General features: G+C 45.1%; 2 protein-coding genes and 2 pseudogenes across 14 annotated transcripts in view; 1 reads left to right on the forward strand and 3 right to left on the reverse strand.

Annotated features, from left to right (window-relative positions):
* Positions 1 to 3,694: 3,694 nt before the first annotated feature.
* GNG4 (G protein subunit gamma 4) lies at positions 3,695 to 77,252 on the reverse strand. The gene is made up of 4 exons (XM_008268237.4): positions 76,549 to 77,252; positions 39,695 to 39,833; positions 34,020 to 34,128; positions 3,695 to 7,149 (listed from the first exon to the last, which is right to left on the reverse strand). Exons 3-4 carry the CDS (start codon positions 34,116 to 34,118, stop codon positions 7,021 to 7,023), a joined length of 228 nt encoding a protein of 75 aa, XP_008266459.1. The 5' UTR covers positions 34,119 to 34,128; positions 39,695 to 39,833; positions 76,549 to 77,252; the 3' UTR covers positions 3,695 to 7,020.
* On the forward strand, positions 15,525 to 20,563 carry LOC138845081 (large ribosomal subunit protein uL10 pseudogene; annotated as a pseudogene).
* Positions 77,253 to 79,556: 2,304 nt separating the features above from the next.
* On the reverse strand, positions 79,557 to 80,336 carry LOC127483404 (ubiquitin-like domain-containing CTD phosphatase 1 pseudogene; annotated as a pseudogene).
* Positions 80,337 to 93,020: 12,684 nt separating this feature from the next.
* The window catches only part of LYST (lysosomal trafficking regulator), a 242,978-nt gene continuing 191,819 nt past the window's right edge, over positions 93,021 to 144,179 (reverse strand). For 11 of the 13 annotated variants that reach the window (XM_051820721.2, XM_008268236.4, XM_002717342.5 and 8 more), the window contains 12 exons: positions 143,906 to 144,062; positions 140,094 to 140,234; positions 136,339 to 136,556; positions 132,520 to 132,750; positions 127,423 to 127,612; positions 124,064 to 124,200; positions 117,877 to 117,975; positions 109,370 to 109,509; positions 108,981 to 109,078; positions 96,700 to 96,856; positions 96,221 to 96,292; positions 93,021 to 94,992 (listed from right to left, as the gene is read on the reverse strand). In XM_051820721.2, coding sequence (XP_051676681.2) covers positions 94,854 to 94,992; positions 96,221 to 96,292; positions 96,700 to 96,856; positions 108,981 to 109,078; positions 109,370 to 109,509; positions 117,877 to 117,975; positions 124,064 to 124,200; positions 127,423 to 127,612; positions 132,520 to 132,750; positions 136,339 to 136,556; positions 140,094 to 140,234; positions 143,906 to 144,062 — 1,779 coding nt within the window. In that variant the 3' untranslated portion in view covers positions 93,021 to 94,853. Of the gene's footprint in view, positions 94,993 to 96,220; positions 96,293 to 96,699; positions 96,857 to 108,980; positions 109,079 to 109,369; positions 109,510 to 116,953; positions 117,085 to 117,876; positions 117,976 to 124,063; positions 124,201 to 127,422; positions 127,613 to 131,618; positions 131,742 to 132,519; positions 132,751 to 136,338; positions 136,557 to 140,093; positions 140,235 to 143,905; positions 144,063 to 144,179 lie in introns of those variants that run through there. The other 2 variants (XM_051820722.2, XM_070055549.1) reach the window with 2 other exon arrangements.

The raw sequence follows: 144,179 nt of genomic DNA on the forward strand, positions 1-144,179 counted from the left end.
TTGGATCGGCGCAGATGGCTGTTGTAGCCATCTGGGGAGTGAACTAATGGAAGGAAGACCTTTCTGTCTCTCCCTCTCACTATCTGTAACTCTACCTCTCAAATAAATAAAATCCTTTTTATAAAAAGAGATGGATGAAAATAACTAATCATTTGATCAGGAAACAGGAATCAGACGACTGACGCTATAAAGCTCTGGATTCATCTGGATTCATTCAGAACAGTGGATTCCTTTATTCTGCCCCAGGATTTGGCTTATACTTAAAACTGAGTTGAATTGAGTCTAATTTAACTTAAAAGCAGAAAAATAAAACATAACAAAAAATGTAAAAGCTCCAAGTAAATGTAAGTATCTTACTAAGTGATTCGGGATGAAAGCTCAGAAAATGAAGACTTGCACACACACCTGGCCATGGTAATAACAGGTCTCTCTCCCCCAGAGATATTTCAATACTCCCTTCTCCAAATAAGGGACATTAGGAGTGAACTAAACTGACTAACGCTACCTTTATGCTTTAGGGAACAATGTTCTTTCCTCTCCAAGCTATTCTTTCATTTCTTACCAGGAGCGGCCCACCCCTAGCTTTAATTACCACAATTAAACTAGTGTTCAGTTACACAGTGTGAAGGTACATTTATAGTTGGCAGGTGCTTTATGGTTTTTAAATGGCAAGAAAGCATAACAATACTATGAAGTCAACAGTGTGTTTTCATGGTTTCCGAGTAGCTTTTCTTTTTTAAATGGGGTGTAGAGGAGATGAGAGCCTTTTAATTCTTTTTCTAAAATTTTAACTTACTTGAGAGGCTTTGAAAGAGAGACAGACAGAGCAAGCTCACATCCACTGGCACACTTCAGAATCTATCAGGGCTGGGGCTAGGTCAAGACAGAAGCCAGGACTCAGGAATCGAAGCCGAGTCTCCCACAGGAGCAGCAGAAACCCAGTTATTTGAGCCATCACCACTGCCTCCCAGGATCTGCCTTAGCAGGAAGCTGGAGTCAGGAGCCAGAACTGGGCATTGAACCCAGGCTCTGCAGCAGGGGATGTGGGCATCTCAACCTCCAGGCCAAATGGCCATTCCCCTCGATTCAACAGCAAGCAGTGGTGTTGCCGGTGGGCTGATGTGGGTTCCAATCCAGTCAATTTGAAGCTGTCTTGACGCTGTAGTTAATCTGAACTGTTTCCACAGGTGCACGAGGAATGCCCACCTTCAGTATGAGTATAGTGAATCTCAGAGCAGTCGCTGCAAGGATTAAAAAGTCACTCTCTGCTAGGTACCTGGCACAACAAACAGTGGTTTCTGCCTCAGTTTCCCCTGGTTACCACGTTGCAGTCTGCAGAGGGTTCATTCACAGCAGTCAGCAGTTTAGAGAACCCCTAAGGAGAAGCACTCAATGTCAAAAAAGGCCTATTCGTGACTTAGACACATTAATTCAGAAAACAGTCATTGAGCACCTATCACAGCCAGGTGATGTGTCAGGTGCGGGGGGTAGGATGGTGAGTAAAACCAGGGCGCCTCAGCTATGGCGTCTGCAGCACAGCAGGGAGGCAGATCTTCACCGAATCGTTTATACGAATGTAAAACTGCAGCAACCAGGGAAAGGGAGCCTCACTCCAGCGAGGGCCGAGAGCCGAGAACCATGCTGGGCCTGCTCAGAGAGGTCAGGGAAGGCTTGTGCCTTCAGTGACTCTTGGGTCAGGATCTATAAAGTAAGTACCAAAGAGAAGAATGGCGAGTGAGCTAGGTGGCGGAACCAGCAGGTGCAAGGACCTGTGGCAGCAGGGAACACATGTGTGAGGTGGGTTTGAGTAATGACCTGTGTGGGTAGAACACAGGGTTTTGAGGAGTGCTGTGTGCAAGTGATGCTGGGGAGCTAAGTAGGGGCCAGAGCAGACAGGGCCTTGAAGGCCACCCCACATCACACGCAAATCTTTGAAGATAAGTGGCTACAACAATACCAGCAGGTATTTAGTTACTAGATAAGGATTTGGAAATCTTACAAGTTAGTAAGTTACATGCAGCTAAAACAGAAACCACTGCAGGGGTTTTGATTAAAAGCAGACTGGAATGTCCGCTTGTGGTCCGCTCGTGAGCAGCAGAACTGCCACCAGCTGCAGCTACGTGTGCCTCCAAATCATTAAAACCGGGCATGGGAGCCAGTGCCGTGGCTCACTTGGTTAATCCTCCGTCTTGCGGCACTGGCATCCTGTATGGGCCCCAGGTTCTAGTCCCAGTTGCTCCTCTTCCAGGCCAGCTCTCTGCTGTGGCCAGGGAGTGCAGTGGAGGATGGCCCAAGTGTTTGGGCCCTGCACCCGCATGGGAGACCAGGAGGAAGCACCTGGCTCCTGGCTTCGGATCTGTGCAGCGCGCTGGCCGTAGCGGCCATTTAACAGAAGGAAGACCTTCCTCTCTGCCTCTAACTCTATCTGGCAAATAAATAAATAAATAAAATAAAACCGGGCAGATGCTCGCTTGCCCTCTCCCACTGCTGCTCTGGGCCCCGACTCCCGGGCAGGGCAGGGCAGGGCAGGGGAGTACACCCCTCAGACCTGGCTGAAAATTGTGGTAGGGTAGGGAGCATAGTCCCAAACCTCCCTAAAAACTGCCCCCAAGATCTGGTGCGTCCTCCCACCCTCAATAGCCGAGGAAATGGAGGCATACATAAATTCTGAATAATCTACGGCAATCATCTACATTCTCAGGTCAAAACATTTGCTGTCACCGTGTTAGGATTTCATCTCAAATCCGAACAGTCTGCAGAACAAAATCTTCCTGACCTCTGGCCAGCTCCCCTCTGAGGACTCCCTCAGCGTGGTGCTTCCGACAGTGGTCAGAGCCACCGCTGGATTCCACGGGAGCTGGAGCTCAGATCAAAGACAGGACCTTCTGACTGAGGCCGCAGGGGTGCCAGCGCAATGCTCCTGTGATCACCCTGGGCTTCCACATGGCAGGGCCACGTGGGAGCTGACAGCAGCAGAGAAACAGTCCGAGGTCTGCCGAGCCGGAGGGTTGGGGCAGAGCCGCAGGAGCAATGTGATGCGACCGCCGTTCTGGCCCCTGTGTATCTGCCAGCCGGATGGCCTCAAGGTGCATCCTGGTCCCTCCGCTGGGCTCCGCCCCGAGAAGCGTGGTCTCCATTCACTCCTGGTGATCAGCACCACCTTACTCATCCACTGGGAAGTGTCAGGATTCCACACTGTTTTCCAGCAAGGCACTTGCATATTCTGTTCACCGGGAACCAGCTGCTGGGGCCCACACAGCTGCTAGTTATGCATCCCATTTCAAAATGTTGTCAAACACACTTAAAATGCCCCACCACGGGTGGGGGTTTGACTTAGTGGTTAAGATACCTATATCTCACACTGGGCCACCCGGGTTCAATTCCCGGCTCTGGCTCGTTTTCTGCCAATGCAGACCCTGGGAGGCAGTGGTGATGGCCCAAGTGACTGGGTTCTTCTCATCCACGTGGGAGACCTGGATGTAGTTCTTGGCTCCTGGCTTCGGTCTGGTCCAGTCATAGCCACTGCAGGCATTTGAGTGGAGCAGCAGATAGGGACTTGTGCATCCTCTCTCTCTATGTCTCTTTCTCAAAGAGTTAGTGATGATGCTATCATTAGCATATTGTTATAGACTGTACCTAACGAGTAAAAAGTTGAGCAAAGTGTGAAAAAATAAAAAACAAAATAGCAACCAGATTCTCAATTGCTAGCCACAGAAGTCCACTTTTTATTGAAGTATCACATACATATAGAAAAGCACCCAAATCCAACGGACACAAAAGAATTTTCACAAACTGAACACACCCAGAACGTGGCAACCAGAAACAGCAACCAGAAGCTCCCTGCGTGCCCCTGCTGATTCCCACCTCTTGCAGAGTAACTATTACCCTACTTGCCATAGCGACCATTCATTCTCACTGCTGTGTAGAATGCCTTAGGGTGAGCATACCAGAATGTTTTTACCCATTCAAGATGAGCATCTGGGTGCTTTCTGGTTTGCGGTTATTACGAAGGGCTCCTATGAACATCCTAATGCATTTCTTTTGGTGAATATATGTACACATTTCTGGTGGACAAACACCTAGCAGTGGAATTATTAGGTCATGTGGCATTTACATCCAACTTAAGTGATTTCATGGAAAAATATGGAACATACTGGTTGGTGCTTGGAGGAGCCAAGAACTGATAGAAATCTGGAAGGAGATTTAGGAAGATGGGTGTTAGCACACATAGCTTAGTGGGGCCAAGCAGTGAGCAGCACTGGTCTTCCCAAGACCCTGCCATCCCGCGACAGGGTAACCAGGGGACGCACCTCCCTGTAGCCTTCCAGCTCTCCACACCTCCCCTGCCAGATGACTGCCACCTTGGGAGGAGTCTCCTATCCCTTCATCTCCATGGCTCACAGCCCCCAGGCAGGAAGTCTCAGTAGCTCACCCCAAGCCACTGGCTGGTGCAGAGCTGGAAAGGGGGTGCGTGGGAGACAAGGAACACCTTCCTGCCGCCGCTTCCACAGTGGCAGGAGGGCACTGCGTCCCAGTCAATTCCTGTGTATCCCGTGGGAAGGGCTGGCAAACACTGGAGAACCACGTTGAAAACAGGGCAGCTGTGTTACACTGCGCTCCACCGCCCACGCAGGTTCACTGCAGTCACCTTCCCCCGACTGTTGGAGGGGCAGGAGGCTCACTGCTGTGGCTGTGTATCGTACAGCCCATGTGTGCGCATGCACCTTTAAGAAGTGGGAACTGAGTTCAGGAACACTTTAGAAGGGATGACCCACAAAAAGTGCTTCCAAAAAAGGTTTGGAAGGAGGAGGCGGGGCAGGAGAGAAAAGCACCCATTGGGGGAAGTAAGGAGGAAAAGGAGAAAAGAGGGAGGCAGAACGCAGGGACAAATAAAACCAAAGCAGGAGGAGGTCTGGGGAAAACTACAAGCACATTTTTCCTTGACCTGATTTTGCCACAGTTTTCTGTGCTGTTCCAGTTTCTCGGTTTCTCTGATGGGCCTTTTCAGATTGTGCTTGGCTGTATCACATTAACGATGCTGACATGGGCCACAGAATACAGAGATCCTGCTTGGAAACCAAACCATAGGAGGACTGGAGGGGTCGTCATCACGCCTAGTGTGCAGTTCTGCTGTAGTCTGAGCACACAGCCTCCTAACAACATGGGTATCACTGGTGAGCTTTCAACAGCAGCAGTGAGGAACGAAGATGCACTGAAACCATTCACGCAGGGCGCGGGCCACTAGGTTTGCTTCTCCGTTAGGCACCGTGATGCTACTCATCCGACTGAGCCACGGTTATCCTGAAGTCACACATTCTTCCCTGTACTGTCTCTTGGCATTCAGTACCTTTGGCAGACAGGCAGGGGGAGTAACCGCCATCGCCCCTCGTGTGCAGGGGAGGACATCTGAGGTGCACAAGGGCTCGCCCTGGATCACACAGCAGGGCCCCGTCACAGCCAAGGAGACAGGCAGCTTCCAAACAGATGGAACAGAGCAAAGTTCACAGAGAGCTCTCTGCTCCCACAGCCTCTCCCCCTCTTTCCCCAGGGGTGCCAGGAGTCTGGCTTAGAAGGGGCCTGCAGGTTTGTCTCAGAAAACCCAAGCCCCAATCCACTGCCGCCCAGCTTTCCCTGGCGCGCCCAGGTCTCCTCTGCTACAGTCTGCGTGAGCACGCACGCTCCGCAGGCCTCCTGCCGGCACGGCTGCGAGGAGCAGGGGGTGGCTGAGGCCACAGGGTGCTACGGCCACACTGTACTACAGGTCATCTGCCTGCTTACCAGCGACCAAACCCAGAAGGCAGCATAGCTCGGGGCTCAGCGAGCGCTCGGGAGCCCCAGTGCCTGCACCACAGTTTCCAGCTTACTAGCTACGAGGAGCCTTCCAACAGTCCATGAAAGAAAGGAATCATAACACTCTATGTTGACACAAAAAAATTTAAACCCATGAAATCATCACATGCACTTCCTGAAGACTCCTTGTATGAATGGATTGCCTATTTTTTTTTCTGCCAAAATACTAAGTTTAATTCCACTTTCCGTGAAGTTTTCCCACAACTCTACAACCTGGAACAGACTAGGCAATCTCTCTGCATCTCCCTTCTTATTCGCTCTCAAACGGAGCCACACCTTCGTGGTACTGACTGCGGGAGGATTAAATAACACAGGTGATGCTGGGGTGGGGCTGTCACACAGCGGGCTGCTGCTGCCATCACTCACCCCTGTGGGGGCAGGAATCCCCGAAGGGCTCAGTGTTGCAGCCAGATGGGCTCAAGTAATGGCGCCCACATTATAACTGCCGAGCAGGGGCTGGAACAGGGGGCAGCAGGAACAGGGAGTCCCTGCAGGGCACAGTCCCCCTTGGTCTGCTGCAATGTCCTCCCCATGGGTCTCCTTGTGGAAGGCCCACCTTCAGTGGCCAACAGGAAACAGCGGGAAGCCAGGGCCACCCACCAGCGTCTGGGCCACATGGTCTCGGGAAAACATGTGTGCAGAAAAATTCCAGTCCCATGGGTTGCTTCCCTTAAATGGGATGAAAACACAGGAGACAGAGAGCGCCCAGAACCACTCACTGCAGGAAGGGAGATGGCAATCTTCCCTGTGTATTTCACTGGATTAAGACACTTTCATATGATCTAAATGATTTTCAGTGGGGGATATTGGGGCACGGTTTTTCGATACACTTTCCATGGAAGCTGACTAACTTGGTGAATTTAAACTTGGGAATCAATGTTCGCAGATCTAAACCTTCCAATATGTACTAGTTCTTACGTGGCACATTTGTTATTTGGTTATTAAAAAAAGTCTATTTTCTTTATCAGTAATGAAAACAACTTAAAAATGAAAAGAAAAAGGTGACAGTGAATGCCATGAAGAAACCAAACAAAAGAGAGAGAGACAAGCTCCCACCGTGGAGGCTGGGCAGGGATGGGTGTGGGCTATGTCCCTAAGCTAAGAGCATGCACGGTCTCCACCAGGGAATTTTACAGACAGAAAAGGAGGCATCGTCGGCACCGACTGCAGTTAGAGAATGGTACAAAAGAACTTCTTCTCTCGGAAGGGGTTTTCTGACGCAGGCACAGGACTGATGAGAGGGTCTTCCCGCACGTGGGCTTCACAGTAGGCCAGGAGGTCTGCAGCTGCCTGGGAGACCTGTAGGGACACACAGCACAGGTGCTCGGTCAAGGCCAGTTCACAGGATGGTTCACTGAGGGAGTCCCGTGGACAGTGGTGGGCAAAGGTGCGGCTGGCTGTGCGCGGCCAGCCAAAGGCCATGCCCAGGCAAGAGAGGACTCAATGCAAACCCCCAGGAGAGATGTGCCCTAGGATGGCAGGCAGCAGAGACACAGGAAAACATCCTGAAAGCTGGTTCATGCCACAGAGGTCTGTAACAGCTGGGGCCGGGCCAGGCTGAAGCCTGGAGCTGAAGTCTCCCATGTGCAAGGCAGAGACCCAACTACCGCAGCCATCATGGCCTCCTCTCAGGGTGCACACGAGCAGGAAGCTGGGTCAGAGGAGGAGGAGCCAGGACGCAAACCCAGGCACCTGATATGGGATGCAGGTGTCCCAGGTGGTGTCTTCAGTACTCCACTAACGCCTCCCCCTCTCCCCCAGTGGTTCTTGTTCTACTCTCAGCTGGGGGACAAGTGGACAAGTGGAAGCCCCAGGATCCACGCGACTCTGCTAACCAGCTCTAGAAGCGTACAGGATACTGCCCCAGCCACACCAGCACAAGCGTACTTATTTTTGTCAGTTCACTGCAAATCCACTCTCACTCCCCATAGAGCGAGGCCCTTCATCCTCCTCGACAGAACACATGCTTTCCCCGGGGGTGGCAGCTCCCCTGCGGCACAGCTGCCCCTCACTGTCACACAGCTCTTTCCACTCCAGGTTCCTTACGGGCTTATCTTCACCCGCTGGTACATGGCAACCGTGCATCCAACTGTCCCCAGCTCAAGTCCAGAGGGGAAGCTGAGTGGCACAGGGCAGGATGCCAGGAAGCATCCTCGAAGAGGGAGACAGAGCTACTGGCTCACTGTCCGTCATGCGCTTGGCTAATGAATCCCCGCACATTAACTCATCCTGCCCAGGAGCCTGTTCTGCCCGCACGTGCCTATCAGAGGCTCACATGCTGGGGTAAGCACACAGAGTCAAATGAAGTGCTGTGAGAACATGCAACGTCTAACTTTTCCAGAATGATACAAGCCATGCCACAAGTGGATGACAAAGTGTTTCAAACCACGCGAGCCACACGATTCCCTTCTGAGGTTTAACTCCCAATATTTTACACAGATTCAACCTCTGACTCCCAGCCAGGTCCACCTCTTTTTGCACATATTCCAGTTAATAACTCTGGTAGAGACATATGAGAATAGTGAATTTTTTTTCTCTCAAATACATCAACATGAAGTTGAGATCAATTAACCTAAGTCCTGGCAAAGCCTGCATTTGTTGGGAGTGTGGAATGGAGAAAGTTCTACCTCCACCCCTAAGCTAGCTGTGTGAGCTTGGGGAAGTGACTCAACCCCTCAGAGCTTTACTTTTCTCATCTGCAAATGCAGTCTGCTATCTCTAAAGGGACTTTTACTCTAAATAGTAGTCTACGATCCCACCTTTGAAAGCACTGTGGTCAGCATTTAAAACCCTACGTACGTGTCTGCTGAGTTGTATGGGAGTGTTTGAAGTTTGTAGTGGTGGACAGGACACCCGTGCAGGAATCTCCCAGGGAAGAGGGTGCCCGGGGGAGGACCAAGGCCGCAGGAGACCTGCGCAGTCGCTGCCAGGGAGGCCGACTCCGTCCGCAGAGCTGTGGCCCATACACAAGCAGATGGGACTCGCACAGTGAGTACTGCAGTGCACGGCCAGACCCCGGGAGACAGCCCTGCGTGCCCCAGCTCACTGCCACCTCTTGAATAAAGGCCAAGTGCTCTCCCTGACCACCTCCGTGTCATCACCCTTGCCCCACAGCGGGCACCTCATCACGCCCTGGGAAGCACAGGTTGCTGGGTCTCCCCCATGGCCACCCTGGGCCACTGAATTCACCCACTCACCCCTCTGGCACCCACTGGGAAGTGGTGTCCGCTGCTGCCCAGCACAGAAAGAGGGCTGCAGCGTTGAAGCAACCACCTTCACCCTTGAAGGGCCCCAGCCTCTTGGATCTGCCAGACGTTGGCCCTGACCGGAGGGAGCTCTTCCAGGTTTTCATTTCTGAATGTCTCGCTGGACTCCTCCTTTCCATTTGCTCATCTAGTTCCTGTTTTGGGACATACTCCAGTTGATTCTGAATTCTCTCTCAGCCTCATTATCTCACCCAGGAAGTACTCACTGAATAGTCACCTTTTAGCTAATGGAGAGGATAGAATGCAGGGGAAAGAAAAGGCAAGATTTGGAAGATCTAACTGAGAAGATACACACGTTATGATGCTCCTGTAACAATCTGCACTCACAGAGGAGCAGCTGCATGCCACTGCAGCAGCCTGACCGGAGGCAAGGAGATGGGCCGTCCCCTTGGCAGCGGTCTCCTTGGTAAACCTACCGCCTTGCCCAGAAGGTGGCCCTTGGTCTTTTGGGCCCCAAAATATGACTTTCTGGCATACTGAGAATGGATCATTTTTTTGTGGAAGACTTATATTTGACAGGTTCAGGAGGTGGCTGCACAAAACCATAAAAATAACAGTAGCTAACATTTATCGAGTGGTCAGTATGTGCTGGCCATGGAGTTGAATCCGTCACCTAATTCTTCTGATTTACCCACCTAATTCTTCTGATAGGTACAATTTTTAAAATGGATTTCAATTCACACAAACTGAATATTGTATAATACAACATGATGTATTCTTATTTTTAAAAATTTTCAGAAAATATTTTACTTATTTATTTGAGAGGCAGAGTTATAGAGAGAGGGAAAGACAGAGAGAAAGGTCTTCCAACCACTGGTTCACTCCCCAAATGGCCACAATGGCCAGAGCTGAGCTGATCTGAAGCCAGGAGCTTCTTTCAGGTCTCCTACATGGGTGCAGGAACCCAAGCACTTGGGCCGCTTTCCCAGGCCACAAGCAGAGAGCTGGATTGGAAGAGGAGCAGCTGGGACACGAACTAGCACCCATATGGGATGCTGGCACCACAGGTAGGGGCTTAGCATACTATGCCACAGTACTGGCCCATACATGATGTGTTTTTTAAAATTTTATTTTCATTTGAAAGGAAGAGAGACAGAGAGTGAGAGAGGTCTTCCATCCACTGGGTCACTCCCCCAGATGCTGGCAACAGCCAAGGCTAGGCCAGGCTGAAGCCAGGAGCCAGGGACTCAATCCTAGTCTCCCATGTGGGTCAGAACTCAAGTACTCAGGCCATCACCAGCTGCCTCCTGGGGTACACATTAGCAGGAAGTTGGACTCGGAAGCAGAGTCAGAACTCGAACCCAGGCACTCCAATATGCAATGCAGGTCTCAGGAGTGGTGTCTTCACTGTTACAAACATGGTATTTTGCTATATGTATATGTTGTGAATGGCTAAATTGAGCCAGTGAACGTATTTATTACCTCAAATATTTATTCATATGATGTGTGCTGTGTAGTAAAAATTTTTTAAATCTACTCTTTTAGCAATTTCTCAGTATACATGATGAGGATTAGTCTTAAAGCTCTTGTACAGATGAGGAAACTAAGACACAATGGTTAAGAAGGCCACACATCTAGGACAGGAAACCAGAATCTGAAGCTAAGCAGTCTACACTGTACAGAACCCACACTCTCGGCCACCATGCCACAGCAGTGACTTACTCAGTGATAGTGAGATAACTGTCAAGTGCCCAGCACCCTCTCTCCTTGCAGATCAGCTAGCTACCCGGGAGCCCACAGGACCAGAAAGAAGAAACAGCCTGGCACCTAAAGTTTCTTAAGTCGCTTCATTTAATCTGGGGACAGTAAGTGTCCTTGGCTGAGACTCGCTCCTCTCCCCACCGGCCTGCGCTGAGAAGTGCTGGGACGGACACTGACACTGTGGCCTGGGAGAGTCTCCTCCCTCCAGGCTCCTGGCCTGGAAATCCCCCTTCCACCTCCACGTGGGACCCAACTACTGTAGTCAGAAGTTGGCCTGCTAAACTATCCTGACAGCATCTGTCCCCGGATCCATGACTGCTTACACAGAAGGCATTGATATTCGCCAGCGGTGAAATGGATTAGTTTAATTCTCTGCGCACAACCTGGAGGGGGCTGCTGCACCACCAACCAGAGCATCATGGCTGAGGCATTGCAGGAGGGGGCTCAGTGCTGGGACTCTGGGGGACAGCCCGCGGGGCCTGCAATCCTCTCTCACCCTAGCGTGTCTTCCTGCCCTTGTCTGCCGCACCCTAGCAATCACGCTGTCACAGTCTGGCCTTGCCATGCCAAGCAGGGCTCCTTTAGGAACCGTTCTGTCACTTCCCAAAGGTGAGACTGGACTGGAGACCACAGTTGTTCTTACACTGCCTCCTTTTGTTAGGATTGCACTTCCGCTGTCCTGAGCACCGCTACAGTTCTCCTCTGGATTGTGGAGTCCTGACTTCCCATGTGTAGGACAGAAATGAACACATCATGAGGCCAGTATCAGCACCAGTTTAAGGCCAATTGTGTGCATCTCTTTTGGCTTCTTGCACTATTAATTTTCTAGATGCACTCAAGACTGATCGATACAAAGCTGCTGCAGCCTGAACGCCTCTCCAGAACTCATGCCGACTGCTACTGTGAGGTGCTAGGAGGAGGACCTCTACGAGGATGGTAAGAGCATGGAGGCACCACCCTGCCTGTGAACCAAGGCTGGAAGTGGGTGAGCTATCTTGGAATGGGCTGCTGAGAAAAGGCTGAGTCGGGCCCCATTTCTTTCCTTTATATGTCACCCTGTCTGTAGCAGACTGCTACCGCAGCAAAAGTGGACTATGACAGTAACACTGTAAAGGGTGGTCTACTCGGACACAGCTGTGTTTTTTTTTTTTGTTTGTTTGTTTGTTTAAGAATTATTTTATCTATTTGAAAGAGAGTTAACAGAGAGAGGTAGAACCAGAGAGAGAGAGAGGTCTTCCATTCCGCTGGTTCACTCCCCAAATGACCGTAACAGCCAGAGCTGAGCTGAAGCCAGGAGCCAGGAGCTTCCTCCGGGTTTCCCACCCAGGTGCAGGGGCCCAAGGACTTGGGCCACCTTCTGTTTTCCCAGGCGCATTAGCAGGGAGCTGGATCGGAAGTGGAGTATCTGGGACTCGAACTGGCACCCATATGGGATGCTGGTACTGCAGGCTGGGGCTTTAACCTGCTGTGCCACAGCACCGGCCCTGGACACAGCTGTTTTTAATAGGCTCGGTCATCTTTTTATATTTTTTTTTAACTTTTATTTAATAAATTTCCAAAGTACGGCTTTTGGATTACAGCAGCTTTTCCCACCCGCAACCATCCCATTCTTCATCAAGATTCATTTTCAATTATTTTTATATACACAAGATCAATTTAGTATATACTAAGTAAAGATTTCAACAGTTTGCACCCACACAGATACACAAAGTATAAAGTACTGTTTGAGTACTAGTTATACCATTACTTCACATAGTGCAACACATTAAGGACAGAGATCCTACATGGGGAGTAAGTGCACAGGGATTCCTGTTGATTTAACAATTGACAGTCTTATTTATGATGTTAGTAATCACTTGAGGCTCTTGTCATGAGCTGCCAAGGCTATGGAAGCCTCTTGAGTTTGCCAACTCTGATCTTATTTAGACAAGGTCATAGTCAAAGTGGAGGTTCTCTCCTTCCTTCAGAGAAAGGTACCTCCTTCTTTGATGGCCCATTCTTTCCGCTGGGATCGCACTCACAGAAATCTTTAATTTAGTTTAGTTTTTTTTTTTTTTTTTGCCAGTTTTCTTGGCTTTCCATGCCGGAGAAACTCTCATGGGCTTTTTAGCCAGATTCGAATGCCTTAAGGGCTGATTCTGAGGCCAGAGTGCTGTTTAGGACATCTGCCATTCTGTGAGTCTGCTGTGTATCCTGCTTCCCATGTTAGATCATGCTCTCCTTTTTAAGTCTATCAGTTAGTATCAGCAGTCACTAGTCTTATTTATGTGATCTCTTTGACTCTTAGACCTATCATTATGATCAATTGTGAACTGAAACTCATCACTTGGACTAGTGAGATGGTATTGGTACATGCCACCTTGATGGGATTGAATTGGAATCCCCTGGCACATTTCTAACTCTACCATTAGGGTAAGTCCGATTGTAGGCTCGGTCATCTTACAACAAAATCACACAGGGAGTTTTCCAGCTTAATCAGCTCCCTTGTCTCACTGTATCACCAAAGTTATATTGGGGAACCCCTGAAGTGATCAAACAAGCTCAGTCCAGGCGATGGCTGTCATGACGAGCCTTACATGTGAAGGCGGCATCCTCATACACAGCTCAGTATCCAGGTGATACTCAGGTTGAATGGGAGGGCTTTCTTATTCGGCCCTCATTGATTGTTTATGGCTGGACCTTTCCTACCTAGAAAACACAGGCTGTGAACATTGCCAGTTCCCATAAAACATCTAGTATCTTTGAAACAAAATAAGAGGCAGGTGTCGTGGTGTAGCAGGTAAAGCCGCTGCCTGCGACACCTGCATCCTATATGTGTGCAGGTTTGAATCTTGGCTACTCCATTTCCATTCTAGCTCCCTGATAATACACCTGGGAAAGCAGTGGAAGATGGCCCAAGTGCTTGGGCACCTGCATACAAGTGGGAGACCAGGAAGAAGCTCCTGGCTCTTGGCTTTGGCTTGGCTCAGCTCTGGCCGTTGTGGCCATTTGGGGGGTGAACCAGCATATGGAAGAGCTTGCTCTCCCTCTCGTTCTCTCCCTTCCTTCCTCCCTCTCGCTCTGTAACTCTGCCTTTCAAATAAATAAAATAAGTCTTAGAAAAAAAAAACTGTTTTCAGAGAGGAAACTGTACTCTGGTAGAAAACTGTAAACTCCCTTCCTGTGTGTGCCTTCTTGTCAAGCCTGAAGTTGGCCTGAGTTCAAGTCAGCTATGATGAAATGCTCAGAGCATCCCTGCTTCCCTCTTTGGTATTGAACTGTTATGGTTATAAGATAACAGATGTTGAAAGCAAAAGCAGTCAGTAGCCTGGGAACAACTGTGGAATTCTACCATTACATTTCAGACTGAAAGAGGTGATTAAGACAGCCCAAGTTAGCACATAATCCTGTTAGTTGCACTATAATTACAAGCTTCAATGATGGGAGAAAATGTTGCAATTACTATACTTACACTCTATGACAAGACAGATGACATAATTACCATCTGGCTGTGACACCACTGCACTTATCCTTTGCATCTGAAGAGACCTACACCTATTTCTCAGCAACCCTGGTCTACTTAACACTACCAGTTGGGACTGATTAAAAGCATCTTTGGTGGTTTTGCTTGTTCTTTCCTCCACCCCAAGAAAATATACTGCAAGATTATAATTAGGTGCACAGTCAAGTTGTGGCCAGCATGGCCCAGGGCTAGCATTTACAAGGCTGAACTTGAACTTGGTGTGCATTCTACTGGAGACATGTGTGGGTTACTCCTAACAGTATTCTCAGAACATTACAGTTACATGCCTTACTCTAAATTCTCTACAATCACCACAGGGTGAACCTTTGTGATTCCCCCAACTTTTTTTTTTAAGATTTTATTTATTTATTTGAGAGGTAGAGTTACAGACAGAGAGAGGGAGAGGCAGAGAGAAAGGTCTTCCATCCACTGGTTCATTCCCCAAATAGCTGCAATGGCTGGAGCTGGGCTGATCCAAAGCCAGGAGCCAGGAGTTTCTTCCGGGTCTCCCACATTGGTGCAGGGAACCAAGTACTGGGGTCATCTTCCACTGCTTTCTCAGGCCATAACATAGAGCTGGATCAGAAGAGGGGCAGCTGGGACTCTAACTGGCACCCATTTGGGATGCTGGCTCTGCAGGCAGAGGCTTAGCCTACTGTGCCACAGCACTGGCCCCTCCCTCTTCTTCTACCATTGAGAAGTATTGGAGAATAACACACCAGTTCTGAAGGGAACTCTCTGGATGCTTCCATATTAATGGCTTCCGGTGGATACCAATAACTACTTCATTGCTCCTGATCAATACAATCAACGACATAAGGAATTCTCCTTCACTGGTAAATGGCCTACATGGGCTATTTACATCTGGTGGGTCCCAGACGGCATCTAGCTGGGAGTGGGGAAAGTTGTACCAGCAGAAACCAGAGGAAGGAATGGTGGGAGAGAAGTGTGGATGAGAGAGTCATACAACAGAGTCCCTCTGTGAATTCTCAGGTCAAGTGTCCCCCAGCAGGGTAACCACTGTCATTGGCAGAAAGGCTTTTTGTTTCTTCCATCAAAAGCAAACTGCACACTGGAAGATGCAGGAAAGAGAGTTTTAATATCACCAACTGCACCTGCACAATAGCTATTATTCCATGGCTTTCGCCACCTAACAGGGAAGCCCTCACTTAGCTTGTCCAGAGCATGACTGGCCCAGATCCACCATGGACTTTGACTTGACACCCCTTTTAGCAGGTCGGTGTATGTCCCGGCCAATTGCCCCTAGTTTTGGTTTTTTTTTTTTTTTTTTTTTTTTTTTTTTGACAGAGTGGACAGTGAGAGAGAGAGACAGAGAGAAAGGTCTTCGTTTTACCGTTGGTTCACCCTCCAATGGCTGTTGCAGCCAGCGCGCTGCGCTGATCTGAATCCAGGAGCCAGGTGCTTCTCCTGGTCTCCCATGCAGGTGCAGGGCCCAAACACTTGGGCCATCCTCCACGGTGCGCCGGCCGCGGCCGCCATTGGAGGGTGAACCAACGGCAAAGGAAGACCTTTCTCTCTGTCTCTCTCACTGTCCACTCTGCCTGTAAAAAAAAAAAAAAAAAAAAAAAAAAAAGAAACATGCTCTCCGTGTCTCCTCTGTTACTCTTTCAAATAAATAAATGAATGCATAAATCTTTTATTTAAAAGGAAACAAGCCCAACAATGCCGTACTCAGGGCACTCGGCTTTCATTCCTGTAAATCGGAAGCTAACACCTGCCGGCTTGCTGCTAGCTGCTACAATGGGTGCTCTTCCACATATGGGGGCTACATTTCCATGATTCTTGTGGAGTGATGGTAGGACAGAGAACATCTGAGGAAACAGATGAGGACTGGAAAGCTTCCCTGTGAATGTGACAACTCCTTTTCTTCTCCAAATGAACTTTCCCCTTCCTGTTCTACTTCCCCCATTCTGGTCTTTGATTTCAACTCAAAGGTTTTTCTCCTTTTATCTGACTCTGTTCCTGAACTACACATTCTGATCACCCTGTCTTTATTTCTAACTTTGACTGTAGAACATTAGCATCTGAGTTGCTTGATTTCTAAAGATCCAGGTGAGAATTAAGAATGTTCCTGTAGAGAATAATAAAAGGAAGAAATGCGTTAAATCTAAATCATGAAATTATCTTAAGTTGGAGCCAGGGTTTAGACTGGACACATCAAAAGGGCAAAATCGACAATTCCTGTCACTAGACTCCTGGCTCTGTCAATGATATAAATGTCATTGATGTTTCTTTTCTCCTAGAAACTTTCTTTTGGGACCAATGCTGTGGTTGAGCCATCTCCTGAGACACCAGCATCCTCTCTGAGCACTAGTTAGAGTCTGGCTGCTCCACTTCTGATCCAGCTCTCTGCTAATGTGCCTGGGAAAGCAGCAAAAGATGGCCCTAGTGCTTGGGCCCCTGCAAACACATGGGAGACCTGGATGGGGTACCAGGCTCCTGGCTTCAGGGTGGCTAAGTCCTGGTCATTGCAGTCATTTGGAGAATGAACCCCAGATGGAAGATCTTTCTCCCCCTCTTTCTTTGGGTGGGGGGAGGGAGGGAGGGAGAGTAGAAGGGAGGAAGGGAGAAGGAAAAAAGAAACATTGTTCTTTTGACCCTCAACATTCCTGGGCATCTTAACTTCATCTTAAACTGGGAAGCCCAGTAGTTTTCAGAGTAAACTTCTAGAAATGACAATGCTGGCTCAAAGAGCATACATAGGGGCCGGCGCTGTGGCATAGCAGGTAAAACTGCTGCCTGCAGTGCCAGCATCCCATATGAGTGCCGGTTCATGTCCCGGCTGCTCCACTTTGGATCCAGCTCTCTGCTATGGCCTGAGAAAGCAACGGAAGATGGCCAAGTCCTTGGGCCCCTGTACCCATGTGGGAAGACCTGGAAGAGGCTCTTGGCTCCTGGTTTCAGATTGGCACAGCTCTGGCCGTTATGGCCATCTGGGGAGTGAACCAGTGGATGGAAGACACCTCTTTCTCTCTCAGCCTCTCTGTAACTCTTTCAAAAAAAAAAAAAAAAAAAAGGCACACACAGCAAATATTTTGCCACTATTTTGCCACAGATCCTCGATTTCCTTTTGGAAAGTCTGTGCCAGTTTCCACGCCAACCACAAAAACAACTGCTGACTTCACCACACACTTGATGGACGACACTGGATTTCACTGAGAGAGAAAACATCCGGAATCTGGATTTCAGTGTTGTTTTTATCAAATTTCTTGTATTATTCATGAAAGGAAACTCTTTTTGTATGCTTCAGTATTCACATTTCTCCTTTTCAGACTGCCTACTACATTTAAAAAAAAAATCCCCGATTTTTCACTTATATTCAGAGATTTTAATCCTTTGTTATTTGGGTAGCAAATTCTTTTCCTTACTTTGGGGAATTGTTACTATATAGAATTTTCCAAAATTCAGTAAAGGCTTTTACTTTATGAACAGAATTTTTTTTTTTTTTAAATTCACTTATTTGAGAGAGAGAGAGGGCAAGAGTCAGTCAGTCTGAGATCAACAGTGAGAGCTCCCTTCCACTGCTCCACTTTTTTTTTTTTTTTTTTTTGGACAGGCAGAGTTAGAGTGAGAGTGAGAGAGAGAGAGAGAGAGAGAAAGGTCTTCCTTCCCTCCATTGGTTCACCCCCAAAATGGCCGCTATGGCCGGTGCGCTGCGCCAATCCGAAGCCAGGAGCCAGGTGCCTACTTCTGGTCTCCCATACGAGTACAGGGCCCAAGCACTTGGGCCATCCTCCACTGCCTTCCCGGGCCACAGCGAGAGCTGGACTGGAAGAGGAGCAACTGGGACAGAACCGGCATGCCCCAACTGGGACTAGAACCTAGAGTACCGGCACCGCAGGCGGAGGATTAGCCTAGTGAGCCACAGCGCCAGCCCACTGCTTCACTTTCTAAATGCCTCCAAGTCCAGAATTGAGCCAGGCCAGAGCCCGAAGCCAAGCACTTGATACAGCTCTCCCATGAGGGTGTCAGGGACCCAAGAACCTGAAGCATCATCTGATACCTTGCAGGGTGCACATTAGCAGGAAGCTGAAATAGGGAGAAGAGCTAGGATTCAAACTCTGTCATTCTGATATGCGATGTAAGTGTCCCAACCAGCTTAACCATTAGGCCAAGACCTGCCCCTGAACTATAGATTTTATGATATGATTAGAAAGGCCTTCTCAAATTCACATCATAAAAACACTCTTATTTTGCTAGGACATTTATGGTTTCATTGGATCTATGTTATGGACTGTATCATGTCTCCCCAAAACATATAAGTGGAAGCCATAACACAGTGTGACAAGGCCTTCAGGGCAGTAATTAGGGACGGATCCAGTCACAAGAGAGGGCTCTTAATTTAATAGGACTAGTGTCTGTATAAGAGGAAGACACCAAAGAGCTGGCTTTCATTCCCTACAGGCATAGAAGACCATGAGAGGACACAGTGAGAAGGCAGCTATCTGCAACCCAAGGAAAGGGGCCCCTCCAGACCTGAACCCTACTGACTCCTGGGCTTCCAGCCCCCAGAACAGTGAGAAAATACCTTTCTGTTGTTTAACCCATCTAATTTATGGTATGCTATTTTGACGGCCTGAGCAGAGACTCCATCTGAAATTTATTTGGCTAAAATTGGTGAACTATGTAGCTTAACTACTTTATAAAGTTAACAACTTCCAAATCCATTCTCCATTTATCTGAGATGCCACCTGGATCATAATCCAAATTCCCAATATATCTGGGGACTTCTTATCTTGTTTCATTCATCTAGCTTTTCCTAAAGGAGTATCAGAAAGCTTTCAATAGTATGATTTCCGAATATGTTTTAACAGCTGGTAGGAAAAGTCTATGTATCCTCCCTCTCAAACATACCATATAGGTCATATTTTTGCTTTATAAACAAATTTCCAGGATAGTCTCAGAGATTTTTCATCTAATTTAACTTCAGAATAATTTTGTTTGCTTTCCCAAGAACCTAAATGGAATTTTAGTTCTATTGACATTGACATTGAATTTATACATAATTTAAATAGATATTTTTTACAAAATTGATGCTGCCTTTTCAATAACAAAGTATTCTGTTATTCGAGTCTTTTATGACTATTTTTTAAAAAATGATTTGCATTGTCAAATCAATTTCATTGTTTAAGAGAGCATTTTAAAAGGTTCCTGATGCTAATACGTATTTCTACCATTAACTGCACGGCATTACAGTCAAAGGACATGGTCCTAACAACTTATAGCTTTAAGAATGTATTGTTTCTTGCCAGGTGTCCTCTTGAGAGCTGCATCATCTTTAAACTTCACATGGCAATCCCTGATACACTGTCGTGATGCCCAGGAAGAAAGGGTGACCTGGAAGTCCAACTACTTACTTAAGATTACCCAACTTCTAGGTTAGTATCCAAAATGTTCCATTGCGGGAGCAGACAGCGTGGGCTCCAAGCAGATCGCAGATCTGCGTGTCCCTCCGAGGCAATGCTGAGGAGCTGATGATAAGAACATTATGATGCACAAGGCCATCCAGGGCATCTGGAAAACAACACGGCCCTAGAGAAGCTCCTGCCTCATATCCAGGCAAATGTGGGCTTTGTGTTCACAAGGAGGACCTCACTGAGATCAGGGAAATGTTGCTGGCCAATAAGGTGCTCCAGCTGGTGCCACTGCCCCCTGTGAGATCACTGTGCCAGCTCAGAACACTGGTCTGGGGCCCGAGAAGACCTCCTTTTTCCAGGCTTTGGTATCACCACTAAAATCTCCAGGGGCACCATTGAAATCCTGAGCAATATGCAGCTGATAAAGGCTGGAGACAAAGTGGGAGCCAGTGAAGCCACGTTGCTGCATGCGCTGAACATCTCCCCCTTCCCCACTGGGCTGGTCATCCAGCAGGTGTTTGAAAACGGCAGCATCTGCAATCCCTAAGCGCTGGGCATCACCGAGGAAACTGCACTGCTTTCTGGTGGGTGTCCACAGTGTTGCCTGTGTCTGTCTGCAGGCTGCTTATCTGACTGTTGCATCAGTATTCCATTCTACCATCAATGGGTACAAGCAGATCCTGGCTTGGTCTGTGGAGACTGAGCACACCTTCCCACTTGCTGAAAAGGCCAATGCGTTCTTGGCTGATCCATGTGCATTTGTGGCTGCTTCCACCACTGATGCTCCTCCTGCTGCTGTTGCACTCTCAGCCAAGAAAGAGTCAGAGGAGTAGGACAAGGATATGGGATTTGGTCTCTTCGACTAAACACCAAAAAGCTACCAACTCAGCCAGCTTTATTTGTGAAATAAGGAAATAAAGGCTTAATTCTCTTAAAAAAAAACATATTGAAGTATTCCATGAACACTACTTGTAGAAAGATTTCACACTATTTTGTGGATAATTTATGTACTCCTCATTTTATGAAGGAAAATAGGAGGACATGTGAGGAAAGGTGGACAAGGTTTAGGTATTTCCTTGCCCTTAGTGGATCAACGAGACTCAAAAAGAAGTTGGGGTCGGCGCTGTGGTGTAGTGAGTAAAGCTGCTGCCTGTAGCACTGGCAATCTCATATGGGAGCCTGTTCGAGAACCGGCTGCTCCACTTCTGATCCAGCTCTCTGCCATGGCCTGGGAAAGCAGTGGAAGATGGCCCAAGTTCTTGGGCCCCTGCACCCACGTGAGACACCTGGAAGAATCTCCTGGCTCCGGGCTTCAGACTGGCACAGCTCTGGCTGTTACAGGCATCTGGGGAGTGAACCAGCGGATGGAAGACACCCCCCCCCCCCGCCTCTCCTTCTCTCTCTGTGTAACTGTGACTTTCAAGTAAAATAAATCTTTTTTAAAAAGCAAATATTAATAAAATAAAGTTGGTCCAGTATATTTGTATCTCCTGACATTTCCTTATATTTTGCTTTGTGTATGTTTTACATGATTTGATCATATGGTAAGAATATGCTTAGCTTTGTAAGAAACTTCCAGAATGGCTACAGCATTTAGCATTCTCATCAGTAATGAACTGAGTCCCTCTTCTCCCACATCCTCACCAGCATGTGATGTTGTCAATGCTTTTGAGTTTTAGCCATTCTAATGGATATGCATGGGAATGCTGGTGTTTTAGTCTGCATATCTCTAGTGATATGTGTTGGGGGTATCTCTTCTTATGCTATCCACCAGCCGCATATTCTCTTTCATGAGGTATCTGTTCATTTCTTCTTCCCATCTCTTAAAGGTAAGTTTCTTCTCCTTATTGTTTTTTCCTCACTGTTGAGTTTCTATATTTTGGATACAAGCTGCTTATCAGATATACATTTTACAAAGATTTTCTCAAGTTTGTGGTTTGTCTTTTAATTCCCTTCACAGTGTCTTTCATAGAAGTTTAACTTTAATCAAGTTATCAATTTTTCTTTCATGGGTCATGATGCTTTTGCTGTTGTATGTAAAAAAACTCACTGGCAAAACCAAGGTCTCCTAGATTTTCTCTTACATTATCTTTTAGAAATTTTAAAATTTTGTCTTTACATTTGTGTCTATTATTCATTTTGAGTTAATTTTTGTGAAATGTGAAAGGACTATGTCTAGATTCTCATAAAATGTATGGATGCCTCATTATTGCAATAGTATTTGTTGAAAGACTATCTTTTTGGGGCCAGCGCTGTGGTACAGTGGGTTAATGCCCTGGCCGAAGCACCGACATCCCATATGGGTGCTGATTTGAGTCCTGGCTGCTCCACTTTCAGTCCAGCTCTCTGCTATGGCCTGGGAAAGCACTGGAAGATGGCACAAGTCCTTGGGCCCCTATACCCATGTGGGAGACCTGGAAGAATCTCCTGGCTTCGGATTGGCGCAGCTCCAGCTGTTGCGGCCAATTGGGGAGTGAACCATCGGATGGAAGACCTCTCTCTCTGTCTCTACCTGTCTCTGTAACTCTTACTTTCAAATAAATAAATATTTTTTAAAATGACAGGTTTTATATTAAAAAAAGAAAGATTATCTTCCCTCCACTGGATTCCCTTTGTTTGTCAAAGATCAGTTGACTATGTTCATTCGGGTATATTTCTGTGCTCTTCTGTTTCACTGAAATACATGTCTATTAATTCACCAATATCACATTGTCTTGATTACTATAGCCTTAGAGCAACTTTTGCAGTAGGTAACATCAGTCCTCCAAGTTTGTTTTTCTTTAGTATTTTACTGGCTACTCTAGGTCTTTTGCATTTTCATATAAACTTTAGAATCAGTTTTTCAATATCCATAAAATAATTTGATGTGATTTTAATTGAGATTACATTGAAATATATAGAACAAGTTGGTAAGAACCAGTATCTTAACAGCACTGAGTCTTCCTATCCAATAACATGGAATATTTTTCCATTTATTTAAATCTGCTTTGACTTTTTCATCAGCTATTTCTGTCATTTTCCACATACAAACCTTGTTTATACTGTATATATCTGGTATAGTTTTGCCCATTCTTTCACTTTCAGCCTGAGTAATCTTGTTTTAGGTATATGTCTATTGAAAAATATATTGTTTTTCAAATTAAATCTATATATAGTTTTTTCCACTTAACACTTATTAATAGGCATATTTAAATTTTTTGTAGCTGTTATGAATGGTACTGATCTTACAAATTCTTTCTCAGCCATGACATTGTTTGTGTTTACAAAGGCTATTGGTTTTTGTGTGTTGATTTTATAACCTGCATGCCAAACTCTCTCTTAATTCCCCATAGTCTCTTAGAGGAGTCTTTTGGTTTCCTTATATATACAATCATGTCATCTGCAAACAATTTCTAATTTGTATCCCTTTGACTTCTTTTTCTTGCCTAATGGCTCTGGCTAACACTTCTGGAACTATATTGAATAACAATGGTGGGTTTATCATTTACTGCCTTGATTTTGTTGAGGCAAGTTCCTTCTATATCCATTTTGCTTAAGGTTTTTATCATGAAAGGATGCTGTATTTTATCAAATGCTTTCTCTGCATCTACTGAGATAATCATGTGGTTTTCATTTGTTGATTTGTTAAAGTGACATATCATGCTTATTGATGTGTGTATGATCTATACCCCTGGGATGAATCACACTTGGTCCAGGTGGATGATCTATTTGATGTGTTGGATTCAATTAACTAGTGCCTTGTTGAGGATCCTTGCATCAGTGTTCATCAGGGATGTCAGTCTACAGTGCTCTTCTTTTTGTTGTATCTTTTTCTGGTTTTGGAATTAAGGTGACACTGGCCTCACAGAAAGAGTTTGGGAGGATTCCCCCTCTTTTAACTGTTTTGAATAGTTTAAAAATTGGGATTAGTTCTTTAAAAGTTTGCTAGAATTCAGCAGTGAAGCCATCTGGTCCTGGGTTTTTCACTGTTGAGAGGTCTTTATTACTGATTCAATTTCCATCTTTTTTGATTATTGGTCTATTTAGGTTTTTGATGTTTCCATGCCTCGATTTTGGTAAATTTTATGTGCCCAGAAATATATCCACTTCTTCTAGATTTTCCAATTTGTTAGCATAAAGTTATTTTTTAAAGATTTTATTTATTTACTTGAAAGGCAGAGTTACAGAAACAGAAAAGGGGAGAGAGGGAGAGAGGGAGGGAGAGAGGGAGAGAGGGAGAGAGGGAGGGGGAGAGAGGGGGAGAGAGGGGGAGGGAGGGAGGGAGGGAGGGAGGGAGAGAGGGAGAGAGAGGGGGAGGGAGGGAGGGAGGGAGGGAGAGAGGGAGAGAGAGGGGGAGGGAGGGAGGGAGAGAGACTGACTTGCATCCTCTGGTTCACTCCCCAGGCTGGCTGCAATGGCCAGAGCTATGCCAATCTGAAGTCAAGAGCCAGGAGTTCTTCTGCGTCTCCCATGCAGGTGCAAGGGCTCAAGGACTCAGGCAATCTTTTACTGCTTTCCCAGGCCACAGCAGAAAGCTGGATCAAAAGTGGAGCAGCTGGGACTCGAACCCATATGGGATGTTGGCACTGTAGGCAGTGGCTTTACTCGTTACCCCACATCACCAGCCCCTGTAACAACTCCTAATGATTCTTTTTATTTCAGTGGTATAAGTTGTAACAACTTTTCACCTCTAATTTTATTAATCTGGGTCTTCTTCCAGTTTTTTTCTTTTTTTTGGTTAGTTGGGCCAATGGTTTATCAATTTTGTTTATTTTTTCAAAAAACCAGATCTTCATTTCACTGATCTGTTTGTTTTGGGTTGGAATAAATTTAATAAAGGATGTAAGAGATCTCTACAATGAAAATTATAAAACATTACAGTAAGAAACAGAAGACACAAAAAAGGAAAAATATTTCATGTTCATGGATTGAAAGAATTAATATCATCAAAATATCCATACTACTCAAAGCAATTTATAGATTTAGTGCAATCCCAATCAAAATACCCAGGACGCTCTTTTCAGATTTAGAAAAAAATGATGCTTAAATTAATATGAAAGCACAAGAGACCCCAAATAATTACAGCAATCTTAAACAACAAAAGCAAAGCTGAAGGCATCACAATACCAGACTTCAAGATAAATTACAAGTCACTTATGATCAAAACTAGCACAAAAATAGACATGCAGATCAATGGAACAGAAAAGAAATCCCAAAAATTAATCCACACAGCTATAACCAACTAATCTTTGACAAGTGAGTTAAAAACAACCCCTGAGAAAGGACACTCTCTTCAACAACTGGTGCGGGGAAAGGTGGATCTCTGTGTGCAAAGTGTGAAACAAGACCCTAAGCTTACATCTTACACAAAAATCAACTCAAAACAGACCAAAGATCTAAAGCTATGACTTGATACCATCCAATTACTAGAGTAAAGCATTGGGGAAACTGCAAATGCCCATCAACTGAAGACAGAATAAAGAAATTATGGGATATGCACACCATGGAATACTACACAGCAGTTAAAAAAACCTGAAATCCTGTCATTTGCAACAAAATGGGCAAAACTGGAAAACATTATACTTAGTGAAACAAGCCAGTTCCAAAAGAACAAAAATCATACACTCTCCCTGACCTGTGTTAACTAACAGAGCACCTAAAAAGCAATCTATAGAAGTGAAATTGACACCTTGAGAGCAATGACTTCGAACAGCCATTGTCTCGACTGTTGAGGAATAGCTTTTTCCCCATATTATTTGTTGAGCTCTTTACTTATCAAAGAGTTAATCACGTGTATAAAGTTAATTGAAAATAGATCTTAGTAAAAAATAAGAATAGGAATAGGAGAGGGATGTGGAAGAAGGGTGGGAAGAATCACCACCACGTTCTTAAAGTTCTAATTATGAAATGTATGAAGTTTATATTCTTTAAATTAAAGGTTTCTGGGAAAAAACAGATCTTAGTAAAAAAAAAAGTATGAGATTAGGAAGAGGAAGAAGGGCCCAAGTGTGGGCAGAGCAGGAAGAATCACTATGTTCCTAAAGTTGTATTTATGAAATGCATAAAGTTTGTACACCTTAAATAAGAGGTTTCTGGGAAACATTTGTTATGGCATAAATGATGGTGTTTGGGGGAATAATCTGGGGAAATAGAGACACGTTGTTGATAAGAATATAAATTAGTACCATTTTCCATAGCCCTTTCACAATAGCTACAAAAAATATTTAAATACCTTGGAATAAATTTAACCAAGAACATCAAAGATCTCTACAATGAAAATTAAAAAACATTGAAGAAATAAATAGAAGAGGATCTAAAAAAGTGGGAAAACTTCCATGTTCATGAATTGGAAGAATCAATATCATCAAAATGTCCATACTACCAAAAGCAATTTATAGATTCAATGCAATCCAAATCAAAATACCAAACAACATTCTTCTCAGATCTAGAAAAAATGAAAAATGATGCTTTAATTCATATGGAAACATAGGAGACCCTAAATAGCTAAAGCAATCCTACATAACAACAAAAAAAGGTGGAGGCATCACAATACCAGATCTTAAGACATACTACAGGGCAGTTATAATCAAAACAATCTGGTACTAGTACAAAAACAGATGGATAGACCAATGGAACAGACCAGAAACTCCAGAAATCAACCTACGCCTCTAAAACCAACTTATTTTTGACAAAGGAGCTAAATCAATCCCTGGAGCAAGGACAGTCTCTTCAACAAATGGTTCTCAGAAACCTGGATCTCCGCATGCAGAAGTATGAAGATAGACCTCTACCTTATACCTTATACAGAAATCCGCTCAAAAATCTATGACATGATACCATCAACTTACTAGAGAACAATGGAGAAACTCTATAAGACACTTGCATAGGCAAAGACTTCTTGGAAAAGACCCCAGAAACACAGGCAATCAAAGCCAAAACTGACAAATGGGATTATATCAAACTGGGATGCTCCTGCACAACAAAAGAAACACTCCACAAAGTGAAGAGGCATCTGATAGAATAGGAGAAAATATGCAAACTATGCAACTAATAAAGGGTTAATAACCAGACTATATACAGCACGCAATAAACTCAAAACAACAAAACAAACACCTAGTCAAGAAATGGGCAAAGGACCTGAACAGACATTTTTCAAGAGAAGAAATTTAAATGGCCAACAGACACATGAAAAAAGTGTACAGGATCACTAGCCATCAGGGAAATGCAAATCAAAACCACAATGAGGTTTCACCTCATCCCAGTTAGAATGGCTTTCATACAGAAATCAACAAACAACAAATGCTGGTGTGGATGTGGGGAAAAGGTACCCTAATCCACTACTGATAGCAATGTAAACTGGTATAGCCACTGTGGAAGGCAGTATGGACATATCTCAGAAAGCTGAATATAGACCTACCGCATAACCCAGCCATCCCACTCCTAGCAATTTATCCAAAGAAAATGAAATCAACATATTAAAGAGTAATCTGTACCCCCATGTTCATTTCAGCTCAATTTACAATAGCAAAGATATGGAATCAACACAGATGTCCATCAAGTGAAGACTGAATAAAGAAATTAAGGTGTATATATACACTATGGAATACTACCCAGCAGTAGAAAAAGGAAATCCTGTCTTTTGCAACAAAATGGATGCAACTGGAAACCATTATACTTAGTGAAATAAACCAGTCACATAAAGCCAAATATCATATGGTCTCTGATCTGTGGTGACTAATAGAGCACCAAAGAGGTAATCTATAGGAGTGAAACTGACTTGAAGTGTGATGATTTTGAACAATCCTTGTCTTTTTTTTTTTTGAAAGGCAGAGTGGATAGTGAGAGAGAGAGACAGAGAGAAAGGTCTTCCTTTTGCCGTTGGTTCACCCTCCAATGGCCGCCACGGCTGGCACGCTGCGGCTGGCGCACCACGCTGATCCGAAGGCAGGAGCCAGGTGCTTTTCCTGGTCTCCCATGGGGCGCAGGGCCCAAGCACTTAGGCCATCCTCCACTGCACTCCCTGGCCACAGCAGAGAGCTGGCCTGGAAGAGGGGCAACTGGGAAAGAATCAGCGCCCCGACTGGGACTAGAACCCGGTGTGCCGGCACCGCTAGGTGGAGGATTAGCCTATTGAGCCACGGCGCTGGCCACAATCCTTGTCTTGACAGTCAAGGAATATGTTTTCTAGTTTGCTTGTTTTTGTTTTCTTTTTTCTTCATACTATCTGGTGAACTCTCTACTTAGTGTAGGGTTAATCTTATGAGTATAAAGTTAACTGGAAGTTTATCTTTGTGAAAAAATAAGAATTAGAAAGGGAGATGGAGAAGAGTGGGAATATGGTTGGGAGGGAGGTGGGGGGAAGAATCACAACGTTCTCAAATTTGTATATATTAAATACATGAAGTTTGTATTCCTTAAATAAAAATCTTGAACAGCAGTGAATGCAATCTTTGTACCATTACATTTTCTGCCTTAAGTAATTTCTGGTCATTCATTCTCTTTTTAAGAATCAAATTTCAAAACCACCATATCAAAGAGTAAATGGAAACATTCCTTTTTTCCAAAAAGCTGTTTCTCTTTTTCTGTCCTCTAAATTCATCTTAACTTTCGTGGAGGAGGACTGTGAACAATCATCATTTCTGTCCTGATGCAGTCTCCCTTCCTGGATGTCAGTACCGTTCAGCACTCGTCTAACTTTGAAATACCCACTTCCCCGGCATCTCTTGGGCTTTTAGTGGAGTCATTATCTGAAATTCTTCTTCTCTGTCCTCATTTTTGTTTTAGTAGTCAATAGAAGGTAGGCCCAACAATGGCTGATTTATCTGTCAACATTCACCAAATAAAGCTTGTGATTACAAAATCCACCTCTGCCCAAGCACAGCCCTGTCACAAGTTTGTTAGCCCACCACATTGAAACTTAAGTTTTCGGCCATGGGCCATAAGGGTGGATGAGAGAAAGGGAGACATTGAGACTGACCTTGGCTAAGTTGCCCTGGCCTGTCCACCCATTGCTTCACGGTCCCTGCCTGGCTAAGAGCTAGGTTTACTCAAGGCACCCTGGAGCCTCCCAAGTCAACAGCCATGGGACCGGCTGCCCAACGTCAGCTGTTTCCCTTTCCTCTGCAGCACGAGAAGGGGGTGGGGAGGGGGACGGTGCACCCTGCGGTGTGCCAAATGCAGAGGCGGTTGGAGGCTCACTTGGGAGCTTGCCTCCTGGCCCTGCTGCGCATCTGTACCCACCTCTCTCAGATCACATCTGCTCCGCAGGCTGCACAGGCCAGCCCTGGGGCCTGTTTTCTCCAGTTGTGCCTCTCACGCTCTGTTTGGCTCAGACTTCCCTCAGCTGCTCGCCAAAGCCCGCCTGTTGGTGATCAAGGTCATATATGTGCCTTCCCAATAAGACTATACATTGCTTGAGCTTCTAATGGTTAGAACAGGCTACGATGCATTCTTTCTCTAAGGACCAAAACAGTTTCTAGAATTCACCTTCCACGTACTCTTCATCTCTCTATTAGGAACCTGCCCCCCCCCCCTTCCTTGTGCAGGGCCACACAGGTTGTGATGACAACAGGGAGAACATTCACACGGGCTCGGCTGCTGACCTGAGCTTTGCTTGGATGCACTATTGGGCATGATGGAGAAGAGTAGCAGGAGGAGGGAAGTGACTCAGGAGGAGGTGGGCAGGGGGAGGTCCTTGATAAACATGAAGTGAACGGAGGCACGAGGACAAGAAGGGCCCTGACCTGGCATGGATTTGAAGTCTCGCTGTGGACTATGTGGTGCAAAGCCTCCCTATCCCTTACCCCCCCCCCCCCCAAAAAAAAGGCTGTAGTTAGTTGCCCAGTGCAAATGGGGATGATAGTGGGTCTTCTGGCTCTCTTTTTCCCGACCTCCCTAAGCTTGCACTATTACTCTTTGCTACCTTTGCTCTCCTTCTCTCCTGGTGACAGATGTGCCCATCATTCTCTCCTGAGCAGCAAATGCTGTCCTTTCCTTCCTGCCTTCCTGATTCTCCCGAACATGTGAAACCACCAAGGCTGGCAGCGAGTTCCGCATTTGGCTGCTACACACCAGGACAGCTGGGGTGCTCGCTGAGGTTTCACCCAGGTGCCTGCCTTACCCGGGCTGCCCTCGTGGGTCTCCATCTGCCTTCCTCCCACCTGGAACTCCGCTCTGGGACTCATCACCGCGACGGTTTGTCCCGGGAGCCTCCAGCTGTTCCTCTCCAGCTTGTGCCTCCCTCGCTGGCACAGGCACCTCCTCTGCACTCCGACGGTGCAGCCAGCGGGGGCTGACTCTTTTCTCCCCTCTTGGAAAATCCATCGCAGTGTTTCATCTGGACCTGGCGCTTCCGGTGCAGTCGCTGAGTTTAGTGAAAATCTATGAACTGCTCCTCTCCTCCCTCTGCGGGGCTGCCCTCTATCACTTACCACGCAGGCTCCCTCTCTGCTTCCTCCTCTTCTGCAGAGACCCCACATCCACCCCCAGAAAGGCCGTGCCTCTCCCTGGCCCTCAGATATCAATACACCCCCCTTCCCCTCCCCTTCTTCCCCTTCCTTCCCGACATCAAACAGATTTTTTTCCCCTCAAAGCCACCTTGTGCCCTGAAGCAAGGGATGCCCAAGGTGGACCCCACATGTACGCTTCATACTCACTAGGAAAGCAGGCTCAACTGATCAGAAGGGAAATGCAGATTGAAACCAAAATGAGCTATCACCTTGCACTTGTTAGGATAGCTGTTATCAAAAGGATGAGAGGCAGCAAATGCTGGCTAGGTTATGGAGAAAGGGAACCCTTGCTCTGTTGGTGGGAATACAGATCAGTTGCCATTTTGGAAAACATTATGGAAACGCCTCAAAAGTTAAAAATAGAAGTAGCCTACACTTCGGCAATTCTACCACTGGGTACACTCAATGGGAATTAAAGTCAGAATGCTCAAGGGGTATCTGCACTCACAACAGCCAAGGTACAGAATGAACCTAGGTGTCCATCAACGTAACACACTGCCCTTCCTTTTATCACTTTACTTTCTAACCTTGGGACTAGCCACACAATTGCAACTGTAAAAAAAAAAAATAGATCTTCATCTTCTTTTCACCTTCTAATTAACAAAAGCTAATTGTTAATCTTGGAGCTACACAGAGATGGCCAAACAGCAGCCCCCAGTAGTCCCACCAGTAACTTGCCAGACCACTTCCCCCAATACCCATTTTCTCTTTTACAAAGCACTTTTGTTAACTTGCAAAGTGTGGGGCTAAGCCAACATTCAGGACTGCAGACAACAGAATCCCCCTCCCCAGATATATAGTCTCTCTGAGGTACTGACTGCCCAGTGTTGGGCACATGGGGATGAATTTTGTTCCAGTCACTATCAACAGATGAATGGATAAAGAAAACACTGTATACATACACAATGGAGTATTAATTAATGAAATCCTGTCGACTGAGACAATATGAATGAACCTGGAGGACATCATGTTGTTAAGTGAATGAAGCAGTAAGATAAATAAAGATAAATATAGATAAAGATATATGCCTTACACCTCACTTATACACTTAATGTGAAAAAGATGACTTCATAGAACAGAGTGTAAAAATCTGGTTACCAGAGGCTGAAGGTGGGGAAATTGGGATATTTGATACAAAATTTCATTTTTCATTTTGACACGAGGAAGCAGTACATCATGGTGACTACAAGTAATATCAGTATGTTGTACATTTGAAAATTGCTAAGATAATAGATAAAGTATGCTCATTACAAAAAAATGATTAGTATGTGAGGCCATGCCTAAGTAAAATAGCTTTATTTAGCCATTCCACAATGTACAAATACATCAAAACAGCATTAAATATATCAAAGAACATGTTGTAGTATGTCATAAATATATGTAATTTTTATCTTTCTGTTAAAATAAATACATTAAATAAAAATCAAAACCAGAAAATACCAAGTGTTGGTCAGAATGTGGAGAAACCAGAACACTTGTGTACTGCTGGTGGAGATGCCCAGTGATGAAACCTGTATGGAAACAGTCTGCCCATTCCTCAAAATGCACAATGTAATTCCTCCGTGGTCTAGAAATTCCATGTCTGGGAACCTATTCATAATAACTGAAAGCAAGGAATCACATGGGTACTTGTGTTAGGGAGAAGCGTAGACACTAGCCTGTGTGTGAGAGAGGGAAAAGGGAAAAAGAAGAAGTCTGCAGCCTTAGAAGCAGCCCAGTGCTTGCACACCCACGTCCAGGTAACTCTGAGGTGGTCCCAGCCTTCCTGCCTGGAGACATCCCAGGAGAAACTTCCTGGCCAAGGCCAAAGACACTGGGCAATAAAACCTTGGGAGGAATTTCATACCCAGAAAGTCCAACCAGCAGCATCCCAGGAGAAGAGGGAGGGGAAGGAGAAACAGTGCGAAGAAGCAGACCTCGGACCCCTATAAACCTGAGTCTGAACAGACCAGGCACTCTCACTTTCTTCTGGTGAGCTGTCCATCCAGCCTGTCAATGTACTACCTCATTAAACTTTGCTTCCTTGCTCTATGCTACTGTCTCATATATGAAATTCTTTTTTTTAATATTTATTTATTTGAAAGAGTTAGAGAGAGAGAGAGAATCTTCCATCTGCTGGTTTACTCCCCAAGTGGCCACAATGGCCATGGCTGAGCCAGGCTGAAGCCAGGAGCTTCATCTGGGTTTCCCACATAGGTATCAGGGTCCTAAGTACTTGGGCCATCCTCTGCTGCTTTATCCAGGCCATCATTAGGGAGCTGGACCAGAAGTGGAGTAGCCAGGACACGAACCAGTGCCCATATGAGATGCCAGTGTCGCAGGCAGCAGTTTTACCCACTATACCACAACACTGGTCTTCTGACATTCTTTTCTTAGGGGCAGGTAAGGACCTTTATTCCAGCCATCTCCACTATCACCTGTGTACCCACATTCACAATATGTGCCACCTTTCTCATGGCGCTCAAAAGGTGGCAACAACCCAAGTCCACTGACAGATGAATGGATAGACGAATTGTCATATATCCACCAAGGAATGAAAATTCTGAATACATGTTGTAACTCCCATGAACCTTAAGGACACTATCCTAAGTATAATACGCAGTCACAAAAGGACAAATACTGTATGATTCCACAGACATGCAGAATTACAGTAGTCAAATTCATAGACACAGAAGGATGACAGTGGCCAGGAGCTGGGGCAGGGGGCAAGAAGGAGCTGTGGTTTAGCAGGTTTCTGTTTGGGAACATGAGCGATCCACCTGAGAGCTACACAATATTGTGAATGTACCTAATACTACTGAACCATACATCGGAAGTGGCTACAGTGGCAAGTTATGTTCTACGTATTTCAGCCACACATTTAGAGTTCAAGGTAAGGCAGGTAAAAATAAATCATCGTGTGACTGTATGGCTATGCCACAAAGGTGGTTCCTCGGGGCCACTACCGTCCTCAGGAAGCCACCAGATGATCACTTCAGTATTGTCTGTCTCCTTAGACAGCTCGTACCCCAAAGTCCCAAGGAAAAGAGCAACTATCCTTTTAGCAGGAGAGCCCGTGCGATCCGGCCATACTCCAGCACTTGTTGGTGATGGCGCCTCAAGGAGGGACTGCTGGTTCTGCCACCAGAAGGCTTTAGGAGTTGCCTGCTGCCCGAGTGAGACACCTGGGTTTGTGCCCCCAAAGACCACCAACACAGTGGCCTTGAACTTCCCCAGGTCAAATTCCTCACAAATTCCCTCCTCAAGAAGCCCCCGGTGCCTTTCAGAACCACCTGCTTGGCCTGGCCTGGCACTCACCTCTGAACAGCACCTGGAGAAACAGTGGCTCCACCTCGCTTCCGCTCATCCAGAGCGAAGAGGCCCACACTCGGCCGAGAAATGCACATGGGGGGCAGCTGGCACCTTTCTCCACTTTCCCCGAAAGGGTGTTGGACAAACGCAGGCACGGTTCAGTGTCTCACTCCCGACAGTGCCCCTGTATCACCTCCAAGGCCCTGGTCCCAGCCAAAAACCAGACTGACCTCCTTGTTAAATTCACAGATAAACAACGCGATAAACTTTCTCACTTATTGGCATGACAACAGAGCTAGGTAGAGCTGAGCTGAGTAGGAGTCTATTTTTGGCAACTCCTTCTGGAAGTCAGGTCCGGCACACTGTGTATTTTGCATTATTTGAATCCTTGGGCACACTCGGGACTCAGAGGCAAGCGCTCGTTTGTAAATGTTACCGCTGCCCAGCCGAGGCCGGGGCTAACTCTCCCAGGGCTGCTCTGCGGCAGCTCGGCTGTGTGGCTCTGTGTTTGGGGTGGACGAGCAGGCTGGCTGTGCAAACTTACCTTCACCCTGTCCATGCAGGCCTCCATCTTCAGCTGCTCCACCGCCTTCCTGGCTTGGGAAATGCTGGTCGTGCTGTTACTCGACATGCCTTCTTTCATGCTGCTGCCCCTGGAAGAAACCAAGGCAGCACAGTTACACGCGCTTCTCTCCCAAGGGGGACACAGGATGCGCCCTGGCCCTCCCCCGCCTCTCACCACCTGCAGCTTCTCTGTCCAAGCCAGGGAGCATTTGGAAGTTTGGGCAGCACTGTGAGCCCTCCCGGGCCAGAAGAAATGAGTGTTTTGCTGCAGGAGGCGGAGCGAGCTGCACGCTTTTGTTTGGAAGACTTTCTCAGCTCCAGGGAGGGTAAGGCCAGAGGCGCTGGTCCTGTAACCAGCAACCACCAACAGAAGCAGCACCTGGACATTCACACGGTACTCCGCTGGTGCTAAGTCGTTTTCTCACATGTGTGTTTGCTCATGCATCTGGTTGGCAGGACAATGCTAATTTTTATTTTGGAAAGGCAAAAAAAGTGCAAAACTCAGAGATATCAGGCCAACGGCCACAGCCAAAACATGTGGATCTGGAACCCAGACTCCGTGCTTTGAAGCCAAGCCGAGTGTTCTTTACAACACCCCATCTGGCTGTCTCAGCAACTGACAGCTCTACACGCATATTTCTGATGGATGAAATTTGCTTCGTCATGAATTTGAATTGGCCGTCATTCCAAAAAGCTTACAGACTTTGTCGGGAGTTTGTCTTTTAAACAATATCATGGAGCTGGCGCTGTGGCGCAGTGGGCTAAGCTTCTGCCTACAGTGCCGACATCCCATATGGGCACTGGTTCGTATCCCGGCTGCTCCTCTTCTAATCCTGCTCTCTGCTGTGGCCTGGGAAAGCAGTAGAAGATAGCACAAATGCTTGGGCCCGGCACCTGTGTGGGAGACCTAGAGGAGGCTCCTGGCTCTGGACAGGCCCAGCCCCAGCTGTTGCAGCCATTTGTGGAGTGAACCAGTAGATGGAAGACCTTTCCCTCTGTCTCTCCCTCTCTCTGTAACTCTCTCTCTCAAATAAATAAGTCTTTAAAAAAATATATCACGCTCACAAACACACATACTCTAATGCCAACCACAGATGTGCTTTGCCAGAAGGACAAAGACATTCTTCCTGACCCGACACACTGATGCCTCGTGGTGAAGAAAAGGCCACTGGACGCCAACTGGTGCTGGAGAAGCAGGCGCAGATCACAGGTGCCCGCTTTGATGAGAAACTGCTCAGAGGAGGCTCACGGTGAGGTCTGCCAGCTGCCAGCACACAGTGGCCCGAGCTCCCATGAGCACAGCGTCAGCTGTGAGGGCTGCAACAAGTGTCCTGGCAGGATTTTTACAGGTATGAGCTAATAACTCTCTGGCCCAATGAGGCATGATGGCAACTTCATTTGTCCAAAGGCAATTTTAAAGAAGTTAAAATATTCTTGCTATCAGCGGATCAGCCACTGAAATCAGAGTTGAACAGGTGCATCTATCTTGTCTGGGAACCTTTCCTCAAGAGATGGAGGACTATGAGTGGTTGGGGGTCTATGAAACCCAGGGAACACCCACCACGATCCAGAGCAGAGCCCATGTTCCTACGCATGTGTCCTGCGTGTGGCCACCCACACAAAACAAGGCAGACACAGTCTAGTTCCTGCCACTGGAGAGGGCTCCTTAAGCCACTGCCTGCCAATCCTGGTCCTCCTCCCTGTCCTGTCCCAGAATCCACCCCCTCATTCCATTGAGAAGGGAAGTGGAGGGGAAGGGGGCCGGATGAAGTGGAAGCAGAGCTGGGACCAGCAGGAGTGATGCTCGAACACCACAGGGAAGGGCAAAGGGAGGAGGAGAGGGCCCTGTGCTGCAGGCATGGGCGGGTGTGTGTGAGGTGAGGGTGTGTATGGATGTGCGTGTGCAGATGGGGCCGCCCTTGCTCCTGCCAGGGAACCTGCTGCCTGGAAGGCCCTGCTCGGCAGCTCCTGGCTCCTTCTCAGCCCATGAAGAAGTGGGTGTGTGCAGCACCCTCCACTGCCCTGCACACCTCAGGAAGAGGGCTCTGTCAGCACGCGTAATACCTGGAAAAGGCCCCCTGAGCCACACTTTCCTTTTTGTGTCTTGGGTCATAAAATAACTTGGGGGTAGGGGGTGCGCCTGACCCTCTGGGAGCTCCAGCAGCCAGAGCAGAGCTGCCTCCTCTTGGGGTCTCTCATCCCTTCATCGTCTCCCCATTAATCCTCCTATCTTCTCAGCCCACATCCACCACCCACAACCAGGCCCCCAGACTGTCCACGGCCAGGGGGCTGCACTCCTGGGCTCAGCATCCCCCGGGACGGCGTCTCAATCCTTCCTTCCCTCCTGACTGCATTCAGCTTCACATTCACCTGAACAACACGACCCAAGGCTGCCGCTGTGCTCTCCCAGGAGCCTCTACTTTCCTGCCCTGGCCCTTTCCTCTCCCTAGGGCCTGACTCTGGGTCACCCCAACATGGAAGTGCTGCTTGGTGCCGCAGGATAAACACCCCCTTTCCCCCGCCCAGCCTTCATGTGGCACTCAAAGCTGCCTGGCAATAGGACCCTTTGCCCCAAACCATCTCCCCTCCATCTGCCCTACTGCAACCTCCACCACCCCCTCACTGCCCCCGTCCTCTTGTCCTCAGAGGAGGACTCAGCCTGCTCTGACCACAGAGGAGGGCCTCTAAGTCAGGCCCCTACTGACCCCACCGCACTGACAGCTGGGCTGTCTCCGGGTCCACACCACCTGACTCCAGCACAGCAGCTCTTCCTCTGTGTCGGAGCAGCAGGGGCCCCTTCCTCCCTGTGAGCTGAAAGTGCCAGGCTCGACCTCCGTGCCCCCCGGTGCAGCAGTGACGCTCTCCCTGCCCTGGTCCCAATCCCTGGGGCGCCGGGAAAGTCTGCAGGGCTCGTAGGGAAGGGTCTTCCAGAGGCCAGGCACGAGGGAAGCAGCCTCTGTCTTTGGCTGCTTTGACTGATTCATGCCCAGAGCTCCAAGAGCCATACTGACCACTGGGGAATCAACCAGGAACGGAGCCCAGAGACTCACAGAGAAACAGCCCCAGAGCCCTGAGCTAGGTGGAGCCTGGAAGGTCTACTTTTTCTTGTAAAGATTTTATTTATTTATTTGAGAGGTAGAGTTACAGACAGTGAGAGGGAGAGAGAGAGAAAAGTCTTCCATCCCCTGCTTCACTCCCCAGTTGGCCACAATGACCGGAGCTGAGTGGATCTGAAGTCAAGAGCCAGGAGCATCCTCTGCGTCTCCCATGTGGGTGCAGGGGCCCAAGCGCTTGGGCCATCTTCTACTGCTTTCCCAGGCCATAGCAGAGAGCTGGATCGGAAGTGGAGCAGCCAGGACTAGAACCGGTGCCCATATGGTTATGCCAGCACCACGGGTGGAGTATTAACCTACTGCCACAGCACCAGCCCCAAGGTCTACTTCTGATCCTCACTGTGGGGAGAGAGTCTGACTGGGGAGTCCTATCTCTTCCCTGCTCTGCCCTACCACTCACTCCCCTTTTTCCTCTAACACTGGTGACTTTGGGTTCCTGCTCAGCATGTAAAAACATATTTGTATCTTTTTCATCTGATAATCTTAAAACACAAAAATACAGACAGGCTCTCCTCCTCCGATCTGCATCTTTACCCAGAAGGAGGTGGAGGGGTAACCACGACTCCCATCCCAAAGCAATTAAACGAAGCTTCCAAAGCAAGGCTGGAGCAGCCTCTTCCTGCCTGCCCTTCCGTTTCTGCTCTGCTCCACTCCGCTCCCCCTCAGCTGCCTGCTTCTGGTCCCAGGACTTCCCTCTCGTTGTCTTCAGTGATCCTGTAGCCACTGGACATGTGTGTGTGACTGTACTGATCAACCCGGTTCCCTGACCTCACGCACCTGAGATTCAGACTATGACCCTGCGTTCTGGGACGTCTCTGATTTTTCTGCTTTTAAAGATTTATTTGTTTATTTGAAAGGCAGAATAACTGAGAGGGAGAAAGACAGATCTTCCATTTGCTGGTTCACTCCCCAGAAGGCTACAGTGGCAGGTTGGTCTGGGCTGGAGCCAGGAGTCTGGAGCTCCATCCACGTCTCCCATGTGGGTAGCAGGGACCCAAGTACTTGGGCCATCTTCTGCTGCTTTCCCAGTTGCATTAGCAAGGAGCTAGATGGCAAGTGGAGCAGCCAGGATACAAACTGTGCTCTGGTACAGGATGCTGGCACCACAGAGGGTGGCCAGACCTGCTGTACCACAGCACCAGCCCCCAGGAAGCTTGCTTTCGACCATCTCCCAAGGCACATACCAGAGGTGGCTGTGAATCACTTCCCCTTTATTGCTTCTTTGTGTCAGCCCAATTGCCTTGCAAGGGCTCTCATGTCCAGCAGAGACTCTCTTAGTCAGTCCTTTTTGAGCCTCAAGGTGCCTGTGGGTCACGATGAAATGCACTGGGTCTAGGGACTGCTCTAGGATTCTGACGAGCTGCCCAGTGCTGCTGGCATGTGGCAGCACTTAGAGAAGTGAGGCTGAGCCATCACATGCTGGTGCTGGAGGAGAAACGGCCAGGACGCTCAGTAACTGGACTTCACGGAGCTCGTCTGTCTGTGAGAGTGCAGGACGCATTTCTCTGACACTGTTCCCAGCTTTGGCCCTCCTTGGTGCAATGTGGCCTTCAAGCCCCGAAGATTTCAGCCCACACACCTGGTTCATCCTGCTCTCCCAGAACAGACTCAGTGGTCCTAAACCTTGCCCAACCTGGGAGTGAGATGGCAGGGTGGCGGGTGGGGTGGTGTGTGTGTGCTCTGTCCGCGTGGGCACAGTCACTCAGGCATAGCCGGCAGGGAGAAGGAAATGGCTTTTGCCAACTGGAACCAAAGACAACTGAGCCTCTTAAAGAAACAACCCCATGGGTAGTGACAGAGAGAGGGAAGACAGAGCTCTTATAGGTTTCTGAGGCTTGCCCTTCCCTACCTGGCCAGGCACCTTTCAGGTTCCACTGGAATGACACCTTTACTTTTTTCAGACCACCCGGATGCCACACTTCCCTGTGACCTGAGGCATGTGTCTCCATGTGTATCTGTGTGTGCGCACATGTGCACCTGTGTATATCTCACCTTGGCCTAAGAAGAAAAAATGGACTGGGGACAAAGTGAAGACGTAGCAAAGCTAAACCTGATTCTTAGCTTTCCCTTCTAGAAGGCAAGGCAAAAGGAAAAATGAGCCAACAGCGCAGGAGCCAGCCCTGGGTGCTGCCATGGTCAGAGAGCTCCTTCTTCCTGGGCACAGAAGTGCACAATACACAGGTGGGCTTCCTGTGGGGCTGTCGTGGGGGGCACAATTCAATCAATGCAAGGTCGGGGATGGGGGACCAGGGCACGGTGGTTCTACCCGCAGCACTGCTGAGTTGACTCAGGGCACAGTACTTAGACGTTCTGGAAGAGTGGAGGCCACTGTGCCTCATTAAGCTCTAGCTTAAAGGAGCATGGGAGAGAGGGTTAGGTCGGTACAATTGCTAGAAGAAAATGACCATGTGAGGAGCTGGCCATACCTTAAGGATCCTGATGTCCAAGCCTCAGTCAGGCCCCCCCACACACGCCTGGCAGACACCTGCTGTCTAGTGAGAACCTACTCTTGGGTGTGGGTAGGAAAAGTCATTCCCCTTACCTGCTGAGAGGTGGCACAGAGACAGGCCTGGGCTGGCGACAAGGACTGGTGGTGGCGGCGGCGGCAGCAGCAGCGGTCAGCAGTCAGCAGTCAGCGGTCAGATGAGACGCTGATCTGTGGCTCCCACTTTGGAACTCACCTGAAAGCAAAACCAGGGAGACTCATGCACAAGTGTAGGGAAAGTCCCCTTCTCTGTGCCCCCAACCACCTCACTCCCACACTCTGCAGCTGTCCCTGCAAGCCTGGGGACACTCAGATAGGCCTTGGGCAGAGATGGAGCTAGAGGCAGAGAGACCCCTGATCTGACACGGGGGGCAGAATGGGGACACAACCTAAAGGGCACAGCCCACCCAGGGCCTGGCCAGAGGCCTTCCTGCCCACTCAGCTGCCTGAATCCTCTGTTCCTCACTCTCACAGTTCCAGCTCCAGCCAAACCTCTGCCAAATAGAAACTGTTCACAGTTTTTATCATAAAAGCATATGTGCATTCTAGAAAAATGTGTAAATTATAAAAAGGGAAATAAAGACCAATTATAATGCACCTTCACAGAGATAACCATGTTTAACATGTTACATATTATTCTTGTATCTATTAGAAATAACTTTATTTTTTTAAAAGATTTATTTATTTATTTAAAAGGCAAAGTTACAGAGAGAGAGAAGGAGAGAAAGAGAAAGATTTTTTTCTATTGCTGGTTCACTCCCCAAATGGCTGCAATGGCCAGGCCTAGGCCAGGCCAAATCCAGGAGCTTCATCGAGGTCTCTCTTGTGTGGGTGGCAGTGGCCTAATTTCTTGGGCCATCCTCTGCTGCTTTCCCAGGCTCATTAGCAGCGAGCTGGATTAGAAGTGGAGCAGCGCCAGGGCCGCGGCTCAATAGGCTAATCCTCTGCCTTGCAGCGCCGGCACACCGGGTTCTAGTCCCGGTCGGGGTGCCGGATTCTGTCCCGGTTGCTCCTCTTTCTGGAAATAAATAATTCATACATTTCAAATTGCATGCTGCCCTGTTGACCATGAAGAAATGTCACTCTGTCCAGCCCAGAATGTGAAACTTCCCTTTGCCTGGAATGTCCACACTGCTCACACGACCCACCCATGAGTCACTTTGTAGCCATCTCCTCTACCAGATCAACTGTCACAGCATCACAGTGACATGGGAAATACAGACGTGAAGTTGGCATCTGCTGTATTTACTAGACTAGATATTCTTCACACATTTGCACCTTATAGCTGCCCAGGGCTTTGCACAAGTTCCCCTGACCAGCTCCAGGAAAGAAGGTTCCCTCATCACAGAAGTTTGGGAGAGGGCCATGAGTTTGTTCCTCTCCTTGGAGGGTCACAGAGGCTATGAACACATTAAAGACTTGGAGAGGGGCCAGACCTGTGGCTCAGTGGGTAAAAGCCCTGGCCTGCAGCGCAAGCACCCTACATGGACACTGGTTCAAGTCTCAGCTGCTCCACTTCCAATCCAGCCCCTTCGTAGTGTACCTGGAAAAGCAGCACAGGATGGTCCAAGTCCTTGGGCTCCTGCATACATGTGGGAGACCCAGAAACAGCTTCTAGCTCTTGGCTTGGGCCTGGCCCAGCCCCGGTCATTGTGGCTATTTGGAGAGTGAACCAGGGGATGGAAGATCTCTGTCTCTACCTCTCTGTAACTCTTTCAAATAAATAAAATGATATTAAAAAATAAAATACTTGGAGGAATTCTACAGTAGAGAATCTTGTTTACTTCATTCTGCTATTCTTCTTTTTAAAGATTTATTTATCTATTTATTTGAACGACAGACTTACAGAGAAACAGAGAAAGAGAGAGAGGTTCTCCATCCACTGGTTCACTCCCCAAATGGCCGTAATAGCTGGAGTTGGGCCGCTCTGAAGCCAGGAGCTTCTTCCGGGTATCCCAATCCAGCTTCTACTGATTTCCAAGGCCCTAGTAGAGAGCTGGATCGGAAGTGGAGCAGCCAGTACTCGACCGGCGCTGCAGGCCGGGGCTTTACTGGATACACCACAGCTGCTGTTCTTAAAACTATTGATCCAGGGGCTGGCGCAGTGGCTCACTTCGTTAATCCTCCACCTGCAGTGCCCCATCCCATATGGGCATATGGGCGCCAGGTTCTAGTCCCAGTTGCTCTTCTTCCAGTCCAGCTCTCTGCTGTGGCCTGGGAGGGCAGTGGAGGATGGCCCAAGTGCTTGGGCCCTGCACCTGCATGGGAGACCAGAAGGAAGCACCTGGCTCCTGGCTTCAGATCGGCACAGCACCGGCTGTAATGGCCATTTGGGGAGTGAACTAACGGAAGGAAGACCTTTCTCTGTCTCTCTCTGTCTAACTTTGTCAAATAAATAAATTTAAAAAATGCTGTTCTCTTAAAAACAAAACAAAAACAACAACAACAACAAAAAAACTATTGATCCAGGAACACCCCAGCCTCAGGGGAGATTCACTGCCTGGTCATCAGCTGACTGGTTGTGTCAGTACCAAGACATGGTGGACACACAATACATACTCCACACAAATGTTGACTCGTGTGTGTGTGTGTGTGTGTGTGTGTGAAGGAACACACTTGGGCTTCAACACTGGTTTTAATTCTCTTTGGTTGAAGTTGTTTCAATAAACAGAGCTAATTTAGCTCCCTGGGTTATGAAGGATAATGATGTAAAGTCACATTTACTTATGGATGCCATGGTGTGAGGCCTTGAAGTACTGGGGCCAGGGTCTTGACTCTCATGGGGCTTACAGTCAGGCAGGGGGCATCACACACTGTTCAAATAATCATGCTGATGAAGGCATCCAGGGCTCTAGGTTAGTGCATAACCAAAGAACTCAACATGGACTGTTGTATCCACGTGGGTTTCTATGATAGATTCTGAAGGTACAAGGAAGAACGACATTGGCCTGCCTCAAAGAACTCAGGCTCTGAGCAAAGATAAAATCAGTGTGATCGGTGTATGTGGGCTGGCTGAATCTTTTCCTCCCTTTCTCACATTGTGGTCAGGCATAAGGTCTCCTGGCTAGACTTTCCCCAGCTTCCCTAGCAGACAGGCGTGGCTTTGTGATGCACCTCAGCCAATGTGGAGTGATGGAAATGATAAATGCCATTTCCAGGCCCAGCTCTTAAAACACTTATTTGTGGCCGGTGCTGTGGTGCAGCGGGTTAACGCCCTGGCCTGAAGCGCCGGCATCCCATATGGGTACTGGTTGGAGACCCAGCTGCTCCATTTCCTGTCCAGCTCTCTGCTATGGCCTGGGAAAGCAGCAGAAGATGGCCCAGATCTTTGGGCCTCTGCACCCACTTGGGAGACCCAGAGGAAGCTCCTGGTTTCAGATCCATGTAGCTCCGGCTGTCGCAGTCATTTGGGGAGTGAACCAACGAACAGAAGACCTTTCTCTCTGTCTCTCCCTCTCACAGTCTGTATCTCTACCTCTCAAAAAAATAATAAAATTTTTAGAAAAAAATGCAAATTCTTGGGTCCTACTCAGACCTATTGTAGAAACTCTGGGAATGGGAAGTGGCTTCCCAAGACCTCCAGGTGACTGATGCCACAGTCCTAAGGGGTTAAAGGAAAACAAAATGTTTCATCAGATGCTGAGCTTTCTTGGCAACCCAGCTACTCATTGCTCGGCTCACATGTGCCAGAGAAACACACTTCCACACTCCTGAAGTCACTGTGTTTCTGGGTCTCCTTGCCACCCAACTTTGCAGCTCACTTACCCAGATGGTTTTCCAACAGAGGTTTGAGACCTGAGACAAAAGTACTAATTTAAGAAATTCTATTTGGGAAACCCAATATACAAGGAGGCACACAATTGTAGCAAGGATTCCACCTTGTGAAGCTGTGCCCAGTTCTAGGCACAGACTGGCGGGGGTGGGTTTGCCAGGGCCCACACAACCCTGGATCTGAGCAGCATCCTGGCCTTGACTCACTATTTCCGACAGCGTGTGTTGTCTATCAGGCAGATTTGTTCTTTGGCCCAATTCCCACGAGTTAAGGGGGCTGCAAGCGGAAATTAAGGAATGTGCTATTTTTTACTCTAAGATCTGTTATCTGCAAAGTCCACTAGGTTGCACTACTTGTGTTCAAAAGTTAGAGATAGGTTCTCTTGGTGTTCAGAGTAATCATTTATAAATGATTCCTGATTTATGACAGCTTGACTTAGAATCTTTTGATTTGTAGAAGGGATATGGAGTCGGTGGAAACCATGCTCTGATTTTGAATTCTGATTTTTTCCTAGACTGGGGATATATGGTTTGAGCCTCTCCTGCTGCTGGACAGCCACAGTAGTTCCCTGTCAGCCACATGATCGCGATTCTGTCGTGTGCTGTATTGTCAGCATTTCTGTGGATATTGTTTCATGTTTTCACTTTCCACCATGTCTATACCTTTGAGTGTACAGGAGATAACAAAACCTTGTTATAAAACGGACTTTGTGTTAGATGATTTTGCCCAATGGTAGGCTAAGGTAAGTGTTCTGAGCAAGTTTGTGGCAAGCTAGGCTAAGCTATGATGACAGGTGGGTCCCGTATATTAAATGCATTTTCTACTTAATGCCATTGGTGTTTTCATTGGGTTTATCAGGATGTAATTCCATTGTACATTGAGAAGCATCTGTATTTAAGATCCTCCCTCTCAGTCTTGAGATAAGTCAGTTTTGAACTGTCACAAGGGTTTTACCTGTTGAGCGGACATCTTGGAGCGTTTTCCCAACAATGGAGGTCATGTTAGCTTTGAGACAAAGGATTTAAAAGGTAAGAGGGATCCCAATTCACCTGGAAAGTCAGACCACTGTAGCAGAACAGTGTACTGTAGCACCCCAGGACCAATCTGTCTCGTTCTCACAGTCATCCCAGGATGGAGCTGAATGTCCTGACCACTGACAGGAAGAGCAGGCAATCAGATGACATCACCCCCAAAGCAGGCTCTGGCTCTGCAGGGGGAGCACAGCCCCCCTTGCTAGGGCACACCTCTCCCCACTCTGGCTGGAACAACTTCACAAATTAAATACTGTGACAGTCAAGCTTGACACACTTGACAATTTGGGTCTCAATCACTCGATTTCCACCTTGACTGTCTGATTGAATAACATCTCATCTTACAGATGCTAAACCAGCATGGGGATAGGGGGCTGGGAGCACAGCATATATTATAAAGAACTTGGAGATAACCCAGGGTTTCTTAGGAAGAGCACACTGGATCTGGACAACGACAGAACCTGCTGGTCACCTGCCACCAGGGGACTGCCCCCCTCATCTGGCTCTCGAGAAGGTCAAGGTTGGCAGACCAGCTGTTACATTTCAGGGCACGTGACAGAGTGGTGAAGAATGAGAAACCAGATCTGTCTTCTGAGTGGCCCTGGACACTATGCACTCCCTCACCTGTGAGGCCACCCCAGATGCTTGCTGAGCATGTGTTGGGCCTTGCAGATGGGGTCCAAAAGTGTTAGTCAACAAGAGGAAAAATGTTAAAAAGTCTAACTGTGCTCTGTTGCTTTTATCAAAATCAGGAAATTAATGCTGGCGCATTACTACCATCTAATCCTCAGATTCCACTCAAGTTTTACCAAATGTACCCTTACATCCCTTTTGTGTTGCTGTAATGCAATATCACAGACTGGGCAGTTTATAAATAAAAAGAAAATCATTTCCTGAAGTTCTGAAGGCTGGGAAGTCCAGCATCAAGGTACTGGCCCTTTGTGCTGCCCTGTCCCATGGTAGAAGGCAGAAGGGCAAGAGAGCAAGGGAACAAGAGGGGATCAAATGTGCCCTTTCAACAAGCCCACTCTCGTGGTAACTAATTCACTCCTTTGGTAATGACATCAATCCATTCACGAGGGCAAAGTCCTCTTGACCTAATCACCTCCTGTTAGGCCCTGCCTCCCAACACTGTTGCACTAGGGATGAAGTTTCTAACATAAAATTTGAGAGAAACAGTCCATCCTTAGCATGCCCTTAACAGAAAGAGTATCCAGTTCAGAATCAAGTTCACATAGTCCTCGTCTCTCCTTAGCCTCTTTCAGTCCTTCTCAGATGTTCATGACCTACAGCACTTCCCAAGGTCATGGCCATTATTCTGTAGCATGACCCTACACTTGGGCTTGTTTCCTCATTCAATTCAGGTATTATTCTTTGGCAGGGGGATCACAGAAGATATACTGCTTTCTCCTCATTGCATCCTACCATTGCACACACTATCACTCTGCCCTTTTACTGTTGATGTCCATCATTTGATTCAGAAGGTGTCTACTATACTTTTCCACTATACTTTCTTTTAGTAATTAATAATACTTTATATGAAGGAACTTTGAAATTGTCTAACCTTGTCCCTCATCAAACTAGCCATGTGTACACTTATTGATTAGTAGCACTGAGGACTCATGGTCTTCTGTTTTATTCAGTAGGCTATAAATCATTACTATCAGTATTTATTCTGATGCTTAAATTGTTCTGGGTTGGTCAATGCTGGCACCTTCACCTAGTAACTGTGGTTTTCTTTCTTTAAAACTATTTATTTATTTTCATTTTATTTGAAAGAGAGAGAAAGAGAGGTCTTTGTCCACAGCTTCATTACTCAGCTGTCCACAACAGCTGGCCTTGGGCCAGGCCAAATCCAGGAGCCAAGAACTCCAACCAGGTCTCCCATGTGGGTGACAGGGACCCCAGTACTTAAGCCATCATCTGCTGCCTTCCAGGGTGTACAATGGCAAGAAGCTACAATCGGAAGTGGAGCCAGAACTCAAACTAGGCCCGCCAATACGGGGTGTAGGAGTCTCAGGCAATAGCTTAACTGCTGTGTTAAATGCCCAACTCTGATTCAAATGTCTATCTTTTATGTTATCATTTTTGTACCACTTCTTTCTTACCACTATCTTGTCAAGGTATTAGTATAACACTATCATAAATTCCTACCAAGCCATCACTTTCTTCTTTCTCTCACTTTGGCCAAGTGTTTCCTTCAAAGAACAGAAGCACTTTAACAGACAAGAAATAAAAGGTAGGTATCCAGAGGACAGAGATTCTTAAACATGCGATGCCATGTATCAGCAAGAAGTTAGCAAGTAACTGCTGCTTGGATGTCTGCTGTAGTTTATGATGCATGGAGATGCTATGAAGAGCTGTCAATGATCTCAACTGTACAGTAGACAATTGCTGGCGAGCTTTCAGTCTGCTTTCAGCATACCTGAGAGGGAAGAAAGGAACTGATCCACCACGAACTTCCTAGGTAGCCTTCAGCAGATTACCTAACCAATCTGGGTTTCAGTTTCAAATGGGAATGGGAATGTCTGAGCACTGCCAGTCTAATACAAAGTATTTAGAAACATACGAGTTGGCTGCTCATTGTTTATTAAGATGAAAGCCAACCTTTTGTTAGCTCAGAACAAAGCCCAGGACTTAGGAGACTATGCTGGAATACACATTACTCTACTCAGAAGAACAGGGATAGAAGCCCTGGCTTGGCAGAACAATGCCCGGTATTCCTCTTACAAGGAGTCCTTGAGCAGGCCTCACAGTTTATATAATATCCAATGTTATCTTAGCCCCAGGGGAGAGCTGCATTTGAAGGAGATGATAGGTAGGAAGGTGCCCTCTGTAACAGAAGTATGAGGGGACTTCAAAAATTCGTGAAAAATGGAATCAAAATGAGTTTATTTTGGTGCAAGGAATTTGGAGACTCATGCATAGTTTTCCTATCACACGTCTTACAAGAGTCATTGTCAGGTCTGGTGCTTTGGTGCAGTGGGTTAAAGTCCCAGCCTGCAGTGCCTGCATACCATCTGGGCACCTGTTCAAGTCCCGGCTGCTCCACCTCCAATCCAGCTCCCTGCTAAAGGCCTGGGAAAGCAGTGGAAGACGGCCCAAGCCCTTTGGTCCCTGAACCCACATGGGAGACCCAGAGGAAACTCCCAATTCTTGGCTCCTGGCTTCTGATCGGCTTAGCTCCAGCTGTTGCGGCCATTTGGGGAGTGAACCAGAGGATCAAAGACCTCTCTTTCTATGTCTCTAAGTCTCTCTGTAAGTCTTTCAAATAAATAAAATAAATCTTAAAAAAAAAAAAAGAGCGTCACTGTCTCAATCCATCCAGGCTGCTATAACAAAATACCACAAACTGGGTAGCTTTAACACAAGAGAAATTCCTTTCTCACAGTTCTGGAAAACCAAGAGCAGGGTGCCAGTGCAGTTGGGTTCTGCCAGGGCCCTCTTCCGGACTGCAGACTGCCAGCTTCTCGCCATATCCTCACATGGTGGAGGGGAAACGAGCTTCCATACACTTCTCAAAGGGCTCTCATCCCACTCATGGGGGCCCTACCCCTGGGACCTAATCTCTTCCCAAAGGGCCCACTGCTTGGTAATTAATTTGGGATAATAATTCATACTAATGATTTGAGGATTAGGTTTCAATATATGAATTTTGTGGAGGACACAATCATTCAGACCCTATTTGTCACCAGCCCTGAGAGAAGTCCAAAGAACAGTGCCTCCACCAGGCGTGTCAAGTTCTTTCATAACTCCTCCTGGTCTGTATGTAATTTACCAATCAGGTGGTATCTTTAACTATCAGCCATGGCACCTGTCATCACAGCTGACATATGACACTTCATCTGGTTTCCGGAGTGTGGTAGGCTGAACAATGACTTTCCCAAGATGTCTCTGTTTTTTTTTTTTTTTTTTTTTTTTTTTTTGACAGGCAGAGTGGACAGTGAGAGAGAAAGATCTCTCTGTCTTAATCCTTGGAAACTGTAAACAAACTATAAACATACAACAAGGGGAAAATGAGGTGGCAGATGGAATTAGGTTGGTAACCAGCGGACCTTAAGATAGGAGGGTATGATGATGGGTTATACAGGTTGGCCAACTGTAATCACATTGTCTTTCCTAGAGAAAGGGAGGCAGGGCAGCTGGTGTAGGAGTCACAGAGAGAAGATGCTACACTGTTGGCTTTGAAGGTGGGAGGGGCTCACACACCCAGGAAAAGTGTGCAGCCTCTAGAAACTGGAAAGAGCAAGAAAAAGGGTTTTCCCTTCAAGCTTCTTGAAGGGCCCAAATCACTGCCAAAGCCTTGGCTGTAGCCTCTGGCAACCCATTTTGGACTTCTGACCTCCAGAACTATTTATAATAAACATACACGGCTTGGAGTCACTGAGTTTGGTGAAATTTGCCATAGCAACAACACAGAGAAACAGAGCTGGGGTAATGTTAATGAGGACAGATTCTTGAGGGACTGGGAACCTTTCACCCACACCTGACTGCAAGGCTGGCCTCTCGCTCCTTCTCCAGTCTCAAGTGTGGCCCTCCCCATCTCCCACCTTGCTCCCAGCATCCTGAACTACGCAGCTCCCCAAGGCTTCCTTGTCTAAGATAAGCCCAGCTGGTCTTGATGCACTATGCCTTTTATGCATGACTGGGTGCAATTTGTTAACATGCTGTTCAGGATTTCTAGGTCTGTGTTCATAAGGAATCCTAGTCTGCAGTTTTCTGACAACATTTTTGTTGGGTTTTAGATTAGGATAATCCTGGCCTTAAAATGATTTGAGATGTGTTCTCCTATCTGGAAAAGTTTGGACAGAATTAGTATACTTTTTTAAAAAATTTATTTGAAAGACAGAATTAGCGAGAGACACACACAAAGAAAAAATCTTCAATTTGCTAGTTCACTCCCCAAATGGCTGCAACAGCCGGAGCTGGGCTGATCCAAAGCCAGGAGCCAGGGGTTGCATCCATGTGGGTGCAGGGCCCAAGGACTTGGGCCATCTTCTTTCCCAGGTGCCTTAGCAGGGAGCTGGACTGGAAGCGGAGCATCCAGGATTTGAACCACTGCTCATATGGGATGCCAGCACTGCAGGTGGTGGCTTTACCTGCTAAGTCAAAGCGCTGGCCCTAAGTATACTTTCTTCCATAGATATTTGGTAAAGGTCATCAGTGAAGCCATGTGGGCCTCACTGATTAGAGTTCTCTTTGTTAAAAGGTTTTTAACTATAAATTCACTTAAAAAGTTGTTTAGAGAGATAAAGAACGACAGAACGAGAGAGAAAGAGAGAGAGAATGCCAGAGTGCGCTCCCATTTGCTGGTTCACTCTCCAAATGCTCAGAACAGCTCAGGCTGGGCCAGGCTGAAGTCAGCAGCCTAACTCAAGACAGGTCTCCCATTTGAGTGGCAAGGACCCAAGTACTTCAGCCACCATCTGTTGCCTCCCACAGTGTACATTAGCAGGAAGCTGGAATTGGGAGAGAGCCAAGACCTCAACCTGGGCGCTCCAGTTTGGGACAGAGGCATCTTAAACTGGGCCAAACACCCATCCCAACTGTCTTTTTTTGTTTGCTTGTCCATTCTTTGTGGTCCCAGTTTCACCAATTTCTGCTCTGCTCTTAATTATTTCCTTCCTGTGCTTGCTTTGGGTTTAATATGCTCTTTCCCCCCTAGGAAGGTGGAAACAAAGGTTATTGATTTGAGACCTTGCCTCTTTTCTAGGATAAGCATTTAATGCTGTAAATTTCTCTGTAAGCACTGCTTTAGCTGAATCCCATACATTTCTAAATTCAAAATATTTTCTGACTTCCTTGCTAATACCTTTTTTGACCTATGGATGTTTAGGCATGTGTGGTTAGATGATTTGGTTGCACGCTGATCTCAGTTGAGTCTGACAGCCTTTGCAATCCCACACCCGTACCACTCGGGGCCCTGTTTGAGACGTGAGTGGTAGAAACCTTAGCTCAATTCTCAGAGCCTTTGCTTTGCTGCTTTACACATACCCCATGCACGAACAGCTCGACGGTGAGGCTGCGAGATGAGCAGATTCATACAAAGAATGATCCACACTCCCCACTCCCAGGTCACAAGGGCCCTTTTCCCAGTTTCCTAACCGGTAAGGCAGGGTGTATCGCGAAGATTTAGCTCACAGGGCTGCCACCACTCTGCAATTACACCATTAGGGCCTGCATTTGAGATAAACCTGTGAGAGAAAGGAGAAAAAGAGGAGGAGGACCACAGGGGCCTCTTCCCAGTGCCTCCGCCACCACCGCAACCCTGCTCCTGGGCCCACGCTTAGGCAGTCTCAGAGTAAGAAGACAACAGACAAGGAAACTCGTGCCCACACTGGTCACTTCTCAGGCTTGTCCCTGTCCCTCAGCCCACAGGCTCCCGGGACTTCACGCAGGCCTCAGGCAGGAGCTGTTCACATCTCCCCAGAGTTTTAGCTGTCATCAGCAGGACAGACAGGCTGACCTGAGCTGACTGCTTTGTAGGCTGTATGCTGTGCCTTGTGCCAAGCGTGACCTTCAGTTCATGTCTAGTTTGCTTTCCTTTTATTTACATTTTTTAAATTTCTTTTAAAGATTTTATTTATTTATTTGACAAGTAGAGTTACAGACAGTGAGAGGGAGAGACAGAGACAAAGGTCTTCCTTCTATTGGTTTAGTTCCCAAATGGCCACAACGGCTGGAGCTGCGCAGATCTGAAGCCGGAGCCAGGTACTTCTTCCCAGTCTGAGGCCATCTTGTACTGCTTTCCCAGGGCACAGCAGAAAGCTGGATTGGAAGAGCAGCAGCTGGGACTAGAACCGGCGCCCATATGGGATGCCGGCACCGCAGGCGGAGAATTAACAGTGCCAACCCCACTTTCCTCTTAAAACTAAGCCTGCCATTCTGACCCCTAGAAATCCTTTCTGGATCGCTCCCACCCTTTAAGTCAAGGCTGAGCACCTCCCCCATACCAGCCCCTCACACAGCGCTGTCTCCCCACCACCCAGGAGCCTGGTAAGGAGGAAGGTCCCCTTGTCTCTGCTCATCACTTCATTCCTCGTTTACAAGGCATCAGTGGAAGAGTGAAATGGTAAGTTTTATTATCTATCTGAGTCTACATTAAAGACACGGAGTGTTGGGGCTGGCGCCGTGGCGCAGTAGGCTAATCCTCCGCCTGCGGTGATGGCATCCTAGTGGGCGCTAGGTTCTAGTCCCGGCTGTTCCTCTTCCAATCCAGCTCTCTGCTGTGGCCTGGGAAAACAGTGGAAGATGGCCCAAGTCCTTGGGCTCCTGCACTCGCTTGGGGGACCAGGAAGAAGCTCCTGGCTTCTGGCTTTGGATTGGTGCAGCTCCGGCCATTGCAGCCATTTGGGAAGTGAACCAGCGGAAGGAAGACCTTTCTCTCTCTCTCTCCGTCTGTAACTCTACCTCTCAAATAAATAAAATCTTAAAAAAAAAAAAAGACACGGAGTGTTCATCTCAACATGGTGGTCACAGTAACGCTAGGACTACAGTTTTCCGACGCTGAAGGAGGGAGCCAGAGGAGCCCTGGGCCTGGGCAGAGTATAGGAGAAAACGAGCCTGAAGGCCTTGGCTACGGCAGTCCTTTGAAAGACACTCAGGTATTCAGACGATGTCAAATCCTATTTTGACATGACACTGTTCCAATAGAAAAGCTATTTTTACAAAGCAACTGGCAGAGACAAATGATAGCTTTTAGTTTTCCATGTAAATTTAATTGAAGAAGGACAAATGCTGTCACAGTGTAGCACTTAGCATTATTCAAGAAGAATGAATTTTCTAGACATTCTTAAGGCAAACCATGAATTTTCACATTCCTAGAGAATTAATCTTTGTAAAAAAAAAAAAACCAGGATGACTTTGTTGCAGAGTATCAAGTTTTACTCTTAAGTTATTTCCCATTTCATTTGCTTCCTCTGAGAATTTTTCATACTAAGACACATCAGAGGGGGCGTCTTTGTTGTCTCTGGCTCTATTTCCTCTCTAGGTTTGTTTGCTTACTGGTTGTCTTGGTCAATAATGCTGTTTGTAAACAGGCTCTAAACTCCAGAAGAAGACGACCACGACTCACAGCTCTCGGGAAAATCTGTAACACATTGCTGCCTTCCTAGAAGCCCGGGCATAACCAATCTCAAACAGTTTTGAGGAGTGAGCATTGTGGTGCAATGGAGTTAAGCTGAGGCAGATCCCATTCAATCAGAGGTCTCATTCAATCCCCAGCTCCTCTGCTTCCAATCCAGCTTCCTGCTAATGCACACCTGGAAGGCAGCAGACGATGCTCAAGTACTTGGGTTCCTGCCACCTATGTAGGAGACCAGATGGAGATCCTGGCTCCTGGCTTCAGCCTGCCCAGTCCTGGTGTTGGGGGTATTTGGAAAATGAACCAGTAGATGGAAGATCTTTCTATCTCTAATAGTTTCAAGTAGGTTTGGGGAGGACACAGGGCCTGCTGAGGGCCCCACATGCAAGCAGCTGCAAGGGTGGGGAGGAAGGGGTACCAGAGCGTGCGAGGGCCGCACACAGCAAAGGTGCTCTGGGGTGTTGGAAAAAGTAATGAAAATGGCAGTTCTGTAGGCAGACCCTGTCTTTGGCACCAAGCCTCAGGAAGGGCATCCCTGCCCTCGCTCTCCTCCTGCCTCCACACAGGGCCTTCCCATTCTTCTTTTGCTATCATTCTAGCTCTCCTAAAAACTATTCTCTATTTTTTGAGCAGTTTTAGTTTGCACACAGCAAAAGTGAGCAGAAAGTGTAGGGGGCTCCCACATAACCCCTGTCCCCGTAAATGCACAGTCCCCACCCCCCGCCATGGTCAACATCCCACACCAGAGTGGACCATCCATGGTCATCGATAAAACACTGAGAGTCAGCAGTGTCACCTAAAGCCCACAGTTTGCATCGGGGCTGACTCTCGCCGCTGTACATCCTGAAGGTCTGGGTGCATGTGTAATGCCGGGTGTCCACCATCACAGGATTATGCACAGTCATCTACTGCCCTAAAAAGCCCCTGGGCTCTACTGAGTCACCACTCCCTCCCCCATGACCTCTACGATCATTGAGTTTCTTGCTGCCTTCATAGTTCTGCCATGTCCAGAATGTCACACAGCTGGAATCATATGGTATGCAGCCTTTGCAAACTGGTTGTCACCTAGTAACGTAAGTTTCCCTAATGGTGTTCCGTGGCTTCATAGCTCCTTTCTGTTTAGGGCTGAATAATATTCCAATGTCGGGATGCGCCACAGCTGACCTGTTCACCTACTAAAGCAGATCTTGGTTGTTTCCAAATAGTGTCAATTAAGACTAAGGCTGCCCAGGGCTGGTGCTGCGGCACAGCAGGTTAAAGAGCTGCCACCTGCAACATTGGCATCCCATAAGAGTGCAGGTTCAAGTCCCAGCTGCTCTACTTCTGATACTGCTCCCTGCTAATGTACCCGGGAAGGCAGTGGAAGATGGCCCAAGTACTTGGGTCCCTGCCACCGACATGAGACCTGGATGGAGTTTCTGGCTCCTAGATTTGGCCTGGCTCAACCCCAGCCATTGAGGCCATTTGGGGAATGAACCAGTAGATGGAAGATCTCTCTCTCTCCCCCCGCCACTCCCTTACTCTCTCCCTTTTTCTCCATTGCGGCCCATTTGGAGAGTGAACCAACAGAAGGAAGACCTTTCTCTCTGTCTCTCTCTCTCTCACTGTCTATAAACTCTACCTGTCAAATAAATAAAAAAGAAATATATTTTAAAAAATAATACTGTCATAAACACCTTCATGCAGGCTTTTGTGTGGACATAAACTTTTTCTATTAACAACTATAGAAATGATCCCTGAAATTATAGTCTTAGGGGACATAAACTTTAAAGTCAGTAGGGCAGATATCAAAGAGTTAAATCAGAAGAAGGGAGGATAGGTAGTTTTTTTTTTTTTTCTAAAGATTTATTTATTTGAAAGGCAGACTTACAGAGAGGAAAAGCAGAGGCAGAGAGAGAGTCTTCCATCTGCTGGTTCACTCCCCAAATGGCTGCAACTGCTGGTGCTGAGCCAATCCAAAACCAGGAGCCTGGAGCTTCTTCTGGGTCTCCCATATGGGTGCAGGGGAACAAGCACTTGGGCCATCGTCTGCTGCTTTCCTAGGAGCATTAGCAGGGAGCTGGATTGGAAGTGGAGCAGCCAGGACTTGAACCGGCACCCATACGGGACACTGGCCCTGCAGGAGGTGGCTTTACTGGCTATACCACAGCGCTGGCCCTGAGGATGGGTAGTTTTGTAACAAACTGCAGAACTGTCCTTCAGAGTAGCTGTTCCTTTAATATTTATTTACCTTTTATTTGAAAGTTAGAGAGAGAGAGAGAGAGAGAGAGAGGGACAGAGGGATCTTCCATCTGCTGGTTCATTCCCCAAATGGCTGCAATGGCCAGAACTAGGGCAGGCGGAAGCCAGGAGCTTCATCATGGTTTCCCATGTGGGTGCAGGAGCCCAAGCACCCAGGCTATCCTCTACTGCTTTTCCAGGCACATTAGCAGGAGCTGGATCAGAAGTGGAACAGCAGGGTCATGAACCAGCACCCATATGGGATGCCAGCGTCACAGGCAGTGGCTTAACCCACTACACTACAATGCCAGCCTCAAGCTGTTCAATTTTGCATTTCTACCAGCCATGAATGAGAGTTCCTATTTCTCTACATCCTGGTCAACACTTGGTATCCTCAGGATTTTTGGATTTGGATCATTTTAAAAGGTATATAGTGGTATCTTATAGTTGTTTTAACTTATAGTTTCCTAATGCCATGTGACACTGAGACTTTTTATATGCTGATGTATGCCATCTGTCTATGTCTGTTGAGAATTTTTTGTTCATTTTAAAAATGAGGCTGTTTCCCTACGCTGAGTCTTAGGAGGCCTTTGTATATGCCTTGAAAACATTCTCTCCCTGGCTGTGACTTGTCCTCTCATTCTGTTGATCTCCCCAACCTTTTCCCAAGTTCAGGGGTGGGACGTGGCCAAGAGGAGGCCAGTAGGGCACCTGGAGTGCAGAACTCAGCCCGGCACTCACTCTCGAGGTTGTGCAAGTGAGAGGCTGCATGAGAACAGAAATCTTCACGGAACTCTGGCTCTCAGCTGCACTCACGCTGGGACCTGTCAGCCCTCTCTGTGCCCCTTCTTGCCTGACCTGAGCTGCTGGGTGTGGGGGAGGGGGACAGCCAGCATCGCCCCCACCTGGCCAGAGTCCAGGGTCTGCTGAGGATACCACCAACCAGATCGTGGTCTTGCGATGGAGAGCAATGCGGAACCCAACCTGTCTTGGGGCCTGAAGACATCTCCTGAGAAATAAGACGAAGAGTGAGACCTCCGCACTACTGCTGGTGGCAAACCCTAGGGCCAGCCCAAGCTCTGTCACTGCGCAGCGTAACTTCCGGAGAGGGGCTTGGTCTCTCCAAACATGAGTTTCCATCCCTGTGGAGCAGGCAACATAGCAGCTACCTGAGTTACAGCTTGAAGATCAAATGAAATCATATGAATAAGGGTCTAAAAACTGCCTGGCAGGTGCGGTTGCCCTCAGGAAGTGGCAGCTCTTAGCGGCAGGACCAGGCTGTGGACCTTGTAGGACCGCCCCTCCCTGGACTTCCTGGGGAACTGCAAGCCTCCTGTGGATGTTAACATCATCCGAGGGGAAGGTCAGACTTCCTGGAGTATAGGATAGCTTTGGGAAGAAAAAGCAACTTCTGTAATTTCAAGTGACCAAGATCGAATGGTATTTCTAAATTTAACGTATACCTCCCCATTCAAAGAGCAGATGAGGGCGGCAGGTTAACAACAGAAGAGATCCCAGAGTCTTTGTAGCATTTGTTCTCCAAAGCCTGAGCCCTGGAGATGGGAAAGAATCTAAGCTACAGGGGAAACAGGAGGACAAGCAGAGCTGCCCCTGGACCAGGAGTGACTTTCTGCATGAGCTAGGATGGCTGGGGGTTGTAAGGTCTTGAAAGGTAGGGGTGGGCATGGGGTCTGGAAGACCTCAGAACTCAATGGCCATTGGGTGCCCAGTGGTGGTGGTGAGGGGCTGTGGACAGCCTTGAGGGGAGCTTTGTACCATGAGGCAGGACCCAAGACCACTAAGAGGCCACACCTGCTGGTGGTGTCTCACTGGTCACCCAGTAGATAGATGGCCCAAGGACAAAATGGGTGCCTCTTCTAACACCCAGGTCTTGCCTAAATCCCCAAATGACCTTAAGGCAAGCCCAAGCATGCCAGCCAGATGGGGTGCACCTTCAAGAAGAGCATACCAGACAATTTAGAAGATCCACCTTCATTCCCGCCCCTCCCCCCGCCCCCGCAAGTATGTGGACTACAACGCACACCAGTCCCATTCATCTGACCCACTGGCACTAGATAGTGGTCCTTCTTCACGATGACATCCCTATAGCCAGGCCAGTTTCCCATGTCTGTGTGCTTTCTCTCACTGTTCACCATTCCCTTTGCTGTCATAGCCGCAGAGCCCTCTGCCTCCCTGATTCTGGGGCTTCTGCATAACTCCCGGGTCAGCTGCACCTGACCTCTGCCTGACCTCTGCCTGACCTCGCCCAGCTCTCTGGCGCTCACTAACTAGTTAATTCCAGGCCACCTCTTTGAAGGCTTGTTTCCTTAAAATCATCATCACTGATCCGCAGGCAGCCAGAGCACTCTCAAGTTAATTACTCAGCTGGGCCTGCAGAACTGAGCAGGACCTGCAAGTCTGACACGAAGTTCTTCGAACAGAAGTGGCACTTGCCCTCCTTGGAAGCAATGAAACTAAACACCTGCTTGATTTTTCATGCAGGGAGTAAATTAGCAACTGGATGAGGTGGACATGTTTATATGAAGGAAACAAAGGAAAGGAAAGGCCTAGATAAAACCATAAAGTTTATTTTTCATTAAAAAGGAATCCTGTATCAGTGGCTAAAATGCTATCTATGGCTGGGATAATTCTGAAATCCAGATGCAAGCACAAGAGACTTAAAATTTATCCCAGGGCCAGTGCTGTGGCACAGCAGGTTAAGCTGCTGCCTGCAGCACCAGCATCCCATACAGGTGCTGGTTTGAGTCCTGGCTGCTCCATTTCTGATCCATCTCCCCACTAACAGCCTGAAAAAGCAGAAGATGGTCCAAGGCCTTGGGCCCTTGCATTGATGTGGGAGACCTGGATGAAGCTCCTGGCTCCTGTTATGGCCATTTAGGGAGAGAACCAGTGGACAGATTATCTCCCTCCCTCCCTTCCCCCCTCAACCCCATCTGCCTCCCTTCTTTCCTCCCTCCCTCCCTCCCTCTCTCTAACTCTACATTTCAAATAAATAAATCAAGAAAAAAGCAACTTATCCCATATGCCATTAAATATTACACTGCTGCAATCTGGTTGGGTTGGCTGCCTGGGTTTATTCTTTGGGGCTCAAAATATTCCACTTTCACTCCCACGATTGTATTTATTCCAGAATCCCAAATCTTGTGAAAAGCTGCCTCCACTCTTCTTCGAGGTATTGCACGTCTGTGGCTTTCCTGAGTGGGTTGGCCACGCTGGCCCCTGGCCCACTCTCCTTTCTTCCCATGACACCCCTGGGCGGCTGCTTGCCCTCCCTACACTGAATCTGTAATCTGGTGAGCGAAATCACTGTGAACGCGCCTCCTTCCTTCCCAGCCTGTCAGCTCCTCGGAGGGCAGGGAGCTTGTGGGATTCCTTTTCACGCCCCCAGAGCAGCTGCAAAGGGCTTCATACTCAACCTCTCTCTGTGTCAGTCAATACCATGGGAGAGCAATGGTGGCCGCTACTGAGAGGTTAAAACATGTTCAGCCACAGGGCTCTGGGTCTCAACACACTTTCCGGAAGGCACTGTGTCCTGACCACATGTCCCCTCCAAAGTTCATGTGGAAACTGAATCCCCATCGTGGTGGAGTTTAGGAGGAGGGGCCTTCTGAGGGAACTAGCTTAGTCCTCTTTGCCCTTCTGCCTCCTGTCATGTGAGAATGGAGCAAGAAAGCTGTCATCAGAACTAGCAGTGTGCATGCCGGGTAGGGCCGCCACCCAAGATGCCGGCATCCCACATGGGCACTGGTTCTAGTCCCAGCTGCTCTGTTTCCAATCCAGCTCCCTGCTAATGGCCTGGGAAAGCAGAAGATGGCCCAAGTGCTTGGGTCCCTGCACCCACATTGAAGACCAGAAGACGCTCCTGGCTCCTGACTTTGGCCTGGCCCAGCCCCAGCCATTGCAGCCATTTGGAAAGTGAACCAGAAGACCTGGAAGACCTCTCTCTTTCTAACTTTGCTTTTTAAATAAATAAATCTTTTTTTTTTTCAAGAAGGCTTGCATCAGACATTGAATGCCAGCACCTCCAGAGCTATTGAGAAATAAATTTGTTTATATGTTACCCAGTTTGTGTTTTTTTTTAAAGGTTTATTTATTTGAAATGCAGAGTTACAGACAGAGAGGGAGAGACAGAAACAGAGATCATATATCCACTGGTTCATCCCCCAAATGGCCACAACAGCCAGGGCTGGGCCAAGCGGAAGCCAGGAGCCTGAAACTCCAACGGGGTCTCCCTTGTGGGTAGCAGGAATACAAGCACTTGGGTCATCTTTGCTGCTTTCTCAGGCACAAAAGCAGGGAATCGGAACAGAAACAGAGCAGCCAGAGGCTAAACCAACACTCTTAAGGGCAGAATCGCAGGCAGCAGCTTAACCCACTGTGCCTGTGCCACAAGGCAGGCCACTGTTTTGTGGTATTTTGTTATAGTAGCACTGTGGTGGAATGAGAAGGCCATGCTAAGATGGTTGCTGGCAAGCAAGCGTCAGTTACTCAGGAATGGCTTTGGAAACCATCTGGCAATGGAGCCTGCCTGGCAACAGGCTGTGATTGGTTAGGGCATAAACCGCCCCTTAGCTGAATTGGCTGCCTCAGCTATATAAGCTGCTGTACCAACTGAAATAAACGAGTCTATGGGCTGCTCGCCTCTGGCCCACTTTCACCCGACTCCCGGTGTCTGTGTGGTGACTCCGTGCCTCTTGTCCCCACCACGCTCCTCCTCTCAGAACAAATTCACAGCAACATAGCACAAATGAAGTAAGACAAGAATTGGTACTACAGAAACAGGGTGATGGCAATAAGGAAGGGGCTTTGGAACTGGGTCATGAGGAGAGGCAGGAAGAACTTGGAGGAGCAGGCTAGCAAGAGCCTGCATTGCTGTGAAGGCAGGGCTAAGGCTCTATGACATGGAAGGCTCAGAGACAGGCAGTGCTGTAGGGAGAGCCAGACGATGCCTGGAGATTCCCCCAAGTGCTTGGGATCAGAATGTTGGCAGCAATATGGATGGGAAATGCTCCTGAGGTGTTTGGTGGAAATGAGGTATATTTTACTGGAAACTGGAGGAAAGGCTGTCTTTGTTATAAAGTGACCAAGAACTTGGCTGAATTGTGTCTGTGTTCTACTGCTTTGTGGAAGGCAGAATTTTCCAAGTGATGAATTTGCATGTTTGGCCGGAGAATCTCTAAGCAACAGTGTTGAAGGAGCTGCAAAGTCTCCCCTCAACTACTTCTGGCAAAATTCAAGAAGAGACAAACAAATGGGGCCAGCACTGTGGCGTAGCAGGTTAAGCCACTGCCTGAGATGCCAGCATCCTGTATGGATGTCGGTTGGAGTCCCAGCTGCTCCACTTCAGATCCAGCCCCCTGCTAATGCATCTGGGAAAGCAGCAGAAGATGGCCCAAGTGCTTGGGCCCCTGTCATCCACATGGGAGACCCAGATGGAGTTCCAGGCTCCTGGTTGTGGCTTGACCCATCTGTGGCTGTTGGAGCCAGTAGATGGAAGATCCCTCCCTCCCTCCCTCCCTCCCTCCCTCCCTCCCTCCCTCTCCCTCTCCCTCTCCCTCTCCCTCTCCCTCTCCCTCTCCCTCTCCCTCTCCCTCTCACTATAACTGGCTTTCAAATAAATAAATCTTGAGAGAAAGAGAGAGACAAACAAGTTAGACAAAACTTTTAGTCAAAGGGGAAGGAGAACTTAAAGATCTGGAAAGGTCTCAGCCTGGCTAGGTTGCAAAGTCTAAAAAAGTGCATCCCAGAGAGAACATCAAGGGTGTGGCCAAGTGACCACTTGACAAGGAGACCAGTACAGAAAGAAGGAAGCCAGATGCTGCTCAACAATACCAGGGCCCTCTCATCACAGGCTGAGTGTCAAGGCCTGCGACATGGAACTATGCCCAACGTGGGGTCTCAGCATCTCCAGGACCTCAGCATTCACTGCCCTGTACTGTCTCAAGTCTCTGCTTGCTACATTTGGATAACACACTCCCTGGCCAGGTTGGCTATGGTTTAAGTGAGCCTGGCTGCAGCGCAGGCTGTAAGACTTGGCAGCACCCTTGTAATGCTAACTGGGCAATGCAGGAGCTGTGCAGGCATGATTACCTCCACTTAGATTTCAAAGGAGGCCTCAGAAGAGCCTTGGGGCCTGGGCAGAGAAGAACTCAACCGATGTGGTATAAGTAGGCAGCTCGTTTAGGTCTTTGTGAGCTGAAGTCCGTGCAAGCCTCACAGTGTAGCCACCCCTTTAACTAGCAATCAAAATGTCCTCCCAGACAGCTTCATGCATGCTAAAGCACCAGCCTCTACCTCAAAAGACAGACTGGAGACAGGAGATGGCCTTCTGCTGCAGACCTCGGCTGGGGGTGCTACTCATTTGTTCTCTCTCCATGCCTCCCCTTTTGGGTAACCCTCTGGCCCATTCATGATGGGTAGTTCTTCATGTGGGGCAGCCTACACTCACACGTGAATGCATGTTGTCTCACTGTTAAACCCTGTTCCTACTTGAGCAGCTTACAATGTCTTCACTTGGAATTCTTATCTGTGAGAAGCAAGAATCTGGAACAGAAATTACCATGCTCATGTACACGTCACTGGGGCAGGGCCAAGGCAAAGTCCCAACCAGTGTAATGCTTAATGGAGCCCTCGAGGCAGGACTGTCCCTGAGACCCCTCCCCAGAACTGCAGAGCCACCAGCATGCAACACTAGCCTGGGAGAGCCAAGAACCAAGAGAGCCAAGAGGCACAAGAACACAGCCTGTGAGAGCTGTTTTGTGGGCTGTGCCCAGAAGGCAGGACATGGAGGCAAAGTTTACCCTCAAGCCCAAGATTCAAGGTCATTTGTCTTCTTGGGCTTTGGACTTACCTGGGACCAGTTTCTTCTTTCCTATGTTTCCCCTTGGAATGAGAATGTTCATTCTATGCCTGCTCCACTGTTGACTTTTAGGAGCATGCAACTGGTTTGATTTCATAGGCTCACGACTACAGACTAACTTGTCTCAGGATGAATTGTACTCTGAGTCTCCCCCAAATCTGATTTAGGTGAGACTCTGGACTTCAGACTTTTGAGTTGGTGCTGGAAAGAGTTAACTTCTGGAGCCATTGGGATGGAAAGACTGTATTTTGCATGTGACAAGGACATAACTAGGGAAGCCAGGGTGGAATGCCATGGTCTGAATGCCTCCCAAAATTTTTATGTTAAAACTGTATTTCCTTTATGGGAGCATTTTGGGGAACTGATTAAGTCTCTGTCTGCATTTGTGGATTAGTGCTTATAGTAGCATTGGCGGGAATTAGCTCGGGTCTTTTTTAGTTTCCAGCCTTTTTCTCCAGTTGAAACCAAGCCCATTCCCAATGGCTTTAATGCAGACTTTCTTAGGCCCAGTATTTCTCCTTCTGCGTACAGCTCCCATCTTCACTGTGGTGATTACAAGTCAACTCATTATGAAAGACCAGTCACTAAATCAAGGGAGTAAAGGGTCAGGTTGGTGGACTCCAAACTGCAGGATCAGAATTCATTATGGGGTGGGCGTTGTGACGCACCAGGTTAAGCTGCCACTTGCTGCACTAGCAATCCTTACCAGCATGCCAGTTTGAGTCCTGGCTGTTCTGCTTCTGATCCAGCTTCCTGCTAACGTGCCTGACAAAGAAGCAGAGGATGGCCCAGGTCCATGGGTCCCTGCCTTCCATGTGGGAGACACAGATGGAGTTCCTGGCTCTTGGCTTCAGCCTGGCTTAGCCCCAGCCATTGCAGCCATTTGGGGAGTGAACCAGTGGTAAGATCTTTCTTTTCCTCTTTCCTCCTCCTTTTCTGTAACTCTTTCAAATAGATAGATAAATGAATAAATCTTTTAAGAAATCCATGCAATTGGGCCAGCGCTGTGGCACAGCGGGTTAAAGCACTGGCATATAGTGCCGGCATCCCACATGAGCGCCAATTCTAGTCCAGGCTGCTTCTCTTCCCATCCAGCTCTCTGCTATGGCCTGGGAAAGCAGTGGAAGATGGCCCAAGTGCTTCAGCCCCGCACCCATGTGGGAGACCCAGAAGAAGCTCCTGGCTTCAGATCGGCGCAGCTCTGGCCATTGCAGCCACCTGGGGAGTGAACCAGCGGATGGAAGACTCTGCCTCTACCTCTCTCTGTACCTCTTTCAAATAAATAAAATAAATCTTTTTTAAAAAATCCATGCAATTATAAGGCTGAAGTGAATCCCAAGATAACCAGGCCAGCAGCCTGTGCAGCACATTTCAGTGTCCCGGCAGCAGCCTGGCCAAATGGCCGTTCAGGCTCTCTCTCCAACACACTCCTAATGCACCCATGTAGAAAGCCAGTATTATGGTGTCCACTGATAGCATGGGGTGCGCTCAGAGGTCATGGACACCTTGCCATATTGTTCCCCAGCCCTGGCTGGCAGAATTTGGATCCTGCCTTAGCCCAAGCTCTTCAATTTTCTGCTAATTCTGTGAACTTCTCTACAATGTTACAATGAAATCCCCCTTCTGCTTCAGATTTGAGCTGATTTCTGTTAACTGGAGGGGACAAGAAGTTTTTTTAAACTAAATGGGGCTGTTGGCAGCTGCAGTAGGGACTGGCCTCTCTGCATATCAGCTACCTGCATGGACTATTGGTCACTGGTGACTGGGTTCCTGCCCTAGGACTCTAGGGCACAGCTGGGATTTTTGTCACCATGGAGCCAAGATGACTGCTGGACATACGGGGCACACCCTGTACAGAAGCAGCAATGGAACAAAATATGTACTAATCTTTCCACAAATATTCTCTGTGGTCTAATATGCATAATTTATTGTAATACTATTTTTCCCATATGCTCCGAGCAAATGACTTGGGCATATTTCCAACCTTCCTCTTGTTACAGAGTATTTCAGGCATCTAATACAATGTAGAGGATAATACTGCCAACACACTGACCAAACTTACAAAAAAAAAATTATTTATGTTCTCTGGGTATCTCTCCCTAATTGAGTATCTACCACTAGTAATCACTATTCTGAATTGGGTCTATTATTCCTACAAGTCTTTATACCTTTTCAAGCATATTTCAAGCATTATATATTTCCAAGTAACACAGAGAATTATCTTTACTATTTAAACCTATTTGTGATGGAAGCCGGCACCACGGCTCCCTAGGCTAATCCTCTGCCTGCAGTGCCGGCACACCGGGTTCTAGTCCTGGTCGGGGCACTGAATTTTGTCCTGGTTGCTCCTCTTCCAGTCCAGCTCTCTGCTGTGGCCCGGGAGTGCAGTGGAGGATGGCCCAAGTGCTTGGGCCCTGCACTCTATGGGAGACCAGGAGGAAGCACCTGGCTCCTGGCTTCAGATTGGCGCAGTACGCCGGCCGTAGCGGCCATTTCGGGGGTGAAGCAACAGAAGGAAGACCTTTCTCTCTCTCTCTCTCCCCCCCACTAACTCTGCCTGTCAAAAAAAAAAAAAAAAAAAAAAAAAAAACCACAAAAAAAAACACAAAAACTATTTGTGATGGTGTAACACATATGCTCCTGAACGGTTTTCCTATACAGTTTAATGCTGATGATGCTCCACTGTGTATATGCACCTCTATTTATCCTTTCTCTTGCTTATGGGCAGTTATTTCCAACATTTTGTTACTTTGTGCAATGACATTACAAACATGTCTCTTGCACAAGAATTTCTCTAGGGTATATACTTGGACTAAAGTTAGCTGGTGTAGATTACACACATCTCACTTTTACTCCTTTTTAAAAAATACAGGATGAGAGGTAGGTGTTTGGTGTAGTAGTTAAGACATTGCTTGGGACACCTGCATCGTAGATCAAAGTGCCAGGGTTAAAATACTAGATCCGGGGCCAGCACTGTGGCGTAGCAGGTAAAGCTGCTGCCTGCAGTGCCATAATCCCATTTGGGCACTGGTTCAAGTCCTGGCTGCTCCACTTCCAATCTAGCTCTCTGCTATGGCCTGGGAAAGCAGTAGAAGATGGCCCAAATGCTTGGGCCTCTGCACCCATGTGGGAGACCCAGAAGAAACTCCGGGCTTCGGGTCAGCGTAGCTCCAGCTGTTGAGGCCATTTGGGAGTGAACCAGCTGATGGAAGACCTCTCCCTCCCTCCCTCTCTCTCGTTCTCGCTCTCTCTCCCTCTTTGTAACTCTGCCTTTCAAATAAAATAAAGCTTTAAAAAAAATCCTAGATCTGGCCGGCGCCGCAGCTCAATAGGCTAATCCTCTGCCTGAGGCGCCGGCACACCGGGTTCTAGTCCTGGTCAGGGCGCCGGATTCGGTCCCAGTTGCCCCTCTTCCAGTCCAGCTCTCTGCTGTGGCCCAGGAGTGCAGTGGAGGATGGCCCAAGTGCTTGGGCCCTGCACCCCATGGGAGACCAGGAGAAGCACCTGGTTCCTGGCTTCGGATCAGCGTGGTGCGCCGGCCGCAGCACGCTGGCCGCGGTGGCCACTGGATGGTAAACCAATGGCAAAAAGGAAGCCCTTTCTCTCTCTCTCTCTCACTGTCCACTCTGCCTGTAAAAAAAAGAAACAAAAAGAAAAAAAATCCTAGATCTGCCCTCTTTTCCAGCTTCCTGATAATGCACAGACTGGGAGGCAGCAGTTGATGGTTCAAATAGCCATCATGCCGGAGACCCAGATGAAGGGCCTGGCTTCTGGCTCCAGCTCTGGCTGTTATGGGGCATTTGGCTAATAAACCAGCAGATGCGAGCTGTCTGTCACCTCTCTCTCTCTCTCTTTCTCTGCCTCTCGAATACATATTTTTAAGAAACTTAATGAAGTAAATCCCCAGCAGTCAGCAGGCGGTGATGAGGCTGGCTGCTTCCCAGCTGAAGAGTGCCTCCTGCAGAGTGAGGCTGAATCAACACGTCTCCTCTGTGTAAACAGCACGTACCTGGGCTACAGGACAAGCCGCCTGCCGCAGGAATTAGAGAATCCTCCCCTCCTGTGGAGGAGGAGCAGGCAGAGCGCTGGTTGTGCAGATGTCAGGGAAACAACTAGAGGAAGATTTTTCAGAGGAGAGGAGCCAGGAGACCTGCTTTTGTCCCACACCTATTTTCACTGACGGGCATGGCTTTGAGCAAGTCTCTGCCTCTCTGCGTTTCTGTCTTCCCTTTATAATAGTTTGTCATCTTGCCACACAATGATTAGAATCAAGTAAAATGCTTCAGTTGGGAAAAAAGCCCATAAGGCAACTTAAAGTCACAGCAGCATATTAGATATTGTCACCTGCCTTTTCTGAGATTAACAATTTAATGGTTTGATTCTGAAAGGAAAAAAACAGTAATGCAGTTTTCACTCTGGATTAGAAGAATGTACAAGACCCCATGACTACTCAAAGACAACTGTTTTCACAAGAGGAAGTGAAACTGACATGGCAGGTTGTCTTGACACTGATCCTGTCAATCACTTGCTACGCACATCAGAAGGCCTCTCTAAGGTGGTTTTTCACACTTTGCACACAGCTGATTTGTGTTTCTCAAGCATGCCATGCATCAAAGAGAATATTTTCACAGGAGTGAACGAAACAAGCGAGCATGCATTAAATATGCCTAAAAACTACCAGGATGTTTTCTAGGAATAGACGTAGAGTTTGACATGGGTTTCTCTTTGAGGTACTGACACATGCTGCTGGTCCTTGGGATGTAACTGTTCAGAGCAACTTGTTCCTAAGTAGTCGAGGTGGCAGTGGTGAAGGGTAGGACAGGAATGGAGGCCAGTGGGGATCAACTCCACCTTTTCATGACAGCTAAACAAGCCACAGCCGACCTCTGACCTCTGAAGCTCCTCCCGTGCAGAGTGGCAGCACTCTGAGCAAGGCAGTCTGCCAGGGGACTGGCTCTGGTTATTCCTCCTTTTCAACCAGATAGGCAAAATCTAACCAGGATAAGGTGTTAAAACCACAGAAAAAATGGACACATGGTCCAGCTCACCAACAAAGTCTTGACAAGCAATAGGGAAAGATAAAAAAACAGCACCCAGGGGCCGGTGCTGTGGTGTAGTGGGTAAAGCCTCCGCCTGCAGTGTTGGCATCCCATATGGGCACTGGTTCATGTCTCAGCTGCTCCACTTCCAATCCAGCTCTCTGCTATGGCCTGGGAAAGCAGTAGAAGATGGCCCAAGTGCTTGGGCCCCTGCACCCACATGGGAGACCTGGAAGAAGCTCCTAGGTCCTGGCCACTGCCGCCATCACCATCGCCATCACCATCACCATTTGCTGGAACAGAACTCGGTCAGGAAAGCTCTCGCCTTTCGCCTGCTCGACCCCAGCCCTTTCACTTGGCTAACTCCCAAAACCTCCTTTTGGAAGTGCACCCTGACCTCTGGGCTGAGTTTGCTGTCCTGCTGTGTTCTTTATCCTCTGTTACAGTCAAGTGTCTTTGTCTTAGGCAGTTTTGTGCTGCCTTAACAGAATACCTGAGACTGGGTAATCTAAGGACAGAAATGCACTTCTCAGAGTTCTGGAGGCTGGGAATCCAAGATCCAGGTGTTGGCATCTGTTTTGTTGTTTTTGTTTCTGTTTTCCAAAGAAACCTTTTATTTAATGAGTACAAATTTCATAAGTACATCTTTAGGAATATAGTGATTCTTCCCACCATACCCATCTTCCCATCTCTACCCCACTTCCTCCTCCCTCTCTCATTCCCAGTCCCATTCTCCATTAATATTCATTTTCAATTAACTTATACACAGACCAACTCTATATTAAGTAAAGATTTCAAAAATTTGCAAACATACACACCAAAAAAACCCTGAGAACAAGTTTTACAGTTAACTCTTATAATACAACTCATTGAGGACAGAGGTCCTGCATGGGGATTAAGTGCACAGTGACTCCTGTTAATTTAACAATTAACACTCTCATGTATGACATCAGTGATCACCTGAGGCTCTTGACATGAGCTGCCAAGGCTATGGAAGCCTTTTGAGTCCACAATCTCTGTCAGTATTTAGACAAGGCCATAAGCAAAATGGAAGTTCACTCCTCCCCTCAGAGAAAATTACATCATTCTTTGATGACCACTTTTTTTCCTGGGGTCTCTCTCACAGAGTTCTTTCATGTAGAACATTTTTTGCCACAGTGTCTTGGATTTCCATGCCTGAAATGCTCTCACGGGCTTTTCAGCCAGACCAGAATGCCTTAAGGGCTGATTCTGAGATCAGAGTGCTGTTTAAAGTGATTGTCTGTAAGTCCAGTGTGTGGACTCTGGCATCTCCTTTCTTTTCTTTTTTAAAATTTATTTATTTGTTTGAAATTCAGAGTTACACATACAGAAGAGAAGTAAAGAGATAGAGAAAGGGAGGGAGGGAGGGAGGGAGGGAAGGAGAGAGGGAGGGAGAGGGGGTCCTCCATCCGATGGTTCACTCCCCAGTTGGCCTCAACAGCCGGAGATGCACTGATCAAAAGCCAGGAGCCAGGAGCCAGGAGCCTCCTCCGGGTTTCCCATGTGGGTCAGGGACCCAAGGACTTGGGCCATCCTCTACTGCTTTCCCAGGCCAAAGCAGAGAGCTAGATCGGAAGCGGAGCAGCTGGAACTAGAACCAGCACCCATATGAGATGCCGGCACTTCAGGCCAGGGCGTTAACCCGCTGCGCCACAGAGCCAGCCCCAAGACCCAAATGGCATCTGTTTTCTAGTGAGGCCCTTCTTGCTGCAATCATGCCTGAGGTCTCTGACTCAGACTCCTGGGGCTACCTGCTGGAGGGCTAGCATGGGCCAATCCTCCTGGTGGACCAGTGTGCACTGTCTCTTTTTCAATTCTTAAAGTTTTACTCATCTATTTTTATTTATTTGAAAGAGACAGAGACACAGAGAGAGATTGATCCCCTTCATCTGCTGGTTCACTCCTCAAAAGTCTTCAACAGGGCCTGGAGCTGTGGCACAGTGGGTTAAAGCTCCGGCCTGCAGTTATGGCATCTCTCCCGGCATCCCATATGGGTGCCAGTTTGTGCCCTGGCTGTTCTACTTCTGATCCAGCTCCCTGATAATGTGCCTAGGAGAGCAGTGATTGGGCCCCTGCAACTCACATGGGAGATCTTGAAGAAGCTCCTGGCTTTGGCTTGGCCCAGCCATGGTCACTGCAGCCATTTGGGGAGTGAACCAGCAGATGAAGACCCCTCTCTGTCTCTACTCTCTCTGTAACTCTACCTTTCAAATAAATAAAATAAATCTTAATTTAAAACAGTCTTCAACAGTCAAGGCCAGGCCAGGCTGAAGCCAGGATCCTTGAATTCCAACAGGGTCTCTCCTGTGGGTTTCAGGGACCTAAGCACTTGAACCACCACCTACTGCCTCTCAGGGTGTACACTAGTAGCAAGCTAGATTGAAAACAGAACAGGGAATCAAACCCAGGCACTCCAACATGGGATGTGGGCTTCCCAGGTGTGTATCTTAACTTCTGTGCCAAATTTCCACTTCCCCTCTTCTTAAAAAATATTTTAAAAATTTATTTGAGAGGAAGAGGCACAGAGATGGAGCTCCCACTTGATGCTTCACTCTTGCAATAGCCAGGGCTGAGCCAGGCTGACGCCAGGGTGGCAGGGACCCAAGTACTTGAGCCATCACTTGCTGCCTCCCAGGCTGTACACCAGCAGGAAGCTGAAATCAGAAGCAGCTCTCGGACTCAAGCACAGGCACTCCGACACGGAACGCTGGCATCTCAAGCAGCATCCTAACCTCTGTACCAAATGCTCACCCCTTTCCCTCTCTTTGGACAGGAGTCATGGGGCCCATCAGCTTCAGTGTCTGGGTAGGGCATCCACAAAACAAGCAGGCTCTGAAGAGGTCCATCTCTCTCCTGCTTTGCCAATAGAGTCTCTGGGTTGTACTCAGTGATATGACCAAATGTTCCCTCTGCTTAGTGGAGCCTTGTATCCTAGGGGTAGGGAGGTGGAAAATGAAAACCTAGTCTTTATCAGGAAGGCTGCTGGGCATAACAGCATCTGAGACCCTCCATCATTTTCACCAGTTCCAAGTGTACCAGGCGAGTTCATCGGGGAGGTCACCTTAGTCTCAGATGGACACAGTAAGCCCTCCCATGAGCTGCCTATTTAACATGTGCAGTGGCCTTTCCATGGCACTCCCTGTCTCCCTTTGCTGATTTCTCTGCCGTGCACTTATTAACATGTTCAGATGTTTAAGGACTAGTTTACTTATTCAAATCACTTTTGACCTTCTGACTTACCATGGGCCTGCCTCCTCTACTCAAATGTAAATTCTGCGAAGACTTCCTCCTCTGTACCTGCTTTCCATTCTTTGCTGTACTCATAGGACTTAGAAGGTACAGTGAGGAGAAGCAACAGCACAGAGAGAGCAACTGTGAGGAGAAAGAGAAAAGCAGACTCCAAGGTGCACGTCACAGCGAGCCATGGAGGGCTCTGGGGGAAGCCAGGGCAGGGACAGCGCAGGCTTGCCTGGGCTCTGGGCCTCTCTGCAGATGTCTCAGCTGAGCTGCCAGGGTTTTTACTTTAAAGCACAGCCAGTGCCCAACCTCCGGGTTACCAGAGCTTGGGAGTGGAGAAAAAAGGTGGCCAGGAGGATTGAGTAAAACAGAAATGAAACCCCCCTGCCTTGGCTACAGACTGTGACAGATGCCCCGACGTCGTCGACACTCAGCAACAGACTGGTGCTAGCAGTGTCAGGTCAGATCTTTAAGCATTAGGGAACAAAGGAATCATAAACAACAGGCGAAACTGCAACTGCCTGAATCCAGAAGGAATGAGTCACCCAGGCCAGTGTGGTGCCGGCGGGTCTGCTGTAGTATCGCAGGCTGGCGGGATGAGCAGCTGAAGGAATGGTGTGCAGCAGTGGTCCCTAGTAAGGAATGCGACACATGAAGGCCTGTGGTACACAGAGAGACTGCGCATTTCACACAGTGATTTCTGTTCTGCCCCCAGCTTCACATCTGTGCCTTGAAGCATGGGCTTCCCTGCCTTACAATCTCATCTGCTTTGCCAGGGGACCAGCAACTCCCTCTTCTACTGATGCTCAGCTCTGGGTCACACCCCCGCAGATGTCACCTCCTAACTTGGCAGGTCCTGTGCCCTTCCTCCACTTGCCCAACTCCATTCATGAAACCGGTAGTGCCAACTGCAGCTAGGGGTGGAGCATCCTTGGGACTAGTGCTGCAGCCTCCCCTGCCCCTCCCCATCCCCTGCCTGACGGGCATCCCAGCCAGAGGGCCAGGGCCAAGGCCAGGGACTGCTAAATGCTGCTTCTGCTTCATGACTGCCCTGGGTCTCCCAATTCCCATACAACAGGCTCTGTCATGTGTCATTCAAGAGGCTGTAGACTCTGGCTCCCATCATCCTTGTTTACTCACTGCTGAGTATTTTCACATCTCCAAGTCTGGGCACATGCTGGTCCCTCTGCTTGGAAGGCCCCTGCTCATGTGTGTGGCTTGAAAAGGCCTGTTAAGGTTACAGCTACAGACAGACCTGCTCCCAGGAAGAATCAATGTTCCCCCGAGCTCCGCACACTGAGAAAGTCCCAGTGCGGGACAGGTGAGCTCTTCTCGCACCTGGATTCCCCTTTACATTACGAGTTCTCTGGAGGGTACTCCTGTTTCACATGCATCTCCCCATCACCAGCACCTAAACTATTTGGTGCAAAGAGTGTAGGTGCTCATCACATTGCAGACGATTACACATCTTACAACCATATGGTTTACACACACTCTTTTAGGAACACAACTTCACTGCAGCAATATGCATGTACTGAAGAAGCCCTCCTACAGCATCCAGAGATTAAGGTGAATGAGGTTTCGGGGTGGGCACTGTGGGCAGTGCACTAAGCTGCCACTCAGGACACCCACACCCCATAATGGAGTGCCTGGTCCAGGGGCCAGCTACTCCAATTCCGTTTAGCTTCCTCTTCATGTGCCTGGGAGATAGCAGATAATGGTTCAAGTAGTTGGGTCTCTGCTATCCACACGTGAGATCCAGATTAGATCCAGATTGAGTTCCTGGCTCCTGGCTTTGGCCTCACTTCATCCCAGCTATTGCAGGTATTTGGGGAGTGAACCAAGGAATGGGAAAAAAAATATGGAAAAAAAATCTCTCCCTCGCTGTCACTCTACTTTTCAAATAAATACATAAATCTTTACTTTAACAAATATGAATGAGGTTGGAACAGTAATACACAGGACAATACTCAAGAAAGGGCAACAACCTCAAGAGCCATGGTGAGGACTAGAACACCCTGTGACAGCAAATCCCTTGACTCAATTTGCTTAATAAAAATGTCCCAGAGTCCAAGCCAGTAATCAGTGTCATGCGGGGCATGACCAACCTGTCCACCATCTCTGTTCTGGCCGCTCCAGCAATGCCCAGAGCTCGAGCCTGAGTCTGGCTAGGCCACGGTGGGGGAGAAGGCAGGAAAGCCTGCCCCCAGCCTTCAGAAACAGCTCTGTTCCCTGCTTTGCTTCCCACACCCCTCTCAATGTCTCCTTGCTCTTGCCTGCCTGTTTTCTAGTCCCCTTTCTCCTACCTGGACCTTAATTCTTGGTAGAAGTCTCTCTATTTGACATAGGTATGTGACAGGATACTAGAAGCAGTAAAAAACAGGGCTGGGATGATGGGTTTTTCATGCTAACACCTTTCAAAGTAGTTGTAGAGGGCCCAAATAAGGGTTTTTGGAAGAATTTAACATTTTCCCTCCCTATTCCTATTGATGGCTGTCCCTTCCTGTGGAGGTGACTGTGAGAGGGGAGTAGAGAAGGCCTCACAGCCACACAGGAGACCCGAGCGAGCACCAGGAGGAGTAGCAGGAAGCTACGAGAGCAGGCTCTTCCTCCACACTGGGCCTGTCTGCTGGGGGAGAAATGGCACCCAGACCCCCGAGGAGGACCTAAAGCATTTCTCCTGTTTCTGGGGGGCCTTGCCACAGTCTCACAGGGATGTCACACCAGAGGGGTCAACCTGGCCATCCACAGCAGCACGGGATGCGCCAGGCTACAGAGAGCCAATCTGGCCATCCAGGAAGAAGTTGTGGGAGGGATCTAAGAAAAAGGGGAACACACCCTACCTCTGGGGGGAGAAGCACCTGTCCAGTCCCTGGGGGCGGGCCGCTGCACGGTTATGCACTTTCTTCTCTTCCACGCCTCTCAGCCACTTTCACCTGCCATTTGCACATGGCTGTTCCTTGGTTCGTTAAAAAAGTCCCCACCACCCACCTAAACCGCTGCCACGACACTCCCAGAGAGGACACCAGTCGTCACCACGCTCCTTTCTGTCTCAGAATAGCAGCTCTGCAGGTAGCATGTGAGAATTAGGGAGGATCACGCATAGGCTGCAGCAGCCTACCGCCGGCACTAACAAGGCCTTCCTGTCCCTCGCTGAACCTGGGCTCCCGGCCCTGTCTGCTCCTCTTAGACGGGCCCCTGGTGACTCACTGGCTGGTACCCATGACCCTCAGGGCTACAGCAATCAATGGCTTCTCCGCAGCTGCACAGAGGTCCTCACTTCTCTTGGGCACCCAGGACCCATTCCAAATAAGCACCAGGTCTTCAAAGCCCCTGCCCATCTGCATGAGCCCTGCCTGTTCGAGTTCCAGCAGCAAAGCGGAGTGCGCTCCAGCTACCATTTGACCTAACAAAAGCTCCTTGGCAATTAAAGTAATTCGGAATGCTCCAGCCAGCTTACTGAACTGATCTCTTTTTAAGTACCCATAGTTTTCTCTGCAGTCATTTTTCTTTCAGCCGCTTTCCTTGCCCCTATTTCCTTCTCTACATGGAAACTGCATTTGTCTTTTCACTTCTGATCATTTATTTAAGACCTCTGCCTTATTTTTCAGAGGAGTTTAGCCAGCTACTTACAGCCTTGCCAGTAGTATTATCCTGTATTTGATTGCTTCATTTTTCTTCTCAAATACATATTTAGCTTCTCTGACTTTCATTTAAAATACACTTGTTAGTTAGTCATCATTGATGGGATATGTCTGCAGTATTCTTGGTGTATTAAAGAAGTTAAATTTTGGTTTCTGGCCCAAGAAAACTGAAAAAGTCATTTCTCTTCCTGAATAGTAAAAACCTCGATACCTGAATCCATCTAGAGTTAATAAAAATACCCAATAAAAGGGAAATCAGAAACACTAGACAGTAGTGCATGCTCATTAAGGTGTCCTGAGAACAAAAAACAGATGTTGTTTCAAAAATAAATGAAAAGGGTAATCTTCTGATACTCATTATCAATTATTCTCCCCTCTGGAAGAGGGACAAAAACAGGACAAACAGCAAAATGTGACAGTGAGATGTGGCCAGAAATACATACGAATCTGGAGGTTCTGGACTTGCATCGCCTTAGCCATCTGGCTGCCTCCCCCTGTAAGTGGTAGCTGTGTGGTAAGTGTGACTGTGTACTGCATTACACACAATCATTGCTCAAGTCCCAAGTGCTCCTGTCCTCCTAGGGTAAGTACGGCACCTGCCTTCCCTGGGATCCAGGGCTAGTGTTCCCATCTGATGTTCCCCCATTTCAAAGAATGCATTCAGACTTGAGGGACTGGAGGATTTGTCAGCTTTACTTGAAAACTCTAAAAGGCGGGCAGGTGCTGCTGTGGCCCAGCAGGTTAGGCAGCTGCTCGAATTCCATATGAATTATGGTTTGAGCCCCAGCTGCTGTGCTTTCAATCAAGCTCCCTGCCAGTGTGCCTGGGAAAGCAGAAGACAGCCCAAGTACTCGGGCCCCTGCAGCCATGTGGGAGACCCAGATGCAGTTCTGGGCTCCTGGCTGTTGCCACCATTTGGGGGAGTGAACTAACAGATGGAAGATCTCTTTGTTTCCCTCTCTGTTATTCTGCCTTTAAAATCAATCAATCAATCAATCTTAAAAAAAAAAAAAAAACCTGTAAGAAGGATATGGGGGCTGGTGCCGCGGCTCACTAGGCTAATCCTCTACCTGCGGCGCCGGCACACCGGGTTCTAGTCCCAGTCAGGGCACCGGATTCTGTCCCGGTTGCCCCCTTCCAGCTCTCTGCTGTGGCCCGGGAGTGCAGTGGAGGATGACCCAAGTGCTTGGGCCCTGCACCCCATGGGAGACCAGGAGAAGCTCCTGGCTTCAGATCGGCGCAGCGCTGGCTGTGGCGGCCATTTGGGGGGTGAACCAACGGAAGGAAGACCTTTCTCTCTGTCTCTCTCACTGTCCACTCTGCCTGTCAAAAAACAAAAACAAAAAAAAAAAAAAAACAAAAAAAAAAAAACAAGGCTACGGGAAAAGCCCTTCTCTATATCTTTCTCTATATCTGCATGAGAAATGGGAACGGCAATCCTCCTCTCCCCCACTCCACCCTACTGGCAAAGGTCCTTTTGCAGTGCTGTTGCTCTCCAGCCAGCCATCCCCACAGGCTGCCTCTGGGCAATTTCATTTTAAGGAGGATGAGGAATGGGGTTGCAGCTGTGAGTGGGTGAAGGGGTCACAGGAAGTCCATTGTCCTAAACACGCCTAACAACCCCGTGGTGAGGCTACTCATTAACTAGCAGAGCCTCACAATAAAACCCAGCATTTACATGGACACCTACCATTTATCAAGTGGCACAGCCATCTCTTATCACGCCTGATAATTGCTCAAGGCCCAGCCTTCAAAAACAATGCACCCTCTATGCGTGTGGTGTCTTGTTTCTCAGTTACAGCCTCAATTGTTCCCACAGCAGCCACTGCAGGGGATGAGGCTGGATCAGAGGGTGGCATGCCTCCCTTCCCCCACCCCATGCAAAAACCGGGAGCCAAGAAGCCAGCCCAAGAGCGGGGTCCCCAGGCTGCAGCCTTGAGGTTTTCCTGTCCCACTGTGGGAAGCATCACACCTCGCTCATGAGCAGTTGACAGGACACGTTTTAATGGGGAACACTGGTGTAGCCTAGGAGGTCTTTGGCTCTGGTCGAGATGCGGCGGCCGTGTGCCAGGCCACAGAAAGAGAGGGCAGCCATGAGAGCTGGAGAGGTGGCCACCATCCCCTTTATCACTTGATCAACTTCAACATTTTGACACCTTAGCCCAAAATCCACGAAAAGGAGTAAATCCTTCTACGGGAAGGAGTCTTTTCCAGCCACACCTGTCATTTTCTCTCTCCTCTTGTTAGCTCCGAGGCTATTAAAAAATTGAACCAAAGCTCCCCAGTGCTGCTGCGTAGGCGCTAAGAGTGCACAACACATTTCAGCACCAGCCTTGGGGACAGACGCCATAAGGAAGGAGGGTTGGGGCGGGGGGGGGGGGGCGGGGGGGACAAAAACAAAAGCCTCGCTCTGTCTCCAGCCACCGCCAGAACCGCGTCCCGGGCTGCTGGGGAATCCGGAGGGCCCCGAAGGCACTCGCCAAAAAGATCTGCCCAATAAAACGGCCAACAAGCCCCTCCAGCGCCTTCGCGGAGGTCCTCCGCACCGGGGATGTCCCTGCGGGCAAACCGCAAACGCTCTGCAACCTATATAAGAAGAAGGGGGTCTCCCAGGAGCCTCCTCCAGCCCGAGCGAGGGGACGACCCGACCCCCGGGAGGTCCCTCAATGTGCGGGCAGGCGGGGAAGACCTGCTCTCGGGCTCCTCAAAGACTCGCCAGGAGGGTCCGGGGTTGGGAGCACCCGCACCTGGCGGCGCCAGAGTCCACCTGTGCGGCACCACGGAGGCCCGGCTCGCGGCCAGAAAACCACAGGTCTTTGTGTCGCGTGCGGCCACGGGCAGCTTTAGGACGACACAAGCGCCAAAACCCTTCCTCCAGTTCCAAAGACTTTTCCCGCGCGAGTTTCCCTTTTGTTCCCGGCCTGCCAAGCCCAAGAGAACGAGGGCTTGGGCAGTTCCCCGCGGTGCGCAAGGCGCCCACTTACCAGGAGCGGGGCGCGCGCGCCGAGGGCGCAGCTCACACGCGGGGCTCCTCTCCGGCCGGGGGCAAGCAGGCGGCGGGAACGCCGAGCGGCATCGCACCTCATCCGGCCGCGGGGCTCGGTGGCGAGCCGCGGCGCCTTCGGGCTCGCGGGGGAAACGCACGCCTCGCACCCTCGCCGCCCGTGGGGTCTCCGGGCCTCGTCACCGGCCCCGCCCCACGCCCCTCGCCGGGCAGGGCAAAGATGTCGCGAGGCCGGGGGTGGGCGCAGGTGGCCGACCCCGCCCTCCGGCCGGCTGGGGAGTAGGCGCCCGGACGCTGGACACTTCGCCTGCTCGGCCCCCTGCGCCGCGTCAGGCCCGGACGCGCTCCACCGCGGGCGACCCACTGCCCTCGCCTCCTTCGCCCCGCGTTGGTCGCGCCCACTCCGCAGCAGGGTCTCGCCCAGCGCCCGGGAGGGGCCGGGAAATCCCGCCCGCCGCCGCCGACGTCATTGGTGCGTCACGGGGCTCCCGCGCCGGGGCTCCGCGCGCTCCGCGCCCCCCGCCCTGCCTGGTGCGCGCGTCGCCCAGGGACCACGGAGGTGGGGCTGCGGCTGGGGGTAAGGAGACCACGGTCCTCTCGGGCTCCCGCGCCCTCAGAGCCAAGTACGGCGGGGCGCGGCGGATCCCCACCGTCGCCCTCGGAATTCCTCAGCTAGCGCGCCCCGCAGGTGCAGGAGAGTGGAGCAGCGCACTCATCCCTGTCAAATCCCGCGCTGACGTCGCTTGGCCGCGGGGAGGGAGGGCCGCACCAGCCCCCGCTGTGGGCGCGGGAGCGAGGTCGGCTCAGCCGAGGCAGGGCAGGGCCGCGGTGTGTGGTCGCCGGCGCGCGCCGTCCGATCCCCGCGGGGCGTGGACACCGGCTCCCTGGGGGAGTCCATGGCGACCCCCGGCTGCAGGTAGCGGCTGCCCGCCGGGGACCTCGGCCCTTGGGAACTGGAAGCGTTTTGTGATGGACGTGTTTGAAACCTCTCGATTTTCACAGACCCTTGCGTGTAGGGGAAGACAAGCCCCGTTTGTTTTCTAACTCTTGATAAGGCAATATGAAATCTTCAGAATAGAGGAGCGGTTGAAAACAGCACCACCACCTTTCAAGCAGGCTGTATGGCCAGTTTCTCTTAAATTTCGTTTTTATTAAAACAGCAGATCCTGACTGACATGTAGGGAATGCAGCTTGAGAACTCGCGTGCCTCGCTCACACGCGCCATAGGCCGCACGCGCGCCTCGCCGTGAGCGCCACGGGCGCACCTGCGTGCTGGGGAGAGGGCCCCGTGGAGTGGCGCAACGCCCCGACGCCTGGGCGCCTGGCGGACGCCAGTGCGCGATCTGAAAGGCTCACCACTGATTTTTTTGTTCATGGCTCCCAAGGGCCCATTTAAGACACGAGATTAAACCACGGTGAAATGACTTCGGCAGTACAGACCTTGATTTTTCCTGTTGCTTAGTCTTGTTCTTCGGCGTGATGTTTGCTCTTTCTATACTAGTTCCTTTAAGAACTCAGACCACACGCAGAGTCGAACGTGATTTAGAGATGTAGTTACAGGGTTCAGGAGAGAGATACTGTCTATGACAAAGGAATAAAGGATTCTTCGTAATTCTGAGCATAACAAGCGAGGTTCTTTATTCACAACCTTATTTTTCTTTTGGCTTTGAAGTGAAAAGTACTAGCGTCAAGATGATCTTACAGGGAGGCTGATAGTAATAAAATGAGACAAAATCACCAGGGAACTCATTTCCAAAGCCACAAAATGGCAGCAATGACCATACATTTTTTTTTCTCCACTCTTCTTCCTTTTTAATGGAAAGATGAGTAATCAGTGCTCAAGAAAATCTTTTGGGTGTCAGAGGTTCAAGTCCTGTTTGCTTCACTTCTGGTACAGCTTTCCTGAGCCTGGGAAGGCAGCGGAGGATGGCCCAGGTACTTGGGTCCCTGCAACCACGTGGAGACCCAGAGGAATCTCCTGGCTTTTATCTGGCCCAGCCTTGGCAGTTGGGGCCATCTGGGGAGTGCACCAGCAGGTGGAAGATCTGTCTCTCTCGTTCTGTCTCCCATCTGCCACCTCTGCCTTTCAAATAAACCTTTAAAAAAAAAAAGGTTGTGTATTCATATAGGAAAATGAGGAATTAACCAATTGCTATTATCTGAAAAAAATATGGAATTAAATTTACAGAATATTGGAAGCAGTCTGCTGTTTGCTTTGAAGGCCAGCACAAAATGACTTCTAGAAGAAAAGCAACAAGTTCATGAATTTCCAGTAACTTTGGCAACAGCCAGTATAAATGGTAACTTGTCTCCTTGAGAGATACCATTCCCAATATTTGTGATTTAGCTCCAAAAAGTCTTCCAATGTTGCTATTTCCTTGAGGTACCGAATTAATTTTAATTTAATTTCTTGATGTAGGTGTGCTTTCTAAAAGACTTTATCTTTAGTCCATCCTATGGGATCCTTAAAAAATTTCTTCCTTGGGGGCAGCATTGTGCCGGCATCCCACATGGGCACTGGTTCACATACTGGATGCTCCACTTCCAGTCCAGCTCCCTGCTAATGTGCCTGGAGAAAGCAGCAGTAAATGACCCAAGTGCTCAGGCCCTTGCCAACCAGGAGGGAGACCTGGTTGTAGCTCTTGGCTCCTGGTTTCAGATCGGCTTAGCCCTGGCCACTGGGGCCATCTGGGGAGTGAACCAGTGGATGGAAGATCTCTCCTCTCCTCTCCTCTCCTCACCTCTCCTTCCCTCCCCTCCCCTCCCCTCCCCTCCTGAACTCTTTCAAATAAATAAATCTTCAAAGAACATGTTTGGGAGCCTCTGCTGTGGCCTGGGAGGGCAGTGGAGGATGACCCAAGCGCTTGGGCACCTGCACCCGCGTGGGAGACCAAGAAGAAGCACCCGGCTCCTGGCTTCAGATCAGTGCAGTGCCAGCCGTAGTGGCCATTTGGGGAGTGAACCAACAGAAGGAAGACCTTTCTCTCTGTCTCTCTCTCATTGTAACTCTACCTGTCAAAAAAAAAAAAAAAAAGAATAACATGCTTGATAATCATCAAACATAACGATTCTCTTTGTTGTAAACCTCTGAAACCTTCCCCCATATACAACAAAGAGGCTTTACATCTGTTGATCCTCTCCCTGAAATGTGCAGAGTCCAGCACAACACGGAGGCAGTCTTACAATGTGCGTGCAGGCTCACTCGCAGCTCTTTCATCTCCCCGTCAGTCCACTTCATATGTGTTGCAGCCTGACCAAAGAACAATGTCATAATCCTCAAATGCGGGTGTTAGGACTTCATGAATACACTGTGGCGTTAATTCCGCCCCCGCCTCTGCGCAGGACCTATTGTGAAATCATGAATAATTAACAGCCTTTTCTCTTCCTGAGGACGATTCATAGTTCCCTTTTTGTGTTCTTTTACCCTGCAAGAAATTTTTCATAGGTCGTCTCCCCTATTTTCTGCTTCGATTGCTTCATCTTCACAATGGAAATCGTTGACGTCATCATCTTCATTGTCAGCAGGTGGACCTAAGACACCTTCCTAGTTCTACTCAGGAGCGCCCCTCATCATGATGTCAGTATCTGGTTTCAGCCTGAGAGCTCCAAGCTTAGCTTCATTCTCTGCAGGTTCACCTTTACTGTTGAGTCCCCCAGTAACTTTTGGTGCCCTGGCAGCTCCCTGAGAAGCTCTGAGATCCAGCACAGTATCATCCTCTGAAAGTGTAGTGGCTGATTTTCCTATGCAGCCCATTTTATGATGACAGGAGAGCTATTCTTGAAGCACGTGAGTAAGCAGTTTTCCTTCAGGGGGAAAAAACCCCTGAAGTGCAGCAGAATCAGCCGCAGGTGCAGGGATTGCCTTTTTTTTTTTTTTTTTAAAGATTTATTTTATTTATTTGAAAGAGTTACAGAGAGAGGTAGAAACAGAGAGAGAAGTCTTTCATCCGCTCGTTCACTCCCCAGATGGCCGCGATGGCCGGAGCTGCGCCGATCTGAAGCCAGGAGCCAGGAGCTTCTTCCAGGTCTCCCACGGGGGTGCAGGGGCCCAAGGACCAGGGCCATCTTCTACTGCCTTACCCAGGCCATAGCAGAGAGCTGGATTGGAAGAGGAGCAGCCAGGACTAGAACTGGCTCCCATATGGGATGCTGGCGCTTCAGGCCAGAGCTTTAACCCACTGCCCCACAGTGCTCCCCCCCCTTTTAAAAGAAAGTTATATAGGTACCGCATACTGCATTTAAATTTCAACAGATCCAAAGCCTGGCTCGTTATTATCACCCCAATATCTAATTCTTCTGCATGTCCTGCCTCAGTAGCAGAACAGGAAGAAGACAAATGGTCTAAGGAAGTAGACCAAGAAGTGGATCCCCAAACCGGCGGCATCAGGGTCTCCTGGGAACTCATTAGAGTTGGAGATTCTGAGGGGCTGAGTTGTGGTGCAGCCTGTAAAGCTGCCACACCCAAAGCTGCCATCCTGTATGAGCTCCTGTTCGAGTTCCGGCTGCTCCACTTCTGATCCAGCTCCCTGCTAATGGGCCTGGGAAAACAGTGGAGGACGGCCCAAGTGCTTGGGCCCCTGTGTCCATGTGGAAGACCCTCGATGGAGTTCCTGGGTCCTGTTGCAGCCATTTGGGCTGTGAACCAGCAGATGGAAAATCTCTCTCTCCCTCTAACTCTTTCAAATAAATAAAATAAATCTTGAAAGAATTGAAGATTAAGAATTGAAGACTCTCAGGCCCCACCCCATACCTTGGGAATCAGGAACTCTGCAATGGTGCCCAGTGGTCTGTTTTAACAGGCTCTGCAGATGGTTCTGATTCTATCCATCTGGTCATCACCCGACTCCAGGACACTGTGTGCCAGGGTTCTTTATCACTAGTAGTACTCCTTGTTCTGAAGTCATCTTTGTCTAACATCTTTGTGGTCACCGTGGATGTCTTACTATCGCATTTGCATGATACCTGTTTCTATGATTTTACTTTCAAAAAATCTCCCTGTGGAATTCTCTATTTTTGTAGACAGCAAGACAGCATAGAGTTGATCTTGCTCTCTCTCTCTCTCTTTTATTTTTATTTTTATTTTTTTTAAGATTTGTTTATTTATTTGAGAGGGAGAGCCATCTACTGGTTCACTCCCCAAATAGCCGCAAAGGCCAGAGCTGAGCCCATCCCATCTGAAGCCAGAAGCCAGGAAATTTTTCCAGGTCTCTCATGCAGGTTCAGGGGCCCAAGGACTTGGGCCATCTTCCACTGCTTTTCCAGGCCATAGCAGAGAGCTGGATTGGAAATGGAGCAGCCAGGACTCAAACCAGTGCCCATATGGGATGCTGGCACTTCAGGCCAGGGTGTTAACCTGCTGCACCACAGCTCCGGCCCCTGCCCCCCCCCTTTTTTTTAACTTAAAGATTTATTTTACTTATTTGAAAGGCAGACTCGGGGCAGGAGGCGGGAGACAGAAAGAAGGAGATCTTTTATCTATTGGTTCACTTCCCACATGGGCACAACTGCCAGGGCTGGGCCAGGCCAAAGCCAGGAGCCAGGAGTTTCATCCAGGTCTCCCACATGGGTAGCAGGGACCCAAATACTTGAGCCATCTTCCTCTTCCTCTCCCTAGGCCATTAGCAGGGAGCTGGATCAGAAAAGGAGCATCCAGGACACAAACTGGCACCCAAATGGAATGCTGGCTTCATGGGCAGTAGCTTTACCTGCTGTGCCAAAGCGCCGACCCAAGATCTTGCTATTTTTATTCAGTCTGACATATCTGTGTTTTTAATTGAGTGTTTAGATCATTTCCTTCATATGTAATTTTCATACAGTTAGGTTTAAATCTATTATCTTGCTATTCTTTTTTGCCATTTTATTCGTTATCTATTTTTCTCTGCTTTCTTGTAGATTAACACACTATACTTTAGTACCATATTTTATCTCAAGTATTGGCTTATATTTTTTCTCTCTCTCATTGTTCTAGAATGTATTTTTTTCCAAAGATTTATTTATTTATTTGAAGGGAGGGGAAATGGGAGAGGGAGGGGGAGTGGGAGAAATCATCTTCCATGGGGCCAGTGCTGTGGCACAGTGGGTTAAAGCCCTGGCCTGAAGTGTCAGCATCCCATATGGGCACTGGTTCTAGTCCCGGCTGCCCCTCTTCCGATCCAGCTCTGTGTTATGGCCTGGGATAGCAGTAGAGGATGGCCCAAGTCCTTGGGCCCCTGTGCCCACGTGGGAGATCCGGAAGAAGCTCCTGCTCCTGGCTTCAGATCGGCACAGCTCCGGCCATTGCGGCCATCTGGGGAGTGAACCAACAGATGGAAGACCTCTCTCTGTCTCTACCTCTCTCTGTAACTCTTTCAAATAAATAAAATAAATCTTTAAAAAAAAAGGAGTGGAGTCAAGACTCATATCAAGGCACTCCAAGATGGGATTCAGGTGTCCCAACCAGCATCTTGATTGCTAGGCCAAACACTTGCACCCCTAAATAATTTTGATGTCTTGTGGAAACCTGACTGTCCTCTCTTCCCATATAGTCACTGATATGTAGACATTTACTTCATTGTATCCCAGTTCTCTTCTTGTGTGTCCTTCTCCATCATTCCGAGTTCTTTGAAATCCTCTGTCTTACACAGGCACACCTCAGAGATACCACGGGTGGAGTTCCAGGCCACCACCATAAAGCAAACATCACAGTAAGGCAAGTCACACACACTTTGTAGTGTTCCAGTGTATACAAAAGCTGTACTTACACCATGCTGTAGTCTACTAAGTGTACAATAGCATTCTGTCTAAAAATACTATGTACATCTTAATTAAAACTCATTATCTGAGTCTTCAGTGAGTCATCTTTTTGCTGGTGCAGGGTCTTGTTTTGATGTTGGCTGCTGACTAATCAGGGTGGTGATTGCTAAAGAATAGTGTGGTTATAGCGGATTCTTTTATTTTTTAAAGATATATTTATTTATTTGAAAAGCAGAGTTACACAGAAAGAGAGAGAGAGAAAGAGAGAGAGAGAGAGAAAATCCTCTATCTGCTAATTCACTCCTCAAATGGCCGAAATGGCCAGGGTTGGGCCAGGCCAAAGGCAGGAGCCTGGAGCTTCATCCAGGTCTCCCACATGGGTGCAGGGGCCCAAAGCACTTGGGCCATCCTGTGCTGCTTTCCCAGGTGCATTAGCAGGGAGCTGGATTGGAAGTAGAGCAGCCAGGATGCAAACCAATACCCATATGGAATGATGGCTTCACAGGTGGTAGCTTAACCCACTATGTCACAATGCTAGTCCTGGCAGTTTCTTTTTTCTTCTTCTTCTTCTTTTTTTTTTTTTTGACAGGCAGAGTGGACAGTGAGAGAGAGAGACAGAGAGAAAGGTCTTCCTTTGCCGTTGGTTCACCCTCCAATGGCCGCCGCGGCCAGCGCGCTGCGGCCGACGCACTGCGCTGATCCGAAGGCAGGAGCCAGGTACTTACCCTGGTCTCCCATGGGGTGCAGGGCCCAAGCACTTGGGCCATCCTCCACTGCACTCCCTGGCCACAGCAGAGAGCTGGCCTGGAAGAGGGGCAACCGGGACAGAATCCGGTGCCCCGACCGGGACTAGAACCTGGTGTGCCGGCGCCGCAAGGCGGAGGATTAGCCTAGTGAGCCGCAGCGCCGGCCCTGGCAGTTTCTTAACACAATAATGAGATTTTTTGCATTGACTGAATCTTGTTTTCATAAAATATTTCTGTAGCATTGATGCTGTATTTGACATTTTTTTTACCAACTGTAGAACTTCAAACTTGGCATCAATTTTCTTGAGCCTTCCCATTACTTTATTAACTATTATATTTATGTAATATGCTGTATCCTTGCCATTTCAACCATGTTCACAGTATCTCTGCCAGTGGAAGTTTCTGTCTCAAGAAACTGCTTTGAGGCTGGCACTGTGGTGTAGTAGGTTAAGCCTCTGCCTGCAGCACTAGCATCCCATATGTTTCATGTCCCTGTTGCTCCACTTCTGATCCTGCTCCCTGCCTATATCCTGGGATAGCACTGGAACATGGCCCAAGTACTTGGGCCCCTGGAGCTGCATGGGAGACCTGGAAGAAGCTCCTGGCTCCTCATTGGCCCAGCTCCTACTGTTGCAGCCATTTGTGGAATGAACCAGTGGATGGAAGACCTCTCTCTGTCTCTCCCTCTCTGTCCATAACTCTGCCTCTCAAATAAATAAATAAATCTTTTTTAAAAAGGAAACTGTTTTCTTTGCTCATCCATAAGAAGCATCCATTAAAGCTTTATCACCAGACGGTGGCAATCCTGTCACATCTTCAGGCTCCACTTCTAATGTTAGTTTCCTTGCTATTTTCACCACATCTGCAGTCACTTTCCCACTGAAGTCTTGAACCCCTCAAAGTCATCCATGAAGGTTGGAATCAACTTCTTCCAAACTCCTGTGAATGTTGGTATTTTGACCTCCTCTCGTGAAACAAAATGTTCTTGATGGCATCTGGAATGGTGAATTCTTTCCAGAAAGTCTTCAGTTCACTCTGCCCAGATCCACCAGAAGAATAACTATGCCACCTATAGTCTCATGACATTTATTTCTTTTTAAATAAAGATTTATTTAATTATTTGAAAGGCAGAGTTAGAGAGAGAATCTTCCATCTGCTTGTTCATTCCCCAAATGGCCAGAGCTGGGCCTGTCTGAAGTCAGAAGCCAGGAGCTTCTTCACGGTTTTCCACGGGGGTGTGGGAGCCCAAGCACTGGGGCTGCTTTTCACAGGCCGTTAGTAAGGAGCTGGATTGGAACTGGAGCGGTCAGGACTTGAACCGGTGCTCAGATGGGATGCTGGCACCACAGGCAGAAGCTTTACCTGTTTTAGCATAACGTTGACCCTGAAATTTATTTCTTAAATAATAAGACTTTGAAGACTTTCTGATCCATGGGCTGTAGAATGGATGCTGGTTTTTCAGGCATGAAAACATAATCCCCATCACCACCAGAGCTCCTGGGTCATCAGGTGCATTGTCAGGAGCTGTAATATTTTGAAAGGACTCTTTCTTTCTGAGTAGTAGGTCTCAATAGTGGGTTTATGTATTCAGTAAGCTTTGTTGTATGCAGATGTGCTGTCATCAGGTTTTGTTGGCAAAAGAATAGTGGCTTCAACTTAAAGTCATCGGTCACATTAGCTCTTAGCAAGAGTCGGCCTGTCCTTTCAAGTTTAGAAGCCAGGCATTGACTTCTCCTCTCTAGCTCTGAAAGTCCTAGTTGAAAGCTTATTCCAGTATAATGTTGTGTCATGTACAGTGCAACTCTTCATTGATGATCTTAGATCCTTTGGGTGACTTACTGCAGCTTCTCCATCGGCACTTGCTGCTTCACTTTGCTCTCATATGTTATGAGATGGCTTTGTTCCTTAAACTGCATGAACCCACCTCTGTGTTCACTGGAGTAGCACTTTCAAGTTCCTTCCAGAGCTTTCCCTTTGCATTCAGAACTTGGCCAATTGTTTGGCATAATAGGCCTAGCTTTTGGCATATCTAAGCTTTTTTTTTTTTTAATGTATTTGAAAGTCACAGTTACACTGAGAGATGAAGAAACACACACACACACACACACACACACACACAGATATCTATCTATCTATCTACTGGTTCACTCCCCAAATGGCCACAATGGCCATGGCTAGGCCAGGCTGAAGTCAGGAGTCAGGAGCTTATTCTGCATCTCCCATACGGGTTCAGGGGTTCAAGCACGTAGGCCATCTTCTGCTGTTTTCCCAGGCACATTAGCAGGGAGCTAGATTGGCAGTGGAGCAGCAAGATCTTGAACCAGTGCCCATATGGGATACCAGCATTGCAGGCAATGGCTTTACCTGCTATACCACAATACTGGCCCCATTTCTCAGCTTTTGACATGCATTCCTCACTAAGCTTAATCATTTATAGTTTTTCATTTCTTTTTAAGATTTATTTATGGGGCTGGCTCTGTGGTGTAGTAGGCTAAGCCTCCATCTGTGTTGCCAGTATCCCATAGAAGCGCCAGTTCGTGTCCTGGCTGCTCCTCTTCAGATCCAGCTGTCTGCCAGGAAGGCAGTGGAAGACGGCCCAAGTGCCTGGGCTCCTGCACCCATGTGGGAGACCTGGAAGCAGCTCCTGGATCCTGGCTTCAGATTGGCCTGGCTCTGGCCATTGCAGCCACTTGGGGAGTGAACCAGTGGATACAAGGCCTCTCTCTCTCTCTGATTCTCTCTCTGTCTGTAACTTTGCCTCTAAAATACATATCTAAAATCTTTTTAAGAAAGGTTCATTTATTTGCAAGGTAACATGTCAGAGAGAGAGAGAGAGAGGGAGACAGAAGCAGAGAGCAAGATCTTCCATTCTCTGGTTTACTCCTCAAATGGCCACAATAGCCAGGAGCCAGAACTCCATGAGAATCTCCTACATGGCTGGCAGGGACCCAAGTATGTGGGCCATCTTCTGTTTCTCTCCCAGGAGATTTATCAGGAGGCTGGATCAGAAGTGGAGCAGCCATGGGGCCGACACCATGGCTCACTTGGTTAATCCTCTGCCTGCAGTGCCGGCATCCCATATGGGTGGTGGATGGGCGCTGGTTCTAGTCCCGGTTGCTCCTCTTCCAGTCCAGCTCTCTGCTGTGGCCCGGGAAAGCAGTGGAGGATGGCCCAGGTACTTGGGCCCCTGCACCCTCATGGGAGACCAGGAAGAAAGCACCTGGCTCCTGGCTTCAGGTCGGCGCAGCTCTGGCTGTAGTGGCCATTTGGGAAGTGAACCAACGTAAGGAAGACCTTTCTCTCCGTCTCTCTCTCTCTCTCTCTCTCTCTCTCTCTCTCTCACTGTCTATAACTCTACCTGTCAAAAAAAGAAAGAGAGAGAGAGAGAGAGAGAGAGAGAGGAAGAAGTGGAGCAGCCAGGACTCAAACCAGTGCTCTGATACAGGGATGCTGGCATTGGAAACAGTGGCTCAACCTGCTGCATCACAATGCTTGGCTTAAAGTGAGATTTGTGACTCTCTTTCACAACACTTAGAGGCCATTGTAGGGTTATTACTTGTCCTAATCTCAATATCATATCTCAGGAATAGGGAGGCCCAAAGTTAGGGAGAGAAATAGGGGAATGGCCCATGGTGGAGCAGTCACGGCACACATGTAAGATGGTTAATAAATTTTCTGTCTTTTATGGGTGCAGTTTGGGTGCCCCCAGAACAATTGCAACATTAACATCAAAGATCGCTGATCACAGACTACCAAAACAGAATAATGAAAAGTTGGAAATATGGTGAAAATTATCTAAATGTGACACAGAGACATGAAGTGGGCACACGCAGTTAGAAAAATGGCACTAACAGACTTGATGTAGGCTTGTCACAAACATCAGTTTGTGAAAGCAGTATTTGTGCATTGCAATGAAGTGCATCATGATAAATAAAGTGAACCTAGAGGAGGCGCCTAGCTCTTGGCTTCAGTCTGGCCTGGCCCCGGTCATTGTGGCCATTTGGGGAGTGAACCAGCAGATGAAAGACCTCTGTCTCTCCTTCTCTTTCTGTAACTCTGAATTTCAAATAAATAAATCTTTAGAAGAAAAGAAAAGAGTATAAGTGAACTTAACCCATCCAAGTGGGGGCTTCAGTTTTAAGAAAGACATCATCCAAAGACAAGGAAGGGCATCCCAAGACTTTGTAGTTTGAGTGGGGAAATTTACTTGAAAACTATCAAGGAAACAATGAGATATAATTCTATCCATCTATCCACTGGTCTTTCCTTCATTCCTTTGCTCTTTCTGTGTAAGCACCTAAACAATACTGTAAATTGCTCAAAACATTTTGAAAATTTCTCTTTTGAAATTATTTGCAGAAATCACACATTAAAAAAAAAAAACTACCTTGTAATCATTTTTTTTTCCTGACAGGCAGAGTGGACAGTGAGAGAGAGAGACAGAGAGAAAGGTCTTCCTTTGCCATAATCATTTTTTTTAAAAACTAAAATAGCTACCAATTATTTATCAGGCTCCAATCTGATGACTAAGTTGTTTCTGAAACTCATATATGTTTACAGGAAAAAGACTTCCAAACACTGAGTACGTTGAAAATAACTGCAAGAAATTTAAATGCAGGAAAACACAAGGGACTACCAGCTGAACATAAAGCAGTAGGAAACTGCATGGTTTGCTATGTGAGCACCAGTATTGGGCACAGGTATCCATGAGGCAGAGTTGGAACTGGCTCTGCAAATAATGCTTGCAGCTGAGGATCAATAAGCCATGCTTGTGTGTAAATACGCACACACTAGAAGGGGTGGTGGAACACACCTGTTCTTGCAGTTTCAGCTACAAGCTGTGAGGCACTGGACCTCAGAACTGTGTTCTTCATACCATCCTAGCAAATAAAGTAGATGTTTAATTCTTTTTTAAAAAAGATTTATTTATTTATTTGAAAGGCAGAGTTATAGAGAGGCAGAGGCAGAGGCAGAGGCAGAGGCGAGATAGAGAGAGAGAGAGAGAGAGAGAGAGAGAGAGAGAGGTCTTCCATCTGCTGGTTCACTCCCCAGATCCCAGATGGCCACAAAGGCCGGAGCTGTGCCGATCTGAAGCCAGAAGCAAGGAACTTCCTCCCAGTCTCCCACAGGGGTGCAGGGACCCAAGGACCTGGTCCATCTTCTATTGCTTTCCCAGGCCATAGCAGAGAGCTGGATTGGAAGTGGAGCAGCTGGCACTCAAACCGGCACCCATATGTGCCGCTCCCTTGCCCGCAAAGGAACGACACTGTTTGCAGCTTATCGGTCTTCAGTAGCCTTTTAATAAGAAAATAACAGCGACAGAGAAAGAATGAAGGGAGGAGAGTGGAAAGAAAAGCCCCCTCCTTCCTCAGCACACAGCTTATATACAAAATCCAGCCAATTGCAAGCGGGCTCAAGTCCATGCACAGAACACTCCAATCCGCTGTCTGTTCACGCAGTGTGCACGCGTCCTCGGGCCAATCAGATGAGGTGTCACACAGCAGACAGGCTCACCCCACGGTCCTCGGCGCCATCTTGTTGTTTACAACATTCTCAACTCCTCTGGAAAGTCCCGACCGTGGGAAAGCATTGTCCTAACCGAAACTAGCAACATCCACCTTGTGATAAAGACACAGCAACAGCTATCAGACCGACCTTGACGTGGGGGCTCCATGGCTGCGCATCCCATGGAGCCCCACACATATGGCGGTGGTTTTACCCGCTACACCACAGCACTGGTCGCGATGTTTAATTCTTAAACTAGGTAGCAGCACACATGAGTAGGTTTTCCTTGGTTGCAACAAAATAGTACTACATAGAAAATTATCTTTAGAAACTACATAAGTTAGTTAATTAATGATTTGTATTTAGGTCATATCAAAAACTGTCCCAGGCAGCTTTTTGTCACTGTAATGAAATACCTGATATTAGCCTTGTATGAAGGAGAGGTCTATTTAGCTCTCGGTTTTGGAGGTTCAAGTCCGAGAGTGGGTGGTTCCGTTGGTTTGGCCTCTGACAACGTTAGTGGATGGAAGCAGCACAGTGCGGATTACAATCACCTCATGAGAATTACCCCCGGAGGGCATGCCCCGGCGCCCTAAGGGTCCCCCATGAGGCCCACCTTCTAGATGCCTGATGGGAGAAGTTTCCACCTCTTCCACCTGGCAACCTGGAACTCTGGGGTTTGTATGTCTGCCTGACTTCAGGAGCCAAATCACATCCAAGCCAAACCAGAAACTATGAAAAATTATAGCTTCATTTTTACTTTAAAAAACTCGGAACAGACAGTCTTTTTTGCTTACCTCTTAGAATTGGATTCTCAAGAATTTTAAAGCTATTTTAACAAAATTAAAATCTGACAATGAAAAGTATGGCTTATTGCTTCTCGGCCTTTTGGCTAAGATCAAGTGTGAAAAGTATGGCAGCCCTCAGAAGTTTTGGGAATATCAGTTTGATTTACATTAAAAACAAGAGACTTTGCCACAAAACAATGTTTAAAACATTCATCTCATTATCTTTGTTCACGAGGGAAGAAAACATCCTTAACACTTGAACAAAAATATTGTAGCCCGATCTCAAATGATTTTCTAGTCATTTTGGCTTCAAAGGACACACTGTATTACTTGGTTGCTCTCATACAGCTGGGTTACGACCCAGTGTCCCTAAAGTTGCAGGATACATTTTTCTGCTCATGTCATATAAAACATAAAACTGGTGCCACTTCTTTCCCAACTGGATGTATATTTCAGTGTATACAATTTGTATTGGCAAATTTAGCTGATCCCCCCCGCCCCGCTACCTTTTAAAGATTTATTTGAAAGACAGAGTTACAGAGAGAGGTAGAGACAGAGAGAGAAAGGTCTTCCATCTGCTGGTTCACTCCCCAGATGGCCGTAACGGCCGGAGCTGCGCCCATCTGAAGCCTGGAGCCAGGAGCTTCTCAGGTCTCCCATGAGGGTGCAGGGGTCCAAGGGCTTGGGCCATCTTCTACTGCTATCCTAGGACATAGCAGAGAGCTGGATTGGAAGAGGAGCAGCCGGGATTAGAACCGGCGCCCACATGGGATGCTGGCACTTCAGGCCAGGGCTTTATCCTGTTGTGCCACAGCGCCGACCCTGCTGCCCCTTTTAATTGTGAAGTTTAAAAGGGGACATCCCTGGGGGAAATACCTAAATACCTAATAAACACTGCAGGTAACAGTGTGATTCTATAAAAACACTGGTTTGTGCTAAACCTAAAACCTCTCTTGCTTTCCTTTGACCTCCATGAGCTTTTCTTCCAAAAGGAACTTCTTGGTTTCCTTTCCCTCCAACAGTTAATGCTTTCCAGTTGGTTTTTCAGGCTGAAGGTTTTAAGGCCTGTTACATTTTGTAGTACTGAGGCCGGTGTTGTAGCACAATGAGTTAAGCTGCTGCTTGTGAAGTGGGCATCCCGTATGGGTGCTGTTTAAATCCTGGCTGCTCCACTTTTGATCTAGCTCCCTGCTAATGCACCTGGGAAAGCAGTGGAAGATGGCCCAAGTCCTTTGACCTCTGCACCCACATGGGAAACTCGGATGAAGCTCCTGGCTCCTGAGTTCCCTCTGGCGCAGCCCTGGTCATTGAAGCTACTGGAGAGTAAACCAGTAGATAGAAGGTCTCTCTTTCTCTGTGGCTCTTTCAAATTAAAATACACACACACACACACACACACACATATATATATAATATGTAGAGTATTATCCTAAGAAGATGAGTATATTGAAAAAACAATATGGCTGTCCAAGAATTGGGATGATTTGGGAACAAATTGGGACATTTTGTCCCTAGTCTGAGACAACTTAGGAACAGCTAGAGTACCTTTCTGGGAGGTAATCAGCAAAGAAATGGGGAGTATAACACATTTAATCCAAGAACTCCAATGGTTTCAAACTCCAACTAACCTCTATGCAAGATTACCAATAAAAGAAATGTGAACTGTCAAGTTTTTTTCCTCCCTACTCATGTTTGTAAATGTTGGCCTTGCAGCTCTCCTTTATTTTGACCATAGAAACAGACCAAGGCCTGGAAAGAATTCCCCTGCCCCTCCCTTTGATACCCATCGCCTGGCACTGGACTTGCACCTGCGAAGGAACAAACTGAAACTTGAAGGTAGCGAGGGGGCAGGCTTAGCCCGAAAAAGTGTTGCTGCTGAGTTCTCTTGGGGACAGACATCTTGAAACAGGCATGCTGGTCTCCAGAACTCTTAAAACACCACAGATACAAAGCAGAACAAAAGCATTCTGGGCTCTGGACCTGCTGTTGTTGAATTTACCCACCATTTTCTAACTTCTGCCCTTTCTCCTCCGAAAGGCAGAGGTGTGGAGAGGATGCTCCTTTCCTCACCGGGCCTTGCTTGTACACATTCCTGCTCCAGGTCTTTGCACAGCTATCAGCTGGAACACATCTATCAGATTTTCACCTATCAGATTGTTATCCATTCACTGGGCTTCCACAAAAATTTCAATTTTTCAAGCTTTCTAGATTACTTCAATACAAATTGAATTCTTCCTGCTGTATTCTCTCAGACTACCCTGTACTCCACCTCCTGGCTGTGTGCACATTGCATGCTACTTACTACAGTTTCTCCACAGCCTGTGACCTCCAGGAGCTCAGGGAACAACTAACTGTACCTGGGGCAGCTTGATATCCTCAGCACTTAGCAGAGTGCCTGGCACATGGCAGGGGCTTGTTGGTCTTCTGGGGGAGTGGTGGTTGGTGGACAGAACTGATGTTCTTTCCTTTAAAATAAATGGCTTGATCTTGGGACTGCTGTCCAAACTTCATTTAAGGGTAGTAAAGGTTGAAATATTAAAATCTGGCATAAAAACACAAGAAGTCAAAAGTTATCTCCTCCTAGTGATATAAATTTATAGAACCTATGTGGGTTGCAAGAAAAATTCATTGATTTGAGATATGTCATAATATTTAAATTGTACAGAGAATAGGCATTTAAATCTACTTTTTATGAAATTTATTTCCAAATTGAAGTGGCAGTGTATACAAAGGTAACAGAGCTTGTGGTAATTTACAGAAATGTTTGCTACAACATGCACATTATGAAGCGTTTCAAACATATACATATTAGGTCTCATGCTTAATAAATAATCCCCCCAAATTAACTTTTATTTTTACATAAAAATATAATATTGCACTCTTAACAAGACCAGTTATTTTGCATATTTTCTCTTCAGATAAATGATGAAATTCGGCCTTAAAAAAAGACTGAGTAGCAACCCTATTCTAACAGGGGACTAATTTAAAGTTCTCAGTAAAAAAAAATGAAAGTTAGACAATAGCCGCAATTTTTTTTAAAACAAAGCAAATCACTTCAACGTGAATAGGAACAATCTTATCTCTGCATTTATATATGGACCTCAGAATTCACACGTGGCTGGTGTAAACCATGATGTCAACGCAGCCTGTTAGGTGTCCTTATCTGTGTATGAAATTCAGGTTTAAAGTATATGAGGACACTACTTTTCTCTTACCTATTTTGGACAGCAGAGACTTTGGAATTTATTTTATATTGTTTTATGCAGAATGTCTTAGAAAGTCTGGAAGTTACAAAAGTGGTTCTGTAAACACCATATGAATTAAGTTTCCATAACAAATTCACATGTTATTCATAGGCAGGAATATATATTTTTATACTATGGTAACATTATTATTCAGCTTACTTTACAGTATTTTCAAAGCCAATAAAGCAGCACCCTAAGTAAAAATACAGCTGTAATACCATGAGAGATAGACTACTCCAGGATTTTTAGGAATTCCGTCTTTAGGGTATTTAAGTTTTCTGCAGCGCAAACTTAAGATTTTTCTATTGTTCCTAGAATTCTGAGGTGGTAGGTTAATAGAGTGACAATATTTCTTCAAAGTATTATTCTGCCTCCTGCTCATAACAAAGCAAGCTGTTTCCTTTTCTTTTACAATTTTGTTGTAGGAAGGAAAATTCTTCCTGGAGCTTAGATGAAAAACCTTGCCCACACTGTGCTAACAAGATCTGTGCAGGCTTCTTACATTGTAGAGGCTTTCTGTTACAGTGAGTGAGTGTCAGTCCTCAGTGATTCAACCAAGGATATTCAACATCTAGTGTTATAAATTCTAAGTAAAATTGTCATGAAGAAAGAGAATGTGTATGAAATCAAAGATACCTGTATTCTAGTTTGTGGCTGTCAAAAATTCTGGTTCTCCTCTAAGAAAGAAATTGGCAAAAACTGCCCAAAGTTGAGATTCATGGTAGTTTATTTTTACTATTTAGTTACTCTATAAAATGTTTGGTGCTGAGGCAAAATTTGCTTCTCAATAAAAAGCAATTATGGAGTGCCAAAAATTATTTTTCTTTCATTTATGTGTTTGTGTGCGTGTAGGGGGAGGTATCTCAAGGCAGAAATATTTTTAAATATCTTTTAGAATATTTTATATAAATAATCAGCTAATTATTTTATTCTACTGGCCTTTTAGGAATAATAGAAAAAGAGGAGACCTTAGTCTTGTCTTTCGAATACTTTTGTGGGAAAAAACTTTAAGAATGATTTTAAATTACCACACAAGACTTAAAACTTGTTTGGTGCATACTGACATGATCTTCCAGGTTATCACTAAATTAGAATATAACTTTCAGGATCACAGGAGGCTTTAGAATTTTGTGCAGATAAGAGACTTTTTCATAGTTTGGATGGTTTGTTAGTCATCCATTTCTTCAGGTTCAACCTCTTAAAACTGGTGAGGTTAACAAATCTAGTTTGGAGTTACAGTGCTTTGGAGAATGCAAAGTTCCCTGTCATTCATCCAGCTGCATAGCTGCTAAGGAAGGAATAGAACATCGGCTGTTTTAAGCGCTGCTGGTCCTTCCGACACCAGGCGATCACGGTCCCTTCACTGTTCGCTGTGTACAAATGGTGGCCATCACAAGAAAATGTAAGGCTGCAAAAAAAAAAAAATTGTACATTAGACATGTTGGTCACCACACAGAGATTTGATTAGTTAAGATACCTTCACTGGAGCACACAAAGGTAAACTAAAAGACTGACCACAAGTGATTGGTTTGAGTATCATTGTAATATAGTTACTTTGCTGACAAATTTCTAAGGCTCATTTTTAGTTGATGAGAAATAAAATGAGGATTGAAGAGCTTAGTAGATTTGTTTTCTTCCACGTATATCTTCTCATTCATTGTTGTTTCTACTTTATTACCTAAACAACAAATATATAAGAAAACTTGAAAAATAAACAGTTCTAAATTTTCTCCTTACAAAAATAAGTGGTTTTTTATTAATAAGTAACTGAGGTTTGTTAAACTTTAAAGTTAGTACACTAGGGGCTGGTGCTATGGCATACTGGGTAAAGCCACCGCCTGCAGTGACAGCATCCCACATGGGCACTGGTTCAAGTGCCGGCTGCTCCACTTCCAATCCAGCTCTCTGCTATAGTCCGGGAAAGTGGTAGAAGATGGCCCAAATTCTTGGGCCCCTGCACCTGTGTGGTAGACCCTGAAAAATCTCCTGGCTCCTGGTTTCAGACAGGTGCAGCTCTGGCCACTGCAGCCAATTGTGGAATGAAACAGTGGATGGAACCTCTCTCTCTCTCTCTCCTTCTCTATAACTCTGCCTTTCAAATAAATAAATAAATCTTTTAAAAAATAAAGTTAGTACACTGGAAATAAAATCTATGTTAGTACAGTAGAATTTGAATTGCTTTATGTCTATCTTAGTTTAGACACAAGGGATGCTGGCGCTGCAGGTGATGGCTTTACCCATTATGCCACAGCACCACCCCCTAACTGAGTTTTTAAAGTCAAATTTGTTAACTAAGCAAAGGGTGACAGGCTGTTTATCCATCTTGTCAATCATACTCCTGCAGCTATCAATCATTGTTGCCATCTTTTCAAATAAAGAAAGGAAACAAATACAATTTCTTAACTCCAGAGGCCTGGGCCTGCTACTAGTGTGTCTGTGCGTTAGACTCCAAGTTCTGGACTCAGATCATCATCATGAAGATGAGTAGTATGGTTGCCCACACTGCTGAGTCTTGATAAGCGGTTGGCTTTTCATGATGACGTCATTCACTTTTCTCAGGTCTTTTGCTTCAATCTCTCTCTAACAAAGATACAACCACAAGTTACATTATGAGAACCAGAGGAGGGGGATCTCACCTTATGATCGGTTTACTTGATTTGGGAAATGTAATTTCTCTCACAGGCTTTAAGTCCCATGTGCTCCACAACCTGCAGGGGAGAAAAGGGATCATCTACTTATGCAAACTAAATTACCCCACTAAACAAACCCCACGTACGTGTTTGTTCATTAAAAATTATCCGGAAGGAAACAGAACAAACAGTGGTTGTCTCTGGGAGTTTTGCAGGAGGTAGGTGTGGGAATAAAGGAAATTTTTCCTTTTTCCTTTGTGTACTTTCATACTGTTAACACTTTATAGTTGATGTAAAACTTCAGAACTATACCAAAGCTATCTTTATTGTTTAGAAATAAACAGGAATAACTGCAGAACCTATATCCAAAGTTGATTTTACATCTCTAAATTTAAATAAAATATGCCTAGATATATAAAATAATTTCTGAAACTGCTGTGTCCTGATGAACTGAAGCAAACAGAGAGAATGCAGACCCTTCTTACCTTACAATTCCATTTTCTAATCCTCCAGCAATGACATTGATAGATATTCCCTCAGGTTGGTTGGAGAAAGCAACGGAACAAATGATCTCCCTGCAGTGGACATGTCCAACGAGGTCCCCATTCACAGTCCACAGTCTGAGGTCACTGCCTCCACCAGCTAAAACACCCAAATCACACCAGAGGTCACCAGTGTGTGGGCATCTCGGAGCCCAACCATATTTCATAAGGGCATCCCAGAAGGCCAATCGCATTTATAGATTTCCTATGATTTAAGACTGTCTAATGAAATCACCATAGTGTAAGTCATAGAGCTTTCCATATTCATCTAGAGACAATGATGAGTAAAAAAATTTTGAAAAGTGTATGGTGTAGAGCAATAAGGGAGGTTAATCATGAATATTTGTGTAACTTCACTTTTAGTATATGAACTGTCAAGCTTGAATTATGTTTTGAAGTAGCTAGCAAGCTAACCAAACCCTAAAAGGAGATAAAATATTCTGTAAAACTGTTTCTAAGAAACAACTCACATGATTTTTGAAGAGGAAAAAAAGGGTGTAGTAAAAATTACCCAAGTAAAAAACTAATTCTTAAAAAAAACCTCATTTTTCTGAATACTTAACATTGATTCTTTTAAAAAGATTTATTTGCTTATTTGAGAGGCAGAGTTAGAGAGAGAGGGAAAGACAGAGAGACATCTTCCATCTATGGGTTCATTTCCAAGATGGCTACAAAGGTTGGGGCTGGGCCAGGCTGAAGCCAGGATCTAGGAGCTTCCTCTGAGTCTCCCACATGCATGGCAGGGGCCCAAGTACTTGGGCCATCTTCCACTGATTTTCCCAGGCCATTAGCAGGGAGCTGGATTGGAATTGGTGCCCATATGGGATGGTGGCACAAGGCTGGCCCCTAAGATCAATTCTTTAACATCAATACCTTGTTATTTTTTTTTTTTTTAAAAAGGTTTATTTAGGGGCTGGCACCATAGCATAGTAGGTTAATCCTCCACCTGCAGCGCTGCATCCCATATGGGTGCTGGTTCTAGTCCTGGGTGCTCCTCTTCCAATCCAGCTCTCTGCTGTGGCCTGGAAAAGCAGCAGAAGATGGCCCAAGGTCTTGGGCCCCTGCACCCACGTGGGAGACCAGGAGGAGGCACCTGGCTCCTGGCTTCGGATTGGCACAGCTCCGGCCATTGTGGCCATTTGGGAAGTGAACCATCGGAAGGAAGACCTTTCTCTTTGTCTCTCCCTCTGTCTATAACTCTACCTCTCAAATAAATAAAATTTTTTTAAAAAAAGGTTTATTTATTTATTTGAGAGGCAGAGTTACAGAAAGAGAAAGGGAGAGAGGGAGAGACAGACAAGGTCTTCCATCAGCTGGTTCACTCCCCATATGGCTGCAATGGTTGGAGATGGGTCAACCTGAAGCCAGGATTAAGGAGCTTCTTCTGGGTCTCCCAACTGGGTACAGGAGCCCAAGCACTAGGGCCATTGTCTGCTGCTTTCCCAGGCCATTAACAAACAGCCGGATTGGAAGTGGAGCAGCTGGGACTCAAACTAGAGCCTATATGGGATGTTGGTGTGGCAGGAGGAGGCTTAATTTACTATGCCACAACATCAATACCTTATTAAAATGATCTATTATTTTCTTATATTTATTTATTTATTTGAAAGTCAGAGTTACACAGAAAGAGAAGGAGAGGTAGAGAGAGGTCTTCCATCTGCTGGTTCACTCCCCAGTTGACTGCAACATCCGGAGCCAGGAGCTTCCTCAAGGTCTCCCACGTGGGAGCAGGGGCCCAAGGACTTGGGCCACCCTCTACTACTATCCCAGGCCATAGCAGAGAGCTGGATCGGAAGAGGAGCAGCCGGGACTAGAACCGGTGCCCATATGGGATACCGGTGCTTCAGGTCAGGGTGTTAACCCACTGCACCACAACACTAGCCAAATGATCTATTATTTTCAAAGACTACTGAGTGACCACACTTTGTTCTAGTTTTGTTAAGGGCAAAAGAAGCCACAATTACTTTCCATGCTCTACAAACTTGGGCTGGTGGTTTGGGGCTTAATTATGATGGGTCCATATTTCTTTAGGGAAAATATTCTCACACTGATAAAGAAAGAAGTTAGGGAGCATGATGAATTTTGAATAACTTAGTCTTAATAACACTATCTTTTGATGAGGACTAACGTAAAGGTAGAGATTTTCTCTCCTTTCTTAAGACAGTGAACAAATATTGGAAATGCTTCTTTATTTAAAGATATGCTAATAATCTTCAAATATTACAAACCAAAATGTAATACACTGTAGCATTATTCACAATAGCTAGAAGGCAAAATAACACATAAGATAGTCTTCTATCATAGAGGAACAGATAAACAATGCGGTATACCTGAAGGATCTTAAAAAGATCATAGAAAAAGCAAAATATGAAAAAATGCATAGATTTCAAAAATTTTTATACCCTGGTATACCTTTCCTTTATTTTCCATGAACTTTTTAAAGTACCCTTATATATACAATTATTACTCAACTATAAAAAGGAATGAAGTTATGACACTTGTTATAATATGAATGAGTCCTGAAAACATCAGGTTAAATGAAATAAATCAGACATAAAAGGACAAAAATTATGATTCTACTTACATAAAATAACTAGAATAGGCACTTTCATGGAGACAGAAAGAACAGAGGCTGCTACAGAGTTGGGGTGGTGGAGAAGGAATAAGCATTATTTCATAGTGATTAAAGTTTCTGTTTGGGTTGATAGATGATGTTTTGAAACAGTGGTGTACTACAGCTGTTAATACAATTAATAACAATAAACTGCATATTTAAAACATGGTAGACCAAAGCAATTTACAGGTTCAGTGAGATATCAATCAAAATAATGATATTTTTCTCAGATATAGAAGAAATGATGCTGAAATTCATATGGAAACACAGGAGACTCTGAATAGCTAAAGCAATCTTACACAACAAAAACAAAGCCAGAGGCATCACAATACCAAATTTCCAGACATATTACAGGGCAGTTATAATCAAAACAGTCTGGTACTGGTACAAAAACAGATGGATAGACCAACTGAGTGGAACAGAAACTCCAGAAATCAACCCACACATCTACAACCAACTTATTTTTGACAAAGGAGTTAAATCAATCCCCGGGACAAGGAGAGTTTCTTCAACAAATGGTGCTGGGAATATTGGATTTCCACATGCAGAAGTACGATGCAAGACCTCTACCTTACACCTTATACAAAAAATCCACTCAAAATGGATCAAAGACCTAAATCTAAGACCTGATACCATCAAATTATTAGAAAACATTGGGGAAACCCTACAAGACATTAGCATAGGCAAAAACTTCTTAGAAAGACCCCAGAGACATAGATAATCAAAGCCAAAATTGACAAATGGGAATTACATCAAATTGAGAAGCTTCTGCACTGCAAAAAAATATACTCAGCAAAGTGAAGAGGCAGCTGACATAATAGGAGAAATTATTTGGAAACTATGCAACTGATAAAAGATTAATAACCAGAAAATATAAAGAGATCAAGAAACCCAACAACAACAAAACAAATAACACAGTTAAGAAATGGGCAAAAGACTTAAATGGGCATTTTTCAAAAGAGGAAATCCAAATGGCCAACAGACACATGTAAAAATGCTCAGGGAAATGCAAATCAAAACCATGATGAGGTTTCACCTCATCCCCATTAGAATGGCTTTCATACAGAAATCAACAAATAACAAATGCTGACAAGGATTTGGGGAAAAAAGGTACTCTAATCCACTGTTGGTAGGAATAAATACTGGTATAGCCACTGTGGAAGATAATATGGAGATAACTCAGAAATTTGAATACAGACCTACCATATGACCCAGCCATCCCACTCCTGGGTTTTACCCAGTGGAAATGAAATCAGCATATGAAAAAGTTATCTGTAGCCGCATGTTTATTACAGCTCAATACACAGTAGTTAACATGGAATCAACCAAATGTCTGTCAACTGAAGACTGGATAAAGAAATTATGGAATATGTACACCACTGTAATACTACACAGTGGTTAAAAAAATGAAATCCTGTCATTTGTAACAAAATGGATGCAAATGGAAAACATTGTACCTAGTGAAATAAACCAGTCCCAAAAGGACAAATACCATATATTCTCCCTGATCTGTGGTAGCTAACAGAGCACTTAAAAGGCAATTTATAGAAGTGAAATTGATATTTTGAGATGCAATGACTCTTTTTGTTATGTTTTGTTTTGTTTTAGTATGGTTTATTTTTATGTACACAATTTAGGGGCAATTTAATTTACAAAATAGGATACATTTACAGCACTTTTTTAAAGAAAACTTTATCTAATAAATATAAATTTCATAAGTACAACTTTTGGATTATAGCGGTTTTTCCCCCCATAACTACCATCTCACCTACAAACCATCCCATCTCCAACTCCATCTCCCATCTCATTCTCCATTAAGATTCATTTTTAATTATCTTTATATACAGAAGATCAACTTAGTGTATACTAAGTAAAGATTTCAACAGTTTGCACCCACAAAGACACATAAAGTATAAAGTACTATTTGAAGACTAGTTTTACCATTAATTCTCAAAGTACAACACATTAAGGACAGAGATCCTACATAGGGAGTAAGTGCACAGTAACTCCTGTTGTTGATTTAACAATTGACACTCTTACTTATGATATCAGTAATCACCCGAGGCTCTTGTCATGAGCTGCCAAGGCTATGGCAGCCTTTTGAGTTCACCAACTCTGACCTTATTTAGACAAGGCTGTAATCAAAGTGGAAGTTCTCTCCTCCCTCAGAGAAAGGTACCTCCTTCTTTGTGCAATGACTCTGTTTTTTTCTGATAGGCAGATTTAGACAGTGAGAGAGAGACAGAGAGAAAGGTCTTCCTTTCTGTTGGTTCACCCCCAAAATGGCCGCTATGGCCGGTGCGCTGCAGCTGGTGCACTGCGCCTTTCCGAAGCCAGGAGTCAGGTGCTTCCCCCTGGTCTCCCATGTGGGTGCAGGGCCCAAGCCCTTGGGCCATCCTCCACTGCACTCCCGGACCACAGCAGAGAGCTGGCCTGGAAGAGAAGCAACCGGGACAGAATCTGGCGCCCCAACGGGGACTAGAACCTGGGGTGCCGGCGCCGCAGGCAGAGGATTAACCAAGTGAGCTGCGGCAATGGCCTGTGCAATGACTCTGAATAGCCCTGTCTCAACTGTTGAGGAACAGTTTTTTTTTTCTCATGATATTTGTTGAACCCTTTACTTAGTACAGAGTTAATCATATGTGTATAAAGTTAATTGAAAATAGATCTTAGTAAAAAATAAGTATGGGAATAGGAGAGGGAGGAGGAAGAAGGGTGGGAGAAGGGGTGGGAGAGTGGGAAGAATCACTATGTTCCCAAAGTTGTATTTATGAAATGCGTGAAGTTTATATACCTTAAATAAAGGTTTCTGGGGGAAAAAATGCCAGAAATGGCAAAATTATGTTAAATGTATTTTGTGATCCCTCTCCCCTATAACAAATGCCCAGTGTCTTACTGATGTTTATATAACATTGATTAGGAGACATTATCTAAACACAGCATTGAGATACAGGAGATAAATAAAACTAAAAATGAAATAATCTTGGGGGCTGGCACTGTGGAGCAGTGGGTTAACGCCCTGGCCTGATGCACCGGCATCCCATATGGGTGCCAGTTCAAGACTTGGCTGCTCCACTTCCCATCCAGCTCTCTGATATGGCCTGGGAAAGCAGTAGAAGATGGCACAAATCCTTGGGCCCCTGCACCTGCGTGAGAGACCCGGAAGAAGCTCCTGGCTCCTGGCTTCGGATAGGTGCAGCTCCAGCCGTTGCGGGCAACTGGGGAGTGAACCATCGTCGGATGGAAGACCTCTGTCTCTCTCTCTGCCTCTCCTCACTCTGTGTAACTCTGACTTTCAAATAAATAAATAAATCTTTAAAAAAAATGAAATCATCTTTTCCAAGAGTAGACTACATTTTGTCCTTTCTTTTAAAATTAATCACTGCAGAGATTTTTTTTCTTTTAAAAAAGATAAAATAACTGTGTAAATGTGAGTGAGGTTAGAAGTACTATGAAAGTCCCTGGATGTACACATGGGTACTTCAAAGAGTTTGTGGAAAAATTAAATGAAAAGATAATCTTATTAAAATACAGAAAATATGAGGATGGACTCTAGTCTGGGTCACTAAACCTAAATTTTGCTTTTCTTTTAGAAAGTAATTTTTATATTATATTTTCTACATACCAAGTGTTCTTTATGCTTTCTTAAAATATATTTATCAAGAGGCCTTAAAAAATTGGAGAGCCTTTTTGTTCAAATTGGAAAAATGTGTTCTACTCTTTACTCTATGATGTGTGCACTATCCAGGGACACCTGAATACCCTACTGGTGAGTTGGTAACTGCAGCTAAAGTAATTTTGCTTCTACCTCCCATATGACTAGCTGATACAATATCACAGAAATAAATCACTACTGGCAGTATGAAAGTAATTAACTTTACAGAATTCAGCTCCCTCAGGATAGGTTCTAACTTCCAAACATTGCCGAAACAAGAAAGCAGAGAACTCTTTATAATCACTGTTCCCCTAGCATCCCTCTTGTTGTGACACACTCAAAATTACTAATGTACAAATTGAGGAAGAACAACTAGCAAAATTATCAGTCATCTTTTTACATACTTGTATTTCCAAAGTCAACTGTTTCAGTAAAAAAAGTTTCCTTAGTTATGGTCTTAGGAAATAAAAATGCTTTTATTTTTAAAAATAACTCTGTTTTATGACTGGGGGCTAAGACTGGTAAAAATACTTTCATATCTGAAATCTTTAATAGTGCCTAATAGAATTGCTTTTCTTGAATACAAGAATTAATTAATGTTTTGTAAATACAACACCATTAACAAAAAAACACTAAGAGATATCTGTGGAATAATAATAAATACTCTCCCTTAAGTCTTGGGTTCCTGGCACAGAGCTCCTAAAACCCTTGGAATTTACAGTCTTTTGTAAGCTGATGTGGTGATTCATGTTGGGGGAGGGTTTGATAGCTTTAGGATGGGAACTGGTCACCAGGATTGGAATTTTCAAGATCCCACCCCTACTCTTATACCCATCTTCAGGGAAGGGAGAAGCACTGGAGATTGAGCTTAGTCACCAATGGCCAATGATTTACTCAGCCACGCTTATATAATGAAACTTCCTTAAAAGCCCTAAAGGACAAGGTTAGGAGTGCTTCCAGGTTGGTGAACTCATCCAAATGACACAGAGTGGTGTACTCCAACTCTATAACACTGACTCCACCAGGACAGAGGCTGACTATGGTTCAGAACCCACTGCCTTACGGTACCTCCTCATCTGGCAGTTCATTTCTATCTTTTAAAATAAACTACAGTGGTTAACTATGGTATCCTCCTGAGTTCTGTGAGTCTTCTAGCCAACTACTGAACCTGAGGGTGGGTAAGAGAGGTCGTGGCAACCCGCAAAGGATAAGAGGACCACTCTTTATAAACATTTCAGATATTCTACACTGAATGGATGAAAAGCTTTTCAAGTACTCTTTCATTTTATATTGTAATGTTTATTTGTAACTCCTTGAAAGGCAGAGTGGCAGAGAAAGAGAGAGAGAAAGAGACCTTTCATCCACTGGTTTATTCCTAAACACCTGCCATAGTCAGGGCTGGACCTGCCTTAAACCAAAAGACGGGGACTCAATCTGGGTCTCCCACATGAGAACACCTGAGCCATCTTCTGCTGTCTCCCAGGAAGCTGTGTTGGAAATAGATTAGCTGGTATTCAAATACCACCACCTATCCTTTCAATTATTTTTAAAGATTTTATTTATTTATTTGAGTGGCAGAGTTACAGACAGTGAGAGGAAGAGACAGAGAGAAAAGTCTTCCCTCCGTTGGTTCACTCCCCAAATGGCCACAATGGCCAGAGCTGCGCCAATCCAAAGCCAGGAGCTTCTTCTGGGTCTCCCACGTGGATGCAGGGGCCCAAGCACTTGGCCCATCCTCCCCTGCTTTCCTAGGCCATAGCAGAAAGCTGGATTGGAAGAGGAGCAGCCGGGACTAGAACCGGCGCCCTAAGGGATACTGGCGCTACAGGCGGAGTATTAATCTGCACCATGGTGCCGGCCCCTCAAATTTTTTTTAAAGATTTATTTTATTTATTTTGAAAGGCAGAGTTATAGAAAGAATGAGGGAGAGACAGAGAGAGAGAGGTCTTCCATCTTCTGGTTCACACCCCAAATGGCAGCAATGTCTGTGACTGGCCCAGGCTGATGCCAGAAGCCAGGAGCCAGGAGCTTCTTCCATGTCTCCCATGTGGATGTGGGGACACAAATACTTGGGCCATCCTTCACTTTCCCAGACCATAGCAGAGAGCTGGATTGGAAGTGGAGCAGCCGGGACTTGAACCGGCACCCATGTGGGATGCTGGTGCTGCAGGCCGTGGCTTAACCTGCTATGCCACAGAGCTGGTCCCATCTCTCATTTTAATTTTAAGACATTAATATAGAAATGCAGGGGTGGGTATCTGTTGATGCCCCTTTTCCTTATCAGAGTTTGTGGTTCAAGTCATGGCTTAACATCTTATTACAGTTTCTTGCTAATGTGCACCCTGGAAGGCACAGACCTTGGTGTTGGCATGGCCCAGGCCCAGCTCCAGCTGCTGTGGGCATTCAGGAATTGAACCAATGGGTGAGAGAATTTTGTCTCTGTCTTTGTCTCTCTGCCTTTTAAATATGGTAAATAAAAATTTAAAAGATGTAGAAAGATGATATTTAAAATAAAAAATAGAAATGCAAACAGAAATTCATGTAACTTCCAACTTTTTCCTGCTGGATGCATTGGTTTTGTTTTTTATTTTTAAATTGTTTTTCTAAAGATTAACTTTATTTGAAAGGCAGAGTGAGAGAGAGGGAGAGACAAAGAGAGAAAGAGATCTATCTGCTGGCTCATTTTCCAAAAGACTGCAATAGCCTGGATTGAAAGTCATGAGCCTAGAACTCCATGTGAATCTCCCACATTGGTGGCAGGGGCCTGTGGGGAGCAACTCGGACTAGACTAAGTTACTGGAATTAAGACTTATTCTATGCATCTGCTCTCCCACAATATGGCGCTGGGAGAGGAGCAAACAGCTTCTACACAGCTGCCTCTCACCAACTTGACAAGCTGCAGGAGCTGCTCCTGATTGGAGGAGAGCAGCATACTCGGCGTGTGGGTAGCAGAGTTGGGATTGGTGGAAGAGGACTATAAAGGAGGAGAGAGACAACATGCACCGGGAACATCTATCTGAAGGAACACCTGAGCAGCCCCCGAGAGAGCCGGCCGGCAGTGTGCCGCTCCCCCGCGGAAGTGGGGAAAGTGGCAGGGGGAACTGCCCTTCCACGGAGGTGGAAGGGTTGGTAGCCAACCCGGGAAGAACCAGCAGCAAACCTGGGGAGGGCCGAGCAGACAAAAGAACAGTGCAGGGTCCTGTGTCGTTCCTCCACGAAGACGGGGAGTGACATAATGGTGCCGTGACTCGGATATGAAACCTAGGCAGGGTTTAGTGTCGTTCCTCCACGAAGAGGGGGAGTGACAGGGGCCCAAGTACTTGGGCCATCCTCTGCTGCCTTCCCAGGCACATCAGCTGAGAGCTGGATCAGAAGCAGAGCAGCGGGGACTCAAACCAGTGCTCGGATATGGGATGCTAGTGTTCCAGGAAGTGGCTTAGCCCACTGTGCCACAATACCCTGATACATTGCTTTTTAACATGTATGCATGAAAAAAATCAATAGACCAGTTTTCCAAAAACAAAACAAAACACCAGGAGGCTCATAATATCTAACCATAAGGTCCCAGCCAACATGTGTGAACAGGAAAAGGAAAGCCCCCTATAAGGAAAATAATTCTGGGGCCAGCATTGTGGCCCATAAGGTTAAGCTGCCACCTATGATGCCGACATCCCATATGGGCTTCGGTTTGAGTTCCTACTGTCTCACTGCTCACTACTATTGTGCCTGGGAGAGCAGTGGAAGATGGCTCATATGCTTGGGCCCCTACACAGGAGACCCTGAAGAAGCTCCTGGCTCCTGGCTTTGGCCTGTCCCAGCCCTGGCCATTGTAGCCATTTTGGGAATGAACAACTGGATGGAAGATCTCTTTCTCTCTGTGTTTCCCTCTCTCTCTAAATGACTTTCAAATACATAAGTAAAAATTTCTTTTTAAAAAAGGAGAGTATGGGGCCAGCACTGTGGCATAGCAGGTGAAGCTGCTGCCTGCAGTGCCGGCATCCCATCTGGGCACTGATTCAAGTCCCTGCTACTTCACTTCCAATCCAGCTTTCTGCTATGGCCTGGGAAAGCAGTAGAAGATGGCCCAAGTCCTTGAAACCCAGTACCTATATAGGAGACCTGGAAGAATTTCCTGGCTCCTGGCTTCAAATTGGACGGATCCAGCCATTGCAGTTATCTGGGGAGTGAACCAGAGGGATGGAAGACTTTTTTCTATCTCTGACTCTGCCTCTCTGTAACTCTGCCTTTCAAATAAATAAATAAATCTTTAAAAAAAATGAGACTCATTTTTTTTCTTTTTTTTAATAATTGTGTGTTCGTAGTCTGAAATGTTCACTTGTGGCTTTTTTTTTTTCCATTTGTTTGTGCAACCATAGGTATTAGTTACTTGGCTGGTTTTGAGTGCCAGCTGTGGTGGGATTGGTATTTTTTTTTTTTTTTTGAATTTATTTGACAGATAAGAGTTAGTGAGAGAGAGAGAGAGACAGAGAGAAAGGTCTTCCTTCCGTTGGTTCACCCCCCAAAATGGCCGCTACAGCTGGAGCTATGTTGATCCAAAGCCAGGAGCCAGGTGCTTCTCCTGGTCTCCCATGCGGGTGCAGGGGCTCAAGGACTTGGGCCATCCTCCACTGCACTCCCGGGCCACAGCAGAGAGCTGCACTAGAAGAGGAGCAGCAGGGACTAGAACCCGGCACGCTTGTGGGATGCCGGTGCCGCAGACGGAGGATTAGCCAAGTGAGCCACGGTGCTGGCCCTGAGACTCATTTTGAAATGATCAAATTGTTGTTTGTTCCTTGTTTCTGCTTTCTTTAATCTTTCTGCCTATAAAGGACACCTCCTCTGTTCAGCCTATCAGAGCATCTCCCTATGTCATAAATGGGATGTTGCCCAATTCATGAATCTCAAATAAAAGCCAATTATATATTTAAACTCAATTTGTTGACATTTTTGTCCTTCAACAGGAGGAATATAAGAAAGCTAATAGTTGGGGCCAGTGCTGTGGCATAGTAGGTTAATCCTCCACCTGTGGCACCAGCGTCCCATATGGGTGCTGGTTTTGGTCCTGGCTATTCCTCTTCCAAACCAGCTCTCTGCTGTGTTCTGGAAAAGCAGTAGAAGATGGCCTAAGTTCTTGGGCCCCTGCACCTACATGGGAGACTGGGAAGAAGCACCTGGCTCCTGGCTTCGGATTGGCGCAGCTCCAGCTGTTGTGGCCACTGGGGAGTGAACCAACAACGGAAGACCATTCTCTCTCTCACTGTCTGTAACTCTACCTCTCAAATAAATAAATAAAAATCTTTAAAAAAAATTTAAAAAAGAAAGCTAATAGTTAAACAGAAGTTAAGAGAAGCAGAAGCAGGGGCAGGTGTACAACCTTGTGGTCAAGATGCCTGGGACTCATACTGAAGCACCTGGATTCAGTACCCAGCTCTGGCTCCTGAATACAGCTGCTGTCTGATGTAGGTCCTGGGAGGTTATGATGGTGACTCATATAATTGGGTTCCTGCCACCCATGTGGCGACCTGAATTGTATTCCCAGTTTCTACCACCCTACCCCATCAATGATGTGGGCCCCTGGAGAGTACACAAGTCCATGAGGGCTCTTTCTATCTCTTAAATAAATAACTTTTAGAAAGGAAGCAAAGCAAAAAAGGCTGGAGAAAGAAAAATCAAGAAAAACTTAGATAATTATGTAACAATAATTTGCTTAACTTACGTATGTTCAAATGCAATTTTACATATGTCAGAAGGAGAGCTAAATTATCTGCATAAGTTGATGCCTAAATTGATGGACTTTTTTGTATTTTTATAAACATATATGCTATTACTTAAGTGCTTAGATCTGGTAGAGGCCTAAGAGGACATGAAGTCTAACAGTTCACCTAGGATATAACCCACTATCTGAATGCAATGTATAGAGTGATGGCCCTGTGCTTTGATTTGGAACAAGCTCACCTGAATCACACACAGTAGCAATGTCACCTGATGTTTCACTAGCAGACACAGCAGTGACAGGGCTTTTGTGTCCCGTGAGACTTTGTACATAGCACAACCTGAAAACAAAAGACACGAATTTGCATATGATCATTAAATTTAATTATATTACCTTATTTGCATAATTATTTTTCTTTCAGTATATGGGCCTGTTATTTATAAGGTATAAAAGTTTATCTATATGATATTTTGATTTTAGTAAGATTACAAAAGTAATCTTACCTTTAAGTACATGTTTCATGCTTAAAGGATTAGAATGTCACAATATTATTCTGGTGTATGTACAAATATCATATACAGTGAAAACTGAAATATAAAAATTGATCTGCATGGGAGACCTTCTTCTGTACCTGTTCAGATCCCATATGATGCAGGTTCCATCCCTGCTCACACTTATCATGATACTGTATGGTTTGCAAACAAACAGGCTGGTTATCTCTTCTGTGTGCCCATAGAGATGGATCTGAGTCTCCATTTCTAGCTCTGATGGCTGAAATTCAAACATTAGGTAAAGTGTAAGAAAACAACCACAACAAAAAGTATACCAGTCACTTAAAAAAAAAAACAAAAGTAACTCATTCTTCTCAAACATATCATTTTTAAATCTTATTTTGTTCAACACTTTTCAAAGGGTAAAACTAATAAAGAATTAAATTTTTTTTAACTGCCCATAATCTCTTCAACTTTACATACTTTTCATTTTTGTCTACCATGTCCAATATTTGTTCAAATGCACATGTATTTTTTATAGCTATAATACTGCCATACACATTTTTCAAGATAGGAAATTCAAATGGCCAACAGACACTTGAGAAAATGTTCAGGATCACTAGCCATCAGGGAAATGCAAATCAAAACCACAATGAAGTTTCACCTCGCTCCAGTTAGAATAGTTTTTATACAGAAATCAACAAATAACAATGCTGGAGAAGATGTGGGGAAAAGGTATCCTGGTTCCCTGTTGGTGGGAGTGTAAACTTGTATAGCCACAGTGGAAGACAGTATGGAGATACCTCAGAAATCTGAATATAGACCTACCATATGACCCAGCCATCCTGCTCCTGGGAATTTACCCAGGCCAAAATAAATCGGCACATGAAAGAGTTATTTGTGTCCCCATGTTCATTGCAGCACAATTCACAATAGCTAAAATATGGAATCAACCCAGATATCCATCATCTGTTGACTGATTATTTAATAATAATCCCATATGGGATGCTGGCACTGTAGGCAGCAGCTTTACCTGCTACTCCACAGTGCTGGCTTCTCTCTCTCTCTCTCTCTAAGTTTTGTTTCTCTTCTGAATCATTCCTCCTTCCCTCCCTCCCACTCCACCCTCCTTCCCTTCCTATGTTTCTTCCTTCTTCTTACTTTCAAGATTCATTTATTTATTTATTTGAAAGTCAGAGTTACACACAGAGAGAAGGAGAGGCAGAGACAGAGAGAGAGAGAGAGAGAGAGGTCCTCCATCCACTGGTTCACTCCCCAACTGGCTGCATCGGCTGGAGCTGTGCTAATCTGAAGCCAGGAGCCAGGAGCTTCTTCCAGGTCTCCCACATAGGTGCAGGGGCCCAAGGACATGGACCATCTTGTACTGCCATCTTAAACCATAGCAGAGAGCTGGATTGGAAGTGGGACAGCCATGACTTGAACCAGCACCCATATGGGATGCCAGCACTGCAGGTGGTGGCTTTTGCCCACTACACAACAGTGCCGGCACCCTGAATTATTTCTTTGGAATAAATTTCCAGAATTCTAATAGTGGATCAGTGAATATTAATAACTTTGTAGTTCTTTTTTTTTTTTTTTTTAAGGCAAAAGGTTTACTGGAGAAAACCCAACAGACTGGAGGGAAGGGGCGAAGATGAAGAAAGAGAAAGAGGAGGGCATAGGAGAGAGATCAAGAGACAGAGATATTAGGAGACCAACAGACAGACATAGACAGAGAGAGCAGGAGATGGAGAAAGAGAGAGAGAGACAACTTTGTAGTTCTTTACAGGATACTTTTCAGAGGTGTCACACCAATTCATGATGCTACTGATAGAGACAGGCACTGACGGCACCATTACTTGTCAACAGTTTTGGATCAAGCATGTTGCAGTTTGTAACATCCCCATCCCATACTGGAGTGCTGGTTTGAGTCCTGGATATTCTACTTCCCATCCAGCTCCCTGCTAATGAACCTTAGAAGGCAGAAGAAGATGGCCCAATGCTTGGGTCCCTGCCACCCAAGAGGGAGCTCTGGATGGAGTTCCTCGCTCCTACTGGCTTCAGCCTGGGCTTAGCTGTTATAGCCATCTGGGCAGTGAACCAGAATATGGAAGATTGATATCTTTCTCTCCCCATCTATTTCCCTCTTACTATGTCCCTCTGCCTTTCAAGTAAATATATAAATAATAAATCTTTTAAAAAATAAATCAAAGGTTGCAAACTGAGGCTCTGAAGTCCATATTGGCTCACAGAAGTTATATGTCCTCATATATCTGGGAATGACTTTGGTTTTCTTCATTAGGTTGTTTATTGTCATACAGCATTTCAATATTTCCCTTAAAGATGTAGAAAAGTGAGGCTGGCATTCTGGCAGAATGGATTATGCCACCGCAAGTTAAGCTGCCGCCTACGATGCAGGCATCCCCATATGAGCACCTGTTTCAGTTCCAGCTGCTTTACTTCCAATCCAGATCCCTGTTAATTTGTCTGGGAAAGCAGCAGAAGATGTAGGAGAACCAGGTGGAGTTCCAGGCTCCTAGTTTTGACCTGGCCCAGCCCTGGCCATTGCGGCCATTTGGGAAGTAAACCAACGGATGGAAGATTGTTGGCTCTCTCTAACCTTAAAAAATAGAAAGGTAGAAAGGATAAGTATAATGAAGAACTACATACTGACCACTTAAACAAATTTTAGTATTTTACATTTTCCTTTTTTTTTTTAAATTTGATAGGTAGAGTTAGACAGTGAGAGAGAGAGAGAGACAGAGAGAAAGGTCTTCCTTCCGTTGGTTCACTCCCCAAATTGCCGCTATGGCCGGTGCTGTGCCGATCTGAAGCCAGGAGCCAGGTGCTTCTCCTGGTCTCCCATGTGGGTACAGGGCCCAAGGACTTGGGCCATCCTCCACTGCACTCCCGGGCCACAGCAGAGAGCTGGTGTGGAAGAGGAGCAACTGGGACCAGAACCCGGCACCCATATGGGATGCCGGCACCGCAGGTGGAGGATTAACCAAGTGAGCCAGGGCGCCGGCCCCTCCTTTTTTTTTTTTTTTAATTTATTTATTTGAAAGGCAGAGTTACAGAGAGACAGAGGCAGAGAAAGAAAGGTCTTCCATCCTCTAGTTCACTCCCCAAATAGCCGCAATGGCCAGAGCCAGACCAATGCAAAGCCAAGAGACATGAGCTTCTTCCAGGTATCCCACGTTGGTACAGGGGCCGAAGCACTTTGACTATCTTCCTCTGCTTTTCCAGGCACATTAACAGGGAGCTGGATCAGAAGTGGAGCAGCCGGGACTCAAACCAGTGCCCATATGGGATGCCAGCACCACAGGCTCTGGCTTTACCTGCTACACCATAGCGCAGACCTCTTCAGTTCATTTTTAAATAAGTAAAGCAATATATATACACACATTTTACGTATTGTTCTATATCTCATTTCTTCTCCCTTGCCAGAGTTACTACCAGTTTAAATTTTGTATTTATGTTCCCATGTAAATTTTTATACTTCCATTATATGGTCTATACAACTATTGACAGTTTATGTTTATCAACTTTTTTAGATGGTATTATGCTCTAGGGATGTTTTTATATTGCCTTTTTATTCACTATTGTTTCTGAAATATATCTGTGCTGATATATTAGGTATATCTTATCTATTTTAATTTTTATACTGTGCATGTTTTATTCAAATAAAAATACATATTTTCTACTTAAGCAATCGAAAGGCCAAGCAATACCAGGCTGTCATGTAGCAGTTGCCTGTTTAAGTAGGTCATGTGACCTTCAACTGAATATAATCACAACAATCAGATCAATTTTTAGCAAGAACAGGAGTCTTGGGCCTGGCCCTCCTTTTAGAGAGCTTCATTCTGGTTCTCCGGCTGTGACTGCCTCCATAGGCCAGGAGTCTTCAGGGCTATGGAAATGTGCCCTGAATCATTTCAGAACATGCTTTGGGGTATCCAGGATTGAGACACTGCCTTGCCTCAAAGGGCCCAAGAACACCATTCCTCTTCTGTTTGAGTTGCAAAGCAGTTTTAGTTTGTGATCTGGCTGCATTGTAAATCTTTAAAATCTTCCTGTTTTAAATGGAATTATATTACTTTTATTATAACCAAGTTTTCACTTTTTCACATATTCATCTTAACTGTAATTCTGTATGTCTAGTTTGTCACTACATTAAAAAATATTTGTAGAAATTGCTATCTTTGTAGAACAGAATGCTAATACCTTCTTTGTTTCTGTTAGATGATTTAAACCATCACACCAGCCCTGTGTGGTCTTCTGGTGCAGTGTGTTAAGCTGTCAGGACACCTACATCTCATTTCAGAGTCCCTGATATTCCACTTTCCATCCAGCTCCCTGCTAATACACCTGGAAAGCAGAAGATGATGGCTCAAGTACTATTCCTGACACTCATGTGGGAGATTCAAAAGGAGTTCCTGACCTCTCCTTCCCATGTTGCACATTGGCAACAAACTTTTTGAATACCTTATACGTGTCTCTCTCTCTGTATGTGTGTGTATACAAACAACTGAAGGCAAGAGAGTATGTATAGTTTACCAATTTCACAATTACATTTTATGATAGTATAAATGCTTTATCACACAATTAAAATATAGTTTATAAATATATAATTATATGTATATATTTTTCCAGTCCTAGTTTTTCAGGGGAGGGTTATTCTGAATGCTTTTTTAAGAAATAGTAAATTTCCTTAAAGAATTTCTTTGTAGGTCATGATTATAGATCTTTTCCAGTAAGGACAAACAAGTGATTTGCATGTTACAGACAGAGGTAACTAGAGTGCAATCTATTCATTCATTTATCCAAGAAACACTGCTACTATGTGTCTTTCATGAACTAGGAGCAGGGCATACAGAGATAAGACTTTTTTCCCCTCCAGGTGCTCTGTGGCAGTAATGAGACCCAGTGAAGAGGATTTTCACAGAGAACCTCAGAGACCCACAGATAAATCACTTCCTCAGACATGGTGGAGGAGTGAGAGCAGGATTTCCTGGCAAGATGGCATATGAACTGAGGTTTGAAGAACTGTCATGATTTATTCAAGGAAGAAGGTTTGGCAAAGGACATTCTGGGCTAAGACAAATGTGTTTGTGAAGGAAAGGGTACATAAGTAAAAGTGGCACTGTAAACACTATTGGGTGGGAAGGTAGGGAGTCAGAAGAAAAGGGCTGGTGAGATAGATGTCAGATGATGGGGGTATGGTGTGTGATGCCTACCAACCTACATTTCATCACCCAAGCAGTGAGATCCCTTAACATGTTCTAAACAGGAGTAACATGAGCCAGTAGGCATTGCAGAAGACCCTTTGTTGGGGCCTGCAGGGAGAGGCACTCTGGGGGTGTGAGATGCAGTTCAAGACACCAGTGAAAAGGCCACCACGGTGGTCAGGGTAAGACACAGTGAAAGGACATCTTCAGAAGACAGGCTTGACTCACTTTCATTTACCTGCCAAAGAATTATTGTGTCAAGTTTTAATTCTGGAAAATTCTCAGTTATTCTCTCTACAAATCCTCTCTTCTGCCACTTCAGACCTTTTCATCCTTGCTTCCACACCTCTTCCTAATTTTTGGTTTATTTTCTATATTGTATCCATTTAAGTTTTTTGATACCTGTCTTCCAGTTCATTAATTCTGTAATCTGCTATTTACCAGGGTATTATAATGAACTAGCTGTCATACCTTGGCCAAGTTACAAGATGGATTAATTGTCTGTGTGTTTCAGTAGTCTCATATGAAAATGGAGACAATAATATAACCCACATTAGAGGGTTGTTATGAAGATTCAGTGTATTAGAATTCAAAAAAGGATTAGAATAATGCTAATGCAAAGTAAGCATTCAATAAATATTAGTTATTGTTTTTATTATTTCTGTTTTAAAAGTTCTACTTTATTTTTTTCTCCAATGTCCTCATTTTAAACAGAGCAACTATCTCCAATTTATTGAGTAAAGATTAATGAACTGCCTAAAACATTAGGACTAAGATGAGGTTAAAGTTCTACTTAAGTTGTTAGTTTGGGCTCCTAGCGTCAATATGTTCACACAGTTTTAGCCCATTCTCCTACTAACCACTGTCATTCCCATTCATTTTTGTAAAAAATATGTCAGAAGGGATGTAAAAGTACAGGATTATTGACTTGTTCACCCTTTACTTTGTGAAATGAATAATAGTTTTGGGGTAAACACAACATAGGCCTCCTGTATTAGTAATTGATAATTTTGTAAGCTGCACTGTAAATGATTGTCAGAGTGTGTTACCAGATAACACCTTTGTGGATCAGAAAATAATTTCCAGTGGGTAGAACAGCAATCTTGTGATGGTTTCCTTCTTTGAAACATTGTTCTTGAATGAAGTAAACTACTTTGGATAAGCTACCTATTCAAGTAGATTCTTCTACCACCATCAATTGAGAGAAAGAGATATAGGTGTTCACTTACATTAAGATGATGTGACCACATAATTTAAGAAGTCAAAGAATGACTCAAAAGCAACGATTTTTAAAATCAGTTAATACCTTTAGAAGACATTCTTCTTTAACATTTAAATGTCTTATGAGTGATAATCTTATAAAAAGTCAACTTATTCATTTTTATCTAGAATGCATTTTAGAAGTCTTAAACAATTCAGCACAAACAGTGCTAAAAGACAGATATACTTTACTAGCCAAACAAGGTATTGCACAGGATCCCCTTAAAAATAATTCCAAACAATGATTTTGGTCACATCCTACACAGCACTTGGGATACCTTTCATCAGTGTTACAGCTAATCTAAGAGAAGACACAAACATGGCATTCAACAGAAATAGGTGAACATGAGGTGTCCCCTGCTGACCTCACAGGCTCAGGGTCACAACCACAATTTTAGAGAGCAGAATAAGCAACAGCAGCATCTACAAAAACCAAAGAAACATCCCCTCAAAATAAACAAAGCAAATAAAATCACGCAGCTTAGCTGTAGTTTTTAACAGTGCTTAAATTATAACTGTTAATTTCAAGTGTTGGTTACCTAATGCTTAGGAGGAAGAGAAAATCCTTATAAATGAACTGAAAAATCTGCTTTCAGGCAAATATATAACTTATGAAAGATAAACCACACCTTACAAGCCTACCATGACTTCAAAACTAGGAGAAGCAACATCTTGCTGTATTTAAATTATAATAACTTCTCCCATTTTCCATATTCAGAACTATTCTGTGCAGCTACTCCTACACTGACTACTTGACCTTTTTTTTTTAAAACCTGTTTTGCATCTTAGGTTAGCAAACAATTAAAAATGCAAAAGCAAGGAAGACTAAGAGCAAGGCTATTCAAAGTGTTAGAAAAAGCAAATGGAGATAAAAAGCAAAAGATGAAGCCAATTTTTAAAAGTAGTCTGTGTAGCGACTGGTGCTGTGGCCAGGCTGAAAATCAGGACCCAGAAACTCCATCTGGGTTTCCCATGTGAGTGGCAGGGGTCCAAGTACTTGGGCCATCTTTCTCTGCCTTTCTCTGCCAGGCACATAAGCAGGGAGCCAAATTGGATGTGAAGCAGCAGGTACTTGAACCTGCATTGCTGATATGGGCTGCCAGCACTGCATCTTTAACCTGTGTGTGCGCCTTTCATAGAGCACACATTCCAGTGTCCTGCATAACTTGCACATGCTCGTCTCCTGATCGTGTCCTTCTCTGCATTTTTCCTAGATCACACTGGTGGTCTTCTTACCGGTGTCATGGCCTCCAGTCTCATGCCCCTGGTACATGTATAATTTTGCAGGTGATCTTTTACTGTAATCTTCCTAAAATGCTGATTGGTTCTTATTACTCACTCTTAAATCATTTTAATGGCTTCTAAGGCTAAGGGACAGAAACAATATTATAGTCACATTTATGGCCTAGGGATTATGGCAAAGAATTAACAAGGGTTTAAAACTGAACAAGCTAAGAGAGAACTAAGAACCTGGGAGTCACCCAATCTTAGGAATATAGGTTTTGCCGCATAAAATATATTGAGTAATATACTTGTGAAAAGTGTAATGGGAGGGGTAGAGGGAGAGGGAGGGAGAGAGGGAGAGGAAGGGGGAAAGGGAGAAGGTCCTTTTAAAACTTTGTCAGGAGGCCGGCAGGGAAGTAGGAACAGTGAATCCCATTAGGATGGGGATGGAACCTGACACCAGTAGTTGGACTATGTGGCCACCTGGCTTCCAGCAATGGCGGGTGGGGGCTAGAGCCTAGGATGGTGTCAGGGTGTAGATCGTGCCATAGATAAGAATGTGCCATTTTATTAACAGGGGAATGTTAAACATTAGAGTTTCCACGTTTTGAAATTTGCTGGACTCTTGTGGTACAGTTGTTAAGTTGATACCCTGAATATAAGCAAGCATCCAAATACCATGAAAAAGCCCAACCACAAAACATAACTCAAAATACTGTCTCTAAAACAAACAAAAAAGACCTTTTTTATTTCTGAAAATTTCATGATCCTAATAAACCTAAACCTAGTGTTACATATGTGACCTTTCATATTTTAGAAATCACTATGGGTGAAATCTTGAAGTACAAACATCTTAATTTCATAGAAAATAAAGTTTCTTTTCCCTGCCCTGACGTGAAAACCCCACACTACCTGCACACCGAGCTGGGACCTACCGTGCTGCTGGTGAATCTGTTGGTGTAAGCTGTGATGACACCACATCTGCTCCCAGTGAACAACTGGCAACTGTCAGGCACCCAAGCACAACTAGTCACCTTTGAAAAAAGACACAGCAAATATCACCATGTTTTAAAAGCATGAAAAATGCTTCTATTTTTCTGACAGAGATGTATGATCAAAAAATTTCAGGTATACATTTTTACTTGAAATGACTACAATGATGGCATATACAATCATAGCATATTCTGTAACTTTAAGCCAAGTATTTAAAGGTTGCTTCCAAATTAAAATGCAGAATGTATACTCTATGATTTTATGCTATTATACATATGTTGTTATTGTTCATCAGAAATTTAACAAAATGATCCAGGATTTAGATCCAAGCTTAGGGATGTATGTGTGTGTGTGTTTCACACATTAACCTGCTTTTTACTTTTTTCTCCTCTCATGTTTTTGCAAGAGAAACACGGTACAAATAAATGGGAGTATTTCTTATGACAGTTCTGAAGATTGTTAAGTAGAAGAAAGTTAAATGTGGAGAAAAAAAGTTAAGATTATTCTTTTGGCCCAGAATCCTTCAGGCCTAATCATGGAAGCGACATTTAAAGCAGTTCTCTGTGTGGCCAATAGGTCTCCTTTTGGCATTAGCTGAGCTGTCTCAACTACTCTTTTTCCCTTGTGCCTTCTCAGTCCCACTTTCCTCACAGTTCACTAAGAAGGTATAGGTCATTAGCGAGGAACTCTTACCCTTCCTCTGTACCTCAGTGTATCTCCAAGACTTCTGAGTAAGAGGAGAAGGTTCCTCCATTTTCAGGTTAATTCTGCCCCACCTCCAGGCATCCTTAGAACACTTGTCCTTCCTCTTTTATAGTTTCAAATTCTATTTTCCTGTACATACAAATGTGCTTAAGTCTCTGCTATACTAGGAAATGGCTTTCTTTGATTTTGATTTTGATTCTCAATATACCATCAGGGCCCAATGATCCAAATATATTTTTTCATTTTCTCTTTTTAATAGTTCTGTTTGTAATGATTGATATTTCATAATTTTTATTCTCTTAGAGATCTTCCAAAGAACAAAAAAAGGATATTTTTTATATGAGGTTACTATAAAAAGTTTGTGGAAAATGCCTATTATGGAAAAACTGTGCATGGATCTGAAAATTTTTTTAATGAACATAAACTTATCTTTCAATAACATTTTTCCACAAAATTAAAAAGTATTTGAAAGACAGAAACAGAGAACAAGAATGAGAGCTCTTTTCCATTAGGTTCACTCCCCAAATCTTGCAATGTCCAAAACTGGACCAGGGCCAAAGTCAGGAACTTTAATCCACTACCGGTGGGAATGTAAACTATACAGCCACTTTGGAAGACAGTATGAAGATACCTCCAGAAACCTGAAAATAGATCTACCATATGATCCAGCAATCCCACTACTGGGAATCTACCCAAGGGAAAAGAAATCAGTATATTAAAATGTGATCTGTACCTCATGTTTGGTGCAGCTCAATTCACAAAGCTAAGATATGGAATCAACTCAGATGTCCATCAACTGATGAATGGATAAAGAAATCATACTATATATACACTATGAAATACTACTCAGTTGTAAAAAAAAATGAAATCCTGTCTTTTACAACAAAATGGATATAACTGGAAACCATTATACTTAGTGAAATAAGCCAGTCCCAAAAGACAAATATCATGTTTTCCTTGATCTGTGATAACTAACAGAGTACCAGAAATGTAATGTATAGGAGTGAAATTGACATTTTGAACTTTGATAGTTGTTTATAGTCCTAAACAGGATTTTTTTCTTATTATTATTTGTTGAACTGTTTACTTAGTGTAGGGCTAATCTTATGAGTATAAAGTACAACTGATCATTGTAAAAATTGAGAGAGGGATTAGGAGTGGAAGGAGGAAGAAGGGTGGGAGCGTTGGCAGGAGGGAGGGTAGGGTGGGAAATATCACTATATTCCTAGATCTGTATACATGAAATATATGAAATTTATATACCTTAAATAAAGTTAAACAAAAAAAGAGTATCTTTTCAGGGGCTGTCGCTGTGGCTTAGCAGGTAAAGCTGCTGCATGTAATGCCAATATCCCATATGGGTGGCAGTTCATGTCCTAGCTGCTACACTTCCAATTCAATTCCTTGCTAATGGCCTGAGAAAGCAATGGAAGATGGCCCAAGTATTTGGGTCTCTGCCACCTATGTGGGAGAATAGGATGAAGCTCCTGGCTCCTGGCTTCAGCCTGGCCCAGCACTGGTCCTTGCAGCCATCTGGGGAATGAACCAACAGATGGAATATCTCTTTCTCTTCCTCTGTAACTCTGAATGTATATGATATAAGTAACTCTGCAATGTTTAAACTCTTATGTGACATATATACATACATACACAAAATGGAATATTATTTAGCTTTAGAAAAGGAAATCTTGTTACTTGCAACATGAATAAACTTGGAGGACATTATGCTAAATGAAATATCCAGGTACAGAGAGACAAATAAGTATGATCTTGCTCATATGTGGATTCTAACAAAGCTGAATTCATCTAAGCAGAGAGAAGAATGATGGTTGCTAGGATCTGGGGGTAGGGGAAATGGGGAGATGTTGGTCAAAGCATACAAAAGTTTTAGTTATGCAGAATGAATAAGTTTAAGAGACCTAATGTACAGCATGGTGTACAGTTAATAACACTATGTTGTGTTCTTGAAATTTGTTGGGCAAATAGATTCTAAATTTTCTTATCATGACAAATGGCCCTAAACAGCACTCTGACCTCAGAATCAGCCCTTAAGGCATTCGGATCCATCTAAAAAGCTCATGAGAACATTTCAGGCATGGAAAGCCAAGACACTGTGGCAAAAAATGACCTACATGAAGGATCTCTGTGAGTAAGATCCCAGTGGAAAGAAGGGGCCATCAAAGAAGGAGGTATTTTTCTCTGCAGGGACAAGAGAACTTCCACTTTGCGGATGGCTCTGTCTAAATACTGACAGAGTCTGTGGACTCAAAAGGCTTCCATAGCCTTGACAGCTCATGACAAGAGCCCTGGGTGGTCACTGACATCATTGTTAAATCAACAACAGGAGTCACTGTGTACTTGCTCCCCATGTAGGTTCTCTGTCATGTTAATTCTGTGCGAATTAATGGTAAAACTAGTCTTCAAACAGTCCTTTATACTTTGTGTGTCTGTGTGGGTGCAAACTGTTGAAATCTTTACTTAGTATAGAGTTGATCTTTTGTATATAAAGATAATTAAAAATTAATCTTAATGAAGAATGGGATGGGATGGGAGAGAGACTAGGAGGTGGGATGGGAGTGGGGGTGGGAGGGCAGGTATGGGGAAGAATTGCTATATTCCTGAAGATGTACCTATGAAATTTGCATTTATTAAATAAAAGCTTTCTAAAAAATAAATGTTCTCATCACACATACACAAATGATAACTATGTGAAGTGGAGAGTATGTTAATTAGCTCAACTGTGGTAATCACTTCAAATGTCACATTATATACCTTAAATATATATATAATTTTTATTTATCAATTATACTTCAATAAAACTGGAAAAATTAAAAAAATTAAACCATATAAAAATAACTATACTTAAAAGAACTTTTATTCATTCATTGGGTCTGCTAAATTAATAGTTAATTTACTTGGCAAAAACAATCTGAATAAATGCTTGGGTTTTTATATTTTTAACTTTTATTTAATAAATATAAATTTCCAAAGTACAACTTATGAATTATATAGCAGCTTCCCCCCATAACCTCCCTCCTACCCACAACCATCCCATCTCCCACACCCTCTCCCATCCCATTCTTCATCAAAATTCATTCTTAATTATCTTTATATACAGAAGATTGACTTAGTATATACTAAGTAAAGATTTCAACAGACTGCACCCACAAAGACACACAAAGTATAGAGTATTGTTTGGGTAGTAGTTTTATCGTTAATTCATATAGTACAACACATTAAGGACAGAGGTCCTACATGGGGAGCAGGTACACAGTGACTCCTGTTGTTGGTTTAACAATGATGTCAGTGACCACCCGGGGTTCTTGTCATGAGCTGCCAAGGCTATGGAAACATTTTGACAAGCTTATCATGATTTATGGTTATAACTTTTGTCTTTGGATATATATTTCTATCTACATAAAAATGCTTTGATTAATACTAGCTAGTATGCCTCAAAACTAAAAAAGACATTTTTATTAAAATTTCTAGTAAGGTTATTTTTCACTGTCCCTTTACTTTTACTTCTGTTAGTTTACTCATAAGCAAGATAGCAAATGGGTGATGACTCTTTTTTCAGCTTATGCAAAGAAGTCATTGCTCTCCTTGCATGCATTGCCAAAAATTCCCCCAAAGCAGCTTATACCATTCCTAAAGAACTCAGGGAATATAATACATTTTAGGACACATGAACAGGCTGCGTATGTTACATAGGTAATAGAAGTCAGGAAATGGTAAGATAACTTCCTATTGGAAGATGGTCTACATTTACACGGTACTTAATAGTTCAAAATTTCTTTCACAAACATTAGAAACATTTTTACAACAGTTTTGGGAATATTATTATGCTGGTTTTAAAGAGGAGGAAAGAAACTCAAAATTGGAGAGGTTAAGCTATTCCCTAAAGGTTACATAATTAGAAAATAACAAATCCAGGAGCTTAACACAGATTGCAAAGTTTTAGGCCAAATGTTCTTCTTACTACATCACAATGCCTGAATATCTGGCCTATTTATAAAAACCAGGTATAAAAGACAACACTATGGGGCCGGCGCCGCGGCTCACTAGGCTAATCCTCCACCTAGCGGCGCCGGCACACCGGGTTCTAGTCCCGGTCGGGGCGCCGGATTCTGTCCCAGTTGCCCCTCTTCCAGGCCAGCTCTCTGCTGTGGCCAGGGAGTGCAGTGGAGGATGGCCCAGGTGCTTGGGCCCTGCACCCCATGGGAGACCAGGAAAAGCACCTGGCTCCTGCCATCGGATCAGCGCGGTGCGCCGGCCGCAGCACACCTGCCGCGGCGGCCATTGGAGGGTGAACCAACGGCAAAGGAAGACCTTTCTCTCTGTCTCTCTCTCTCACTGTCCACTCTGCCTGTCAAAAAAAAAAAAAAAAAAAAAAAAAAAAAAAAAAAAAAAAAGACAACACTATGGTTAAAGAAAATGACCTAGTGACAAAAGCAAGTGAACCCTGAGAAGAAAGCAATGCTGATTTTGTTCAAACACTGTGCCTTCAGCTGGTGCTGAGTAGGAGTTTACAATAATACTCTGTGAGAAAGTGGGTTAAGAAACAAACTTGGGATCATAGTCAGAATAGCAGTAGTGAGGATGTCTGAAAACACTGTAAACATCATCAGCTTCTTGACTGATTTAAGACATTAAAACATAGCTATCAGGGCCGGCGCTGTGGTGTAGTGGGTAAAGCTGCCACCTGCGGTGCCAGCATCCCATATGGGCACCAGTTCGAGTCTTGGCTGCTCCACTTCTGATCCAGCTCTCTGCGATGGCCTGGGAAAGCAGTACAAGATGGCCCAAGTCCTTAGGCTCCTGCATGGACATGGGAGGCTTGGATGAAGCTCCTGGCTCCTGGCTGCAGATTTGCACAGCTCTGGCTGTGGCCATTTGGAGAGTGAACCAGTGGATGGAAGACCTCTCCCTCTCCCTCTCCCTCTCCCTGTCCCTCTCCCTCTCCCTCTCCCTCTCTCTCTCCCCCCCTCTGAATCTCTGTAACTGAATCTGAATTTCTGTAACTCTGCCTTTCAAATAAACTAAATAAATCTTTAAAAAACCCTTAGCTATCAATCTTTTTTTAAAAAATTATTTTTATTTTATTTGAAAGGCAAAAAGTCACAGAGAGATGGACAGAGATCTTCCATCTGCTGGTTCATTTCCAAATGCCTGCAACTGCCAGGGCTAGGCCAAGTCAAAGCCAGGAGCCTAGAACTCATTCTAGGTCTCTCAGGTACTTGAGTCATCACCTGTTGCTTTTACGGGTGCACATTAGCAGGAAGCTGGATTGAAAGCAGAGTATCTAGGACTGGAACTAGGTACTCTGATATGAGAAATGGGCATCCGAAAGGGTGACTTAGCCATTACACCACACACCACCACTGACTGTTTTGTAAAGAATTTATATTACAAAAAATAGTTTACCTGGTATTGTTGTGAACTTTGTATAAAGTTTATTGGAGGCTCACTCTGCTTACTCTTCAACCTTAAAATGTTATCAGCATATCCCCAGCTCAGGATGGCTGACCACTGAATGTCAGTACTGTTCATGCTTCTCACACCTCAAGAAAGAGAAATAAAGGTATCAGACGGTCACTGCTCAATTGTCACATGACAGTCAAAACAACTGCAGGCTAAAGATTGAAGTTTACAAAGCATTTAGTGCAAAGCCATCTTTTTACCCCTGAGATGGAAAAATTTATATTAGTTTTAGTACTTTAGTGCTGACTTCTGTTGTTTCAAGTAGAATTTATTTGACTTAGAACTAAAATTTTGGTTAGGAAACTTTTATGATAAACAATGATAGTTCAGCTTACACTTCACATTCTGAGAAATATTTCCTTTCAAAAATAAATGTGAACTAGAAATTCCTTAAATAACTTTCTAGATATGTGTAGATACCTTTTGATACTAGAAAGAGAACACTTCTGGAGTAGAAGCAATATCTACCTTGAGAAGGGATTACTTAATTCTGTCACCTGCAGGACTCTGCATGGCAGACCTTCATTCAAGGAGGTTCTGTTCTTTATTCTCCATTTTATACAACATACTATTATGTTCTTTTGGCATAAATATTTGGAAATTTTGACATCCTTTCTCAGTACTACTCATAATCTATGCCTAGCTGGTAAGCTGAAAACAGCTAAATGCAGTGTACATGCTATAAATGGTATTGTCCTTTAAAATGCTTTAAAACTAGCTTCAGGAGTTTTAAGAAGTGGGGATGTGCTTTATTTATTCTAGTACCTAGCAGAATACCCAGCTTATGGAAGAGTAAAACAAATATTTCTTGAACGAATCAATGGCACATGGAACATGTAATTCACAGACTGTTTGCCAAATACTGATATCAGTTTCCTAACAGACAAATTGGAATATATTCACTAAATATAAGTTCTTCAAAATACAAGATTCTAGGGAAAGGAACTACATATGAGTCTTAGGATCTCCCAAAATTTACTATATTGTTTGGCATGCAGCAGGTATAGATAATAAAATTTTTCATTCCTGGTATATAAGATGCACCATCTCTGTAGTCCCTTACCCTCTTCAGTAAAAGAAATTTCTTTACCTATTAGAACAGTGGATCTTAAAAAGGAGTTTGCAAGAGTTTCTTTTTTAGCATGTGTAGATTTGCACTGAAGGACCACAGATTCTAATGCAGTTTGTCTGAGGTAAGACCCAAACAAGTACATTTTGAAAAAATGCACTTAGACAATTCTGAGGTACCTTCAATTCTCACATAATTGACTTGTATTGCGCTTCATAACATTAAAACCATTCAATGTAGTTGTTTCATTGTATTATACATGTATAATTAAGTAAAACCACATAATCCAGGTCTCCCACATGATGGCAGGAACCCAACTACTTGAGCTATAGGTACCTCTCAGGGTCCACATTAGTAGGAAACTGGAATAAGCAGGGCACCAGTTCAAGTCCCAGCTTGAGCCCAAGCACTCTGATGTGGGATATGAGTATCTTGGCTGGCATCATAGCCACTAGAACAAATCCCTGGACTCTAAATTTTTTTAAAAAGCAAATCATTCACATATTTCTTAAAATTTTAAAACTCAATAGTAATAAATTCTTTATGCTACCTTATGACTAATTGTAACATACTAGTGAGAATAAACCGATGATACCAAAATACTTGTGATTAAATAGATTTATCTGATCCCAATTCACTAAAACGTAGAAGAAATGGTATGCATTTTCTTTTATTCCTAACTATAAAAGCAAGAATTCATTTCATGACAGAAATAAGGGTGTGCATAAACAAATTATGGCCTGATCAGCACACTGGACTTCTGTTTGCCATGGATACTAGCACCCCTAAATTGAACTGGGGAGAGTGTATAGGTTCACAACATATGGAGCTTTCCCTGAGGAGCATAGTGCATTGAAGGTAATGTTAAATGCTGACAGAGCTGTCTGCTAAGGGGCATCTCATCTATACTTGGCTTTCAGACAAATCTGCATACAACTTGTTATGAACAGATGAGTGCCATCATTTATTTATTTTAGGGTCCGTGGGTTGATGCCTAGCAACAAAAGAGAGTTGTTGTGTGTGTTGAGTGAAATGGTTAATTTGGAAGGTCTGAGTGATTAGTTAAGTGGAAAATGTTCCCAGCTTTCCAGTGTTTAGCTGACTTTTAGAAATATTAGAGTTCTTCACTATACAGCGCTTTCCACATGTTGCTTTTAGTGTGTAGGGAGTCAGAAAAGGATTGACTTTCAGGCATAAATGCTTCTAAAACCTGTTTTCAAGGCCATTCTAACTCCTTTTTTAAATGTGTTTAAACCCCTGACTACATTGTTTGAGGAACTAGATTTGCTGGTCAAATGCATCTGTCTATTCTAGGGTTCAAGATCCTCCTTGTATATACCTATCAAGTTCATAAAGTTTTCATCCTGTGAGCAGAACCATATATTCTTTTTTTTTATTTATTTTTTTTTTTGACAGGCAGAGTGGACAGTGAGAGAGAGAGACAGAGAGAAAGGTCTTCCTTTTTGCCGTTGGTTCACCCTCCAATGGCCGCTGCAGCCAGTGCGCTGCGGCTGGCGCACCGCGCTGATCCGAAGGCAGGAGCCAGGTACTTATCCTGGTCTCCCATGGGGTGCAGGGCCCAAGCACTTGGGCCATACTCCACTGCACTCGCTGGCCACAGCAGAGAGCTGGCCTGGAAGAGGGGCAACTGGGACAGAATCCGGTGCCCTGACCGGGACTAGAGCTTTTCACCAAGGACTAAGAACATGTTAGAAATAAAACATCATACTTAGTGAAGTAAATCAGCCCCAGAAGGACAAATACCCTATGTTCTCTCTGAACTGTGGTAGCTAATAGAGCACCTAAAAGGTAATCTATAGATGTGAAATTGACTATTTGAGTTGCAATGACTTTTGTCTCAACTGTTGAGGAAGTTTTTTTTTTTTTCACAATATTTGTTGAACTCCTTACTTAGTATAGATTAATCATATGTGTATACAGTTAATTGAAAATAGATCTTAAGAAAAATAATGGGAATAGAAGAGGGAGGAGGAAGAGGGGTTGTAGTGTGGGTGGGAGGGCAGGTATGGTGGGAAGAATCACTTTGGTCCTAAAGTTGTGTTTATGAAATGCATGAAGTTTGTGTTTCTTAAATAAAAGGTTTCTGGGAGAAAAATCAATTTAATATTTGAGAAAAAAAGAAATAAAACAAAATAGTAGCACAGATAACCTGAAAACATTCAAATCTCATGAAAGCTATATCAGGCATGATTTTCGTTATGTTTTATTTTACCTTGTTCTTTGCTGTACGTCATCAGAAGACAGAAATTTCGGGACAAACCACAGATTGCTTTGGTAGGCAGAGCTTGGAGAGAACCAAATCTTTCTCCATGGGGTTGACTGAAGCAAATCACAGGTACCGGAGCACTTGGTGAACCCACATACTCCCCCCATTTCAAGCCTTTTATCCATGACAAAGGACTCTAAAACCAAGGAAAGCAAAAAAAAATATGATTTTTAAAAAAGGTAGTACTATTTCTAACTTAAACCAAACTAAGTAAGAGAAAGTAACCTGTTTGTAAGCTGTTTGAAGCAAGAATTATTTTATATTTTAATTTCTGTAGAGCACACAGAAATATGTGTTCCTGTTTGATTTTTATTTGGTGGCTCTGGCATAGGTTATGTGAAGATGTCTGTTTAATAATTCAAAATTCCTTGAAATCTGAGCAGGGAAGAAAAAAGTTTTACTAAGTACATTTCTTTCAGGCTAGCTAAAATACCTTTTGGGGTATTGTAATTTGGTAGTATGACAAGTTGCATGCATATAAAACACTTTGAATTAAGACTGCACTAGCACAAAAGAGCTAATTTAACTACAAGCTCCTGTAAAACAGGGAATACTTCTGACTCATCTATGTGCCTGAAACATATTTGGCTGTCAAAATGTGTTTGACAAATGAATGGAAAAGTGTTTATGTTGCATACTGAAATGAGTAGAGCAAGTAATGTTCCAGAAAATACTAGTGAGTATTACAGAAGAAAACAGAGAAGAGTTGTCAGTGAAGAACCAAGAAGAGGTGGGGCTCGAAGAACAACAGGATTTAGATACAGAAAGGGGAGGGAAGACTGTAATGAGTGACAGTCATGAACAAAAATCCAAAAGTTTACTCCACTCCCAGTAAAAGTAATTATCAAGAAGAAAATCAGGGGCCAGTGCCGTGATGCAGTAGGTTAATCCTCTGCCTGCGGCACTGGCATCCTATATAGGCACTGGTTCTAGTCCCGGCTGCTCCTCTTCCGATCCAGCTTTCTGCTATGGCCTGGGAAAGCAGTAAGGATGGTCCAAGTGGTTGGGCCCCTGCACCTGTGTGGGAGACCTGGAGGAAGTTCCTGGCTCCTGGCTTCGAATCCGCACAGCTCTGGCCATTGTGGTCATCTGGGGAGTGAACCAACGGAAGGAAGACCTTTCTCTGTCTCTCACTCTCACTGTCTGTAACTCTACCTCTCAAATAAATAAATGAAATCTTAAAAAAAAAAAAAAAAGAAGAAAATCAAGGAAAGAAACAATGTCCCTTTAAAGAGCTTCTCCCAGGACCTGTGTGGCACAATGGGTTAAATTGCCACTTGTGATACCAGTATTCCATATCATCACTCTGCTTTGCTGTACTTTTTCTTTTCCTGTCCTTCCTTTTCTTTCTTTAAGATTTAATTATTTATTTGAAAGGCAAAATGACCGAATGAGAGAGAAAGACAGTGATAGATAGGTCTTCCATCTGCTTGTTCACTCCTTAAATGGCAGCAATGGCCAGGGTTGGTTCATGCTGAAGCCAGGAGCCAGGAACTCCATCTGGGTCTCTCATGTGCATGGCAGGGGCCCAGGTACTTGAGGCATCTTCTGCTGCTTTTCCAGGCATACTTAGCAGGGAGCTGGATCAGAAATGGAGCAGCCAGGACTTCAATCAGTACTCTTATGAGATGCTAGAATCACAGGTGGCAGCTTAACCTGCTGCAACATGACACTGGTGTCTACTCTGCTTTTCAAATAATAATAATAACAATAATAATAATTATTATCATTATATTCATTTTTTCTTTTTTGGACTATTTTATTCTGTATTAATCTCTTCCCTTTTAATGGATTTTTCCCTCTATACATTTAAAAGTTTAGTTACTTTACTTTCTACTTTTCAGGGGAAATGCTATATAAACATAATGAAGGTAATATGGTAAGGAATTTTCTGTCATTTCCACAAAAAAGTCTAAATGATGTTCAGATAATTTTTCAAAGTTAATTATAAAATAGGCATCACTGGTCTACATGTTATCATTTAAAATAATCATGTCATTTTAGGGACCTCTAATAATTCTGTAGACATTTAGGGATACATAGTAATACACAGAATACACAGTTTTGAATGAGACGGTGGTGGTCTGAAAGACAAATATCTCTGGAAAAGTTGAGGACTTGGGGAATGCTCAGGTGGGAACATTGTTCAGATCAGATATTCTGAAAACAAGTTCTTTAAAAAAAAAAACTTCAGTTTATCAATGGTAAAGTTGAGAAAAACACATGTGCTAAGCTCTGTTATGACTTATCATTCGCAATCTATTATCAGAAAATTCCTTTCATATGAATTGCAGAGTTTAAGGTTTGAGTTTTTCAATTACTCACACAGATATAATGGCAACTTTTATATTGCAGTATATACAAAAAAGGAGTGCTTTATTTAAATACTTTTCGTACACCTCTGATTGCTTTTAACTTCAATGATTAACTGAAATTCACATAAGCATATGTGGATCATCCAGATGAGCACCTTACAACTGAGTATTGCTGCTCAGCCTGAGAGAGCTTGTGTTCACATTTTGTGTAGATATTAGCAGAAGGCCTAAGGAGTCAAGGAGCAGCACTGTGTGGGAGGTATCACAGTGGTTCAGATAAAGAAGAGCAGTAGCATAAACATGATGACACGTCACAGAGAAGCACAGGCAAGCCAAACTAAAGAACTGGCAAAAACAAAGAAAACAAAGAGGACTGAAATGAAGGAGCTGCTGTTTTAGATAGGGAGGTCAGAAAAGACTCTTTGAGGAAATGATATTTGAGCAGAGGTGTGAGTAGAATTAAGAGCAAACTGGGGATGTTATGTGGGGACAGGTCATTGCAGGTGGAGGGACAGTCAATGTGAAGTCCTGTGGTAGAAAAACATTCCCACTGTGAGCAGACTGCTCAGACCCTTAATATATACCTTTTTTTTTTTTTTTTTTTTTTTGACAGGCAGAGTGGACAGAGAGAGAGACAGAGAGAAAGAGAAAGGTCTTCCTTTTGCCGTTGGTTCACCCTCCAATGGCCGCCGCGCGGCGGCCGGCGCACCGCGCTGATCCGATGGCAGGAGCCAGGAGCCAGGTGCTTTTCCTGGTCTCCCATGGGGTGCAGGGCCCAAGCACTTGGGCCATCCTCCACTGCACTCCCTGGCCACAGCAGAGGGCTGGCCTGGAAGAGGGGCAACCGGGACAGAATCCGGTGCCCCGACCGGGACTAGAACCCGGTGTGCCGGTGCCGCTAGGCGGAGGATTAGCCTATTGAGCCGCGGCGCCGGCCTATATACCATTTTTAAAATAGCTAATCACCAATTAGTAGAATAGTAAATTAAATGGTATTGTTGTGTTTATACTGTTAAATTGATATGTTAAAGTATTGGGATATAGTTAAAATAAGTGACTTTGGTAATGAATATAGCTAAAATGATTTGGGAGGCTTCAAGAATACAATGTGCAACATTAGCAATTTGGCTTTAGCAAAAAAAAAAAACAACACTGAAAGATTGATTTTTTAAAAAAAGATTTATTTATTTATTTGAGAGGCAGAGTCAGAGAGAGGTAGAGGCAGAGAGAGAGGTCTTCCATCTGCTGGTTCACTCGCCAGATGACCGCAACAGCTGGAGCTGTGCCAATCTGAAGCCAGAAGCCAGAAGCCAGAAGCCAAGAGCCAGGAGCTTCTTCCAGGTCTCCCATGTGGGTGCAGGGGCCCAAGGACTTGGACCATCCTCCACTGCTTTCCCAGGCCATAGCAGAGAGCTGGATTGGAATTGGAGTAGCCAGGTCTCGAAACAGTTCCCATATGGGATGCCAGCACTGCAGGCAGTGGCTCTACCCACTGTGCCACAGTGCCGGCCCCAAGACTGGTATTTTAAAATTGAATTTCACTGGTTGAAAGTTGTACCTGTTTGCAAATTTGATACATATGAGCTATGAACATAAAGAATTTATATCTAGTGTTCTGAGATATTTAAGAATTATTACAGGGGCCATCGCTGTGGCACAGAGGGTAAAACCACTTGCCTGCAGTGCTGGCATCCCATATGGGCGCCAGTTCGAGTCCCAGCTGCTCCACTTCCAATCCAGCTCTCTGCTATGGCCTGGGAAAGCAGTACAAGGTGGCCCAAATCCTTGAGCGCCTGTACCTGCATGGGAGACCAGGAAGGAGCTCCTGGCTCCTGAGTTAGGATCAGCACAGCTCCGGCTGTTGCAGCCAATTAGGGAGTGAACCAGCGGATGGAATCTCTTGTCTCTCCTCTCTCTGTGTAACTCTGACTTTCAAATAAATAAATAAATCTTTAAAAAAGAAAAAAAGAATTATTATAAGAAAGAGTGGTCAAAACAATGCCTTTGACAAGCCTTTTCTCTCAAGACAGATCAGATGACTGCAATTTGAGATCCAGTGTTTTATTTCATCCTTCAGGACCCTTTTTTTTTCTGTGACTCCCTTCTGCAAATCCTGTAATGCTTTATGATTCACATTGTACGTTGATTTTACTGCTAAGACTTGCTTGTTTTATCTATTTCAAAGTAAAAAATATACCTATTTCCTATTTTCAGAGGCACTGCTTTGCATCGTCACAATCTAGGCAGGCCAAAGAAATACATAGATTTCCCCCTTAAGTATCAACCAAAACCTTCACCCATCAGTCACTGCTTCTGGTTGAAGATAATACCCATGACCACACTGTGTGTTTACATTGGCATACCTATGCTCTCACTGTGCTCCTCTGATGGTTCCTCTCCTCTGGTTTGCAAAACTCTATTTTGTCCCTGTCTTGTAAAGCCTGCCTTGGGAATAACCTTTTCTCTGCTCCCTGAGGAAGACCACTGACATGATCAATCCTTTTCACCCTCTGTGCTCCCCAAAACATTGTCTTCATATTACCACTACAGCACTGGCAATACAGGACACAGTTTTAGCTGCCTGCATGTTTCTTACACCGGAAAATGCACTTCTTTAGGCTGAGAACATGCTATTCATTTCTGTGTCCCTAGGGCCCGGAGGAGGGCCTGGCAGTGCAGGAAACTGATCAAGGTTTTGCTGAACTCTACTGAAATCCAAATGACATACCGGATACGCAATTTCTTTGACCTGTTCTCGAGTCTCCCTGAAAGCAAACTGCACTAACAACCCTACAGCAGCTGGAAGTTCTCCTTCAATGTTGAGTTTGGTTCCAGGTCTGCTTGCATGGGCTGTGTGGAACAGCTGACGAGGAGTCTGCCCATAGGTTTTTATCATGGTTTCTAGTGCGCGCCTCTGAACGGGATCTTCAACTGCAGAGACATCCATTCCAAAATATGTCTGCAGAATGAAAGAACAGCAGATAAGTAGTATAAAGCAGGACTTGGCAATACTACTCAAAATATAGGCAACAATTTATTTATTTATTTAAGCAATAGTTTATTACTTTTAAAATGCTTTTGATCTCAGGTTTACAATCATCAGTGTTTTCACTGGAATCAAAACAGAAGTAATCAATAACTCTGAATGGGGAAACAAAAATAACATATCTTGATTAGTGTTAATTAGATATGTTTACAGAACTGGTTTTTAAATTTAAGAGTTGAAATGGCCGCAATAGCCCAGGCTGGGCAAGGCTGAAGCCAGGAGCCACGAGCTTCCTCCAGGTCTCCTATGTGGGTATACTGAAGCACTTTGGGCCATCTTCTGCTGGTTTCTAAGGGGCATTATCTGGGAGCTGGATAAGAAGTGGAGCAGCTGGGACTCACTGATGCCCAAGTGGGATGCCAGCATCACAAATGGTGGCTTAACCTGCCGTGCCACAGTGCTGGCCTCTACACGTGTGTTTTAACTCTACTTGTAGTTGTTACAGACACTTGTAGATTTGTCATGATCTACACAGATAATTATAGCTGGAGGGGAAGTTGGAGATCAATCTAATTTTAAAGTTCAGAAAATAGGAGATTAACAATCTGTTGCAACTGCTTTTGAGTAGCCACTAGGCAGTACCAGGAAGTGTCATTCTCATAATTTGCTTTTTCTTCTTTTTAAACTTCCCACTCCCTAAGAAATTTCCTTTTATAGGCCTCATTCAGCTTCTAGTACCATGGGCAGGCAAGCCCATCTACCAACTTCCCACCTAACCCTAATCATCCCACTGAGACTTATTTCCCTTCACATCTCCAAAGCCTAGCAAAATAAATATTTCCTGAAGAGATAAGAGTTTTTTAAAAGGTTATCCAAAGCATAACAATTTTATTTCTAGGAGCTTACTGTAAGGAAATTAAGATGTACATAAAGAAATGACCTTGGGAATATTAACTTTAAGAGCAACCAAATCCTAACTAAATATCTAATAAGAGGAGACTATGGGCCGGTGCTGCGGCTCACTAGGCTAATCCTCTGCCTTGCGGCACCAGCACACCGGGTTCTAGTCCCGGTCGGGGCACCGGATTCTGTCCCGGTTGCCCCTCTTCCAGGCCAGCTCTCTGCTGTGGCCAGGGAGTGCAGTGGAGGATGGCCCAAGTGCTTGGGCCCTGCACCCCATGGGAGACCAGGATAAGTACCTGGCTCCTGCCTTCGGATCAGCGCGGTGCACTAGCCGCAGCGCGCTGGCCGCAGCGGCCATTGGAGGGTGAACCAACGGCAAAAGGAAGACCTTTCTCTCTGTCTCTTTCTCTCACTGTCCACTCTGCCTGTCAAAAAAAAAAAAAAAAAAAAAAGAGACTATGTAAAGACATTATCAAATAGTCATACTATGAAATAGTAGGTAGCCATTAAATCAAATAGGATGATATTAATGACTTGAATAAATTTAACACTACACTGTTCAGGAGGAGGAAAAGGAAAAGGTTGCCAAATAGTATTACTATATAACTGAAATTATATACACATACATACACACACACACACACACATTTAGAAGTCTAGAAGGTGGTTTTGATAATGGTTGGTGCTACCAGAGTTGATTTTTAAATTTTTAAATTTCTTTCTTTTGCTAACCTATGTATATTTTTCTATCAAGCACAATTTCTTATTCCCCCTTATTTCTATAATAAGGAAAAATGTCATTTTCCAAAGGATACGCATGCAGGGTAGTATGTAGAAAAAAGTTAAAAGAGCAAGCTTGACTTCTCTCCTTGGGAAGACTTGCTTTCCAGGCTGGCCCCCTGGTAGTGTCTGGGAATGTAGATTTCAGGAATCTTCTTATTACTCCCTAACTGACAGGCGTGGCTCACTGTGTCTAAACTACACAAGCAATGTGGTTTATGCTGAACATTTGCTTTCCTTTTGGGAGTCTAGAATTTCAGTATGTGTGAGGCAGATGGTGCCTACTGGACCAGCCACAATAAAGCTCTAGGCAGTGAATCTCTAACACACTTCCCTGGTAGATATTTCACATGCGTTATCACAACTTGTTGCTGGAAGAAGTGTGTTCTTTGTGACTCACCAGGGGAAGGCCTTTGAAGTTTGTGCCTGGTTTCTCCCAGAATTTGCCCATGCTCTTTTTCCTTTTGCTGATCTCGCCATGTGTCTTTAACTTTAATATATCTGAGCTCTAAGTGTGACTACAAGCCAAGTCCTTAAGTCTACTTGGTGCATCATCACACCTGGTGGTGGCATTGGGAAGTCCCTGACACAGATGGTATCACAATCATTTTAAAGAGATAAAATATAAAACTTAAAATATCATTGGTAACAATAATAACAATTTAGTGTTATTGCCAATTCTTTTTGCTAACTTAGGTATGTTAAAAGCAGCTAACCTTAACCTATTCAGGTTCTATCTTATATAAATGAAGATGATTTTAAGAGTCACTTATAGGGGAAAGAACAGGTCTTCAAAGAAGGAGGTACCTTTCTCTGAAGGGAGGAGAGAACCTCCACTTTGACTATGACCTTGTCTAAACAAGATAAGAGTCGGAGAACTCAAGGGGCTTCCATAGCCTTGGAAACTCATGACTGGAGCATAGGGAGATTACTGATGCCATAGACAGGAGTGTCAATTGGTAAAGTCAACAACAGGAGTCACTGTGCACTTACTCCTCATGTAGGATCTCTGTCCTTAATGTGCTGTGCATTGAGATTTAATGCTATAACGAGTACTCAAATAATATATTTCACTTTGTGTTTCTATGGGGGTGCAAACTGTTGAAATCTTTACTTAATGCATACTAAACTGATCCTCTGTAAAAAAAAAAAAAAAAAAAAAAAAGAAAAGAAAAGAAAAGAAAAGAAACTATCAGCTCCCAACTTGACTCTCACTGGGATTAAACATGACAATAGGTCTGATCTGATTTCATCATCATTAAAAAAAATCATCTATTATTTTTCACTTTATGTTTCTGTGTGGGAGCAAACTGTTGAAATCCTTACTTAATGTATACTAAGCTGATCTTCTGTATATTAAGATAATCGAAAATGAATCTTGATGTGAATGGAAGGGGAGAGGGAGTGGGAAAGGGGAGGGTTGTGGGTGGGAGGGACGGTATGGGGGGGAAGCCATAGTAATCCACTATTCGTACTTTGGAAACGTATATTCATTAAATAAAAGTTAAAAAAAAAAAAAAAAAAAAAAAAAAAGAGTCACTTATAGGGGCCAGCGCTGTGGCATAATGGGTAAAGCCGCCACCTGCAGTGCCAGCAACCCATGTGGGTGCCAGGTCGAGACCTGGCTGCACCACTTCCAATCCAGCTCTCTGCTATGGCCTGGGAAAGCAACAGAAGATGGCCCAGGTCCTTGGGCACCTGCGTGGGAGACCGGAAGCAAGTCCCAGGCTCCTGGCTTTGGATCAGCGCAGCTCTGGCTGTTGCAGCCAACTAGGGAGTGAACCAGCCGATGGAAGATCTCTCTCTCTCTTTCTCTCTCTCTGTGTGTAACTATGACTTTCAAATAAATAAATAAATCTTTAAAAAAAAATCACTTACAGCAGGATGGAAAACATTGATGGCTTGAACGGAAGCCTTCCCCTTTTGCTTATACCCAAACACCAAGTCAATCCACTGACAGATATTCTGGGACACATAGTCGGACTCCAGAGCCTGCCGATGGATGAGGATAAAAAGACGAGGATCGTTACGTGCCCAGGGAGGAAGGTTGACATGATTCACTCGTTCACCATTCTGACGCACACCAAAATCAAAACCTAAAAAAGAAAATTGATATGAACATTTAACTTCTCCAAAGTATATTTCATTCAGGTAACACAGCAGGCCAGAAGAGTTCATGAAAACAGCTGACTGTGTACTACCACCAGGAAAAGAAGCAGCAAAGAGGGTTTACATTTTCAACAGATGGGGTTACATAAGGATAAATGCTAACACTAATTAAATTTCATATCTTTCATATCTACCACTTATAAAATGAAGAAAAGTCATAAATTATTGCCCATTAATTCCAATATTCCCACTAATCATACCTTCAAATGCAATAGTGTTTATAAATATCAATTCAATTATAAACTTAATATTGAACTATAAGCATTTTAATCACCTATATTAACATTTTAATATTATTTATATTTAGTAAACATTACTATTTTTCAGTTTAAAAAATAAACTAGGGGTGCCGGTGCTGTGGCGCAGCGGGTTAAAGCCCTGGCCTGCAGCGCTGGCAGCCCATATGGGCGTTAGTTCTAGTCCTGGCTGCTCCTCTCCCGATACAGCTCTCTGCTGTGGCCTGGGATAGCAGTGGAAGATGGCCCAAGTCCTTGGGCCCCTACACCTGCATGGGAGACCCAGAGGAGGCTCCTGGCTCCTGGCTTCAGATCGACGCAGCTCTGGCAGTTGCAGACAATTAAAGAGTGAACCAGTGGATGGAAGACCCCTCTCTCTGTCTCTGCCTCTCTCTGTAACTCTGTCTTTCAAATAAATAAAATAAATTAAAAAAATAAATAAACTAGGGGTCAGCATTGTGGTATAGAGGGTAAAGCCACTGATGCTGGCATCCCATATGGGAATGTGTCGGTTCTTATCCTGGCTGCTCTACTTCCAATCCAGCTCCCTGCTAACGGCCTGGGTAAAGCAGTAGAAGATGGCCTAAAGTGTTTAGGCCCCTGCCACCCTCATGTAAGTCCCAGATGAAGCTCCTGGTTCTGGCCTGGCCCCATCCCTGGCCATTGTGGATATTTGGGGAGTGAACCAGTGGATGGAAGATCTTTCTCTCTCTCACTTTCTCTTTGTCTCCCTCCCTCCCTCCCTCTCCTGGTAACCCTGAATTTCAAAATAAAAAAATAAAGCTAAAAAAAAAATACAAGTAGGTCAGTCCCTGTCTTTATCTCAAAGAAAACAATAACAAATAAAAATAAAAATGAAAAAAATGTCTTAAGAGAAATATCTTTGAACAGAAATCACCATAAAGAATAAAAATTTAAAAGGACCTTTTAAAAGATCATTAAATTCTATATAAAATTAAGTTGCTATCTGCCTACTTCTTGATCTTCTGAAAAACAGGGTCTTCACAATTCTATGTATTTTGAAATGATATGATGCAAAATATAAATCAATTATTTATATAAAATTCCTGTGATGGGGCATAAGGTATCTCAAACAGCTCAGCAGTCATTCTACAGAGCAGTTGCAGAGTTTCATTTAGGAAGGACTGGCTGAGCACCTGCAGAATTCCTGTATGTAGAAAAAAGAAACATCAGGGATTTAATTACTAAACAACACTGAATGAGAGGTAGTTGTTCAGGCAGCAGGTTAAGGCACTGCTGGAGACACCAGCATCCCATATCAGAGTACCTTGTTCAAGTCCCGGCTACTTCACTTCTGATCTCAAGTACTTGGGCACCTGCCTGGGTGGAGTTCCAGGTTCCTGAATTTGGCTTGACCCAGATCTGGGTGTTGTGGGTATTTGGGGAGTGAACCAGTAGACAGAAGGTACCTCACTCTCTATGTGTCACTCTGCATTTCAAATAAATAGTCAAAACCGCAGTGAACGAGGCATCTAAGGGCTGGGTTAGGGAAGCACTGGGTAGCAAGAGATGCAATAAACTCAATTATCCCCAACTTTCAGATGCTCTGGGGATTATCACATAAGTAGACTCTCCTCACCCAGAGCAGATGACTACGGTATAATCAGAGGCATAAAGGAATGGTAAACGGAAATGACATGATATACATTATAGAAAATTATATTTTCCAAAAGTAGTTATAACATTTCCTGACTAGCATGATTTTCCAGAATCTTGTTACTTTCTCATGAAACTGCAAAGTCTATTTTCCTTCAATATGAATTCGGGCAGGCATTTGGGAATGCCTCAACAAAAAGAAATAAGTGGAACTGATGCTGTATGGCTGCAAAGGCCAGGTTTAGAATCTTAGTTATGGAACCCTCAGTTGCCAGGTAGGATATCCAAGGTTGCCATTCTGTGAGGAAGGCCAAACTAGCCCCCTGGGAAAGCACTGGCACTACAAGAAGAGAAAGAGATGTTCACAGCTACCTGTTGCTCTATCCCTTTAGCTTTCTAGCCCCAGTCAATTTCAATCCAAAACTACTTGCTGAGATATTCCTTAATTTCTGATCTGTAAAAAATATGATAGATATATTGTTGTTTTAAGTGATTAAGCATTGGGGTTACCTGTTATGCAGCCAAAGGTAACTAGAATATACATACATACATATAAGAGACCATGGACATAGAAAACAAGCAGATTTATAAAGCATGTTCTTAAAATTGTAACATTGATACTAAGGTATTTCTCACCTGGGGAACACAGGGAAATAGGCTCCAGGATGACTGCAGCATGAGTCTACTAATGATTATCTAAATAACCTCAGAGAGGTCAGATAATATAGAATAAAATTCAACACTATAGTTATTCCACACTAACTTCACTAAAGACATAGTTCTCAATTTCATACATTCCTAAGAGTCACATAAAAATATGAAAATAAGTAACACAGGAAAACAACCCAAAGGTATCCTTTAAAGGGTTAACTGATCATCTATTAAAGAATAGTTAAGGTTGGCAAAGATCATTGGTCACTGGCATTGGTCATTGGTTATTAGGTAATTCTGTGAGGAGTACTTTATTTCTATCTTTGTCATTCCTCATAAAAACCCTTGAGATTTTGGTTAATTCAATAAATCTATGCCCTTTGTTTTTAAAAAATGAGCATATTATAAATTTTGCAATCAGAAAAAATATACTTCTATACAATAAAATAAATAAATTTTAAGTACAGATAAATTTAATAATTAAAAGATAAAGCTATCCAAATATATATTTAAAAAGATTTATTTATTTGAAAGTAAAGAGTTACTGCGAGAGAGGGAGAGACAGATATCTTCCATCCATTGTTTCATTCCCTGATGGCCTTAACATCTGGAGCTGGGCCTGTCCGAAGCCAGGAGCAAGAAGCTTCTTCCGGGTCTCCACATGGGTGGCAGAGACCCAATCTTCTACTGCTTTTCCCAGGCCATTAGCAGGGAGCTGGATCAGAAGTGGAGCAGCTAGGGCTTTCTGCCATAACACTGGCTCCAAATATACTTATTTTTATAAAATATTTAAAATCCTTAAGCTCACTTGGAAATAAAATTGTATATTTAATAAAGAAATAAATTTCTCTTATTTGGGAATTCAAATTTTAGAACTTAGAAAATCTAGTTTTATTTTGAAAAATTATAAAATAATCATAAACCCTCAGAAATAGAAATTATAAATGATTAGTGCTATACCTTCACGGTTAACTAAGAACTCTGGAAGATAGAAAAACTCTGGGATCAGTTCTTTCACATCAGTCATGGATTCAAAAGATGAGAGACGCCAAGTTGTATTTGTAGAATGGAAAGTTCTGTCTGGAATGTCAAAACTTTGATCTGTGAAGAAATACAAATAATACAATTAAAACACAAAGAAATAATTCCATTTTAAACCTAACATAATTTACTCTATGTAGTTCAAAATGATTAAAATAATGTTCATTTTCTTTGTCTACAGCTTATCTATTTATATTCTTAAAATAAGTTATTTTTATAAATAATTTCAGGTATTACATTATTTTTCATCTGTATACTTTCATAACACATTCAGCTAGATGAATCTATGCCATTTATTTGATCAACTGATTACTATTTTCTACTCAAGTAGAATGAAAGTGCCATAAAAAAGCAAGGAAGGGTCTATGGTATCACCCACACCTAGCACATAATGAGCACTCAATTATGATTTATTGAGTGAATGAATAATGATGAAGGAAAACTAAAGTATCCAAGTAGGTAAGCAGTTTTTTCCCTATCAAGAAGCAAAATTATTATTTCACATCTAATTGTTGAGACTACTTTTTCTCCTTTCTTTTTCTTTTTTTTCAAGGGTAGGGGCATTGCTTTTAGCTGTTCTAACTCTAAAAGAATTGAACAAGATTTCCTATGAGTGAAAATAAAACTAAGCATAGTGACCTTTTGTTAAATTGTTTTTCAGTGTACATCATATATAATGAAGAATGAATTTGACTGTTTTTTTCTGTCAACGATTATCAGACTTTCTAGCCAAAGGGTAGGCCTGAAATACCAAATAATATCCAAAGGCCAATCCTTGAAAACACTAGCAGTGTAGACCCTTTTTGGAGGCTTTGTTGTATTGTCTAAAACTCTGAATTTGCAGGTACAGTAGGTTAATCCTCCGCCTGTGGCACCAGTATCCCATATGGACACTGGTTCTAGTCCCGGCTGCTCCTCTTCCAATTTAGCTCTCTGCTGTGGCCTGGGAAAGCAGTAGAGGATGGCCCAGGTCCTTGGGCTCCTGCATCCACATGGGAGACTGGGAGGAGGTGCCTGGCTCCTGGCTTCGGATCGGCGCAGCTCCAGCCATTGCAGCCATTTGGGGAGTAAACCAACAGAAGGAAGACCTTTCCCTCTGACTCTCCCTTTCACTGTAACTCTACCTCTCAAATAAAAATAAATAAAATCTTAAAAAAAAACTAAAAAAAACTGTATTTGCTAAAATTTGACCACATTTATTCATCTGCTTACTGTAACAAACTAATCTCAGCAACAAGCAGAGTTTTAAAAAATTACACTAAATTTTCTTCTCCAAGCCTTAGTTGCTCTATTGCTATTATTTCTTATGCTTTCTCATCTGTTCTGTTGAGTCATTTAACATTGACTGGTCACTGCATAAAATCTGGGAGAAAATAAGGTTTATAAATATTTATTTTTTTTCTTGAAAATAAAAATGCCACTTAAATAAATATCTACTAACTTACTCTGGAGAAATAATTATCAATCTAAATGGAATTCAAAAAAATTAAGACAATTCTATAAGGGTATGGTGGGGTCACAGTATCTAGATCTGAGACTGAGGAACTATTAAATAAGAGGCAAACTGTGTGTTATGTTCAGATTTTAAGATCCTCTGAAGTTTACTAAATTATTTAATAAAGCAGTACTATAAATTCTTATCAGCAAGAATATTCACATACTAAACCACTGACTCTCAACCAGTAGCCTTCTGCTCTCCAGGGCCAATCTGATAATGTCTAGAGACATTTTTGGTTGTCACAAGTGGGTAGAGGGTTGCCATTGGCATTTGTGGGTAGAGTCCAGGGATGTAGCTAACTGTCCTGTAATACACAGGTTAGCCCACATGACAAAGAAAAGAAATGACCGCACACAAATCATAAATCAAGAAATTACACAAATCATTTTAAACTAATGAGATGAAAATGAAGGGGGACTGAGGTAGTTCCAGAGTTTAAAAAATCAATTAATAAGTATACAAAGAAGAAAATTTATATGATATATGGACAAATTCTTAATAGCAATATGCATACAAATAAATTGAAAAACTTTAGCTAACTGGGAGTTTTACGTTAATGAATTCTTAAGCTACATTAGTCTTAGGCGGAAGGAGATAACAGTTCTATTAAACGCTGCAGTGATCACAAACCATGTCTGAAACATTCTTTTATATATATATATATTTTTTTTTTTTTTTGACAGGCAGAGTGGACAGTGAGAGAGAGAGACAGAGAGAAAGGTCTTCCTTTGCCGTTGGTTCACCCTCCAATGGCTGCCGCGTCCAGCGCGCTGCGGCCGGCCCACCGCGCTGATCCGATGGCAGGAGCCAGGAGCCAGGTGCTTTTCCTGGTCTCCCATGGGGTACAGGGCCCAAGCCCCTGGGCCATCCTCCACTGCACTCCCTGACCACAGCAGAGAGCTGGCCTGGAAGAGGGGCAACCGGGACAGAATCCGGCACCCCAATCGGGACTAGAACCCGGTGTGCGGGCGCCGCTAGGCGGAGGATTAGCCTAGTGAGCTGCGGCGCCGGCCTATATTTTGACTATTTTGAAATTTATTTATTTTCACTTACGTGAGAGGGAGAAAAGAGAGAGAGAGAGAGATAAGGGGTGGGGGGAGGGAAGGTGAGGGGAGATCTTCCAAGTGCTGGTTTCTCTCCAAATGCCCACAACAGCAAGGGTTAGAGAAAGCCAAAACCAGGAGCCTAGAATTCAATCCTGGTCTACCATGTGGGTAATACGAACCCAAGTACTTGAGCCATCATCTTCTGCCCCAATAGGGTGCACATTAGCAGGAAGCTAGATCAGAAGCAGAGTAGCTGGGACTCAAACTATGCACTCCAATATGGGATGTTAGTGTCCCAAGTAGCTTCCTCTGCTGTGCCAAATGCCCACCCTCAACAGCTATGTTTTAATAAGGGTATTTACAAATCAAAACATGTCTAGAAAGATCTTCAGATGATTAACAGGTTTGGAAACCATAGCAAATAATAAAGGCTTAAACTTTAGTGTTTAAAATATTAAGTACAGTACTGTCTTATTTATTTTTAGTATTCCTTGCAGCAGCTGGGATAGGACCACGCATATAAGAGGCCCTCAAACTGATGTCAAATCAACTAAGGATAATTAGCCAGGGGCAAAACAAAACTGAAAGGGAAAAAGAGGGCAGGGCAACAATCTTCAAATACTTGAACAGCTGTCATGGGGAACATTTGTTCTGTGTACTTAAAGAACAACAAATATGAAAAAGCCCTTTTTACAGACCAAGCAGAGGCTCTCTAAGAAGAGCGTGCACATGAGTAAAAAAGAAGTTCAAGAAAGGTTGAATAAATGAATGGATAATTTCTCCACAAGGATTCTGGGTGCCATGGGGAGATAACTATAGAGCTAATACCACAGTTCGTGTTAGAAAGTGACAGTCAGTGTGTCCCTATCTGCACACAAAGCAGTTAATTAGTGGCTATATAAGTGATCTTCAGGTCTGTAGGCCATCATCTAAAATGCCGATGTAGATTATTAACTAAAAAGTTAACCATAATGGAGGTGCCAGTGTGGCTCTCCTATTACCTAGTCATAATAATTACAATAATGTTCTTCCCTATAATAAACTACATTAACATGCCCTGTGTACAAATAATACAGTTACATAGACTCCAAAGGTAGCTTAAGTGATGTTAAGTAGTGGCTTGATCAGTCAAGTTTTGTTTCTAATGACTCAACATGCCTTTTCAGGCAGATATGAAACGTTCTTACCTTGATAGGCTAAAAACATTTTGGTGAAAGGAGGCATCCTAACTAGGAAGTGAAGCACAGTGCCGCTGTTAGAATAGTGGGAACCATAGTGGTAAGGCTGCACCGGAGGCATGGGGTCATCTTCCCTGGCCCCTTTGCGGTATTCTTCCTCTAAGTACTGAAGGAAATAAAGAATTGGAGAGAATTCATGATTGTGTACTCCAGGAAGTTCTGGAAAAGCATAGATTTTTTTTGTCCCCCCTATCATTCTCTATCACCCTTTTAGTGCCATTCA

Source organism: Oryctolagus cuniculus, chromosome 13 (genome assembly GCF_964237555.1).
Source record: "Oryctolagus cuniculus chromosome 13, mOryCun1.1, whole genome shotgun sequence".
Taxonomy (NCBI): Eukaryota; Metazoa; Chordata; class Mammalia; order Lagomorpha; family Leporidae; genus Oryctolagus; species Oryctolagus cuniculus.

Excerpts from the sequence above, each read along its gene's own strand:
- GNG4 (XM_008268237.4), bottom strand. The coding sequence starts at position 34,118 with ATGAAAGAAGGCATGTCGAGTAACAGCACGACCAGCATTTCCCAAGCC. Across the intron at positions 7,150-34,019 it reads CCTGCATGGACAGGGTGAAG|GTCTCCCAGGCAGCTGCAGA; the intron begins GTAAGTTTGCAC and ends GTGTCCCTACAG.